Source organism: Lithobates pipiens, unplaced genomic scaffold, assembly GCF_037356315.1.
Source record: "Lithobates pipiens isolate NorthernLeopardFrog02 unplaced genomic scaffold, aLitPip1_a1.2 Scaffold_28, whole genome shotgun sequence".
NCBI classification, from domain to species: Eukaryota; Metazoa; Chordata; class Amphibia; order Anura; family Ranidae; genus Lithobates; species Lithobates pipiens.
Window position 1 is genome coordinate 126,387,000 of NW_027507789.1, and position 144,179 is coordinate 126,531,178.

The 144,179-nt window shown below is 41.8% G+C and overlaps 1 protein-coding gene across 1 annotated transcript; it reads left to right on the forward strand.

Moving 5' to 3' along the window:
• The first annotated feature begins 7,148 nt into the window (after positions 1–7,148).
• On the forward strand, positions 7,149–107,923 carry MEOX1 (mesenchyme homeobox 1). The gene is made up of 3 exons (XM_077459584.1): positions 7,149–7,609; positions 96,123–96,295; positions 107,116–107,923. The coding sequence occupies exons 1-3, from the start codon at positions 7,183–7,185 to the stop codon at positions 107,236–107,238; spliced, it is 723 nt and encodes a 240-aa protein (XP_077315710.1). The 5' UTR covers positions 7,149–7,182; the 3' UTR covers positions 107,239–107,923.
• The last annotated feature ends 36,256 nt before the right edge of the window (positions 107,924–144,179 follow it).

The following is a 144,179-nucleotide window of genomic DNA, read 5'->3' on the forward strand; positions in this document are numbered from 1 at the left end:
ACTGCCACATACCCACCACCCCCTTCCCCAGAAGCACTGTGAAAGAATAATTAAAAAATGTATTTACTGCCACCTCCCTGAAAAAGGTTTTTGCAGTTTGGGTTGTCTGAATGCCCTTCCTAAACCTTGTGGACAGTCTTCCTAGAAGAGTTGAATCTGTTATAACTGCGAAGGCCAACTCAATATTGAACCCTACGGACTAAAGCCCCATACAAACGATCAGACTTTGTACAAACTTTCCCTTGGATTTTTGTACAAAGGGCATTGGCCGTAAGTTTGTATTGCATACACACGATCAGACTTTTTAGGCAACAAACACGAACGTAGTGACATTTCAACGTACTCAAAAGAGGATTACTCCGGCACCACCTTTGGTCAACTTCTGTATTGTTGTCTGATCTTTTGAATTGGTTCTGAACTTTGTACAAAAGTCAGATGGTTTTGTGTACACACGATCAAACCTTGCTCCATCAGACTTATGTTGCCAAAAAGTTTGTCCGTTCACACAGCCAACAAAAGTCCGATGACAACTGAAAAAGTTTGCCCGATGGTGCGTACACACAGTCGGATGTTGCTCCAAAACAGCTCATTTGCGTGTTTTTTGTCAAAAAGTCAGATCGTGTGTACGGGCCTTAAGACTGCGATGGCATTAAAGTTCATGTGTGTAAAGGTAGGTGTCCCAATACTTTTGGCAATATCGTGTATTTCTTACGTCAGTGGTCTAAAAGAATAAATGATCAGATTCCCCAATCACGCAAGTGTGGTGGAGCGGCAGCTGCTCATCAATGAAAGTTTTCCCAGCATGGAATAGCCCTGTTTCTGTTGAACAGAGATCACATTTTGGCCAGTCCCTGCTGAATTGGCTGAATATCGGTCATGTGTGCCCAACTTTGTTAAAACTTGTTGAAAAAAATGTTGAGGGTGCTTAGATTTAATCTGCAGTTTTCATTGTGATGTGCTATCTATCCCTTCGCCCACAATGGTCATTTTCCAGTTCTGCAGGGGTTAACAGCTGCTGGACCTGTCATGTACCCTCATCTAGAGTGATGACCATGCCTGCCCTTTCTGCCCCCTCCTCCATTCATAGAAGATGCACAATAGTGTCCAGCAATGAAAAGCTGTCTATGAATGGAGGATGCAAAGGTGTAATGGAAGCCTCCCTCATCTATTCATAGAGCGCTTTTCACTGATGGATGTTAGGCTGGCCATACATTGTACAATTTTCCTTTAGATTTACTAAAACCATACAATTTGAGGTAAAACCTAAATTCTTTCCATGTGTATGCAATCAGGCAGGCACTTGCACTGCATAGCTGAAGGTAAATCTAAAGGAAATGAAATAAATAAATTGTATAATGTGTGGTCATGTATTGTTCAACATTTTTTGTTTTAAGAATGTTGATTACATTTTCTAATCATTCGTGGGGTCATATCAATGTATGTTTCTGACCATGGCAAGGACAAGAAAATTCAAGAGGAGGACCTACATGTACTCTTATCAAGAGTGCATACTATTCATGTCCATTCCCAGGTGAGAAGGGGTCCCTGTCCCCAGGAGAAATGGGGTCCCTGTCCCCAGGTGAGAAGGGGTCCCTGTACCCAGGGGTGATAGGGTCCCTGTCCCCAGGTGAGAAGGGGTCCCTGTCCCCAGGGGTGATAGGTTCCCTGTCCCCAGGTGAGAAAGGGTCCCTGTACCTGGGTGAGAAGGGGTCCCTGTCCCCAGGAGAAATGGGGTCCCTGTCCCCAGGGGTGATGGGGTCCCTGTCCCCAGGTGAGAAGGGGTCCCTGTCCCCAGGTGAGAAGGGGTCCCTGTTCCAAGGTGAGAAGGAGTCCCTGTACCCAAATGAGAAGGGGTCCCTGTCCCCAGAAGAAATGGGGTCCCTGTCCCCAGGGGTGATGGGGTCCCTGTCCTGAGGTGAGAAGGGGTCCCTGTCCCCAGGTGAGAAGGGGTCCCTGTCCCCAGGTGAGAAGGGGCCCCTATCCCAAGGGGAAAAAGAGTCACTGTTCCCAGTTGAAAAAGAGTCCTTGTCGCCAGGGGTGATGTGGTCCCTACTACAGCCCCCCTCCCCCCCATTGCAGTATCCTCTGTACCCCATAGCAGTGCCCCCCCCCCCCCCCCCACACTCACACACACACACCGTGTAGCTAGAACTCTCCTAACTTACCCCAGTGTACAGGAGAGCAGAGATCGATATCACAGATCTGGATGGGGGCAGGAAGTGCGGAAGTTAACTTTTCACATTAACAGGCTGGTGATTGGTTGCTAGGAATGCCCGGCAACCAATCACCTACTGTTTAATGTGAAAAGCTAACTCCAACAGTTCCAACCTCCATCCAGCCCTGTGATACCGGCCAATAAAGAGGAGAGCGGAGACAATGTCTGCTGGCTGGGTGCACGGGAATTCCTCTAGTAGAATGTAACTTCAATTTTTTGTTTTAGGAATGCTTGTTCTATTTTCTAATCAATAGTGGGGTCACATTGGTGTATATTGTTGACCACAGTGATGAGAAAATTCAAGATGAGGGACTTGTCACTGCAGTTTTCACTGTGATGGTGCCATCTATGGGATATCCCATCCTCTGCTAATCTCCTCATTCCCACAATGGTCATTTGCCAGTTCTGCAGGGGTTAATACAGCTGCTGGATCTGTCAAATGCACTCATTAATAGCTGACTCCCCCCTCCTCCATTCATAGAAGCCATAGCTTCCATCCATGAAAAGTGCTCTGTGAATGGAGGAGGGGAACCTTCCATTCATAGAAGCTGTTCTATAGCTTCCATAAATGAAAAGCACTCTGTGAATGGAGAAGGATGACCTTTCATTCATATGACTGCACACCATTCATAGAAATTGTTCTACAGCTTCCATCAATGAAAAGCACTCTATGAATGGAAGAGTGCTTCATCTGCCTGTACTTCAGTCATAGAAACTGTTCAATAGCTATCATCAATAAAAAGAGCTCTGTGAATGAAGGAGGAGGACCTTTCATCCATCTGCTTGTCCTCCTTTCATAGAAATTGTTCTATAGCTTCCATCGATGAAAAGCATTCTGTGAATGGAGGAGAACCTTTAATTCATCTGCCTGTCCTCCATTCACACAAACTGTTCTATAGCTTCCGTCAATGAAAAGTGCTCTGTGAATGGAGGAGGGGGACCTTTCATTTATCTGCTTGTCCTCCATTCATAGAAACTGTTCTATAGCTTCCATCAATGAAAAGTGCTCTATGAATAGAGGATGATCTTTCATTCATCTGCCTGTCCTCTATTCATAGAAACTGTTCTATAGCTTCCATCAATGAAAAGCACTCGGGAATGGAGGAGGAGGACCTTTCATTCATCTGCTTGTCCTCTATTCATAGAAACTGTTCTATAGCTTCCATCAATGAAAAGTGCTCTCTGAATGGAGAAGGGAGACCTTTCATTCACCTGCCCATCTTCTATTCATAGAAACTGTTCTATAGCTTCCATCAATGAAAAGTGCTCTGTGAATGGAGGAGGAGCTTTCATTCATCTGCCTATACTCCAGTCATAGAAACTGTTCTATAGATTCCATCAATGAAAAGCACTCCGGGAATGGAGGAGGAGGACCTTTCATTCATCTGCTTGTCCTCTATTCATAGAAACTGTTCTATAGCTTCCATCAATGAAAAGCACTCCGGGAATGGAGGAGGAGGACCTTTCATTTACATGCTTGTCCTCTATTCATAGAAACTGTTCTATATCTGCCATCAATGAAAAGTGCTCTCTGAATGGAGAAGGGAGACCTTTCATTCACCTGCCCATCTTCTATTCATAGAAACTGTTCTATAGCTTCCATCAATGAAAAGCACTCGGGAATGGAGGAGGAGGACCTTTCATTCATCTGCTTGTCCTCTATTCATAGAAACTGTTCTATAGCTTCCATCAATGAAAAGTGCTCTCTGAATGGAGAAGGGAGACCTTTCATTCACCTGCCCATCTTCTATTCATAGAAACTGTTCTATAGCTTCCATCAATGAAAAGTGCTCTGTGAATGGAGGAGGAGCTTTCATTCATCTGCCTATACTCCAGTCATAGAAACTGTTCTATAGATTCCATCAATGAAAAGCACTCCGGGAATGGAGGAGGAGGACCTTTCATTCATCTGCTTGTCCTCTATTCATAGAAACTGTTCTATAGCTTCCATCAATGAAAAGCACTCCGGGAATGGAGGAGGAGGACCTTTCATTTACATGCTTGTCCTCTATTCATAGAAACTGTTCTATATCTGCCATCAATGAAAAGTGCTCTCTGAATGGAGAAGGGAGACCTTTCATTCACCTGCCCATCTTCTATTCATAGAAACTGTTCTATAGCTTCCATCAATGAAAAGTGCTCTGTGAATGGAGAAGGAGCTTTCATTCATCTGCCTATACTCCATTCATAGAAACTGTTCTATAGATTCCATCAATGAAAAGCGCTCTGTGAATGGAAGAGGAGGACCTTTCCTTCATCTGCGTGTCCTTCATTCATAGAAATTGTTTTATAGATTCAATCAATGAAATGCGCTCTGTGAATGGAGGAGGAGGACTTTTCATTCATCTGCTTGTCCTTCATTCATATAAATTGTTCTATAGCTTCCATCAATGAAAAGCGCTCTGTGAATGGAGGAGGGGAACCTTTATTTATCTGCCTGGCTTTACTCCATTCATAGACACTGTTCTATAGCTTCCGTCAATCAAAAGCAATGTAATGGGATGGGATGTAATGCAATGGGATGTAATGGGATAGGTTGGGATGGGATGTGATGGGAGGAGATTGGATGTAATGGGATTAGATGTAATGGGATAAAATGGGAGGGGATGGAATGGGATGTGATTTAGTTCGATGAGATGGAATAGGATGTGATGGAATGTAATGAGATGGGATGGGATGTGAGGGGATGTAATGGGATGTGATTTAATGAGATGAGATGGAATAGGATGTGATGGAATGTAATGGGATGGGATGGGGTGTATTGGAATGGGATGTGATGTAATGGGTTTGCATGGGATAAAATGGGATGGGATGGGATGTAATGGGATGGGATGTAATGGGATGGGATGGGAAGGAATGTAATGCGATTGGATAGGATGTAATGGGATGGGATTTAATGGGATGGGATGGGATGGAATGGGATGGGGATGGAATGGGATGGGTTGAGATGGGATGTGATGGGAGGGGATTGGATGTAATGGGATGTAATGGGATGGGATGTATTGGAATGGGATGTAATGGGATAAAATAGGATGAGATGTAATGGGATGTGATGTAATAGAATGTCAATAGAGAAAATGGGATGAAATGAAATGGGATGGAGTGTAATTAATGATTTAATGTGATGGGATGGGATGAGATGAGATGGGATGTGATGAGATGGGATATTTAGAGCAATGGAGTTCCATTAGGGGTGATGTGATGTGATGGGATGGGAAGTGATGTGATGGGATGGGAAGTGATGTGATGGGATGGGATGTGATGTGATGGAATGGGATGGATGGGATGGGATGTGATGTGATGCGATGGGATGGGATGAGATGGGATGGGATGTGATGGGATGGGATGAGATGGGATGTGATGGGATGGGATGGGATGTGATGTGATGGAATGGGATGGATGGGATGGGATGTGATGGGATGGGATGGGGTGAGATGGGATGGGATGTGATGCGATGGGATGGGATGAGATGGGATGAGATTGGATGGGATGGGAAGTGATGTGATGGGATGGGATGTGATGTGATGGAATGGGAGGGATGGGATGGGATGGGATGAGATGGGATGGGATGGGATGGGATGGGATGGGATGTGATGCGATGGGATGAGATGGGATGGGATGGGAAGTGATGGGATGGGATGGGATGTGATGTCATGGGATGGGATGTGATGGGATGTGATGGGATGGGATGAGATGGGATGGGATATTTAGAGCCATGGATTTCCATTAGTGGTGATGTGATGGGATGGGATGTGATGGGATGAGATGGGATGGTAGGGGATGTGATGCGATGGGATGGGATGAGATGGGATGTGATGGGATGAGATGGGATGGGATGTGATGGGATGGGATGTGATGGGATGGGATGTGATGGGATGGGATGTGATGTGATGGGATGGGATGGATTCAGATGGGATGAGATGGGATGGGATGGGAAGTGATGGGATGTGATGGGATGGGATGGGAAGTGATGGGATGGGATGTGATGGGATGAGATGGGATGTGATGGGATGAGATGGGATGGGATGAGATGGGATGGGAAGTGATGGGAAGTGATGGGATGGGATGGGATGTGATGGGATGGGATGGGATGTGATGGGATGAGATGGGATGGGATGGGATGAGCTGGGATGGGATGGGATGAGATGGGATGGGATGGGAAGTGATGGGATGTGATGGGATGTGATGGGATGGGATGTGATGGGATGGGATGTGATGGGATGGGAAGTGATGGGATGTGATGGGATGTGATGGGATGGGATATTTAGAGCCATGGATTTGCATTAGCGGTGAATGGTGAAATTGGCGCTCTAAGCCTTAGTACACACAATAAGATTATTGGACGAATGATTGTTTTCCATCGTCTTCATATGGAATGTGAATAGATCACTACGTTATGAACATTTTCATTGGACAGTACAAGTGATGTCACGTGTTGTAATGTATTTGGATTGTATTTTCCAATGATGACTGCACTGATTAAATGAATATCGTAACTCTGGTATTGTATGAGAAAACTTTTTGCGCTTGTCCCTTCGGAAGACTTCGGATGAGATCTGTGTACTAACGATCAGATTATCGTACGATTGATCTGAAAGCGCCATTGTCATGGTGTGTAGGAGGCTTCGCTGAGCTCACAACACGTGTTGGAATGAGCGCACGTTTTTTACGCGTCATCAATAGGCAGCTCTACGCCATTCCCTGACCCTTTTCCAAAAACGTGCCGCGCGCCTCACACTGCGTCAGCATGCGTTTTGGTGCTGGGAAAGGCGCTTGTTAGCATGAGCCATGAATGGTTGTATGTAGAAGGTGTGATATGTGGAGGATTTCCCAGGCTGGGAGGACAGATGAGGAGCCCATTACATGGGGGTCTTGGGTTACTAGGAGGTGCCAGGATTTAACCCTCCCCACTCCCCCCTTTATATAAGCCGAGCCTCGTCCTCCGCACACAGACCTATGATGAGTGAATGAGGAGCGGAGCTCACCCTTCCTTCTCCATCTCACACTCATCCTCCTTCCTCCGCATGGATCCGTCCTCCAGCAGCTGTATGAGGAGCGCTCCGTCCTGGGGCTGTATGAGGGGTCCTCAGGGGGAGCTCAGCTCTCCTCTTCTCCCCTATCAGCAGCTCTCCTTCTTCCCGCAGAAGCCGGACTACACCTCCTACCCGGACTTCTCCGCTCCCTGCCTGGCCACCGCTCCACATACCTACCCAGAGCACACCTACCTTCCCACCGACTGGTCCTCCGAGGCCAGGAGGAGACTCAACCCCGAGATGGCTCTGGGCTCCGGGGACCTGGACAGCAGCAGCCCCAACCTCATCGATGGATCGGGCTGTATCGATGAGGACTATGGGGGTCCTAAGAAGGGGGCCAAGAGGAAAAAGGAGAGCCAAGGTCAGTCTCATCTCTCACCTGTCTGTGTATGGGGGGATCGGGCTTTGGGGGTCACCGGGACAGGAGGTGGGGGCAATCTCCCAATGGGGACACCAAAGCTGGACATACACGCAGGGATCGATTTCATTTAGCAGATCCCTCTATACACTGCTAACTTATTGTCTTATCTTATTAGGTCATTATTCTATTATAGTCTTATTATGTTCTTATCCTATTCTATTATCTTATTTTGCTCTAAACCATTCTTATAAAATCATTATTATATTCTATTATCATTGTTTTAACTTATTAGGTTAGTGTATTTTATTTTTATATTTTATCTTATTATATTCTAATCTTATTATATTAGTATAATATACCATTCATTTATTATATTCCATTATTATGGTCCTAACTATTTTACTAACTACTATTAATATATTCCTATCTTATTATATTAGTGAATTCTATGATATTACTATATTCTAATCATATTATATTAAAATAGTCTATTATTCTATTCTAATCCTATTATATTAATATATTATAGTATTCTATTATTATATTCTAATCCTATTATATTGGTATAATATACTCTCTATTATATTCTTATCCTATTATATTAGTATACTCTATTATTATTATTATATTAGTGCATTCTATTATATTACTATATTCTAATCAGATTATATTATTCTATTCTAATGCTATTATATTAATATATTATATTATTCTATTATTATATTCTAATCCTATTATATTAATACATTATAGTATTCTATTTATATATTCAAATCCTATTATATTGGTATACTCTCTATTATATTCCAATCCTAATATATTAGTATACTCTATTATTATTTTAGTGCATTCTATTGTATTATTATATTCTAATCATATTATATTAATATATTATATTCTAATCCTAGTATATTAATATATCATATTATTATATTTTAATCCTATTATATTAATATATTATATTATTATATTCTAATCCTATTATATTATTATATTATATTATTATATTCTAATCTCATTATATTATTATATTATATTATTATATTATTATATTCCAATCCTATTATATTAATATATTATATTATTATATTCTAATCCTATTATTTTAATATATTATATTATTATATGCTAATCCTATTATATTGCTATACTCTCTATCATTCGTCTCTTATATTCTACTCCTATTATATTAGTATACTCTATAATTCTATTAGAATGTTCCAATCGTATTCTATGATATTATTGAATTTGATAGCCAACCCCACCAGCTGTGTAAATCCCCAAAGAGCGGCTGCATCTGATTGGATGGAGCCAGTATACAGCCTCCCATTTTCCTCGCAGCTCTTATAATGAATACAAGTGATGTTGGGCAGGATAGGGGCAGCCTTTGGGGCCAATTCTGGGCAGTTTATCAGGGAGCGGGTAACATTTGTACAGTGTATACCCAGCGGGCATTCATTGGATATTCTGATCATTAGTGGGGTCAATTTGATGTTAGTTTTTCATGACAGTGAGCCCTGGATGACACCAGTGCGATTCGTCATGCAATTTGACAGTTGAAGTTCACATGACAAGTCGCACCCCATTCGTAGCAATGGAACCGTTCAAATTGTTGCGCCTCAAGCTGTTTCTGCACGGCTTTTCTGCCATGTCATTGCGACTTGCATTGACATCTGTTAAATGAAGTCACAAGCCGCAATGAAATCACTCATCAAAATCTGCGTCTCTGAAATCGTGCTGGAGTGGTGCGATTTCAAAGCCACACTGGTGTGAACCAGGGCTTACTAGAATATTCTAAGAAGATGGATGGGACGTTTTTCTCCAACAAATTTCTAACAGTGTGTGTGGTTTTTGTTCAGGAAAGTCCATTCATTCCTAAATCGAATGTAAGATTCCTACGAAGAAAACTTGTCAAGCCGCCCAATGTACAGAGAATGTTCACATGAAAATCTACTCGTGTGTGGGACTTCTACTAGTTCTGGCTGTGTGTCTGGGACAGAAGTATTAAAATTCGCCCCTGAAGTCGCCAAAAGTATTGCGGGGTCTACTTTTGGGAATCAGTGCACTGCCGCAAAGTCAGCGTCGCACCGATTCGGACAGAGCTTTTGCCAGGCGGCGATTTCGCATTTGATGTGAACGGGGGCGGAAAGGCATTGGAGTCGATTTACTAAAACTGGAGAGTGCAAAATCCGGTGCAGCTTTCCATAGAAACCAATCAGATTCCAGGTTTTATTGTCAAAGCTTAATTGAATAAGCTGAAGGTAGAAGCTGATTGGCTACCAAACACAGCTGCACCAGATTTTGCTCTCTCCAGTTTAGTAAATCTACCCCATAGTGATAAAGCACCGTGTGTTATGGAGGGGCGTGATATGAAAACAGAGTCATGCATTTGTTTGCTGTGATTGGGATAGGCAGGACATTCCAATGAAAGGGCTACCCTACCACAATGTGCATGAGGACAAACCTTTACTACTCATTCCACTTGTATCCAATCAGGCAGGCCCTTGCACTACATAGTTGATGGTAGGTCTAAACAAGATTATACAATCAGATTGTATAGTGTATGGTCACCTTTAGACTATACAACCTGTGCGGGGTGGGAGGACAGCTCTACTGTTATGCCCTGTACACACGGTTGGAAATTCTGATGGAAAAGGTCCAATCGGATTATATTGTCGGAAAATCCGATCATGTGTGGGCTCTATCGAACTTTTTCCATCGGAAATTCCGATGGAAATTTTTTTAGAGCATGATCTCAAATTTTCCGACAAAAAATCCGATCAGACTTTTTCTGAACGTTTGTAGAGAATTCCGATTGGACAAAGTGCCACGCATGCTCAGATCAAATTACAAGACCAAAGCTATTGGCTACTGGCCTCAACGTAGTCCCGTTGTCACGTTCTGAACAATCAGATTTTCCGACAACTTTGTCCGACCGTGTGTATGCAACACCAGTTTAGGACAAAATCCGTCAGAAAAAATCAGACGGATTTTGTTGTCGGAATGTCCAACCGTGTGTAAAAGACATAAGAGAGAAGCTGCCCATACACTATACAATTTCCTTTAGATTTACCAAACCTATTAAAATAAGGATACACCTGAACAATCCATCCAATTTGTGTCAAGTCGCGCAGACCCTGGCGCTACATACTTGTTGGTGAATCGAAAGGATTGTACAATCAGATTGTTTAGTGTATAACCACCTCAAGTTTCATTGGTCATATCGATCCATCTGCTTTCCTACTATTAAATTTTCCATCCGGACCAATCAAAACTATTTCAAGGGAATCTATCGGTTTTGCTCAAAATCGATCGATGACAGAGTATTTGTCTTTTGGATAATCCGTAGATGTGATCGTAGTGATGAGATCATTGGGTGTGTGGCCACCATAATGGCACGTAGGGAAAAAAGTAACACCTTGACCGTTGTTCTTACCATTACCTCCTCTGTCCAAAAAAGAAACGTTTGGCTGAGGATAGAATTTGCTTCCTGGCTGTACCATTACCTGCGCTGCCTGTGTCCTAAGATGTGTGCAGCATCTGATACTTCCAGGAGTGTCGGTCTTCTGGGACCCCTCCGCACACTGCCCTTCCCCCGCCAGCCTCTCTATCTCTATAGGACACAGTGGTCACATAGTGTCTATGGATAGTAAATCTCTTCCTTTTCCCTTGTAGTCCCCGATGGTCTAATTGTCCTCATATCACCTATGACATGCCTTATTACACCTGATCACTATGACATCATAAGGGAACATCTTACACCTGTGTTGATTTGGGAAAAGAGATCTTTGCTGGATTGCTTTTTAGCCAGCAGTACAGGTAGAATAGACATTATTATGTAAAGTTTGTGGAGGGTTTGTAGTCACATGACCATGTGAGTGATTGTGCACCATAACAAAGTAAACCTGGCAGGTAGTAGAGCCCCACGATTAATCATTGAAAAATCGCAATCTCAATTCAACCTCCCCCCACGATATTAAAGAGGAACTGCAGTCTGCTCACATAATTTGTAGTAAAAACATCCCTCCAACCACTTTGCATATTACTTTATATATACTGTGATTCTGTACTTGCCAAATGTGCTGCAGAAATCTCCCTCCACTAAGTCTGGCTGCATCCATTTTAACTGTGGGCAGCTGAAGCTGCTGCCTGTTCACTTCCTGGATTTACACAGACACAATCTGCAGCTCTCATTGGCCCTCTTATGGCTCCCCCCCTTCCTGGCAGAGAGAGAAAGCTGTGCATGATGTCATAAGCCTAGGCTAATGACCAGACAAGAAACATGAAGTGGGCTGTATAAGGTATTTACTGGCAGAAAAAAAATGTTTTACTATCCAAAGTCAAAGTAACAAGAGCAGAAGCGGCGCTTTAACTGACAATTGCGCGGCTGTGCAATGCTGAACCCAAACAAAATTGGCGTCCTTTTTTCCCCACAAATATAGCTTTCTTTTGGTGGTATTTTATCATCTCTGCGGTTTTTATTTTTTGCGCTACAAACAAAAAAAAATTACAATTTTGAAAAAAACACAATATTTTGTACTTTTTGCTATAATATATATCCCCATTTAAAGTGGTTGTAAACCCTTACAAACCACTTTGACCTACAGGTAAGCCTAGATTAACCTCCCTGGCGGTACGATTATTTCGGATTTTAGGTGCTAAAAGCGGTACCATTATTTTGCATGGAAATTTGGCGTTTTATATTGTAGTCCTGTAATTCTTAGGAATAACTCTCTTAAATCTGTCCAAACCAGAGTCTAGCAGACATCCCGGGTATGATAAAGTTTGAAAAATTAAATCATAAATTATAATATAATAAATAATTATAAATAATTGTACCAAATAATAATATAACAATAATAAAAATGATTCAATAATGTAATCAAATCAAAAACACTGAAATTTGCTCAGTTGCAGAATTGTCACTGTCATTACTTTTCAGTATTTGATGACGGATCTCCCCACAAATCGCTATCGCTCAATTCTGCGAGTGATTCTAATTTATTATCGCTGTTTTCTAGCTGGTCTAAAATCATTTTTGATGTACAGTGACAGTTTTGGTTGCTATGGACAATCTCCAGTTTCCAGGCATAAAGAACAGTTTTTATTATATAAAAGTGCATGCAGGACACTGGACAGACCACTAGGGACAAAGGGGAGGTGAAATATTTACATACAGCAATGTAATCTGTAAGATTACATTATACTGTATGTTTACTGTTTGTTTCACTTTTTGAATTTGGCGCCGATTTCCGTGCCCGTGCGTCGCAACGCTCGCAGGGCACGGAGATCGGCGATGTAATGCATCGAGCGAGACACGGCTCCCTCGTACAGCGGGGAGACAACGCTGGATCCGAGGGAGAAGGTAAGTAAACCTCCTCCTGGATCCAGCGATGCAGTCCCGAGTCTGGCTCGGGGATACCGCTTTTGGTATGAAAAATATCCCGAGTCAGACTCGGGAACACCGCCAGGGGGGTTAAGGCTTACCTGGAGGTCCAAGAAATATCTCCTAAACCTATACGGTTTAGGAGATATTTGCCCGAAGACAGGCCATCAGGGTTTACTTCCTCTTTAAAAAAAAAAAAAACGTCCTCAGTTTAGACTGATACATATTCTGCTACATATTTTTGGTAAAAACACATTTTTTTACTTTTTGCTATAATAAATACACCCCATAAAAATATATATAAAAAAAAAAAAAAAGCGTAATATTGGTTGGTTTGCGTAAAAGTTATAGCGTCTACAAAATAACGGATAGTCATGACTGCGACATTATGGCAGACACACCGGACACTTTTGACACTATTTTGGGACTATTGTCATATATACAACGATCAGTGCTATAAAAATGCACTGATTACTGTGTAAATGATACTAGCAGGGAATGGGGTTTAAGACTAGGGGGCAATGAAGGGGTTAAGTGTGTCCTATAGAGTGATTCTATATGTGGGGGGAGGCGGTGGGCTACCACTGACATGACAGCGATCACTGGTCCCGATGACAGGGAGCAGTGACCTCTGTCATGTTGCTAGGCAGAACAGCGAAATGCCTTGTTTACATAGGCATCTCCCCATTCTGCCGCTCTGTGACACGATCCCCGGGACGCCGGCAGACACTGAGTCCGCAGGACCCGCTGTCACTGTCATGGAGCATGCGTGCCCACAATGCGGCATCTTAAACGGGACGTACCTGTACACCCATTTGCCCAGCTGTGCCATTGTGCCAACGTATATCGGCGTGCGCTGGTCGGCAGGTGGTTAAAAAATTGCCACAGCCACCATTTTATTCTGTACTTTCAGAAAATATCTAACTTTAGGGGGGGTTAAAGTCATTTCTCTCAATCAAGTTTTCACGTGTTCAAATTAAAAAAGAATAGGAGTAATCTCAGAGCGCCAAACATTGTGCGTTGGCAGTGTGTGATTGTTGTCCGTATTTTTCTCCAGGTGTGATTGGGAAATCCTATAGAGAAGGAGCATTGCCAAGTGCTGACATGTGTAAAGAATGAGTGGAACCTTCCAGCCAATGAGCCTCCTTTGTTTTCAGTCACATAAAACGACCAAACGCTGTTCTTTCGGGACAAAAGACCACCGCAGCATTCCGCTTTACCTCAGAGCCATTGTGGCCGCACATAAAACCGCGCGCACATATTTTCCTCGTTATGAAATCCGCCTCGTATCTTTTTTCAGAAACAGACGGAGAGGAAGATGTGCTCCTTCCATCTTATGTATTCTCTTTAGATGATGTTACATTGCCTTTCAGTCAGTGTATGGATGTACATCCGTGTGAAGACTGACAGTACGGCTTTGGTTACACATGCGGTGCCCTCTGAAAAGCGATTCGCGCCTGGATTGCTTTTCAGAGGGCATTTGACAGGCTGTCAAGAGGCGTTATATCACCTCCTTACCGCCTGTTTTAACGTTTTAAACCCTACACCAGGATGCTGCAACCACATTCAGTTGAATTTCATCCTATATAAGTCTTGTGGGCTGTAAAATCATCTGTTTTCCAGTGGCAGCCCATTTATACAGAGTGTGTATGTTTATGATGCGCACAAGAGGGAAGATGAATAGCTTGTAGATGGGTTACACATCTGGTCTGTGAGCAGTAAAGCTGCCCGTAGGTAATCCAGAGTATAAAAGAGAAGAGAGGCGCATCTAATTCCCCGTACACACGAGCGGAATTTCCATCGGAAAAAGTCTGATGAGAGCTTTTGGTCAGATATTCCGACCGTGTATATGCTCCATCCAACTTTTTCTGTCTGAATTTCCGCCAGCAAAAGATTGAGAGCAGGTTCTCTATTTTTCCATCGGAAAAAGTTCCTATTGGGAATTCCGTTCGTCTGTATGCAATTACGACACACAAAAGACCACGCATGCTCAGAACAATTTTGACACATGCTCAGAAGCATTGAACTTAATTTACTCGACTATTCATAGTGTTGTACGTCACCGCGTTCTTGATGGTCGAAAGTTCAGAGAACTTTTGTGTGACCGTGTGTATGCAAGCTTGAGTGGAATTCCGTCGGAAAAACCATTCAAGATTTTTCCCGTAAATTCCGCTTGTGTGTACGGGGCATTAGTGTAGAAATATGTTGCTAAATGTTGTACCTTCATTAAATGTAACCATATTGCTATTCTTAGAGGCGCCTCTCTTTCACACTCTGTTGTGACTTGTATATCAAGACATCCCTTGTAGATCAAGTCAAAATGTATTTAAAAAATGTGCTTGTCTTGCAAAACACTCTCAAACCAAGTTACTCTCAAACCAAGGTTTTACCGTATTAGCTGAATTTGCATGTTTGTTTCTATGAGGCTCTATTAACACTAAGGGGTGGATTTACTTAAAAGCAAATAGACTGAGCACTTTGCAAAGTGGAGTTTCTCCAGAGCATAGTAAATGAGGTAAAGCTCTGTGGACTTCCATCATCCAATCATGTGCAAGCAAAAATGCTGTTTTTTTTTTTTTCATTTTCCTTGCATGTGATTGGGTGTGTTTGGTGGGTGAGTAAATCAACTCCTGAGCATTTCCTGAACACATGACAAAGCGTGCAGAAAACATGCACTTTGCCATAAGTTTCAGAAACGCGTTGTAAATACACAACGCATTTGTGGTGCCATTAATTATTAACGTCACCCCAAGCAGACGTATCAGGCATCATGCGTTTGCAGTGTGTTTTGTCACAAGGCAGTTGCACTACAAATGCACCAAAAAGAATGCCCTCCTTAGATTGGTGGTAAGAATGTCACCCTTACAAACAGATATATCATTGGTGTCCTGCTACTGGCTCTTAAAAATGGTGATAGACCTGGAATGATGAAGGCACCATCAGATGAAAAGTCAATACCACATCTCAGGCAACCGCTGTTAAGTTTAGAAAATGCCCCTTACATTGGTGGTCAGTAGGAAGAGTGCCCTCCTTAGATTGGTGGTTAGAATGTCACCCTTACAGTCAGCTATATAGATCATTGGTGTCATGCTACTTTCTTCCAAGTGGCAATGGACCTGAAAATATAAACGTACCATCAGATGGAAAATCATCTCACGGAACCTCTAGCAACCTCTCAAGGAACCCTGGTTAGGAATGGCTGACCTAGGTTTTTTTGTTTCATATACAGATGTGCTTTCAGTACAAATCTCTAATGCCTAGTACACACGACCGGACTTTCCGGCAGACTAGGTCTGATGGTCTTCCTGACTGAATTTCGGCGGAGTTCCGACGGACCTTCCGAACGAACGGACTTGCCCACACACGAACGGATTAAGTCCATTCGAAAGTCCGTCCGTTTTGAACGTGATGAGGTAAGACGAGACTAAAAAAGGAAGCTCAATAGCCAGTATCCAATAGCTTCCCTTGCGTTGTATCTGGTCCATGGGACCAGCATACAGGCGAACGGTTTTCTCGATAGGAATTGAGTCCGTCGGACAGATTTGAAACGTGTTCTATTTCTAGGTCCGTCTGATTTTTTTTTTAATGAAAAACCATCGGATTAGCCCACACACGATTGGATTGTGCGATGGATCTAGTCTGCCGGAAAGTCCGGACGTGTGAACGTGGCTTTATTTTCTGTAAGCACCAACATTTTGAGCATTGACAGCCAATAATGCCCTGTACACACGGTCGAACGTTCCGACGGAAAATGTGCGATCGGATCGTGTTGTCGGAAAATCCGATTGTGTGTGGGCTCCATCTGACTTTTTCCCTCAGAATTTCCAACACACAAAGTTTGAGAGCTGGATCTAAACCTGATTGTTTAAATTCTGATCATGTGTATACAATTCCGACGGACAAAGTGCCACGCATACTCAGAATAAATTACGAGATGCAAGCTATTGGCTACTGCCCTCTTTATAGTCCCGTCGTACGTTGTTTACGTCACTTCCTTCTGAACAATCAGATTTTCCGACAACTTTGTGCGACCGTGTGTATGCAAGACAAGTTTCGGCCAAAATCCGTATGAAAAAATCAGACGTATTTTGTCGTCGGAATGTCCGACCGTTTGTACAAGGCATAAGAGGAAATGAACAGACTTATGACTGAATATAGCTGTCATTATGACACTAACAATTAAGTGTTGTGGATTATTTATTATTACGTTTTTTAGGAACATTTATAGAAATTTTTAATTTTTTTGTATTTACTTTAAAAAAAAGTAAATACATGTTTTAAAAATCGAATATTTGCACATTATCTTCTTAAATGACATTTCTATATTGTGCATAGATAACATAAAGATGTGCAGGAGTTAGAAGTATTTGTATTGGAGATGAAATGTAATGTGATCACAGCGGCGGTAAATAAGACAACACGGCGGTTATACTTGGGTGTTATTTCACTTAAGGTTTTTGTCTGGTAAGTTTTATAAAAGTTGAACTCCGGGCTGCACATAAAAATCAATACTAGGAGAAGATTTTCTACTACATAAAACTGCAGATAAAAAAAGGCTCTGTGTAAAACCGATACTGGGCGAGGATTTCTTACTAAATAGAAGTGTCATAAAACTGCAGACGCAAACAGTATAAGTAGCCTTTTTTTTTTTTCCTTTCACCCCGGGAGGCCTTCGTTGCTGTTCTACTATTAAAATATGCTTGGTAAAAGGAAAGATTATGTGGACTCATCAAGGCTGTGAAACTCAGCCTACCGACTAAAACTACTTATCCTGAGTGTTGTGTCCAAGTCTTCCTGGAAGAGCCTTCCACCGAGAGAACTGTCAGTTAGGGTTCATGCACAGGGACCTTTGTAGAAAGTCCATGTGTCTAGCAGACGTTTTGCATTTGTAAAATATGTAAGCAGGGCCCTAATTTGTCTCCAATAATGGTCATGCTAACCAAGAACACATCCTACTGTAGAACGGAATGGGGTACCATGCACCTGTAGCATGGAGGAACTCCACCATTTTTGGTTACTCCCGACCTTGGGCCCAGTACTTTCCAATATACATCTTTCCTGGCACCCGACATCAGCAACACTCTACAGTCTAGACTCAACTTTAACACAAGGATGTCAAGCAGCACTTCCAGTTCCCTCATTGTGGATTCCCTTAGAAAGGTCCTCCAATGGGGCTTATATTGAGCCTACCTAAAGGGCATAACTTCTCTTGGGCAGTCATCTTACATAACAGTATTCTGAAGGCAACCTTTTCCTGTCTGCCCTAAGATTCTTCCAGCCCCAGATTATAAAGGAAGAGGCTAGCCCTACCCACTACACCCATCCAGGGTTGGGGTTTCCCTAAAAGAAGTACTAACCCCTACTTACACGTGCATGCATGGGTAAACGCTGATGCAAAGAAGCAATGGCGTTTACAAGAGTAAAGCCACATACAACCATACACTTGTATATTAAGATGTATGCAGCCAACACAACTCCCCAAGCTTGGGAAAGCAATGGGGAATTTACACTAAGTGCATGAAACACCTACAGATATCTGTGTACATAAACCCTTCAAGTGGAAGTAAACCCATCGATTTAAACAGTTAAAAATAAAGGCATGCTGGGAATGCTAACTGCACATTGGCTGTGCTCTCAGCCAAACTATGAAACCATCCAATGGCTGCTGTCATAACGAATCACATGTGCAGCACCATAGCAGTTGAAGATTAAACAGAGGCAAAGATGGCAGCTTCCTTGGCTGAAAACGATAGGGGAGTTTACTTCCACTTTAAGCTGGCCATCAAAGACTCGTGTTTTTTTCGATCAATAATGGACCATCAATCCACACCAGCACAGTGAATTGGATAAATCCCCCTCCCGCCAGGACATTGTAGCTTGACAGCAGGATTCTTTGCATTCAGAATACACTGATGAGCAGCTACAGTTGCTGATCATGAAATATTTTCCAAGATTCCCATTTGACAGAAGTCTATCTAATGTACAGGGATGACCACACATAAATGAAATGTAGTCCCAAAACATCTGGAGTGCCAAGGTTCGCCATCACTGATCTATGCCCAGCTTTACTATGGCTTGGCTGTTGAGTAGATAATGGTTAATGATGTCAGCTAAAGATGCCACTTAAAGTGTTAGCAAACCCTCAAACCTCCCTTTTTTTTAAATGATTGTACGCACTGTATACTAACGCATTATGACAGACTTACCTGTAAACTGATCCCTCCAGTGCATCACTGTCACGACGACTCCTCCATCACTTTCATCTTCACCCGGCCGAAGTTCTGGGTTCCCGGGCTCTGACTGCTTGAATTGCTGGGGCCGCGATGACATCAACACAGCGCTCCGCACTCCATGGTATACTGTGTGCCCTGAATGCAGAGCGTCGCTGTGCATGCGCAGGTAATGTCATCGGCATCATGTGAATTTCTCCTATATTGGTGCATGTTTAGGAGATATTCATTGTACGTACAGGTAAGCCTGATTGTAAGCTTAGCTGTAGGTCCAAGTTATAATAGGGACTTTACTACCACTTTAAGTGTGTGCTAGGCTGGGCACAGTTGTAGAACATTAATGAAAAGGAGCACTTGTTTTCCCATTGTCTCTATTTTAGGGACACTGACTACATAGATTGGACTTGTGTCTTTTTTCAACCTCACCTACTATATGTAACTATGTGTAATGGGGAGCAATGACGCTGCAGCTAAACAAACATAGAAAATAGTAGGTATTCGTATTATCCATGTTCTACTTACATTTAAAAAAATGTATTTATTTTATATTTATATTTAATTTGCTTTATTTGATTAGTTACCATTAAAACATTTTTTGCTAAGTGTAGCCGATCACATAAATACAATATTTTCCAGATATATCACAAGAGGCACGGTAGGCTTTGTTCAGATTAATATTCGGCGTAGCACAGGTCACATGTGACACATGGTTGTCACGCTCCCCAGGGGCCGCCAGAGGAATTCCCATATCTTTTACTGGTTTTCATACAAGGGGCTTTTAGGCTCTGAAGAACACAAAGCAAGTGCTAAAGTGTGAATGGGGTGATAGCAAAGCAAGACTCAATATTTTTGTAGGACTTTAATGAGATGGGAACCACATTAAAACAACACCTGTTTGAAGTTGCTCCAGCAAACATAGAAAGCATAGGAAAGTGACACAAATGACACAAAGGGGCTGAGTTACTAAAGTGGAACTTTTTACACTTCTGATGATCAGAATTTATATTTCCCTCGTTGAGGATTTGAAGTGGACATAGCTTGGTGTAAAAGTGACCTCTTTGGTAAACCTGATCTTGTTGGAATGCAGATCCTTTTTTTTTTTTTTTTTTTTTTTTAACACAAGTCGCAGTCTTTTCCACCATCACTTATTTTTTTTCTTTTCCAGCCAGTGGAAAACTGTCTTGTTTTATACAGCTTTATACAGATCAGAAGAATTTTTTTGTTTTTTTGGGAATACTAAATGTGCACAATTCCTTCAAATCTTTGCAGATCACTTAGTAAGAATTGTACAAAGAACATTAGAGGTATAAAATTGTATACTATTAAAATAAAATGATATTATAAAATTATAAACATCTCTGTCATTTTAAAATGATGAGGCTTTAGGTAATGATAATAATTATTGTCATAACATTTTTATTAAATTTACTATTTTTTTTATTATTGTCATAACATTTTTATTAAATGTACTATTTTTTTTTCCTCAAACATACGACATGGCTGTGAGGCGTGCAATCCTTGCAATATAACATGGTATATAACTAAACATAACAAAATAATATGTTCCCTCTAGGTTACCAATCTAGAATGATACAGGTAAATTTCACTAATGGCTTTTGGGGTTCAAATGGTAAATTAATTTTTTTTTTGCTGAAAATAAAAAAAAGCCTAAAACAGATTATTAAAAAAATAAAATAAATGCCAGTCTAGAATGATACACATACATTTCACTGATGGCCCTGGGGTTTAAATTGTAAATTCATTTTTTGCTGAAAAAAGTAAAAAAAAAAAAACTAAAATAAAAAAATTACCAATCTAGAACAATGCAAATACATTTCACTGATGGCTCTGTCGTTTAAACGGTAAATTCATTTTTTCTTTATTTTTGCTGAAAATAAAAAAAGCCTAAAAGCGATTAAAAAAAAATTGCCAATCTCGAATGATACAAATACATTTCACTGATGACCCTGGGGTTTAAATGGTAAATTCATTTAAAAAAAAAAATTAAATAAAGAAAATAAGAAATTACTAATCTAGAACAACTCAAATACATTTTACTCATGGCTCTGGGGTTTAAATGGTAATATAATTTTTTGCTGAAAAAAAAAAACTTAATAAAGAAAATAAAAAAATTACTACTCTAGAACAATACAAATACATCTCACTGATGGCTCTGGGGTTTAAATGGTAAATACATTTTTTGTTGAAAAAAAAAACAAAATAAATAAATAAAGAAATAAGAAATTACTAATCTAGAACGATACAAATACATTTCACTGATGGCTCTGGGGTTTAAATGGTAAATTCATTATTTTTTTTTTTTTTTGCTGAAAATAAAAAAAGCCTAAAACAGATTAAAAAAAAAATGTAAATGAATCTAGAATGATACAGATACATTTCACTAATGGCACTGGGGTTAAAATGGTAAATTATTTTTTTTGCTGAAAAAAAAAAAAAAAAAAAAAATTACGAAAATAAGAAATTACTAATCTAGAACAATACAAATACATTTTTTAGCTGAAAAGAAAAAAAGCCTAAAAAAGATAAAAAAAAATAAAATAAATTGGCATACTGGAATGATACATATACATTTCACTCTGGGGTTTAAATGGTGAATTCAAGAAAAAAAAAAAAAACTCCTATACGTATACATTTTTACATCGCACATTTTTTTTTTGCCTTTTTTAAGAAAAAAAAATGCATAAAAAAACTCTCAGCACCATAAGTCATGGGTTCAGCTGAACTTGCATGATTTCATTCCCGCATGTCAATCCCGATTTCGGGGGGGGGGGGGGGGGGGGGAGGCATTTTCCGAGACATCTGTGTGGGTTGCTGCACAGCTGTCTATACAAATCGCACCCCGAAGTCACCAAAACTACTTTTTGGAAACGGTGTGATGCTGACTTTGCGGTGCCGCACCGATGCAGACAGTGCCATTGCCGGCAATAGCCAGTGATTTGGCATGCGATTTGACATGCCAAATCGCTGCAATGTGAACCTAGGCTTAAATGGTAATTTATTTATTTTTTTGCTAAAAAAATAAAATAACCTAAAAAAAGCAAAAAAAAAAAAATGCCAATCTAGAATGACAGGTAGATTTAACTGGTGGCTCTAGGGTTTAAATATTATTATTATTATTTTTTTATTTAATTTTTGCTGAATATAGAAATAGCTTAAAAAAAAACAAAAAAAAAACACCTCTATGTATATATTTTTTCATCACACATTTTTTTTTTTCTTTTGGCTTTTTGAAGAAGAAGAAAAAAAAAAAAAAAAGGCGCACAGCAAAATTCTCAGCACCATAAGTCATGGGCAGCTACCAGAGCTGAACAATGATTGCAGGTTTAAGGCACTTCCTGTGCTCAAACTTATCAGACTTACTTTCACCAGATGCCATTCTAAATCTCTGCACTCCATCTGGGCCAGGCTAGACTAAATTCCTTGCAGTTAAAGAAAGGTGACACGATACTGGTGAAAGTAAAAACAGATTTTACTTTTCCGAATGTGCTCTATTACATTGGGCAAAGCACAGATTACCATTAACAAGCTTGGGGGAGCTTCTTGTCACTTAATGCGGAGTGGAAAACAAGGCCGGTGCTGTATATACTGAGAAATGCCACGTGCGTTGTGAGTTTGTCTAATACTTCTAATACATCTAATACTAATATAGATTTAGTAATGCGGTAGGCTTGATTTACTAAAGGATATATGAATGTGCCATGGATCTTGTGTGGCTAAGAAGTTCATATGCTCATGAAATAAGCGCTGTGTAAACTGTTGGCGCCATAAAAATCGTGAATAATAATAATGATGAAATATGCGCAAACATGCGAGTGCAGGCTAAAGTGTATATAGGCGGAATTTACTTTGTGCTTTGCTGTGCAATGTTTGCTCCAGCTAAGTCAAGACAAAACTAAAATTGGATCTTCTATATTGTTGCGGATCTAAGCAATTTTCGCATTTTTAAATTTGCATGTTGGAATAAAACTGCATCAAGTGTGGGTATAGAAACAGAAAAACTTAGCAGAAAAACACGTCAGAAAAATGTTATATATTCTTTTAGTTTTTTGCTTTTTTTTTTTTTTTAACTCTTTGGCCTCATGCACACTAAACGTTTTTCCAGTTGCTCCCAGGGGTGTTTCATTTATTTTTCCTGCCTCTAAACTCCCTTGCATGTTATCCCTATGTGCATGGACACACGGGGGTTATTTACAAAAGGCAAATCCACTTTGCACTACAAGTGCAAACTACAAGTGCAAAGTGCATTTGAAATTGCACTAAAAGTGCACTTGGAAGTGCAGTCGCTGTAAATCTGAGAGGTAGATCTGAAATGAGGGGAAGCTCTGCTGATTTTATCATCTAATCATGTGCAAGCTAAAATGCTGTTTTTTATTTTCCTTGCATGTCCCCCTCAGATCTACAGGGACTGCACTTCCAGGTCCACTTTGCACTTGTAGTACAAAGTGGATTTGCCTTTCATAAATAACGCCCTTCGGCTGTTTGCAGCGATTTGTGGCATGGGCTGCCAGTACAAGAGCAGAGTTAGGGCAGAAAAAAACGCTAGGCGTGTTTAGCGCTTTCAATGGCCAGAATAAATAATTTCTTCTGCTTGATGCCTGTAAAAGCTTTAGAACACTTTTACAAGCTTCAGGCATTTTTTTTTTTATGCAAAAACGCTGCTGGCTCCTAGGAGAGTTAAATAAATGTCCTGTGTGCCTGAGGCCTTTTCAGTATTATTATTATTATCCACTTGCCAATCGCCTTGCGTACATATACTGCGGGGCGACGGTTCTCCTGCACCAAATCATGTACAGGTACTTGATTTCGCTCTTCCAGGTCTGTGGCTCTCACACGCGTGCCACCGATGTCCAGCGGGAGCCAATCAGCGGGACCCACCAATCATTAATGAGAGAGGCAGAACAGCGGTCTGCCTATGTAAACAAGGCAGATCGATGTTCTGCTAGTAGGGGAGACAGAGATCCAGTGTTTCTGCTAAGCAGGAACACAGATCTCTCTCTTCCCACAGCCAAATCACCGCCCCCCCCCCCCCCCCACACACACACAGTAATAAAGCACTTCCTAGGAGCATATTTAACCTTTTAATTGCCCCTGATGTTAACCCCTTCCCTGCCAGTGTCATTATTACAGTGACAGTGCATACCACTTTATTGACGTCACTGGTCCCTATAAAGTGTCACTTAGGGGTTGATTTACTAAAGAGAAACAGACTGTGCACTTGGCAAAGTGCAGTTGCTCCAGAGCTTATTAAATGAGCAGAAAATTTGCTGACTTCCATCATCCAATCATGTGCAAGCAAAAATTCTGTTTTTTATATTTATTTTCCTTGCGTGTGATTGGGTAATCTTTGCAAAGTGAAGCCTTGCCTCATTTTCTAAGCTCTGGAGCAACTGCAGTTGATTTGTCTTTAGTAAATCAACCCCATAGTGTCAGAGTTGTTAGCCGCAATGTCGCAGTACTGCTAAAAATCGCTGATTCCCGCCATTACTAGTAAAAAAAAAACAATAAATCTATTCCATAGTTTGTAGACGCTATATCTTTTGCGTAAACCAATCAATGTACGCTTATTGGGATTTTTTTTACCAAAAACATATAGAAGAATACATATTGGCCTAAATTAATGAAGATTTTTTTTTTTAAATGATTGTATGTGTTTTATAGCAGAAAGTAAAAAATATATATATATTTTTTTTTTCAAAATTGTCGGTCTTTTGTTTATAGAGCAAAAAATGAAAACCGCAGAGGTGATCAAATACCACCAATAGAAAGCTCTATTTGTAGGGAAAAAAGGACATACATTTTATTTGGGTACAGTGTCGCACGGTCGCACAATTGTCAGTTAAAGTAATGCATTATATAGATTTATATAGTGCCAACAGTTTGCACAGCACTTTACAATATGAAGGGAGACAATACAGCAACAACACAATTCAATACAAGAGGGTTAGAAGGGCCCTGCTCCTGGGAGCTTACAATCTAATAGGGAGGGGCTGGTGGAACAAAAGGTAATAACTGTGAGGGATTAATTGATGGGAGAAATAGAAGATTCGGTTGTTAGCTGAAGGCAAGATAGGCCTCCTTGAAGAGATTGGTTTTCAGGGATAGAGTAGGAGATAACCAGACAGATTGGAGTAAGGAGTTCCAGAGGATGGGAGAGGCTCTGGAGAAGTCCTAGAGACGAGCATGGGAGGAGGAGACAATGGAGCTGGAGAGCAGAAGGTCCTGGGAGGAGCGGAGAGGACAGTTTGGGTGATATTTGGAGATAACATTAGTGATGTAGATTGGTGCAAAGTTGTAAATGGCTTTGTATGTTATTGTTAATGTGTTGAATTTTATTCAGTGTGGGAGTATAGATTCATGTTTGTCCCAAGCATGGATATCAATAGAGCCTGTAAAAAATTTTTTTGTAGATATCTACAATGTAAATGAATATCAATTTTTATATTTGAAGCTTCATCCAATTCCTTAAGCTCTGGAGCATGTGCACTTGCAAAGTGTACAGTTTATTTGCCTTTAGTAAATCCACCCCATTGAGTTCTGTCTGTGATGGTTTTTGAATTGGCACATTTGTAATATTTCCAATACAATCTATCGGGGTGTAGCCCCTGTGGCCCCTTCTTCCAAGTTTCAAGCAGTACTGAGAAGAAGGGAACACCCCAAAAGCATATCCTTTTTTTCCCATAAAAGCTTTATTGAAAAAAATATGAGCTTTACAAATGACATGGGAAACAGACACAAATATCAACATAACAAAGAACACAGCATGTCCTGAAAATTGTAATGGTGCAAATAAAAAAAAATGATCACAGACAGTACTCAGCTTTTATTACGTCAGGTACAGCCATCTCACGTCTGATTGAACTCAAAACTGATTTTGAAGTATGCTAATAAAATATTTTCAAGAAAAATGATATTTATTTTTTCTCAGTTCATAACCTGCTTTTTTCTTATGTCACCAACAAGCCTGCCACTAGTTTTCAAATATGACTTTAAAAAAATCCACACTCAGGTTTAATCACAAAATAATGCAAACTGCAATGACAAGTGATTTACTAAAACTTAAGAGTACAAAAACTGGTGCAGCTTTGCATAGAAACCAATCAGCTTCCAGGATTTTTGGACAAAGCTTAATGGAACAAGCTGAAGTTAGAAGCTGATTGGCTGCCATGCACAGCTGCACCCGATTTTGTTCCCTCCAGTTATTATACATCAACCCCAGCGTGTAAATGTTAATTCTGATCACCCTGCTGTGTTTCCCCGAAAATAAGACCTACTCTGAATATAAGACCTATCTTGATTTTTGAGTATGGCTACAATATAAGCCCTACCCCAAAAATAAGCCCCAGTTAAAGTTCTTGTAAAATCACGTAATCCACACTGTAAAAGGCTTACAGAATGTCCAGTGTGGGTCTTTATGTAACATTATTGTAGAAAATATCTTATTTACAGTGCCGCTGGGCACTCACATGACCCGTCAGAGCTCTCTTACTCTCCTCCCGGCTGACAACAGCGGCCCCTCCCTCTGCAGTGCTCGGCACCGGCTGACGCGAGCGGGGATCTTGGCCCCTCCCTCTGCAGTGCTTGGAGTTGGGGGTGACGTCAGCAGGGATCTCAGTCCCTCGCTCTGCAGTACTCAGCACAGGCTGATGTCAGCCGGGATCTCGGCCCCTCACTCTGCAGTGCTCAGAGTTGGGGGTGATGTCAGCCGGGATCTCGGCCCCTCCCTCTGCAGTGCTCGGAGCGGGCTGACGCCAGCCAGGATCTTGGCCCCTCCCTCTGCAGTGCTCGGAGCGGGCTGACGCCAGCGGGATCTCGCCCCTCCCTCTGCAGTGCTTGGAGTGGGCTGACGCCAGCCAGGATCTTGGCCCCTCCCTCTGCAGTGCTCGGAGTGGGCTGACGCCAGCGGGGATCTTGGCCCCTCCCTCTGCAGTGCTCAGAGCGGGCTGACGCCAGCCAGGATCTCGGCCCCTCCCTCTGCAGTGCTCGGAGTTGGGGGTGATGTCAGCCGGGATCTCGCCCCTCCCTCTGCAGTGCTCGGAGTTGGGGGTGATGTCAGCCGGGATCTCGCCCCTCCCTCTGCAGTGCTCGGAGCGGGCTGACGCCAGCCAGGATCTCGGCCCCTCCCTCTGCAGTGCTCTGAGTTGGGGGTGATGCCAGCCAGGATCTTGGCCACTCCCTCTGCAGTGCTCGGAGTTGGGGGTGACGCCAGCAGGGATCTTGGCCCCTCCCTCTGCAGTGCTCGGAGCGGGCTGACGACATTTTATTCCTGTAAAAAAAAAAAGTAGATTATTGTACATAAATAAATAAGACATCCCCTGAAAATAAGCCCTACTGTGTTTTTGTAGCCAAAATTAATATAGGACCTGGTGTTATTTTCGGAGAAACACGGCATTATAGAGATGAGTTCTGCATGGTAGCATTAGGTCACTGCATTAATGAATAAAGATTCCTTTTATTTACTACTTATAATGTAGGAGAGCTAGCAGTGTGTATGGTGGAGAGGTAACTAGAAATAAATGGACATTACAATGGAGGAAAGGAGCCCCCGGAGACTCGACTCTGATTTATTACTTCTCACACATATGTAAAGACCATTTCCACATGTAAACAATGGTCAGTAATGACATATGCACTTCTTACTGTTAAAAGAAAAACACATTAAAAATATATGTGGTACTCAAAATATATACACTAATTTAAAAATAATAATGATACGATTAACTATATTATTAGCAGCTCACAGTTCGCTTTGAATTAACCAATCATGTGCTAGGAAAAAAAAATAGGATTTTTGGTAGTAAATCAGCCCCAAACTATACAAGCCTCGGGATGCTTGCCGGCTTTATATTATTATTATTATTATTATTATTATTATTATTATTATATTACATGATTTAATTAGTGGCAACAATTTTTGCAGAACTTTACAATATAAGCCCATGTTCACACCAGTGCGGCTTGTCATGTGACTTCATAGATCAAACCGCATGACAAGTCACAACCCTATTGCCAGCATTGGAACCGTTCATATCGGTGCAATGCCAACTTTGCGGTGCCGCGCTGATTTGAAAAAGTCGTTCCTGCAGTACTTTTGGCGATTTCAGGTGTGACTTGCATGAATTTGCACAGAAGTCGCACCTGAAGTTGCACTGACGTGATTTCAAGTGATGTCGCACGATTTCAAAGCCGCATTCAGCGTGAACTAGGGCTAAAAGTAGACAATATAATTGCAATACAATTCAATTCAAGATGGTTTGGAGGGTCCTGCTCATGAGAGCTTACAATCTAAAATAGATAGACAGGTGATCCGGGATGGGGAGCAACACGCCTACCATAAGACTAGTACGGTTACTACCTCTGAAGTTCTGGTTTTATTGGACTCGTACCTGGTGGTATTGTACCCATACAAGTAATCCTTTGTTGTACGTTCTACTGTATGCAGAGTATATCACCGCAGTTATCTGTTTGTATCCTTCTTTATGAAAACTCAATATAAAACGATTGTAAATAAAAAAAAATAATCATTTGTTATGTAGTCCAAAAAATTCTTAAAAATCAAACAAACAAAAAAAATCATAAATAAATAAATAATATTAACTACTACCGTCGTTATACGTCTGTATTTTGACGAGGAATATCGTTGTTATGACAGCAGTTAGCTGCCATAATTCCGGTATCCTCTTCTTCAGTCTGATTTCCGATAATAGTGGTATCTGTGGCAGATTCGCCGCAAGATCACTTTTATCGGCAGCAGGAGAGGGGCCTCCCTCCGATGCCCCCCGCCGCTTACCGGAGCCGTCGGCAGCGGCGGAGGCGATCGGATCTTCTCCCTTGCTGGGTATGGAGATGAGTGAGGGGAGGATGGCCCCCACCTGTCGCCATACCATTGCGGGGCGGCAGCGACGTCAAAATGTCTTTTTTTTTATATATATATTTTTAAATGACAACATTTTTCTTTCTTTTTTTTTTTTTATTGCATTTTAATGTAAATATGAGATGTGAGGTCTTTTTGACCTCAGATCTCATATTTAAGAAGTCCTGTCATGTTTTTTTTTTCTATTACAAGAGATGCTTACATTCCTTATAATAGGAATAAAAGTGACACAATTTTTTTTTCTTAAAAATGATGTAAAAATAAAAGGTAAAATAAATTTAAAAATAATGAAAAAAATTTAAAAGCGCCCGTCCCGATGAGCTCACGTGCAGAAGCAGACACATACGTGAGTAGCGCCCGCATATGAAAACAGTCTTCAAACCACACATGTGAGGTATCGCCACGATCGGTAGAGTGAGAGCAATAATTCTATCCCTGGACCTCCTCTGTAAGGCAAAACATGCAACCTGTAGAATTTTTTAAACGTCGCCTATGAAGAGATTTTTAAGTGTAAAAGTTTGTCGCCTTTCCACGAGTGGGTGCAATTTTGACATGTGACATATTGGGTATCAATTTACAATGCGTAACATTATCTTTCACAATATAAAAAAAAAAATTGGGCTTATTTTACTGCCATCTTATTTTTTTATTCAAAAAAGTGTATTTTTTTCCCCAAAAAAAGTGCGCATGTAAGATCGCTACGCAAAAACGGTGTGACAGAAAGTATTGCAGCAACCGCTATTTCATTCTCTAGGGTGTTAGGAAAAAAAAAAGTATAATGTTTGGGGGTTATTTATAAATTGTTTTTGTTCTAAGTAATTTTCTAGCAGAAAAAAATCTCAGAAAGAGGCTCCTTAAGTGGTTAAAAAACGGTTTAATGGTTTAAATGGTTAAAAAATGGGGTTGATTTGATGGACCATTTGGTCTTTTGCTCTTCTAATATTATTATTATTATAATACACAATTTATATAGTGCCAACAGTTTACGCAGCGCTTTACAATTCTGTCCAAATCTAACAAACTAAAAATGATTACATATTTTTTTTTTTTAATGGAGACATTGAAATATGAAATACTTGTGGCTGATTTGTACATTTGATGAGCATTATACAGTTTCTATTTCGGACCCGGGGATTGAGGACAATCCCAGAACCCGCAGTCCAGTTTATGGCAAGTTTGTAGCCAGATGTTGTTATTGTAGTGAATGAAATCTTTTTCTTTGTCTATTCTATGTGATATTTGGAGCTGTGCAGTATTATGTGAAGGCGGCAGTAGAGAGGGACCCCGGAGACATTGAGCATTTGCAATGCAGAAGGCTGAGTATCCCAGCTTGGGATGTAGGGCAGCCAAAAGGGCCCATGTTTGTTTGCATAGTAGTGAGTGAGGAACTCAGGAGGCGATGAGATTGATAGGTGACAAGATAGGCGGAGGTGATAAACTGGTGTTTTCACAGCTTACAAGGTGCTGGAAAAGCAGAAGGTTAGATAAAAGGAATGAATTCTCAGTGTACAGAAAATAGGTTCAGAGCCAATGTTTGGGAACTATTTTCACACCAAATGGCTGCGAGAGAATGGAAAAGAAAATAGTTTTTTGTGTCAACTCTATGTGATAAAAAGCCTCAAAACGACACAAATAAATGTGTTTTATGGATTTTTTTTGGGGTTTCTCTGGTTATAAAGAAATAAAAATGTAAAAAAAATGGAGCAGACTTAATGGACTGACGTTTTTCTGCCGTCTTTTTCTTCTGTGTTAATAATATTATTTGTATTATGCAGTGCTGCTTATTTCTATATTATTCGACTTTTTGGTGCTGGCAGCTTAGTCTAGTCACTATATTTCATATCTAGCACAAAAATCTTTTTTCTAGCGCAGCGTTAGCCTTTGGGCTTCTTTTTTCACATTTATTTCTATATGTGCTATAAATTAGGGTTGCACCGATACCGTTTTTTTTTTTTTTTTGTCGGTGAGTACAAGTACTGATGCTTTCGGTTAAGTACTCGCCAATACCGAGTACTGAAACGTTGTGGTGCGATTTGCGCCAATACAAAAAAAAAGTGTGCAAATCGCACTGAAAAGAATTGCATGATTACAACAAAAATTACTAAAGCGCAAAAATGGAATCTACGTGAAATTATTTAAATGAAAACAGCTGCAACACTTAAAACGTGGTCAGTACCAGAGATGATATGTAAAGTAAGTGATAGTGTTGCGCTATAATCAATCAACCATCCTATAATAAAGTGCAATGTGCTACTAGTGCAAACGATTAAACTAAAGTGCAATAAACATGACCGCAGCACTATCACTTACTTTACATGAAGAATTGCATAAGATTTGAACAGGAATGCAGTGTGATTTCAGTCCAAATCGCATGTGATTTCTCCAACTGCAACTGTGTGTGTAAAAAGGGAAAAGCACCATCTAGTGGGCAGTTAAAATGTTACTCACAGTACATCTGGGCACATGCAGAATAATCTACAGCAGGGGTAGGCAGCCTTAAAGCAGACCTCCACCCTGAAGTGGAAGTTCCGCTCATGTGATCCCTCCCCCCCCTCCGGTGCCACAATCTGCACCTTTCAGGGGGGGAGGGGGGTGCATATACCTGGATAATCCGGGACAAGCTAGCCGCAGATGCCCCCCCCCCCCGTTGTGTTCTGGGAAACACACAGTTGCCAGGACACAGTGGAGACGTGCAGCGCGACCCGCGCATGCGCAGTAGGGAACTGGGCAGTCAAGCCGCGATGCTTCACTTCTGATTCCCTGACAGAGGATGGCGGCAGGGGCAGCAGAGGGACGAGCGATTGCTCATCATCTGCTTCTGACATCGCTGGACCCTGGGACAGGTAAGTGTCCATTTATTAAAAGTCAGCAGCTGCAATATTTGTAGCTTTTAATATTTTTCTTAAAGGTGCAGCTCCTCTTTAAAGAGGTGGAGATCTTCCTCAACAACATGGGAGTATTCAAAGATCACCTGCTATAGCTAAGTGCGGCAAACTCACTGGAAAGCTACAGGTGCACCCATGGCACAGGTAAACCGCAGCACATCAGTGTGAAAGAAGCCTTTTACTATAATGCCCAGTGTATTGCTTCACACCGACCTGAAAATCTCTTCTTTCCTGCTGCTGGCACCACTCCGGGCAGCACAGTTGTGTAGTGGGTAGCACTCTTACCTAGCAGAAATAGAGTCGCTGGTTCAAATCCCAACGACACCATCTGCCTGGAGCGTCAGGACCCTATGGGGTAAAGGACCATGCTATATCAAGATTTAACTCCACTCATAAGAGGTGGAGTCCAGTTGGTGACACTAAGCATGGGACAGGAGCTGGCACTAAAGAAGAAGCATTGGCTTAAGTGGTTCTTGCTCCCTACTACAGCTCCAACTTTACAAGAGTTGCATTCTGTTTGATGCTCTGGGATGACGGGTCAGCAAGCCCAGACCATGATCTACTGGTTGCTGACCCCTGATCTAGTGTCCTGGTCCTCTGATAGTAGCAAATCAGGGCCGCTAGAGGTGCTCACGGGGCTGGAGGAGAAGAGCCTGGGACATCGTGGGTCTAGGGCAGAAGTGATGTGAGCTTGGGGGCAGATTGCCTCCACATCTCCTCCAGCCCTGTGAGCACCTCCAGCAGCCTGTGCATGCAGGCTCTATGTACTGCGAGTTCTAACAATTTTTAAACTGCCCACTAAATAGAGCTTTGATCCCTTTCTACATACACAGTAGCAGTTTGGGAAATCGCATGTGATTCAGACAGGAATCGCACCACATTCCTGTTCAAATTGCATGCGAATCTTTGCAATGAGATTTGTGCCCATTCATTTTGTATTGACTGCAACTCCCTCCTCATTGGCTTACCTCTACATAGTCTAGCACCTCTTCAATCCATTATGAATGCCGCTGCCAGACTCATCCACCTTACCAATCGCTCGGTGTCTGCTACCCCTCTCTGTCAATCGCTCCACTGGCTTCTACTCAGCCAAAGAATTAAATTCAAAATACTAACAATTACATACAAAGCCATCCACAACTCTGCCCCCAGCTACATCACTGGCTTAGTCTCTAAATACCAACCTACTCGTCCTCTTCGTTCCTCTCAAGACCTCCTGCTCTCTAGCTCCCTCATCACCTCCTCCCATACTCGCCTCCAGGACTTTTCCAAAGCCTCCCCAATCCTATGGAATGCCCTACCCCAATCTGTCCGCTTATCTCCTACTTTATTAGCTTTTAGACGATCCCTGAAAACACTTCTATTCAGAGAAGCCTACCCCTCCCACACCTAACTGTATTTTCATTTTCTCCATCAGCTCATCCCCCCACAGTTAAAACCTTTTGTTTCAACTTGACCCTCCCTTCTAGATTGTAAGCTCTAACGAGCAGGGCCCTCTGATCCCTCCTGTATCGATTTGTATTGTAAGTGTACTGTCTGCCCTCATATTGTAAAGCGCTGCGCAAACTGTTGGCGCTATATAAATCCTGAATAATAATAATAATAATAATATTGACGCAAATTGCACTGCAACGCACCGGTATCGTAAGCATTTGGGTGAGTAGCGATGCTCACTTATACTATACTCATACTATACTGAGCAAATTGCTCGTTATAGGCAATGATGCCGGTATCGGTGCATCCCTGCTATAAATAGCGAGAGACGGAGATCTTTGAAGTTTAATGACGCCAAACTCGAAATCACAGGATTAGCTTATCCTCTTCTTTGGATGTCATTATCTTACAAGTTCATATACATTTTTACTATAATTATTCAGTAGAGATCAGACGGTGTGAAAAGGCATAGGCCACTTTTTGCTAAATATTGCTAAATGCAGCCAGATTGAGAAAATAAAAATAAAATGTACAGCACTGCTTACAAGTGACAGCACTATATAAGCACCTGTAATAAATAAATAAAATAAATAAAAAGTGCAATAATTCTTTTGGCACTGGACTGCCTCTGTGATCAGTGGATTGTAGAGGCAATGCACAGGGATTGATTTACTAAAGGCAAACAGACGATGCACTTTGCCGTGCTGATGGTGATATCACAGACAGTCCTCAATGGGGTGGATTTACAAAAGCCAAATAGACTGTACACATTGCAAGTGCAGTTGCTCCAGAGCTTAATGAATTAGGCTTTGTAAAAAAATACCCAGTCAGGTGCAAGGAAAATTTGTGCTTGTATATGATTGGATGATGGAAATTAGCAGAGCTGATGGAATTAGTGCAACTGCACTTCCAAAGTCCACTGTCTATTTACCACAGTAAATCCACCCCTCAGTCTCTTGCAGACTCTCCAACTTGGAAGGAGGTATGGACCTACCGCTATAGGGCTAGAAGAAGTAACCAGTGGACTACAAGTGCAGTTCAGGTAAGTGGGGGGTGGTTTGAGGGTGGGTGGGAGTCGGGAAAGGTGACCACGTTTCATGTTATACCCTAAATATAAACATCAAACATGGTCACAAAGGTGGACTTTAAAGGGAATCTTGCAGTAAAAATGTCAGGTTAACCACTTCAACCCCAGACCATTTGGCTGCCAAATGACCGGGCCACTTTGTTGCGATTCGGCACTGCGTCGCTTTAACTGACAATTGCGTGGTCATGCAACGTGGCTCCCATACAAAAATTTATGTCCTTTTTTTCCCACAAATAGAGCTTTCTTTTGGTGGTTTTTGATCACCTTTGCTGTTTTTATTCTGTTCTGACAGGGAGACGGCCCCCAACCTCCCCCCCAGAACACACCAGTCAGAAGTCTCAGCCATTAACTGAGAGCGTTGATCAGGTGCCGATTGGCAGACTTTTTTTCAGTCATGCCCCTTTGACAGCCGGACCAGCCGCCATTCACACAGCCAAATGTCGGGCAGTTTCTATTGAACTGACCAATGCTGCCCAATATTCAGCCCGTGTGTACGTCTCTTAAGTGTCTATGGCTGATTTCCTAAATGCTGCAGTTTTACTTTTTAGACCCTTGATTTCTACAGAACTAGGATATGTCACCTTCAGTATAAACTGTCAGCTCACCAATTGCAGCAACAAACATAAAAAAAAAAAAAAAAAAAAATGAAGAATAAATGTAATCAATATATCATTGTATGCATACGCCAAGCTGGCACACACATTTATACATAACATCTCTTTTGCATCATACATGTTAGGTCTACCCACACATGTTAGTGGCTTAAGAACAAATTCAGAAGCATCACTATACAGTACAGTGGAACCCTGGTTTACAAGTAACGCGGTTAACAAGCGTTTTGAAAGACGAGCAACTTTTTTTTTTAATTTTGACTTGGTTTGTGAGTGTCGTCTTGCAAAACTAGCAGAATTCAAGCTAATGGGCGGTGCAGTACCGCATTTGGCCAGAGGTGCGGGGGAGGGGGGGCGCTGGGGACACTCGGAATGGTTTGGAGCCACTTGGAAATACTCAGAAACACTCATAAATACTCAGTTCCAGAGTGTTTCCGAGGCTTTCTGAGCTGTTCCCGAGTATTCCGAGGCTCTCCGGCACACCCCACCTCTGGCCACATGTGGTATTGCATGTAACAGAAGTCAATGCAGAACAAATTATCTTTGTTTCCATTGACTTCTATGGGGAAACTCGCTTTGATATGCGAGTGATTTGGATTACAAGCATTCTCCTGGAACGAATTATTCTCGTAATCCAAGGTCCCACTGTATAGTGCATTACTAAAGTGAGGACGTAGTAAAGGTTGGTTGTGTAAGTTGCTTAGTTACAGTATTGCATATCTTCAGTTTTCACTGTTTGATGTCGATCAGCCGACGATTTCTAATATCTATTGAGAACTTCTGTGTATCTTCTCATCATATTTCACACATTTCCCCTTAACTGAAGAGTTTTTCCTCCTACTGCATTCTTCATCCTAACCATGAAAAATACACAGTGTAATGGAATACTTTTTTTTTTAATCAATGCGGCAGGGAAAAGCTGGAAATTCGATAGCAAGGATAAAGTAAGCATCAAAAATGAAATATCTGTTTTATGTGAACTGAGCTCGAACGTAACCCAATTGTCTGCTGTAAGGGTATCGCTATGGTTTTATGGGAGTTATTTACATCTGCAATATTTCACATTGAACATCACAGCATGCAAAATCCTTAAAGCTCATCTCCGAGTAAATGTAAAAGCCTTATTCATATTGTAAGTCATCTATAATATGTCCCTCACCTGCTCCTCTCCTGGGAGTGGAGACCACTGATCTGTGCAATGATGGAAGAACCTTTCCTCTTCACCTTCTCATTAATACCAGAAATAGAGATCAAGTGATCGTCAGCTCACGTTCATGCTTTGATTTTCTAAATAAAATAAAAAAAGTAGATGTTATAGGCTTCTATGTCACAATACACTGCCCAATCACTTACCTACCTAGCGTGCTAGTACCAGGTTGGACCCCCTTTTGCCTTCAGAACTGCCTCAATTCTTCATGGCATAGATTCAACAAGGTGTTGAATTCCTCCAAGATGTTGGTCTATAGCAGGGATAGCGCCTTCAGCTGTTCCAGAACTACAATTCCCATGAGGCATAGCAAGACTCTGGCAGCCACAAGCATGACACCCAGAGGCATTATGGGACTTGTAGTTTTTCAACAGCTGGAGGTCCGCTAATTGCTTATCTCTGGTCTATAGTGACATGATAGCATAACGCAGTTGCTGTAGATTGGTTGGCTGCACATCCATGGTGTGAATTTCCCATTCCACCACATCCCAAAGGTGCTCTATTGGATGAGATCTGGTGAGTGTGGAGACCATTGGGGTACAGTGACATCATTGTCATGTTCAAGAAGTCAGTGGTGAGATGATTTGAGCTTTGTGACATGGTGCATTATCCTGCTGGAAGGAGCCATCAGAAGATGGCTACACTGTATTTATAAAGGCATGGACATCAACCATACTCAGGTAGGCCATGGCGTTTAAATGGTACTCAATTGGTACTAAGGGGACCAAAGTGTACCAAGAAAATATCCCCCACACCATTATACCACTAGCCTGAACCGTTGATACAAAGCAGGATGGATACATACTTTCATGCCGTTTACTCCAAATTCTGACCCTACCTTCTCTGTAAACCCTAGAGATAGATGTGTGTGAAAATCCCAGTAGATCAGCAGTTTTTGAAATACTCAGACCAGCCCGTCTGGCACCAACAATCATTGCACGTTCAAAGTCACTTAAATCTCCTTTCTTCCCCATTCTGATGCTTCAGTTGAAGGTCAGAAAATTGTCATTACCACATCTAGATGCCTAAATTAGACATGTGCATTCGTTTTCGTCCGAATGCATTTTCGTCCGAATTTCAGCACAAAATCCGAAAAACGAAAGATCCGACATAAATAAATGCTTTATTTTCGTTTTCATTGTTACAACAGTTCGATATAGAATAGGAGATTCGACATGACTCTGACAATAACAATCTGTCTATAGAACCTGTGGTCGAATGTGCCTAACCTTACCTCTATTAGTCCAAGATTATATAGAGAAAATATTCGACAGAGAAAAAAGATTTGACAGAGAGAAAAGATTCTGCAAGTTACTGTCCTAAAAAGTGTTTGGGGACCCGGGTCCTGACCCAGGGGACATGTATCAATGCAAAAAAAAGTTTTAAAAACGGCCGTTTTTTCGGGAGCAGTTATTTTAATAATGATTAAAGTGAAACAATAAAAGTGTAATATTCCTTTAAATTTCGTAGGGGGGGGGGGGTTGTCTATAGTATGCCTGTGAAGGGGCGCATGTTTCTGGTGCTTAGAACTGTCCCTGCACAAAATGTCATTTATGCAGGAAAAAAAGTCCTTTAAAATCACTCGCAGCTATTATGAATTGTCGGCTCCGTAATACAGAGAACACTCATTGAAAGTCATTGATAAAAAAATAAATAAATAAATAAATAAAAAAGCGTGGGGGTCCCCCAAATTCAATTACCAGGCCCTTCAGGTCTGGTATGGATATTAAGGGGAACCCTGCCTCAAATTTAAGAAAAAAATTGACGTGGGGTTCCCCCTAAATATCCATAACCAGACCCTTCAGGTCTGGTATGGATATTAAGGGCAACCCCGCGTCAAATTTAAAAAAAAATTGACGTGGGGTTCCCCCTAAAAATCCATACCAGACCCTTTATCCGAGCACGCAACCTGGCAGGCCGCAGGAAAAGTCCCTCCTGAACCGTACCAGGCCACATGCCCTCAACATTGGGAGGATGCTTTGGGGGTCTGTGACCCCTCAAAGCACCTTGTCCCCATGTTGATGAGGACAAGGGCCTCATCCCCACAACCGTGGCCGGTGGTTGTGGAGGTCTGCGGGCGGGGGGCTTATCAGAATCTGGAAGCCCCCTTTAACAAGGGGACCCCCAGATCCCGGCCCCCCCCCTGTTTGAAATGGTAAGGGGGTACTACCCCTACCATTTCACAAAGAAAGTGTAAAAAATGGTTAAATAAAACAAATACACTTTTGAAAAATTCCTTTATTAAAAATAAAAAAATAAAAAAAAGATTCCAGCGGCGGTAATCCACTCTTGCTATCCAGCGACGGACGGTCATCTCTCCAGCGATGGCTCATCTCATCCAGCGCAGCGAATCTATCCTTCTTCTGTCTCCGTGGAGGAGACACTGCAGGCATTCCGGCGGCCTGACATTTCTTATATACGGAGGGCGGGCCACCCGTCACCTGACCCCGCCCCCTCTGATGCAAGGGGAAACCCGGGGTTCCCTGCGACATATGGGTGACCCCGCACCCCTCTGATGTAACACAGGCAGGTTTCCGTTACATCAGAGGGGGCGGGGTCACCCATACGTCACGGGGAACCCCGGGTTTCCCCTTGCGCCAGAGGGGGGCGGGGTCAGGTGATGGGTGGCCCCGCCCTCCGTATATAAGAAACGACTGGAGCCTTAACGCAGCGCCTTAGACCGCTCGGCCATGCTACCCGTTTGTGTCACTAAGCACTTGAACAGATATACCTAATAAAGTGGGCAGTGAGTGTATACATAGGAAACAATATTAGAAATCAAAATGAAATGTTTTGTGCAGTAAAATGTTAGATGCATACTGCCAAAATATGGAGGCAGACAAGAGAAAAACATGTCTAGGCACATTTGCCTCACTTCTTTTCAATTTTTTTGTTCATGGCTATGTGTGTCCAGGTGATATGTTTCTTCATATAAATCAATAGTTATCCACGCAATCCCACTGTACTCAATAGACAACATTTGCAAACTTAAAGTGGTTCCAAAGGATGAACATTTTTTACCTTAATCCATTCCCGGCATTAAGATAAAAAGGTAAAGTAAAAATGTCCCTGTATTTGTATCGACCCCTCATTCCTGGTACACTTACCTGAGCCTGATCTTGATCCAGTGCTGTACCTGCCTGCAGTGGCTCTCTCCTCTCTCTTTCTCTGCTAACTGAGGCAGCAGCAGAAGCACCTGCTGTTGTCAATCAAATCCTGTAAACAGAGAGTAGGGATGGGGCTGAGCTGCCCTGTGTTTGTCAATAGATGCACACAGCCCAGCTCAGTAGGGAGCCCTCAGGTATGGCCTCATAGGAAGCAGCTTCCTATGGTGGTGCACCAATAAGAGGAGGAGCAGAGTGTGAACCTAGGAAGAGGTGGATTGATGTTGTATAGTACAAAACTTTTGTACAGAGCAACTAAAGCCTCATACACACGATCAGATTTTCCGATGGGAAATGTGTGATGACCGTCTGTTGGCGGAAAATCCGACCGTGTGTACGCTCCATCGGACTATTGTTGGGTTTGGGTTGGATTTTCCGCGGACAAATGTTGGGATGGCAGGCTTTAAAATTTTCCGCGGACAAATGTCTGTTGTTGGCTTTTCCGGGCGTGTGTACACAAGTCCATCGGACAAACCAGAAGCAGTCGGTCTTGTAAACTAGCCTTCGTAATGGAGAATTAGCATGCGTGACGTGGAAGGTTATGAAATCCCGAAATGCAGTGCACATTGTCTTCTTCTTTATAATGGGATAATAATGAAGCTGTTTTGCTAGTGATACTGATGGAGTTATTGCAAACCAAATTTTCAAAGGCTTAATATAATATTATTATGCTTGTTTTTGTGTTGTTTTTATTTGGACATATAGTAGTTTATAAGATCAAAGATACAACTATGTTGGTGTCCCTTGTACATTTTATATTGTATTTTTGTAACTGTCTACTCCCAAACTGTCATTTGAAGTAAAGCACATATCCAAGTATTATTCTACACAATTTTTTCATTGTGCATTAAAAAAAGAAAACAAATACAATTAGACATGCTATCTGCCAATAGAACTTAACCAAAAAGTGCATTCTATGCATCCAAAAATCTAGAAAATCTAAAAATCATTAAAATTTTATTCAAATCATTATTCAACCAAAAAATAAAATAAAAGCCTCATGCATGTGTCCTGCTTCTTAATATAGGGGGTCAACAATGCCAAGAGTTGGTGAAAGCAGGGGTCCGTTACCCGGAGATAATTCCGAAAATCATCTGGTTTATTCTCCTGGAGCTCCCACAGCAAAGGCATATGACATAATTGGTCACAATTAATAAAGAAACCAATTTTTGTTCCAAGAAATCCTCCTCTTCCTGTCCTAGACTGGACCTGGGTCAAAGCAATAACTCCAAGGCTAATAATAAATAACATGTTATCTCCTCCGATTCCGCAACATGGCTGTTTGACGAACGGCCGTCCAGAAACAAACTGAAAAGTGCGACATGAAAAGTGCAAATCAACAAAGGGTGGCGCTAAAGAGCTGAAACAACACATAGTACGTCACTATGTTCGTGTTTGTTGACCAACAATTCCTTGCCATTTGTATGCAAGACAAGTTTCTGGTCAATGCCCTTCGGACAAAAGTCTGAGGTTTTGTCTGCAGAATATCTGATCGTGTGCACGAGGCTATAGTATAACAGGTTTAATATTTTAATATTTTAAAAAAATAGGCCTTTACAATCACTTTAATAAAGATCACAGCTTTGTTTTGCAAGAAAAAATTCTCTTGTATTAAGTAATTCTAGATAAAAACATTTTTTTCCAAAAGCTGTTCAGTGTAGGAAATTCCTTCTTCGAGGAGAAAAAGTGATACACCAGTGCTACTGTATGCTAAAATATCCCTATTCAACTCCCAGGTTTACACTGGCAAAGGATGTAGAGCACATTTTAGAGTTGGCAGGCATGGCTGATGCAGTTCCAGTTGTTTGCTCGAAATACATGTCCCTTCCCAGATCTATCCTGTGAGACTCTCTATGGCACAAAACATTAAAACTGTCTGACTTTTTTTTTTTGACTAACAGTGATTTTAGTTACAAATATATCCCAGCCAAAACACTACTACCCATCAGAGTTTTTTTTTTTTCCTTTATTAACCTAAGCAGTCAGTTTTTCCTGTATTGATATATTGCTATTTGATTCATTGTGTATGTGGCACTATATCACTATACTCGACATTGACTTTCTGTATATACATACAGTGGGAAAAATAATTATTTGATCCCCTGCAGATTTTGCAAGTTTGCCCACTTACAAAGAAATGAAGGGTCTATCATTATTATCATAGGTGCATTTTAAATGATAGAGACAGAATATCAACCAAACGTCCAGAAAAACACGTGATAGAAATGTTATAAATGGAGTTGCAGTTCAGTGAGTAACATAAGTATTTGATCCACAAGCAAAACATGATTTAGTACTTGGGGGAGAAGCCCTTGTTGGCAATCACAGAGATAAGACCTTTCTTATAGTTGGTAACCAGGTTTGCACACACCTCAGGAGGGATTTTGGTCCACTCTTCTTTACAGATTTTCTCAAAATTGTTAAAGTTTCTTGGCTGTTGCTTGGTAAATCGAAGTTTCAGCTCCACTCCTTTGTTGGCGGTATGTTTTGGGTCATTGTCATGCTAGAAGACCTATCCATGACCCATCTTCAGTGGGGAAGGGAAGAAGGTTCTCATCCAAGATTTTACACTACAAGGCCCCATCCATTGGCCCCTCAATGTGGCAAAGTCAGCCTGTTCCTTTAGCAGAGAAACGGCCCCAGAGCATAATGTTTCCACCTCCGTGATTGACTATAGAGATGGTTTTCCTAGGGTCATAGACAGTATTGTTCTTCCTCCAAACACGGCGAGTCAAGTTAATGCCAAAGAGCTAAATTTTGGTCTTATCTGACCTCAGCACTTTCTCCCAATCCTTCTCTGAATCATATGGATGTTCACTGGCAGACTTCAGACAGGCCTGGACATGTGCCTTCTTGAGGAGGGGGACCTTGCGGGCGCTGCAGGATTTCAATCCATGGCGAAGTATTGTGTTACCAATGGTTTGTTTGGTGACTGTGGTCTCAACTGCCTTGAGATCATTCACAAGCTCCTCACGTTTAGTTCTGGGCTGATCCCTCACTTTTCTCATGTTCATCCTTACCCCATAATGCAAAATCTTGCATGGAGCTCCAGACCGAGGACTATTGATGGTTATTATTTGCAAATAATTGCTCCAACAGTTGCCTCCTTCTCACCAAGCTTCTTACTGATGGTCTTCTAGCCCATTCCAGCCTTGTGCAGGTCTACAATCTTGTCCCTGAAGTCCATTGACAGCCCTTTGGTCTTGCCCATGATGGAGAGATTTGAATGGAAGAAAGAGATTCTGTGGAGAGGTGTCTTTTATACAAATAGTGAGTTGTTGTTAGGGCAACCTTCTTTAATTGACAGGACTAATCTGTGTACCACATGAGCAAATATTGTAGCCAGTCTGTGGGGGCCAAAATTATTGTTGTTTGGTAGGGGATCAAATACTTAATTTACTCACTGAACTGCAACTCAATTTACAACATTTGTATTGTGTTATATATATATATATATATATATATATATATATATATATATATATATTGAAGTTTATTAAGGGACACCGGTTCCACCCTCTATATTTGTAATTAACTCCTAGTACTACTTTCTACAAAATTGAAGCATGCTGGGAGGGGATTATACCGAACAAGGTACTTTTTTGTGTGTTAATGCCCAAATTATCCTGTAGGCAGCAGTATAACCCAATCATATCAGAATAACTGGTTCTTGTGTAAGTACAAAAAAATCCTGCTTTTCTTTCACATCTTGGTAAATGCTCATTGGCCGATTTACTGAACCAGTGCTTTTCACCTTAGTTCTTTAAATACTTGATATGATTTAAGGTAAATCTTCTACATCTTATTTGGTATTTAAATACAGGGTAGAGCAAAATTACTTGTTTAGTAAATTAGCCTTTTAGTGGTTTCGTGTCTAAACACACCCCTTACATGGATCTGCATTTGGATCGCTTTTCAGAGGCATTTAACAGGCAGTGAGGAGGCCATGTGTTGCTTCTTCACCACCTGTTTTAAATTGCAGCACCGATATGCATTGAAGTGGTGTTGCGACTTCAAATCACTTGAATTGATTGCGTTTGACAGGCTAACTGCCTGACGAACATGACAGGACTGATAGTTTTTGCCACCAGCATAAGACACGTCTGCTGCCATTACAGCTTAAGGGGGTGGTTAGATGTTGCTAAAAACACTCCTTTTTAACACACGCCCTCCTCTCCAACCACAACTCAAAATGAGCCCTAAGGGAACTGAGACTAAGCATTTTACAATGTGATGGTTCGTTTTGTCATTTCTCTGTGAAAAAATGTATTTGATTCACCAAAGATTAATGATTTAATATATAGTAAATGTGTTATTGTTTGTTGAATGCCTACATAAGCTATGACTACTGACTTTTTTGTAAGTATTAAACACAATACTGATATGGGTATGAACATGGATATTAGCATTTCATAGGCCAACATATTCACTTTCTGGGTTAATTTTCTAAAGCAAGAGCAGTGACTGCCCTTGACACAGTCCTGGTGATGAAACAGGGTGGGTGGAGTTAATTGCATCATTCATATGGTGACTGCTGCTCTTCTCCAAAGACCAGGAGAGAGGGGTTTTGGGCACATTAGCAGTGCTGGCTTTGTATTGTGTGTTATCAGTGTAAGGCCCCTTTCACACGGGACGGATCCATAATGAATTGCCTCGTGATGATCCGCCCCGTGATGATCCGCTTGCTCAGCGGTGATCACTCTGTTTATACCTGCTGAGCCGGCGGATGATAGAGCAGTCCCGGCATACTGTGCAGGGACCGCCCTGTCAGATCTCCGCTCTCGTCTATGGGGGATCGGTAGAACACGGACCATCTGTCCGTGTTCATCTGATCTGCTCTGCAGACAGATAGAAAAATAGTATTTTCCTCCGTCTGCAGAATCGGACCATAGCAGAGACGGACGATAGCGGGTGTCTGCGGATGTTCATCCGCAGACACCGGCTATCCCATAAGGATGCATGTATTTCCGTATTTAACCACTTCCCACCCGGCCAATGCATATATACGGCCGGGTGGGAGCCGTCTACTCCTGATAGGACGTTCAGGAACGTCATTCAGGAGTAGCGGGATCGCGCGCGCGCGTGCCCACGCAGCGGCGCGATCCCGATGTGCTCGTGTCACCCGGACACGGCACATCTCAGATCGGCAGGAGGGCTCTGTGATTGGCCCTCCTGATCACATGACGGCCGTGTCCAATCACAGCCGTCATGTGATGTAAACAAACAGCCGGTTGCTAGGCAATCGGCTCTCCTCTCCTCACACGGAAGTCACCGCTGAGGAGAGGAGAGCAGAATGCTGCAGCCGGCTGATGATCAGTGAGTATGGGCTGCTTTTTACAGCTTTTTACTCACTGATCATCAGTGTAGTGTAAACACACAACACACCACACAGTACAAACACAGTCCCCACATATGTCCCCAAAACACACATGTCCCCAAAACATACATGTCCCCAAATAATAAAAACACATGTCCCTAATAATAAAAACATGTCCCCCACATATGTCCCACTAAAATCACATGTCCCAATGATTATCTGCACACATATGTACGTGATCACCTGCACACATATGTACATGATCATTTGCGTACATATGTCCGTGATCACACAAACCAATTATTATACACTTAACGGAATTTTTTTTACCAAAAACATGTAGCAGAATACATTTTGGCTTAAATTTATGACAAAATTTGATTTTATTGGATTTCTTTTCAAATAGAAAAAAGAAAATATTGTTTTTTTTCCAAATTTCCGCTTTTTGTGCGCTTATATCGCAAAAAAAAAAAAAAACGGAGTCGTGAATAAATACCACCAAAATAAAGCTCTATTTGTGCGAACAAAATGATAACAATTTCATTTGGGTACAGTGTAGCATGACCGCGCAATTGTCACTGAAAGCGCTAGAGCGCTGAAAGCTGAAAATTGGGCTGGGAAGGAAGGGGGTGAAAGTGCCCTGTATTGTAGTGGTTAATCCGCAAACGGATGGATGAAATATGGACATATGGTCCGCATGTGTTAAATGGGCCTAATTGGTTTTACACTATGGAGGATGTTTTTTGGTTTTCTTTGCTGGATTGGGAGGGGAATATTGGGGAGGATCATTGATTAAAGGAGAAAGGAGTGGAGGAAGAATAATGGGATTATAACATCCTACTTTGGTGGGCAACACATCTTGGTGGGCCTTTTTTTAATACTAACACTAAAAATACATCCGATGAATTTACCAATTTAAGGGGGCAGCATGAGAGGTGTTTTGACATGTGGAGAAGATAACATTATATAACAACATTGGTGGAGTACTAGTGTGGTTGCTATTGGTTACCGTGGAAGGACACTTGTTTTGGTGGATTTGCACATTCAGGTTGAAGGAACTGCACACTTGCACTTTTTATTTGAGTGTACCTTTTTAGTCACTGGATATGTGGAGGAATACAATGCCTACAATAAAGTTTAATATATCTGTGTAGTTGCTATGGGCCAGTTATTGCACACATGCTCAATTAGATTGAAATCTGAAAAATTTGGAGACCAAGTCAACACCTTAAAATTCATTGTTGTGTTCCTCAAACCATTCTTTTTTTTTCTAGAATATTTTCTATTTGTTTTTTTAAACATACAAGCTTCATAGATTGTGCATGCAGCCACTAATTATAGCTTGATACATTGTTGAAACAGTTAGTAACAGTTAACTCTATCAACAGGGCAGTTTAGAACATGTAAGGGACTTAGTTGGAATGTCTAGCATACAAAGGATACAAGGCACTTAAAATGTAATTCAACAGCATTAGTAGCATTGTTGCATATTAAGTATAGAACACAGAGAGACATGGGTCTGGGACATGGGGGTCTTAATTTGTATACCAGGAATCCCATGGTCCCCATATAAACTCAAAAGCACGGAAGGAGCTTAAGTGTGGGATCATTGATTTTTTCGTATAAGTAATGTTGGATATTATTCACAGCTTCTGGCAAATTATTATTATTATACAGGATTTATATAGCACCCACAGTTTACGTAGCACTTTATAACTTGGGGGTAGACAGTACAAATACAATACACTTTAATGCAGTAGGAATCAGAGGGCCCTGCTCCTTAGAGCTTACAATCTAAGAGGGAAGGTCAAGAGATACAAGAGGTAATAACTGTGGGCAATGTGCTGATTGAGAAGATAAATGTACAGTTGTGAGGTGGGGGCCAGATAGGCTTCTCTGAAGACATGAGTTTTCAGGGATCGTCTGCAAGTGGACAAAGTAGGAGAAAATTGTACAGATTGGAGAAGAGCATTCCAGAGGACGGCAGAGGATCTGGAGAAGTCCTGAAGGTGAGCATGGGATGAGGTGACGAGGGAGTTTGAGAGCAGGTGGTCTTGGGAGGAGCGAAGAGAATGATTAGGTAGTTATTTTGAGACTAGGTTAGTGATGTAGCTGGGGGCCGAGTTGTGGATGGCTTTGTAAGTTAGTTAGTATCTTGAATTTAATTTGGTGGCTGAGTGGCAGCCAATGGAGGGATTGGCAGAGGGGTATAGCAGACACTGAGCAGTTTGTGAGATGGCTGAGCCTGGCAGCATCGTTCATGATGGACTGAAGTGGGATAGCCTATTTAGAGGTAAGTCAATGAAGTGCTTTTTTTGTTTCCAGTATCTGGTACGTATTAATTTGGCAGCTAGTAGTATGCTGGCAACTATCCCCCGAAATTGGGTGGGGAACTGCTCAATGCCCAAGTTTTGTAGTGCTAAGACAAGATTCATGGGCTCAAACCATTGTTGAAGTCATCAGACCAGACCACCTTCTTCCATTACTCTGTGGATGAGTTATGTTGCTCATTTGCCCATTGTAGATGCCTTTGAATGTGAACAAAGGTCAGCATGAATACCCTGACCAATTTGTGTCTACACAACCCCATACACAACAAATTTTGTACAAAGTTTGTATTTTGACACCTTTCTATCAGAACCAGCATTACATTTTTCGGCAATTTGACCTACAGTGACTCTTCTATTGGATTGGACTACACAGGCCAGCCGTCGCTCACTCGGCTACCCATGACTCTGTTGCTGGTTCACTGGTTTTTCTTCCTTGGACCAGTTTTGGTAGGTTCTGATCACTGCAGGCTGGGAACATCCCACAAGAGCTGCAGTTTTGGAGATGCTCTGACTTAGCCCTTGTACACATGATCGGACATTTTGACCACAAAAAATCTGACGGAATTTGTCAAAAACTGGTGTTGCATACACACGGTCGGACAAAGTTGTCAGAAAATCCGATCATTCGGAGCGTGATAACGTTCGTTCACGACGGGACTACGTAGAGGCTAGTAGCCAATAGCTTTGGTCTCGTAATTTGATTTGAGCAGACGTGGCACTTTGTCCGATCGGAATTCTCTACAAACAATCGGAAGAAGTCAGATCAGATTTTTTTATTGGAAAATTTGAGATCCTGCTCTCAAATTTTTTCAGTCGGAATTTCCTACGGAAAAAGTCCAATATAGCCCACACACGATCAGATTTTCCGCCAATATAATTAGATCGGGCCTTTTCCGTCTGAATTTCCGACCGCGTGTACAAGGCATAAGTCATATAATGTGAAGAAAAGCGGCACTTATCTGAGTGCAGTATATTAAAATGATTAATGATGGATTTATTAAGATAAAAATTAAATTAGGAATGAACTCACAGGGTAAGGGTTAAAAAAGGCTAGTCACAAGGGGGTGCTCGTTGTATACTCCTGATTCAGATAGCCAGCGGTGTGGGGCACTGCTGCCGTCTCGCTAGTTGCAGTGGTTTCCAAGGCTTTGAGTCCAGCTGGCAGTCGTCTCCCTGTCGGCTATGACATCACTGGATGTGGGACATATGGTCGCCAGCGAGACAGCAGCAGCACCCCACACCGCCGGCTATCTGGATCAGGACTACACAGCGACCCCCCCCCTTGAGACTAGCCTTTTTTTTAACCCTTACCCTGTGAGTTAATTCCGAATTAAAATTTTATCATAATAAATTAATCATTAAACATTTTAATATAGTGCACTCAGATGATCACCACTGTTCTCCACATTATATATCTTCAGAGCTGCTTCATCTTCCTCAGCTGGCTGCACCTCTAGAGCGCTATATACACTTTAACCCATGAACTTGTTCTTAACCCATTCAAGCCTGAACTTTTCCAGGGTCCAAGCCACCCTCAACCCCTGGATTCCATTATCATAACCACCTTTACCTATAGTTTTGTTTCCCACCCATCTATCTCTCTCCAAGCGCCACTATACTCCCCCCTCTGACTTACTGACTTAGTCTTCTAGCCATTACCAATTGGTCCTTGTCAAAGTTGCTCAAATCCTCACACTTGCCCATTTTTTCTGCTTTCATATTAACTTTAGGGACAACATGTTCACTTGCTGTCTAATACATCCCACCCATTTTCATATGCCATTGTAACAAGATAATAAGTGTTATCCACTTTACCTGTCAGTGGTTATAATGATATTCCTCTAGTAAACCAACCCTGGCATACTCTGAAAATAGGAAGTATCCATGTGTGGGCACCTGAACATCCCACTTAGCATTCTAGAAGATAGAAAACTTGGAGCCTAGCTTATCACGTGATTGTGGATTTGAGTACATAAAAGGGGATTTTATTTTTTACTTTTTGATGTAGAGATTAAGTGCCAGTGATATAGTATTAGTATAGAAAGCGCTTTGATCTTGAAACAAATAATGACCAGGAAGAGACATTTCCCCTTGATTTCCTCACTAATATGAGAAATAAGATGCAGTCAACAAGTGATTGTCAGCTGTGATTTTCTAAATAACACAAAATTTCATAATCTCCTATGCATGTATATTTTAGAAGGGATTTAGTAAAAGGATAAATTCACCTTTTTTTTCTGAATTCCATCTCCTATATGTACCAATATACCATTTATGTATTTCTGTTGAAGAAATATAAAAGCTTTCAGCGATTTTTAGAACAAGGCCTTACCTTAGCCCTGCTGTGTCCCAAAGAAAAGTTCATGACTTCCTGGTATGTAGATTTGGGACGTGAGAGCCAGTAAGACACAGGAAGCAGATCACCAACTCACCTGATTAGCACACTTACTGGCTTTCACCTCCCAAATGCATGTGCTACCATCCCAAAGTACCATCCCTAAAGACACATCGCACATTGCATTGATGTGAACAGGCACCAGTGATTTGCATTATCATGCCATTCTGTGCAACTCAAGTCGCAACTGAAATCGCACCAGTATGAACCTGTCCTAATGGCTTGTTTGCATTAGAGGGATGGCAGGCTGCCAAAATCTCTTCTCACAGAACAAAAAAAGCAAAGATTTCAGTTCCCCATTATGAAATGTAAATGGATTGTTTCCACAATTAATTTAGCTACATAGGTCTATGAGGGCTTGTTTTAACCATCTGACCTCTGGAAGATTTATCCTCTTCCTGACCAGGCCTAACTGCGTTATTAACAATTGCAGGGTCATGCGACGCTGTACCAAGTAACATTTTTGTCCTTTTTCCCACAAATAGATATTTTGAAATATTTTGTGGGTATTTGATCACCTCTGTGGTTTTGATTTTTTGCGCTATAAACAAAAAACGACCGACAATAAAAATAAATAAAAAAAACACAATTTTTTGGGGGGTGCGCAGGCAGTGCAAGCACGGTAGAACGCCCATGTACGCTCTCTCTGCAATCTAAGCCCGCACTGTAGCCAACTATAGTGTGGGCATCAGTTGGTACATTTATTTATTTTTTGTTTGTTCAGATGATTCCCTGGCTGTACAAGGAAAGTGTGTGGGCTGCTGCAGGAGGGCCCTTTTGAGCTTTGGGAAAGTGATTGGGTGGGTCACTTTTAACTGAAAGCTGATTACTGGCTTTAAAAAAAAAAAACAATATCAGGATTATTTCTATTTACGTTTGTTGTGCTCTATATCGGGGTTATAGTGTTCAGCTGCAGGATATCCTTCACGATTTTCTTTTCTTTTTATTTTTATCACACACCTAGCGCAAATCTTTTCTTTTTCTTTTAATATCAGGATTATGGCTGCAGCTGCTCCCTGTCCGGGACATATATATATATATATATGTATAGTGGATGCAAAGTGGTTAGAAGATGATTGGCATTTGAAAACAGTTTTATTTTCATTTTTAAAAATGAAAGCTTTCAGTTCCCTTCTTACCTATCTTAGCCAAGGTTTCTAACTAGCGATGCACCGATACCAAGCATTTATACGAGGATCAGTACTCGCCCAAATGCTCCCGATACTGAAACTGATACTCTGCGGTGAGATTTGCATCAATACAAAATGAATGGGCACAAATCCCACTGCAAAGAAATTTGAACAGGAATGTGGTGCAATTCCTGTCCGAATCGCATGCAATTTCCTCAACTGCTTGTGTGTGTGTGTGTGTGTGTGTGTGTGTGTGTGTGTGTGTGTGTAGAAAGGGATTAAAGCTCCATCTAGTGAGCAAATTGATTAAAAAATGATAGAATTCACAATAGCACATGCACATGCACAGGGAGCTGCTGTTGTTCACAGGGAAGGATGGAGGAGATGTAGAGGCGGTCCATCCTTAAGTGGACATCACTTCTGACCTATACCCATGGGGTCCTGGAACTTCTCCTCCAGCCCTGTGTGCACCTCCAGCGATTTGCTACCATTGACTGACCTGAACACCTATGTAATTTATTTTGCATGTGGCAAGGTAGAGGTACTATGAATAAATGTAAAACCTTGTGAGCTGCCACACTAAACCACAATAAAAATAATAAATATTAAATGAAACAATAATCAGCTGCCCGCACTTCCCCAAAAATGTGATGATAACAATTTATATGACACAATGTGCAGCACTAATGAAATAAACAAATACTGAATACAAATGCAAAAACTATATATAGCATCAATATATATAACGTGACATTCTATATCTAAAATAATAAAATATAAAGTGCTCATGCTCCGTGAGTCACACTCAGTCCTTATTGGAGTATAAATTATTCAGCAAAAGTCCAAATAACATTTGACATGTGATAATAGTGTCTTCATGCGGTGTGCACACGACCCCCACCAGGTGTACCCTCACCTTAAGGGCTTAAAAAATAAGCCTGTAAAAAATCCCAGCGGAAGTCACGAGAGTGACGAAACCGGTAGGAGGAGCGTGATCGGCTGACACAGGAGGCATTAGGAGGTGTTACAGAGCAGGCACAGAACAGGGGGAATGCCGTGAAACCGGGGCTGCAGAACCGGACCACAGGTGACTATGACCGCTCAGCACTATAGCACTTTAAAGGCGTTTTTTTATTTATTGGAAATGCGAGTTATATGTATGTGGAGTTCTGTTTGGAATGAAATCTTTTTTAAACGTTAGCACACTATTGCATGCCTCTGTTATTTTTTGCATGTAATATCTGGGGAGGATCCCTGAACATACCAGGAGAAAATAGTGGCTTTGGAGCTGGGCTATCATCGGGAGGAGCCTTGTGGTCTATACCAATATACCATAAATCTGTATAAGATAAAGGAAACAAAGGAGGATCGCTGCCGGCTATTGTTATCAAATTACAGGCTTATTTTTTAAGCCTTTAAAGTGAGGGTACACCTGGTGGGGGTCGTGTAGTTGCAGTGGGAGAAATGGCATGCATTTCGGACAGGAATCGCACTGCATTCCTTTTCAAATGGCATGCAATTTGCACCATTTTATTTTGTATTGACACAAATCGCACCACAAAGTATTGATACTCATACTCATCGATAAAAAAACAGTATCGGTACTTCTAACCTGCTGTGAAGGCTGCCCCCTGTCTCTTGCAGTGGGAAGTATCTTTATGGCCAGAACACCACCGTGCAGTAACTGAAACCAGCCAGAATAAAAAACAGGAGCTTATTTATGAGGATGTAGAGTTCATTGAGTCCATGAAGGGTCAGTGAGCAGGCTCATACATGTCCAGTATCTTGTGTGAGGATATCCTCTGTGCACATTCTTCTTCTGGGTCAGTGACTATACCAGCCCAATGACTCTTAATAAACAAAGCTCCTGTATTCTCCTCCTGACACATGACCTCCAGCTAGCGCCTGACATTGGTAACCTCAGGGATCTCAGTGGAGAAAGCTAAACTGGCCATACACCAGCAGAATTTAGTCTGAACATTTGTACAACAATTCAGGAAAATCTTCCATCAGAGCATTTGATCTTGCCATCATCAAGTCAATTCATTTTGTTCGAAATCCCTTAAAGTTTTGTCCAGACTTGCTACTTGAATGCAATCCCAGCCATACACAGCTAAATAAAAACAAGCACTGATGCAGAAAAATCATAGCCAATTATTATTTGATCGGATGCTTGTGGACTTTGATTATCTGATATGATCAAGTGACCTGCATGCAGTGTGTATACAAAGGCCATAGTTGCCTAAGAGTCTATTCACACAGGGGCGCCTTTGGATCCGACTTTAAGTCACCCCAAGTTGCCCCTAGTCACCTCAAGTCACGCGACATGATAAAACAAATGTAAGTGAATGGAGCCGTCTTAATGTACACTACTGAAGATGCTCCGACTTCAGAAAAGGTTCCTGTACTACTTCAATCTGACTTCTAGGCGACTTGTACCCACTGATTTCAATGGAAGTTGCCTCCAAAGTCAGATCTCCTGTCTTAACTGAAGCAACTTTCCAGGAAGAAAAAATCGTTTTTGAGGCAAACCCGTCCCTCCCACAGAGCTGATTATTATGTGATTGGCCACTGCCAAAGTCCCCTGTCCCTGTCCTGGAGGCAACTTCAAGTTGCCTTGTAAGTTGCCCCAAGTCGCGTTGTGATTCATACTCAAGTCGTGGCCAAGTTGCCTCCCAAAGTCGCGCTGGAAGTCATGTTGCCCCTGTGTGAATGGACTCTAAATATCTTGTTTTGTCCATTTTGCTGCCACAGAACTCTTACATTTTGACACATGAGGATTCTTCCCTACGTGGATGGTTCACATCTATGTGTTGCAATTTAGGCTAAGGGTTGACATGCGGTTTGGGGATGGTAGAAAATGCAGGGTTGAGTCACATTTTTACCACCTCCCAACCAATGCACCTTACACTGCAGTAGGCAGCGGATGGGGGTGTTTACATAGCGTTTCTCAGGCTGCTTCTCAGCAAAATCTATACAACATAAAATGCAACGCAATCAGGCAAACAGGGAAGTGCCACAAATGCCCTGCAACTACATGAAAAGTAACAAGAGAAAACTCACCGAGCTCTACTGCTGTATAGTGCAGGTAAGTGTGCAGAATAGTCTGTGCTCTGGGTAATTAAATTCACACTAGATCCATAACAAGTACAAGCCGGCAACTCAACAACTTCTTCATTGGAAATCTTTTACTCAAGCATCATAGCAGTTACATAATCCAAAATGCAAAGTACCTCTCCTGTTGGGGGTATATGGCCTGTATGGTTCAGGATGGGGGTTTCACACTTTCGCTCCCCCCTCCCTTTCCTAGCTTGGATGGATTTTTGAGGGACATCCACACAATTTTTTCCATGGGTTGCAGGAAAGAAAATCACTGGATTCCCCCATCAACACAGACAGTGTTGACAGGGGAATCCCTTCCGCAGAGCCATTGGGGTTGATTTACTAAAGGCAAATAGACTGTGCACTTTGCAAAGTGCAGTTGCATTCTGCAAGAGTAGTTGCTCTAGAGCTTAATCAATGAACAGAAGCTCTGCTGATTTCCATCATCCAATCACGTGCAAGCAAAAATGCTGTTTTTAAAAAAAAAATACTTGCATGTGATTGGGTATAGTTTACTAAACTCTGTAGCAACTGCACCTGCAGAGTGCACAGTCTATTTGCCTTTAGTAAATCAACCCCATTGTGTTCTCCCAGCGGGGGAAGCTATCCCACTGGGAGAATATAGTGATTATTGCTAGCGTCTATAACAGCCGCTAGCGATAATTGCATGTAAAATCTGACAGGCTGGTTGTACCTAAGTTCATTGATCGATCAACTTGGGTACATCTAGCCTGCACATACATGGTTCAAATCCCTGGGTTATGGTAAACCAGCTAAAATTTGAACCATCTATGGCCGCCTTAAGTCTGCATTCACATTTGAAGAATGTCTTTGGTCATTTTACAGGCTTTTTAAGCATTTATACAGGTGTTTTTATATACTTTTTGTGGGCGTCTAAGGCTTTAGCATTGTTTTAGAATTTTTTATTTTTTTTTAACCAATGGAAAGCTAGTTACTAGGGGGAAAAGTGTGATATGTGCATTGCTGCGCTTTTTTAAACATGTGCACAGGTATTTTTTAGCCACTAGACCCATTGAAATCTATTGGGGCCAGAAACTCATAAAGCTTGTAGCTCAAAGCAAGCTTGTATATTTTTTATAAGCTACAAGCAGGGCCGTCTTTAAGGCAGGGCAAAAGGGGCAGCTGTCCTGGGCCCTGTCATTGTTGTGGGGCCCAAAGCAGCTGCCTCATGCTTGCCAACTATCCCAGTTTACATTCCCTTGTCCATTGAAGTTTTAGTCCTGTGCTGCTACTAATGCTGCCCAGCTCTGCTCTATTGTTGTGTACAGATGACTCACCTGCAGACCTGTGTTTACATGTAAATACTGGTATTCATATGTAAATAGCAGTGACATGCATATGTAAATAGCTGAGGCCAACGGCATTGATATGTAAATAAAGGCAGCATTCATAGGTATATCATGCCCCCCTGCAGTGAGGAGAAGATGTGCTGTAACCTATAGCAACCAGTGAGCAGTATTACTGTACAGTAATCTCTAGCAGCCAATCAATAAGCAGAAATTTGTTGTAATCTCTAGCAACTAATCAGTGAGCCATAATGTGTGCTGTAACCTCTAGCAACCAGTCAGTAAGCAGTAATGATATGCTGTAACCTCTGGCAACCAATTGCAATCGCTGCCTGATCTGATACAGCATCTTGATACAACTGATGCAACTGATTTTAAGTCTAGCTGCTATTTATTGTATGTCTCAGAGAAGGTGGAGAGCAAAATTGCATGGGGGGAGGGGGGCCCTAAGAAAATTTTTGCCCAGGGTCCAATCAATATTAAAGACGGCCCTGGCTACAAGATTCAAGCACCACTAGCTAGTGAACAGGAACAATTGAAAACCATAGATTTTGGATGTTCAGCAACAGAACAGTCATGTGTTAGTGCGGCCAAAATGACCAACCAGACTCCTTCATTGACCATTTAAAACTGTCAGGGCCCTGGACAATACTCGACTAAGGACCTGTCTTCTTTACAATTTTTAAATATTAGGATGGCAAACTTGGATGAAACAAGGGACGGCATCAAACCACATCATGCAGGTTTAGGGAGATGTCATGTCCATCACGTTCTAATCAACATCTCCCAGTCCATCCTATTTCCAACCTGGACTTGTAAACCCACCCAGGGAAGGTACTTCTATGGTAGGTAGGGCAGGGAAGCGCTGAAAAATACCACCCTCCACACCCTTCAGTCTCAAATGGCTGATGTTACAATGGGATCTGTAAAATTCTACTATTACGAAAACTACTCGGTGAGCAAAATGCATGTAAATTATTACATACATGGAGACTATAGTTGTACTTTATTGGTACACCTCAATCTAAACTTATAAACATAAACATGCATTCAGGGAGCACATCCTACCTGCCCTGTCCTTCAGTTTTTATTCAGGCTATATTGTGAAGCACCAGGCCACCCAATGCCTTTTGTTGGTGCAATGGTGATCTGAGAACCCCAGCTCAGAGGACATTACAGAGTAAATACATCAGAAAGCACACACCTTGTGACCCTTTGAGATGCTTCTTAGTTTTGTGCTGCAATTGAATATTGAGAATCCTGGACTCTGACCTCTGCTTTTGGCCCCAAATCCAATCCTTAAATCATTTAGAACACTAAAAACTAAAGCTGTCCACAGGTGATTTTTTTTTTTCCAGCTAGAACGCTGAATGAAAAAAAAAAAAAAAAACAGATTCCTCGATCAACACAAACGAGGTGGATGAAAGAACCCCAAGACATTGTATTCTCACAGCAGGACTCTACCTTGGCTGAAGCTGCTGATTGACAAAAGTTATCCCATATTCCCATTTGACAACATTTGATTTAACGGTCAACTTATGTTGAATGGGGACAGCCACTTATGGATCGAAATTTGACTGGTCCCTCCTGAACCGGCCACATTTTGATCCATCTGTGGACAGTTTAAGACTACCACTACACCTGCAAGACCCAGACATCCTTTATGAAGATTGACAGACTCTTGATAAGCTGTTAATAGCTGCTAAACCTTTAGCAGCCCTATACCCATTTGAGGAGTCTTTTATTAGGAATAATATTCCGACAAAGATCCTGTTTTAGTAATTCACTGAAATGTTTTTAAGGATCCTATCAATAAAAGTTGATTCTTTCCAAATCCTTGTTTCCTTTGCTGGCCCTGCATTATAGCCTGCCTTGGCCATGATGCTAGTCTGTCAAATTTTAATGGAGCCTTGAGAAAGAATCCTGTTCCCCTCCACCTGATCCACTGTTTGTGGAGCATTTGGAGCTCATGCTGGCATCCCTTAAATACTGCATGTATGGCTTAATGGATGTTTCCGGTCTTATTTCCCATATGAGTCTTCTGTCAGTCAACACAAAGAAGACTATTTGGCTGAAATCTTGGGCTGCAGGGCAAGCATGCAAAAGGCAGTTGCTGTGCATGCCCCTCAATGTATCTTTGGAGTCGCCTTGGACACTCTCATCAAAGATGTCACTAGGGTAAGAGTACTCACTTGCCCCAGCAGAAGCAGCATAGACCTCAGGCAGGGAAGACTCACTCTCTGTCTGCGGCCAAGAAGAGTTACTTTTGTTACTACCAGGCTTCAACCTCAGTCAGATGGCTTTCTTGACATAGCTATTGAAGCCCAGGTCTTAAGTGACAGTGCCTCTGCAAATTCGTGATCCCCAAAAGCCAGGAAGCCAACTTCCCACAACGTCTACTATCACATGTGGAGGCCATATTATTCTTGGTCAGAAGAAAAAAGTGTTCATCCCACAAAATACTCAATGGGTTAAATCTTGACCTTTTTGCAATCAGGCATGGCTCCACATTTAGTCTTGAGTACTATAAAGGGTCAGATCTTGTTCCAGATATCTCTAGCCTCCCATTCTTTGATTGAAAAATGTATTTATTGCAGTTAATTGAGTGACATGGGTTTCAGGCTGGGTTCACACCATTGCGAATTCATGTGGGGCCCAATTTACAATAGCAGGAGATTTTGGCCAGCACTCTATGGAGCTGGTTCACATATCTCCCCCTTCACAGGGCTCCAGTGTGAATTTGAACAGGAGCCCTGTGTGTCTTTTGGTCCATTTCAGGTCCAAATTCAGCCAAAAATTTGGGCTGAAATCGGACCTGAAAAGGTGAACCAAGAAGCACGGGACCCCTGCTGGGAGCCGCATGCGGCAGTGGTGTGAACCCAGCCTCAACCCTTTGTATTTTGCTCTTGGTATTGCTGTTTTACAAAATTAAATCATGCTTAGGAGGGGTTTTACTGGATTGGTCACTGTTTTATTGTTTTTGTCCAAATCCACCTTTGGGCATCAGTATAACCCAATAGGCTCTGAATTCTGTGTCCCTCAATAAATTCCCAAAAATTGATTTTAAAGTAAGTACAAAATCCAGTTGTTATCTGTCTTTATTCTGACAGTTGAAAACTTGAAAGTGGAAATGTTCTCTGAGTTTCCTTTATCACAGCTCTTTGCATTACTTTATAAAACCGGACCTAATTTTTTTACACTAAAACCACTGGTATGTTAAAGCTTCAAGCTGATGCTTTCTGTAAAAAGAGAGCAGCACTGATTTTTGTATTAATCCGGTTTTTAAAATTTTACGTATTTCTAAAATAAATAAGGCATGAATTGCGTATTTAAAATGTGTTGAATTCGGTTTCCTCTGTTCCATTAATTTATGTCCTAAATATATATACATTTTAAGTCTGAGGAAATCCCTTTACAGATCTCTGCAAACTGAAGTCAACAAACGTACTCAGATGAGACTTGCATTCTAGACAGATGATGTCACTGGGCTCATTTTAGAATTCAAAGAAGGAGCTACGGTAATATGCAGTAATAAAACGGCAAGCAAGACCCTCTCATCCTCATGTAAAAAGCCAATATTATTTGAAATATATAGCCAGAATATCGAAAATATCCATTTATATTCCCTATGGCTAAACTTTTTTGAATACTTAAAACTGATATTGATCAGGACAAATGACAGTGACTCAATGCAATTCCTATTCTTTCACTTGCACATGGTTTGATATTGAAAGTGAACACATAGAAACGTAGAAGAGTGATACCAAAAAAAAAGACCAAGTGGTCCATCGTGTCTACCCCATTTTTTATATTTATGTATGTATCTATCTATATATATATATATATATATATATATATATATATATATATATATATATATATTTATTTATTTATATTTATATATATACATATATATATATATATATATATATATATATATATATATATACACACTGTATATGTTTGTTTTTTTACTTTTTTTTTATTTTATTGTATTTACAGAATATACATCCCTACTCTTATAGTGACTAAACCAGTAGTATTAAATCCAAAGAATAGTGTATGTGTGTGTGTGTGTTTATGTATATGTATATATATATATATATATATATATGTGTATATGTGTATATATATATATATATATATATATATATATATATATATATATATATATATATATATATATATATATATATATATATATATATATATATGTGTGTGTGTGTGAAGAAAAATACAGCCGAAAAAGTCACAACCACCTCAGTGTGAATTTCCTGCTCACCTTCCAAACATAAATCCCCTTACATTAGATATCACTTTTAAACAGGTTTGTCTGTAGTTCTTCAAAGGTAATAGGTTCTTCCAAATTGAATTTAATCTCAAAATAAATAAGACAACATCATTGCACAAGATTGCTATATATTCATTACTTTCTACTCAGTAGGGAATATTCACTCACATTTGCTTAGTAATAACGCATATTGAACGTATTGCAAGCAGCTCTCCCCCTCACTGCACGTCCAGTAGAACGAAACACCGGAAGTGACGTCACCGGCTCCTAGGGATATATTTAAAGAGCTGTGAATATAGCATTCACCAAAGATTCAATGCAGGTGAGCCAGTCTAAAGCTCAGTACACATGGGGCAAATGTCAGGCGACATCAGCCAGTTCAATAGAAACGTGTGTATGGCAGCCGGTCTGACAGAAGCCGGATGTTCTTGACCGGCTCCCGGTCAGCACCCTCAGTCATTGGCTAAGAGCGCTGAGCGAAGTGTTCTGGCAAGGAGGGCCACCCCCCTATCAGAACACAATAGCACAGCAGGGGATATCGCTATACTGACATTGGTTTGTTAGTACAGTGGCTCCAACCTTAGCTGGGAGTTTTTATTTTTTTTCGTTCAATACAGTGGTTACCCAGTGTGTACTAAGTCTTGATAGTTTTCGTTTTTACTTTTACTTTAGTTACATTTGTTAAGCAAAAAACTGTGCTTTTATAGGCTGGTAAAATGTTTTTTTTTTTTCCAGGTTCTTACAAGAGCAAAAACGTATATATCTACATAGGTATTTCAGCAAAATACTGGACTTTTTTTAAAATAATAATATGGTTAGCCAATATCCAATGTATTTAAAAGAAACTAGCAGTAAAAAATGGTGTTAGTGCCCGTTCACACAGGGGCGACGCGACTTGCAGCGCGACTCACAGACGCGACCTGCACACGACTTCAGCGGCGACTTGCAAAATGACTTCTGTATAGAAGTCAATGCAAGTCGCCTGAAGTCGCCCCGAAAATACTACAGGAACCTTTTTCTAAGTCGGAGCGACTTGAGTCGCTCCTATTAGAACGGTTCCATAGTACAGAACGGAGCGCGACTTGTCAGGCGGCTAAGTTGCCTGACAAGTCGCGGTAGTGTGAACGGGCACTTAGTGTAGCTTGGTTGTTTTTTTGTAAAACATTGTGGAGTTGATCTACTAAATGATTCTTTTTTTAAGTTCACACTTAACACCCAGTCACGTGCAAAGGAATTTTTAAAACATGGGAAATTCTTCTCTACATAACTGTAGTGTTGGCATAAATATTCACTAGCCTAAGTTAAAGATAATTTTTCTAAAAAATGACACTATGCATACGTTTTTTACATTTCTTGCATTGTATATTACTTTTCTTGTGTTAGGGATCTCAGTAACCCACAACAGATTATTGGGTGTACGTTTTCTTTTTAATACTCTTCATACAACTACAAATAAGACATACATTTTTTTTTATAAAAAAACAGTCTCCACCAGAAATTTAAAAATGACATCCATAATACACTACATATAAGCATTTTTTCAGTTCTCTAATTATAATAATTATTGCTATCTCACTATGTGACCCAACCCATTACACCTGTGACTATGTCGCCGTTTTTGACCTAAATACAGTTTTAAACTTCATTCAAATAAATACCAATATGCCTTTTATTTATCTGATAGCTATCAATCTTCTCTGTAGCTAATTATAGGGACCACTTCTAGAGTGTTCAGCCATTTACTCCTTACTTTTATACATTTATCTGGAATGTTGCTATACCATATGTTTATTTTGTAAAACTTTGTTTACTGCCTTAACCCATAGGGAGTGAGTTGGGGGAATCTAAGATATCCATCTCTGCGCAATAAGTTTTCGTGCAATAAGCACCTGCGATGGGTAGAGCTCTCTATCCAGCCACCCCAAAGCACATACCACGGGATACTATTTCTGAATACAATTGTGTCTAAAACCAATGTCCATTACCTGACCAGTTTGGGGCGCCTCCACATCGTATGTACCCATTTTCTTATAGAATGTGTTTGAATTGCGTGTCTAAGCTGCAAATACTGAGAAAACACTTGGTGGGCCAAATTCCTATTGTAAAGTATGAAAATCCTTCAGAATCTGGCCATGATATAACTAAGACCTCGTATCAACCATTGATCAAATCCTTGTAGTTTTTCAGGTAATTCAGGGTAATTAAAATTTGAAAATATTTGAGTATAATTATTATACCCCCTGTAATCACAATAAGATTTAATCTTATTCCATATCCTATCTATCATATCTAATATAGGGTATTGCCTAACTATTTTAAATTCACCAGCTTCCAAACTGTCTATCAACCTTTTACCTCTCAATACACCTAATATTATTTTTCTTGTGGGGTCAGTACTCAAATCCTCTTTCCACCCTGTTAAATGCTGCCAAATAATATAGGAAAGTGTTTACATTTTACTTGAATTTTTGTCACTTTAAAGTAAAACTATACGCAAATCTTCTTTCATTTTTGATAGAGTAAGATAGGGTTATAACTCTTGTCAGTTTTTTTTATTTTTTTATCTGTGTCACATTCGGGAGATTTCCCTTCACTTCCTGTCCCATTGCCAATATAGGAAGTGAGAGGAAATTAAGGGAATCCCTTAGGGCCTCCCAGGTCACCATAATATAAACACTGATCTGCCACAACATTATGACCACTGACAGGTGAAATGAATAACATTGATTATTTCATTACAATGGCATCTGAAAGTGGGAGGGATATATTAACTCGCTTCAGCCCCGGAAGATTTGGCTGCTGAATGACGAGGCAATTTTTTGCGATTCGGCACTGCGTCGCTTTAACTGACAATTGCGCAGTCATGCGGCACTGCACCCAAACAAAATTGATGCCCTTTTTTTCCCCACAAATAGAGCTTTCTTTTGGTGATATTTGATCATCTCTGTGGTTTTTATTTTTTGCGTTATAAACAAAAAAAGAGCGACAATTTTGAAAAAAAAAACACAATATTTTGTACTTTTTGCTATAATAAATATCCCCATTTTTTTATTTTTTAAAAAGCTTTTTTCTCAATTTAGGCTGATATGTATTCTTCTACATATTTTTGGTAATAAAAATCGCAATAAGTCTATATTTATTGGTTTGGCCAAAATTTATAGCATCTAAAAAATAGGGGATAGTTTTATGGCATTTTTATTATTTTTTTTTTTTTACTAGTAATGGCGGCGATCAGCAATTTTTATCAGGACTTCGACATTATGGCAGACACCTTGGACATCTTTGACACATTTTTGGGGCCATTGGCATTTATATAGCGATGAGTGCTATAAAATGCACTGATCACTATAAAAATCACTGGCAGGGAAGGGGTTAACACTAGGGGGCGATTAAGGGGTTAACTGTGTTTCCTCACTGTGTTCTAACTGAAGGGGGAGGGGACTGTCTAGGGGAGATGACAGATTGCTGTCCATACTTTGTATGAACAGACGATCAGTCTCCCCTCCCCTCAGAGAAGCGGAAACTGTGTGTTTACACACACAGATCCTGGTTCCCGGTGTGTCATGAGCGATTGCGGGAGCCCAGCGGTCATCGCGACCACCGGGCACTCACATTGGCTCTGGGGGCGAGCAGCGATGCATGCACCCCTAGTGGTCCCAGGGCGAAGCAACGTTACATAACATTGTTTTTCCCAGCCATGCCATTCTACCGCAGTAAAACTGCGGTGGCTGTTCGGCAAGTGGTTAAGTAGCAAGTAAAAATGTTGTCCCTGAAGTTGATGTGTTGAAAGCAGAAAAAAGAAGCAAGTGTAAGGATTTTAGGGACATTGACAAGGGCCTAGGTGTAATGTCTAGACGACTGGGTCACAGCAACTCCAAAATAGCAGCTCCTGTGAGATGTTCCCGTTCTCCAGGTAGTCAGGACTGACCAAAAGTGTCCCAAAGAAGTAAAAACTAGTGAACCTGCAACAGGGCCATGGACCAAGACTCATTGATGCATGTGGTCCATGTAGTCTGATTGAATAGAAGAATTACTGTAGCTCACATTGCTGAAAAAGTTAAGGCTGGTTCCAATATAAAGATATCAGAGTGCACAGTGCATCGCAGTTTGTTGAGTATGAGACTGCACAGATCTGTCAGGGTGCCCGTGCTGACCTGTGTCCTCAGCCAAAAGAGCCTACAATGGGCACATGAGCATCAGAACTGGACCACAGAGAAATGGAAAAAGGTGGTCTAGTCTGATGAATCATGTTTTGTGTTACACCGTGTGGATGGCTGGGTTAATGTGCATTGCTTACCTGAGGAAGAGATGGCAGTGATCTGCTATTGAGAACTTGGTATCAGATACAAGCATGCTTTCATAGATCTACTGTCATCCATGCCTCAACAGGTCAGGGCTGTTTTAATGGCAAAAGGGAGACATAATAGTTGGGTGGTCATGTTATGGTGGGTGTTCATAATGTTATGGCTGATTGGTGTAATGTACAACACAGCTGAAAACTGTGGAATATATAATATATAGTACAGTGAATACAACTCATCAGTGGGAAGTATATAAAGTACACTGCACTCCCAAGCAGTGTGAAATATGTAACAGAACAGTGCAATGAGCGGAGCAGTGCAGAGTATATAATGTACAGCACAGTGTATTCAGCTGGGAAGCATGGAGTATACAATGTACAACAAAGTGTATATAGTAGACAAATGTGAAGTATCTAATGCACAGGACTGTGAATAGATCTAATGCGGTGTACACACGACTGGTTTTCGACGGAATTCCGCTTAAGCTGTCTTGCATACACGCGATCACATCAAAGTCTGACTGTCAAGAACGCGGTAATGTACAACACGTATGACGGGACTAGAAAACGGAAGTTCAATAGCCAGTAGCCAATAGCTTTCGTCTTGTACTTGCTTCAGAGCATGCGTGATTTTTGGTGCGCCGGAACAGCATACAGTTGACCGTTTTTTCCGCTCAAAATTTTTTCCGTCAGAAAAATTTAGAACATGTTCTCCATCTATGTTTTTTCGATAAAAAAAGTCCTACACACGGTTCAGAAAATCTGATGAAAAGCTCCCATCAGACTTTTCCTTTCAGAATGTCCGACCGTGTGTAGGTGGCATAAAGGTATCGAGCATATAAAGTGCAGTATAATGTATACAGCTGAGAAGTATGGAGTGTCTAACCTGTAGCACAGGCCACCAGTCCATCCAGTTCAACCAACATAAAAGACAGCAGATGATGTCTACACTACACTACAGACTATGTATAGCTTACAAATCAGTTTATATGGAGGAGCAGTGTGGAGTATATCAATGTTTCTCAATTCCAGTCCTCAAGTAGCCCCAACAGGTCATGTTTTCAAGCTTTCCATTATTTTGCACGGGTGTTTTAATCAGTTTTCACTGCCTTAGTAATTACCACAGCCGTAATTACCACAAATCCTGAAAACATGACCTATAGGGGGAACTTGAGGGCTGGAGTTGAGAAACATTTGAGTATACAATATACAGCTAGGCAGTCTAGACTGGGCCATGTGCTTTGTTTGTAGACAATTCCTGTATAGTTAGGTTGGCCATAGATTTTTTCGAGTTGTACAGAGGAATCTTCCCATCTGAGACGTTGTATTCTGATAGCTGGACTCTCCAGTTGTAGGCAGCCACTGATCAAGAAAATGTTTCCAATATTCCCACCTGACGGAAGTCAGTAGTTAAATTTTACTTCTGTCGAGTGAGAGAGGCCATACATGGATTAATATTAAGCCGGTCGCTACTGAACCAACCAAATTTCGATCCATCTATGGCCAGCTTTAGCAGAGTACCAACAGGGGCTTATGAATCAACCTCACCTGCTTCTTCATAAATACTTAGGGATAATATAGAATTTGATGAATTACAAAATACAGTTTTAAGTATATCTCTAGTAAAAACTTTTTTTTTTTATTTCACATAGAGTCGGGGAGGGATAGAAGCCCTGTCAAGTTTGTTTTGCTCTGTGTCTATGCTGGGGGTGATTCACTCCCACTATTTTTCCTGGTGACCATCTCTCGCTTCCTGTTTTGTAATGGTATGGGAAGCCGTCGGGTCCAATAATTGCTCTGCATGGTTGTATAGCAGCCAAAAGATTGATGTTCATATTACTTGGGGGTTTTTTTTTTTTAAACCACCATTTTTGTATTATGGAATTTAAAATAAATCTTGAAATAATAATAAATATATTTGTGTCGGGTTACCTGAGTAGTATTTTACTTTCCATTTCATTTCCCACAGATATTTTGGGACTTTTCTGACTTTTTTTTTAAACAATTATTCTCATCCTAGCCTAAAAACGTTTATTAACATAGAATTGAGGTCATGCATTTATGTCTCGTGGAAAGATCCTGCAGCCACAATGGGTTTTAAAGTTATTCCCCTGTTTGTTTCGGACCATTTCATTTCTGTCCCACATCTGATGCTGTGTTTAGAGGAATTTATACAGCAGTTATTAAAATGAAAGATTGAATTTTACGGTTCTGATTGTTTTCCAAAACTTGGATTTTTCCACTGAAAGCTCCAGAGGAATTTTAGGAAACGTGTTCAACATACAAAGAAACTTTTAGCTCCCTTTTAGATGGACTCTGAGGGATGTCAATTAAGCCAAGGAAATGGAAACAGTGTGCAAATAATACCTGGATTTATCTTTCTTCATCCTCCATTTTGTTAAACATCATCTGCTGTCTTCTTACATTTATTCAATGCCAGATGTCTATTTATGTAATGTATTACTAAATCCAACCTTAACTTCTCTTGATCTTTATTAATAAAAAGTAGAACTCAGAGAAGGTATCTGTGTCAAAGTCACTAACATTCCACTCCAGGGATTTTAGGGCAGCAGTGGAGAATCCAAAGTCTGGAATAACCCAAGACAGAAGAATTCCAGGTCTCTGTTCTTAGTGGCCATCTGCCAAAGTGAATCATTCTTAGGGATATTCTTTATCTCAGATTAAAGTCCATATAAAGCCTCTAGTTTTTCCCCTTAGAATGATAAACAGGCATCTTCAAGGCTAGTTGGTATGTTAAATGTTTTAGATATGAAATGTACCTGTTTTAATGATAATTCTAGGTGGGAATCTGAAATTCTGCTATGCCATGACATAGCCAGCGGGAGTGGGAAGGGCAGAGTAGGACTTTTTATGTCTTTTCTCTAAGCTCCCGCAGATTGTGTAATGTGCTGTTAATTTAAAGGGACATGGGCAGAGCTAGTCAAGGCTGTTCACTTATAGGATTATCATTGGTGCCAACATCTAAGAAGCTACAGCAGTAGCAAGGGTGGCCACCGTGCAGTGAGTTTACCGCTAAAGAAAAAGCAGTGTCACCTTCTGAAAGAAAGTCCATTGGATCAACATGTATTTACAGAGAGTTTCAAAGGGAACATGTGTTCAGTCTTACTTGAATTGACCATCCACATCTCATATGTAATTTATAGTTTGTCTATAGTTCTATTTGGAGACTATTGGAGACTTGGAGACTATCACATAAGTTTGTGATTTTATATTTGAGGTATGTTAAAAAGAGGAATATAGTCAGCAGGAAGAACTTTCCTTTATGGAATCTTCTCCTTGTGTAGTATTTTAGAGCTCAGATCTATAAAGATGAAGTTTAATATACAGGCATACCCCACTTTTAAATACACAATGGGGTGTATTTACTAAAACTGGAAAGTGCAAAATCAGGCTCAATTCTGCATAGAAACCAATGAGTTTCCAGGTTTTATTATCAAAGCTTAATTGAACAAGCTTGGTTTAGAAGCTCATTGGTTTTTATGCAGAAGTGAGCCTGATTTTGCACTTTCCAGCTTTAGTAAATAAATCCCATTGTGTACTTAAAAGTGGGGTATGCCTGTAAATGGTCCCTGTTGTAAATCCTGGTCAGGACATCATCCTCATGGACTTTGCATGCACTCCTCATGCTTGCAAGGGTTTCCTCCCACACTCTAAAGACATATTGGTAGGTTAATCGGCTCCTGTTTAAATTGGCCCTAGTATGTGTAGGTATAAAGAAGAAATTGCTGGTAACAGGACTGTTTTTTTTTTTGGAGCTCCACGGTGCTTGTCAAATCCCTATGAACAAAAAAGTGAGTCTGTAAAATCCCAGCACACAAAAATCATGCAAAGGAGTATAGTAATGGCTCAGTCTCTGAAGAGGCAAGGCCTCAAACATTGAACAACCAGATGCACAAGGTTCCTGATAGGCAAGGCACTCTATGGTCTACATAACCTGAAGTCAGATGGACCCAGCTCCTTAGTGACCTGCTGAAGTCAGTCCACCAAGTACTTGGCGGGGGGCTCTTCTTAAGAATGAATGATCCCCCAGCTTGGGGAGAGGAAAAAAGACCTGAAGGCTACATATTCTACCTCTGACATCAGGGAAGGCCCCAGTAACCTGCACCCTCAGTATCTCTACATAAATAAAAAACAATAAAATTGCTCCAAGCGGGCTAAAAGGCCCGCTCAGATGTATGTGCAAGAAAATCATAACGATTTGTGGCTGAGTGCTAGTAAAAAACTCAATGATGTACCACTGCCCAAAGTCCTAGTTTTTTTTATGGCACCCATGGGAGACCACTTCCAAAGGGGCAAATCAGAGGCTCCTTACACCTCCCAGCCCTATGGCAGACAATTGCAGAGGATTACAAATTTATACCTACAGAGGTATTTTGGGAATGTAGATTCTCCCATAGGCGATTGAAAGTGCAAACTGAGGGGCAGTAGATATTTCTGGTTGGTTGTTGGAGAATGTAGTACCCTATTATGATGTACCCATTACGATGCTTCTGTGCTTATATAACTACAAAGTATACAAATAAAGAAAGTTTTAACCCATTGCCCATTTATTTAAATCTGGAATAGTATGGGGAATGATTTAAATATTTGCTAGAATTTTTTTGCCGTCATCTTGGGAAATGTTACTCTTACATTTTATCCCTGTGACATCAGGACAAGACATTAGAATAGGTGTGGCTTGGAATATGTATGCACCCCGGGGAAGTGGAATGCTTGACTTGCACACTTGTTCCAGGCCAGAAAGCTGACAAAGTTGTGATGCTGGAGAATGAGCAGATTATCTGTTGTGTTTCAGTAATTTCCCTTTGTAGGATTTTATATGATTGATTGATTTTTATTTTTATTTATTAAACTAATTATTTATGCATGCTACATTTTGAAAAGCAAAGTAAATTATTCTGAACCTGAGTTTGCAGTCACATTTATTTTTTTCCTTTTTATGGTAAACTGCTTGAGTGATGATCAGCTATCTGAATTTGTAGACGGGGAATGATAACATACAGTAACTGTCACCCCAAAAAAATCTATATTTATTTTCAGAATTAAAGTGAAATGTTTCAGTGTCTGTTTGGCAAGAAGTTAGATTTAAAAGAAATATATTACATTTATCTGTAAATAAACCCATATAGAGTATAGTCAGTATTTCTCAACCTACAGAGGCAATATATAGGGATAGAAGGTTTTCTCCTTTTAATTAAGAATGCACGGTACATTATCTTATTAGACAATAAAAACACTCAACTGGGACATGAACAGCAAACAGTTTGCTTTGAGCAACATAGATATTTCTTCTTTTGGAAACTTTATATTTAAAGGCCATGGCTTCAACATGAAAGGCTGGTTGGAAGGAGAAGTTTACAGTCTGTAGTTTCCCTTTCCCTCCATTTGTGCAAAATAGGGCTGGGTCACTTGGAGATCAAGTCTCTCCCATAAGGTTTTATGGCAATACAGGCCATGTGTAATCTCTCTGAAGCTCATGAAAGCACAAGCTTCTAATTGCAGACTACGTGCAAATCCTGCCACCATAACATGTGAAGGAGAACTGCATGTTGACTCAAACCTCTGACCTTTGTCATCGGCTTTTATAAGGTGTTCCACTGACATATGGTCTATAAAATAGCTATAAAAGGAACATTTCTTGGATGTGTTTTGTTTTCACATATCCATATGCTTTCTTTTACCAAAGAAAGAAGATCAATAAATTATCTTTTTGAATACATCTTTTTATTTACAAAGCACTAAGTGTAATTGTATTGCCATTTTTATTTTTTAACCACTTTGGCTCTCACACCACCACCCACTATGAACCAGAAACAATTTTTTACATTTCTGCCTAAATGGGCCTTTTTATTTGGTGATAAGGTCTTATAAAAAATATTTTTGTCTGTTCAATCCATCAAAATAAAATGTAACAAAACAAAACTACTTTGATTAGTATTAGCTTATAAAAATAGTGTCGCTGCAGATAAAAAGTATACATTTTATTTTATAGTTTGTCCTTAAATGAATGGCTCCCGCTGTCATTCAAAATCAGTTAATCAATCAGGAGAGAGAGGGGGTGGGGCCGAACCACAGCTCCATATCTGAATGGAAACACAGAGCTGCAGCTCAGCTTGGGTGCCCCCATAGCAAGCTGCTTGATTTTGGGGCCAAACAGGAAGGAGAGGCCAGGAGCACAGAAGAGGCACCCGAGGAGAGGAGGTTTAGGCTGCTCTGTGCAAATCCACTACAACAGAGCAGGTAAGTATACCATGTTTATTATTTTTATAGAAATAAAACAAGACTTTAAAATTAAATTTAATAATTAAAATTGAAAAATAACATACAGAATAAAGGAAGCACTCAGGGTATGTATATAAATGCAAATAACATCAAAACACCATCTATATACTGTAAAAATTTTATGAACTGTACCTTCTCAAGCAGTTGTTCAATCATATACTCCAAATGAACTGAGAATACTTCTAATAGTAAAAAGCCATTTTAAAAATGTCATTAGTGTGTTAAAGCAAGTAGTAGGGCCGCCAAGGAAGTCCAATGACAAAACACGTAGGGCGGGACCTAATGACAGCATTATCTTTGTTTTGTCACATACATAATGTATTACTGGAACCTGTACCAATGATTGTTTTTGGAGCTGCAATACCTAGTGCTGTGTTGCATTAGAAATATGTGTTCCCTTTGCTTTTATACACCAATATTTTTTTAATTATTAATTATGGTATTTCACCATTAAGATAATTCCTTTTCTGTTGAAGTATATGATTAAACAAATATGTTACATATGTAAATATGTAAAAAAAAAAGTTGAATTTGAAGTTTGTATTTTTCGCATTGATGGACCTAAGCACTCTTAAGACCTCATGTACACTGGACGTTTTTACAGCTGCTGTTTTTGGCTTCAGACATTTTTTTTTTCTGCAGCCAGTTATCCTATGTGTCCACGCACACACAGGCTTTTATCAGCGTTTTTAGGCAGGGGCATTTTCTGGCTGGAAAAAAACCCTAAAACTAGTGGGTTTTAAACCTTTCACTGTCAAGTCCATACGTCGTACGGTTTTACACACAATCCCGGTGACTGCAACCACTGGATTGTGTATGAACCCCCCCCCCCCCCCCCCCTTCCTGCTGTCAGGTTCATCTGACGTATGGTCTTAGGAGCGAAAGGGTCAGAGAATTCTGGCAGCAGCACTGCCGCCTGATTGCTCTCACACACCCCCGGTACCGGCTCCCCCCGCCTGCACACGCCCCCTGCAATGCTTACCAGGCTCCACTTGCTCATCTACAGGTCCGGGAGAGAGATGGCGGGCGCCAGTGTGCTATCAGATTAGCGAACCCATCAGATCTGCAAACAGAAGGGACCTTCCGTCAGCATCGGACATCTTACTACACCCAGCAATGGCTTGAATTTTTTTGTAATTTTAGCAAAAAAGTAAGCGTATATAAATAAATATAGTATATTGACATCTGTGATGCTGTTCCGATTTTGTATTTTGAAAGCCTAAAGGTTTAGTGCAGAGTAATGTTGGGTGTACCACCATGGCCTCTGCCACCTTCCTACTGCTGGCATCCAGCTTCTTTCAAAATTAAACATCAAAACAGCATCACAGATGTCAATATACTATATTTATTTATAGATGCTCAGTTTATTGCTAAAATTACTCTGAAATTAAAGAGGTAGCTGGGTGTAGTAAGATGTCCACTGCCGCCTTTTGACTGCAGGTGTTCTGTCAGATTAGCAAACCTGGTAGTGGTGGAATGCATGCGCAGCTGACGAAACGTCACTTCCATTTGCTGATCTGCTGGGTTCACTAATCTGATTCATGGGCACACACAAATACAAATGTAATATTTGGCGTGTCGGTTATACATTTACTTGGAGCAACCTTGTCTTTTAGTTTTGGGTAATTTATTCATTTGTTTGCCCTAAAATTCACCTTTGCTGTAATATCGTGTGACCAAAAATTGAAACTACCACTATTTTATTCTCTAGGGTCTGCTTTCATAAAATATATAATGTTTTGGGGTTTTAAATCATCGTTAAGGCTATAATGATTTTTTTTATTTCATGTTCTTCAGTTCTGAGTGACGATGCATTTGGACTTTAGCAAATTTTGGACTTTTACAGTGCAGTTCATTTTCATAAACATGAGGCATTTAAAGAGGAAGTAAACCCTGATGAGTTTACTTCCTCTTTTTTTCCCTGCAAAGGTAAAGCATAATGGACTACTATGCATCGCATAGTAGCCCATTATGTGTCACTTACCTGACACAGGAGCCAGCGAAGTCGCCGCTGTCCCCTGTAGTCCGCCGCATCCATCTTGCTGGTGGCGTCTCGCAGCTCCGCCGCTGTCATTCGGCGAAGCCGCGATGACGTCACTCCCGCGCATGCGCACGGGAGTCGACAAATGCGGCAGCTCCATTCTTGGAACTGCCGCGCTCAGTGCGCCTGCGCGCCGCTGTCTACGGCGCATGCGCCGTAGACAGCGGTGCCCGTTTTCGGGCAAATATCTCCTAAACCATATAGGTTTAGGAGATATTGCTTGGACCTACAGGTAAGCCTTAATCTAGGCTTACCTGTAGGTCAAAGTGGTTTGTAAGGGTTTACAACCACTTTAATAGCTTTTGTATTCAAGTACATTGAGTACATTTTAAGTTATTCAAAGAAATAGTCAAAAGCATGAAAGTGTAGGTTTAACAGGGGTGGACTGACCATTCGGGCACTCGGGCACTGCCCCAGGGCCCCATGCCATCAAGGGGCCCCATCAGGGTTGCCAGCCTCAATAAAACCAGGGACAGTATGTAAAAATCTGTGTTTTTTTAATAATCTCAAGATTATAGCTGCCCCATCTCTCCAGTACCTTTTCAGTGTGTGTATGTGTTTTCTGTGTGTGTATATTGTGTGTCTGTGTGTGTATACTGTATGTGTGTTTGTGTGTATACTGTGTGGCCATAATCTATTGCCAGGGGGCCCCATAATCTTCTCCTATTGCCCGAGGGCCCCATAATCTTCTCCTATTGCCTGGGGGACCCATAATCTCCTATTGCCCAGGGGCCCCATAATCTTCTCCTATTGCCTGGGGGCCCCATAATCTCCTATTGCCCGGGGGCCCCATAATCTTCTATTGCCTAGGGGTCCCATAATCTCCTATTGCCCGGGGGCCCCATGAGTTGTCAGTCAGCCCCTGAGGGTTAATTATTGGAGTTGACGTCTATCGCCAGGTCTAAATGGGTAGCACTTCATGTGCTGCCTTAGGCTTCCGTGTTATTTTCATAGACTCAGACGTTATATACTATATATTAATCCACTAAACATACCATCCTGCTGAAATAAATGAACACATCTGTATCATCATTTAGCTACCAGCACTCCATGCTACAAGAGCTAGGCAAACAAATTGAATGTAATTTACTGAGGATGAATTGTCCATATTTTATGGCTGCGATCCCACAATGTTTTTTTTGCCAATTTCATCTTTTAAAATGTCAACAAAACATAAATAACCGGAGCTCACTGACTCAGAAAACATCTCCCTTACATGTGCTTTTATTTTTTGACATAGTAGTTTTGGCAGAAAAGACACATATTGCAAGTAACGCTTCATTTATCTGTTTCCATCACCTCCACTCCCGAGGCTGCAGAGAGCCAAGGCCACAAAATGATTTAGAATAATTTGTTTCATTTCACAATGAACTGTTTTGGAACTGTGCATGGCAGGGGATTGCTATGAAGTTATTCCTGAAAAAGTGAAGCAAAACACACTGACAATTTGTTTCCTTCACTCCAGTAGGAGTATACATTTCAAGAGGCGCTTGCAAAATGCTGTAACCTACAGCTACAAAACAGAATTCATATAGCACCAAAAAAACGTTGTTAAAATATAATCTGGTTGGTTGCTGTTTCCGTCCTATGAACATAACCACTGTTCTCACATTAAACAATTTGTTTCTGTACTATTTTCCTAACCTTAGCAAACTAGTTCTAACGAGATACTAAAATCGCATTAAAAACACTAAACTATCAAAACGTATTTACGAAAAAATCCTCTGAACTGGTAAAAATATATCCTCTATACCGTGGTAATAATATTGTATAAAATATATAATGAAAAATATATAAAATGACACATGCTTAATAGCTGCAAGCGGTAAACATGTCTCATAAACCATGTAAAAATACTAAAATCGCATTAAAAATGCAGTGCTATCAAAAGTATAAGCAAAAAGCCTCTGAACTGCAAAAAAAATATATATCCTCTACACACCGTGTGACAATGTGCATTCATATAGTGCTAAAAATTTTTTTTAAAGCAAATAAGTCCATGAAAATTTAAATAGATCCAAATACCGGAATTCTAAAAGTGCTTAAGTGTACTGTGCAAAGTTTAGATGGATCCAATTCACAGGTGCTATACACTCCATGCGATTCAGTATGCTGTGAACGTGATGCGATAATCAGACACTGTGTTCTCACTCTCTCACTTAAGCACTTTTATAATTCCAGTATTTGGATTTATTTAAATTTTCATGCACTTATTTGCTTTAAAACATTTTTTTAGCACTATATGAATGCACATTGTCACTTTATTATTTGGCTATTAATGTATAATTTTATATTTTATGCATTATTTATTATTATTACATTATTATTACCATTACCGTGAGTGGATATATTTTTACCAGTTCAGGCTTTTTGCTTATACCTTTGATAGCACAGCGTTTTTAATGCGATTTTAGTACTTTTACATGGTTTATGAGACATGTTTACCGCTTGCAGCTGATTCAGAGAGGGTTTATTGGGTTATTATTGTTAGTGGAGGCTCACAGGACGTTCTATTTGATTTTAGTTCTGATAAGATGCCAGGTCACCTGATTTGGGCACCTCATACAGGAAGCATTCCAATAGAGATCCATCATACATTGATGGTATTAAATCAGCTGATTGTTCCAGAAATATACGAAAAAAACCTGGACCTAAAGCTAAAAATGGGACTTTATATGAGGCAATAAGCATATATACCTCCATCCCCGATACATTGGACAAAGAGACTGAATAGTGGGACTTTATATTAATTCATATAAAGTCCCACTATTCATTCTCTTTGTCCAATGCTCCAGGAACATGTTTGAATGCCACAGGATCAGCAAAATAGGTGCAACATTGAACAGCTAAAGCCACACCAAAATTTTTGAATAAAAGCTTCAAGATATCATTATCCTTTAAGCATCTGTTGATACCCAGTATGAAGACCATAAAGTGGGCAACGCACTTGATATAGGGTGCCCCAAGTTTGGCCCCTGATATCACCGAAGGGCTGCACTTGAGGATCAGTGTAATGTTACAGAAAAGGTATCTCAGGTATAGTATGTCACTGGACAAAAAATAGTAGATAATTAGAGATCATGGGCATTCTACAGGAGAAATCTTGCATAGCAGATATGCTATGGGCATGGTTGGAGACTAGGAACATACCACAGTAGATAGTCAAAGACTGAGAAATTACTATCAGAGACTGTTACTGACCATTGGATAACCAGAATCACAACCATAAAGCTGTGGTGGTCAACTTACAAACAATAGGTGCTGGAACTCAACCACGACTCCCCCAAAACCCATCCCTCACACACACACACCCTCCAAATCACATAAAATAGTGGATGTGGTCATATTTCACAAACAGTAGAAGGGTCTTAAAGGGGCGTTAAATATCAGGATTCCATTACATACAGAGAGCAGAGTTCATGGGGGTACACACAAAGGGCAGAGCTGTCACTTGTAAACACAGAAACCAGACTTCTGTGTTTTCAAGTGATTGTGATGAGCAGGAACCAAAGGGTCTGAGCCAGAGGTGGTGGAACTGAGTTCCACCAAGTTCCCCCTGAGAAAAAAACCCTGGAGGGGACCCCAAATGTGGCTCCTGATATCACCAAATGGCTTCACTTGGAGATCAGTTTATGTAATGCTACAAAGAATGGTTAGAGGTATAGTATCACTGGACAAACTATAGTAAAGTTTCAGAGACTGTGAGCATACTACAAGTGAAGACTTTAGATGTGATTATGGGCATTGTTGAATACTAGAACCATGCTGCATGATACAGTTAAAGACGAGAACATGCTACTAGAAAGTGCTACTGCTCATTTGTTACCCAGAATACAGACCATAAAACGGTGGTGGTCAACCTATCCAGTATAAGGGGCCCCTGGTATGGACCCTGATTTCATCAAAGGGCTACACTTTGGGGATCAGTATATGTAATGCTACAGATAATGTTAGAGCCATAGTATGTCACTGGACAAACTATAGTAGATTGTTAGAAACTGCGGGAATGCTACAGAAGAAGACTTTGGATATTTTATGGCCTTGATTGGAGACTAGGAACATGCTGCAGGAGACAGTGAAAGACTGAGGATGTGTTACTAGACACTGCTACTGTGCATTTGATATCCAGAATGAAGCCCATAAAGCTGTGGTTATCACCATGATAAAGAGGATCCCAAGTGCAGCCCCTGAAATTAAAGGGCTGAATTGTGATCAGTTTATGCAATGCTACAGAAAATCGTCAGAGATGGAGTATGTCACTGGAAAAAAACTATAGCAGATGGTGGGTATGCTACAGGAGAAGTCTTCAGAAAGTCTATAGACATGATTGGAGGCTAGGAACATGCTTCAGGAAGCAGTCAAAGACTAAGAAAAGCAGAGACTGCTATAGGTCACTGATTTTATAGTCCTATTACAAGCAAGAACACACTACATCAGGAGTGTCAAACTCAATTTCATTGTGGGCCATATCACCATTATGGTTACTGTGGAAAGGCCAGCTGTATCTGTATCTATTTACATTTATCCAGGGCTTTTTTCTCAGAGAATTGGTGCAGTAACTCAATCATATCCCCACCCCCAGATGAACCTTATCAAGCGGTAAATTGCACAAACAATGGGAGTATCTTAAAGGGGCAATAAATACCAGGAGTATCTTACATGTTGAGTTCAAGGATGCGCTATGTATAGAGGGAAGTTTTAGGGGAGCTGTGCACACAGAGTGCAGAGTTCAGGGGTGCCATACACACAGAGTGCAGAGTTCAGGGGTGAGTTACATACAGAGTGCAGAGTTCAGGCAAGCACTGTATACAGAGTGCAGAGTTGAGGAGTGCACTACATACAGAGTGCAGGGTTTAGGGGTGTCATATGTCTCACTTCCACCTCTCCTTGGCTCTGACCTCTGCTCACATCTCCCTCCACTCTGCACTTCCCTCTCCTCCCCAACGGGTTCCTCACATCCCACCTCACAAAATGACTATGGGCGGTTGGGGCATGAGAGCTGCACAGTAAGTACCAAAGAGCAGCAGATTAGACACCAGTAGCACAAAGCATGCATACTGTTGTTATTTTCACCAGTACACATATTTATGTACATTCCAAAAATAAACAAAAGATTTGAATAAGTCTATCATGGCAAATGGGGTATGCCATTTGCCGTGATAGACTGCCCCACTACATCTACCCACTACAAACCTTAGTTTAAAAAAATGCTGTCTTGCTCAGAACACAATAAAACTCAAATAAAAATTAGCAACACCGTCGTTTTATGTGACTTATCAATCACATTACATTTGTAGTAATTTGGCTACTTTCTGCTTCTATTCCTTCCTTTTTTGTTTATTATCTGTTTATTGCTTTAAAGGGATAATTTACCATATTTAATTGGGCCTATTAACTTTGTTTAGTGGAATACAGTTTCATAAATGCTTTTTGAACAACGTCCACACATTGACATAATCCGAGTTCACTATTACCATATAACGTAATAAAACATCCAATACAGAACTGACACAGGTTCTATTTTCATGCAGCTGGGGCTCATATAACGCAATGATACCTTTTATCCCAATACTATAAAAAAAGGCCAAGGATCAAATATTGTTTAAGCTTTTACAAATGGGCCCTTGAGAATGTCATCTGATTTTACTTTCTATAATAGAAATGTCGCTTCCCTGTGGTATAGAGTACACAGTACTAATAAACCTTTTTTAATATATCATAAACATAGTCATTACATTATTGTTTAGAGGGATGATTTAAGGTTTCCTGTATTTGTTATGTAATAACACATAGGAAAATAGTAGGGGAAAAGCATTCCAAACTTGAGTTCTATGCAGGAAATACCACTACATTCTCAAGTGTCTTTCTCACCATTCCAGAACTACAAAGGCAGCACGTGATGTCATGAAGTAAAGTAATGTATGCGTACCGAGAAATACAATATGCTGTTACTGGTATATTTCAGTTTACCCTATTCTTTCTATGGGAAATTAACACAAAACCTGAATGTATAGTTGGTCTAAATGAGAAGTTCTGCATTTGGGAAATACATCATACATGCATGCTTGGGCCAGTGCACTTCACGTGCCACCTGCAACCATCCAGATGGGTAAAAATGGCAGAATATTTAAGCTAGACCATATTTTATGCCTCAAGAAATCCATGAGGCTGTAAAGGTTTTAAAAAATAAATAAATACTCTAGGCAGTCTACAAACACCATTTCATAGTTCTAAACTAATCAGATTTTAAAGTCCAACTCCAGGCAAAAAAAAAAAAAAAAGTTTTCCCATGGGCGCACAGCAGGAGTTAACTGCTTGTTTTTGTCTAGGGGATAGGAGAGCAGAGATATACTTACCTAATCCTATGATCCTCCCTGCACCAGACCAGTCCCTGTGGCTCCTTCCCCCACTGAGGTCTAGCGGTCTTGTGGACTGTTCCTGATGTCATCACGCCCATATACCTTTTCTGGATGTGAGGACATCAGGAACAGTCTACTGCTGGATCGTGTGGGAGCGACGTTTGTTGACACAGCCCCAATGCAAGGGAAAGCTTTTTTTGCCCAGAATTGGACTTTAAAAATATGCATTTATGCCTGTGTGAAGCCTGCTTCAAATTATTCTGATCTGTGTCTTCACAACTTTGTCCTTTCTTCTTCTTTGGGATGAACCAGCCATTAGGATGAGCAGTACAGGAGGGAGCTTCATTCTTTTTTCAAGCCCACACATGTGAGAGATTGAGTTGTATAAATACCAGGGCCATGATGCTTTGCCCTATGTTCTAAATGGAGTCATGATGCAAACTCAAGCCAAATGCTAAGTTTAAGGTTGCGTCATGTTGTTTCTATTCAAAAACCCCATTCAGGTAGCAAAAAAATAAAAACAGCCACACCTGTACTGCTCTGTGAAACGCAACCCACCACGGATCAATCTTTTAGAGATCAACGCAGCTGTAGAGAACCCTAAGCCCTTGTACACACGGTCGGAGATTCCGACAACCAAATCCGTCGGGTTTTGTCCGTCGGATTTTGTCCGAAACTGTTGTATACACACGGTCGGACGAAGTTGTCGGAAAATCCGACGTGATGACGTTATTTAGTTACGACGGGACTATGTTCAGGCTAGTAGCCAATAGCTTTGATGTAGGAATTTGATCTGAGCATGCGTGGAACTTTGTCCGATCGGAATTCTCTACACATGATTGGAGTATGTCCGATCGGAGCATTTTGTCGGAAAATATTTCCGGCAAGTTGGAAAATTTGGTCCGACGGATATTCCGACGGAAACAGTCCGATGCATACCACACGCAGTCGGAATATCCGACAAAACGCTCCGATCGGACACATTCCATCGGAATCTCTGATCGTGTTTACAAGGGCTTACTGTTGCAATGATTCACTAGACAAGAAGTGAGGGAAAATCTGTAACATGGACAAAGGCAGAAATAAAACTAACAAGGGTGCTTGGCTTCCCCTATTTTATATTAAAAAAATATATTTTTTATTACTGTATGTTGATTTTCTCTTGATTCCCATCTGATGAGACAGTGGGGATGGTTAGTAAAAGTAAGTCTTTTTCCTTTGAGAACCTGCTTTAATGCAACAATTGCAATAAATATAAACCTCCCCCCTACTATCCAAAACTAAAAGAAAGTTTTGCCTGGACATGCCCCTTAATCCTAATCCTATTATTATTACATTTTAATGTGGGTCTTCTTTAAGACTTTTCTGTCTATTTAGATGTTTGCTTTGTGTCTCAAATATTTTTAGAGTTTACAACTTACCAAAAGTGGACATTTTTAGGGATTGCCACCTGGTTTAGACATCCCAAGGTGCTAGCGTGCAGGATAGTAATGCTGGCATCTCCCACTGTGCTAATGATATACTCAGCATTTTGACTCATACAACATGTGGTTGCCATTAAGAAGCTATGCTAAGAGCAACAATCACACGAGCCAAGGCCATGACTGGATAAAGTGTCAAATGTGTTCACCCTTTAATTTCACTGATTCTGCTTCATTTAAGACATAGAAAAGGTTAAAAAGGACAGTATATGGTGTTAATTGCATGACCGAAAATAAATGGGGATACCTAACTGGTTACTGTAGGCAACAGGAGCACTTCTTTCTTTCTAGTTTTCCAAACCAGAAATGTATAAATATCATAGCAAAAAGGAAATTATGTCCCCATGTCCATTATTTACTTTTCATACCCTGGGAGTAAATGGTCATAGCCGGAATGTTTATGGTCATCCCTTTCAAGTTCCTTATATATAAAAGTTGATTTTATTTGGAAACAAAAATAACATATTCTGTAGTCTTAAGATCTTTATCCCTGACAATATTTTCAAATGATCACTATGGCAAAAATATTTTATTCTGACTGTAATTTTATTTTTACAATTCTTTATTTAATTTTCACCACATTTATACTGTATGCACATTAAGTTGCTTAGCAGTGAAAGGTGTTGGGGAAAAACTATAACACTTCCAGGAGCCCTTGGAAGAAAAAAAAATCTAAATGTCCCCATGTAAGCACCTTTGGTAGAATTACAGTTCGTTTCAACCCCTGTTATTTTTACTTTTGCTAGATTACGCATTTATGGAAAATATAAAAGGCATCTGAAATAACAAAAGAAGCAAAAGAGGAGCAACAGTCTGTTGCACCCAGATGTGTGCACAGTCATTGGCACTAGGAGAAGCAAACAGCTTTATGCCGCGTACACACGATCATGTTTTTTTTTCCGAAGGATGTTGGCTCAAACTTGTCTTGTATACACACAGTCACACAATATTGTCGGAAATTCCGAACGTGAGAATGCGGTGATGTACAACACGTAGGACGAGCCCAGAAAAAGGAAGTTCAATAGCCAGTGCGGCTCCTTCTGCTTGATTCCGAACATGTGTGAGCTTTTGTGCAACGGACTTGTGTACACACGATCGGACTTTCCGACTACAAGTGAAGTTGGTGGAAAATTTGAGAACCTGCTCTCAAACATTTGTGGCTGGAAATTCAGAGAGCAAATGTTCGGTGGAGCATACACACGGTTGGACTTTCCAACAACAAACTCGCATTGAACATTTCCCCGTCGGAAAGTCAGACCGTGTTTCTGGTGAAACAAGGCAATGAATATGCCTTGCGGGGCACAACAACAGTAATGCACTACAGAGTGTTACATTATTTTAAAAAAGTGGGGTTTTGGCCATGCTGTGGTGCGTTGCCGAAGTCAATGCAATGCATATTAATGTGTAACACAACAGGCATTAACATAGGTGCGCTAACACAATGAACAGGTGTGAGTCTGGATTCAGGTAGATTGAAATGATGTACTGTAGGCAGATATGTCTAAAATAATAATAATAGTAATTTGCATGTATCCATTATTTGGATTATTCTTAGAAGATCAGACATATCTCCATGTATACTCTATATTCTAGTGAATGAAAAGTGACCAAATCAGCGATCCTCCTCAACACATCTGTGAAGTACATTGTTATATCTTAGTGCTTCATAAATAAATAAAATACTAACTCAGTAGCATAATAATGTTAATTATTATTACATCTACTGTACTGTTATACTTACGTGTCTCATTTTTGGTTATTAAAACATTTGGCTTAAAGATATCAGTATGTAAAATTTAGGTACAGATAAAATATTTAGCAGAAAAAAGGGACATTCCAAAATATTTTTCCTTTATTTATTCTGGAAATGATCATGAACAGGAAACCTGCAAAGTTGTGAAGAGCACATAATTATGTCATTGAGGTTACAGTGTGATGATGTCTTTATTTTAGACTCAATTTACAAAGCTTTAACAGAGGGATAGAGATTTTTATTTTAGTCATGCAACTGTAATTTTCCATTATTATTGGAGCTGAAATTAACTGTCATTGTTTAAATCAAAAATTCTTTCCTTGACGTTTTAGCCACGTGAATTGAGCGTATTTGCAGAAACTGTGAAATTGCCCAAGAGAATCTTTACATTCCTAAATGTGGGGATGCTTCTAAGAAAACTTGGAGGCACTTAAAACTTGCAGAAGAACGGCAATAACAAATTAAGCTTCCCAGCAACCTTTAATGGTTGAATAAAGGACTGAATCTATAGTGAGGGTCAACTCAGAGAGGACATAACAAAACCAGGTCTGACAAAGGAAGGTTACAATAGAAAAAGGTTCCAACCAGGTGGTAAAATACTGTGGCAGGAGATGAGTGAAATGGTAGAAAGGCAAGCCAAGAGTCAGCACCCAAAAGTCACAATCAAAGTTTTGAGAAAACAACATTCACTCAGTCAGATTAGGAAAAATACCTCTAGAGTTGACGTGCAGTTGTAGCAAGAATACGAGTCCCTTTAAATGAACCAGAACTTAACTTAAAGTTTCCATTAGTACCACTGCTAGTACATTGCAGACATCTACAGGTGCACGTGTGGCTGCACACCCTTGCCATTTATTGTATATTCAAAGCTGAAAAGTAAACATCTATTGTGTGTTCTATACCACATACTATGCTAGGGAAACAATCTTGTAACTGCCCAAAAACATTTACGAAAATCTGGACAGAATGGATCAAGGCAAGGGAATTGCCTTTGTGATCAGGTTGCTCTATGTTTGCCTTCACTAAACCCCTGAATTTGAAGTAGACTTAATCCCTTGTATTTGAAGTAGGACTATGGGTTTTACACCTCTAACCTTTCCTGGGTCACATTGGAAGTCAAGGAATTAGGGAGGAGGGGTTTTCGCAGCTAAGCCCACACTTCTGCATGCATGCTTGAGCTAAGGGCCGATGTAATCTAAGAAGTAAATGCTTGGTTGGTGCTCAGATGCAGTGAAGATCAGCTTTAAGGAAGTTTAAGATTTTGTGTTGGGCCACATCCATAACCATCTTGGGCCACAGGTTGGAAACCTACAGCTAACTCCTAAACATTCAGGTAAAACATTTGGCAACATGAATAAGACAAAACAATAATATTTCAAAAAGCCAAAAATATGCAAGAATCAGTAAATGTTTGTTTTTTATTGTCAACACAATCCCCGAGACAAGCACCCCTTGAAGCCCTCATGCACTTTTCCTGTCTCTGGCCAGGTGCTGGCTTCATGGAGTTCATATTCACTCATCTCAACACAGTAGCATAGGAATCATAGCCGCACACACATTGCGGTTGACAGTGGCGGCTGGTGAAGTTTTAAGATGGGCCCCGCCCTTCCTTTTTGACCCCTCCCACTTCTCATAAGCCCCATCCCTTATAGAATATACTCACTCTGTCCCCTGTATTCCACTTGCTTCCACCCATAGTGTCAGGAGTATACAGCTCAGCATCACAGGACAGGGTATATAGCCCCAGCATCACAGGACATAGTATATTAGCTCAGCATTACAGGACATAGTTTATAGCTCAACATCACAGGACAGAGTAAATAGCTCAGTATCCCATATCAGAGTATATGGCTCAGTATCCCAGATCATGGTCTATAGCTCAGCCTCACAGATCATAGTATATACAGTATCTCACAAAAGTGAGTGCACCCTTCACATTTGTGTAATAATTTTATAATGTCTTTTCACGTGACAACACTGAAGAAATTACACTTTGCTACAATGTAAAGTAGTGAGTTTACAGCTTGTATAACAGTGTAAATTTGTTGTCCCCTCAAAATAACTCAACACACAACCATTAATGTGTAAACCGCTGGCAACAAAAGTGAGTACACCCCTAAGTGAAAATGTCCAAATTGGGCCCAATTAGCCATTTTCCCTCCCCGATGTCATGTGACTTGTTAGTGTTAGAAGGTCTCAGGTGTGAATGGGGAGCAGGTGTGTTAAATTTGGTGTTATCGCTCTCACTCTCTCATACTGGTCACTGGAAGTTCAACATGGCACCTCATGGCAAAGAACTCTCTGAGGATCTGAAAAAAAAGAATTGTTGCTCTACATAAAGATGGCCTGGGCTATAAGAAGATTGCCAAGACCTTGAAACTGAGCTGCAGCACATTGGCCAAGACCATACAGCGGTTTAACCTCCCTGGCGGTATTCCCGAGTCTGGCTCGGGGTGAGATTTAATTACCATAAGTGGTATTCCCGAGCCAGACTCAGGATGGAATCGCTGGATTCATGTAAGGGGTTACTTACTTTGTCCCCTGGATCCAGCGATGTCTCCCCGATGTGATCAGCGAGCCGCCGTGTCTCGCTCGATCTGTGACAGTGCAGAGCTCTGTTCCCTGCAAGCATTGCGACGCATGGGGGCGGAGTTTGGCGCTAAATTCAAAAAGTAAAAAACACAGTATGGATACAGTATACTGTAATCTTACAGATTACAGTACTGTATCAAATAATTACACATCCCCTTTGTCCCTAGTGGTTTGTCCAGTGTCCTGCATTATATTATAAATACTGTTCTTTATGCCAGGAAACTGGAGATTGTCCATAGCAACCAAAAAATATCCGTTTACATCAAAAGTGGTTATAGACCAGCTAGAAAACAGCGATAATAAATTAGAATCACTTGCAGAATTGAGTGATAGCTATTTGTGGGGAAATTCGTCATCAAACACTAAAAGTAATGACAGTGACAATTCTGCAACTCAGCACATATCAGTGTTTTTGATTTGATTACATTATTGAATAATTTTTATTATTATATTATTATTTGTTATAATTATTTATAGTTATATATATATATATATATATATATATATATATATATATATATATATATATATTAATTTATGATTTCATATTTCAAATTTTATCATACCTGGGATGTCTATTAGACTCTTGTTTGGACGGATTTAAGTGAATTATTTCTAAGAATTACAGGCCTACAATATAAAACGCCAAATTTCCATGCAAAATAATGGTACCGCTTTCAGCACCTAAAATCTGAAATAATCATACCGCCAGGGAGGTTAACAGGACAGATCCACTCAGAACAGGACTCGCATGGTCGACCAAAGAAGTTGAGTCCACATGCTCAGCATCATATGCAGAGGTTGTCTTGTATGCTGCAGTATTGATTTTTATTTCCATTTTATTGATTGAACTAGATGGACTTGTGTCTTTTTTCAACCAGACTAAATATGTAACTATGTAAGAGGTATGGCTGTTTTCAAATGTATTTAGATTACATCCACCTTGAGATCTTTCTACTATACGAATTTGTAGATGTTAAAGCAGAGTTCCACGAAAAAGTGGAACTTCCGCTCATTGTACACCCCCCTTTCGGTGCTACATTTGGCACCTTTCGGGGGAGGGGGTACAACATATCTGTCTTTCACAGGTATGCTTTCCCCACTTCTGAGAGCCTCAGCCGCGGGTATTGATGTCACGGCTGGGCTTCCTCCTCCTCCCCCTGTCGTGGGGCCAGTAGGGGAGAGAGCAAAGCCTTGCGCATGTGCAGTAGGGTTCCCAGTATGAAGCCGAAAGGCTACATTGCTGGGTTCCCTTATGCCGCGTACAGACGACTGGACTTTTCAACGGACTAGGTCCGATGGTCTTCCCGACGGACTTTCGGTGGAGGTCCGACGGACTTTCTGAACGCATAGACTTGGACACACACGACCGGACTAAGTGCGTTCGAAAGTCCGTTCGAAAGTCCGTTCGAAAGTCCGTTCGTTTGAACGTGAGGACTAAACAAGAAAATTCAATAGCCAGTAGCTAATAGCTGCCCTTGCGTCGTATTTGGTCCGTCAGACTAACACACAGACGAATGATTTTCCCGATTTTTAGTCCATCGGACTTGAGTCCGTCAGATAGATTTGAAACATGTTTTATTTCTAGGTCCGTCTGACTTTTGGGGAAAAAAAAGTCCAATGGAGCCCACACATGATCGAATTGTCCGACGGATTCCAGTCCGACGGACCAAGTCTGCTGGAAAGTCCGATCGTGTGTACGCAGCATTACTTGCAATGGAGGCTGCATGCACCCGACAGCTGATGGAAACATCAGCTGTGGTGCTGAAATCTCTGGACTCCAAGACTGGTAAGTGTCCGATTTATTAAAAGTCAGCATCTGCAGTATGTGCATCTGCTGGCTTTTCATTTTTGCAGTGGTGGGTGAATCTCCGCTTTAATTTTCTGTGGATTTATGTGTATCAGTACAACAATACCCCTCAAGTTATGAATTATTTATAGACCTGTATATACATAAAGGTTTGTAGATCAGTATAACTTAATGAAATTTAATATTTAAAGAATAGTAATATAAGGAACATTGAAGAATTCTTTATGTGAATAACAGGTGTGAGTAATGGCAAGATATGGGCAAAAGCCTAGCTCTGCAAAATGTTAAACTGGTCTATCTTTTGATCTTTTCACTATAGAACAGATGTGTCTAAACTGTTTGTATATAAATTGTATATGGTGTTGCAGCTGAATGAGAATTCATTTGAGTTCACTTTTAAGCAGAAAGAAAAGTTCATGATGGGTACTACATTCAAGGAATCATAGAATACTCGTTTTTTTAACCGGTGATCTTTTTGCACTCTTCAGAGTATGTTTTTCTTTCCGCTGCCATAGAAAGTGCTATTTAGTTAAAGGTACATGACTATCTTCAGGTTTACGAGCAGTAAGGTGTGATCTCTGCTAAGCTTTACTGTGCAGGATCCAGATGCTGGATCATTTGTGTTCCAGTCTTTTCATGTGAGCATGAGGAAAACACAACGGAGGACGTCTGGCACTTAAAACAATGTCTTTAAAAAAAAAGTACAGATGAGACAAAATATTCCATTAGGATGGCTGCAGTATGTCAAGGAGTTCCAAGGATAGTAACACGAAAATGATATCATACAGCAAGTGTCTGGCCGACTGTCTGAGACAAAATCTGCTAACCCTCATTGTCATATTTTTATATATGTTTTCTCTATATGCTACATTCATCCATGTAATAAAGTAGATTGGACCTGAATTCATATATCTTTTTTAATTTCACAAAAGTATGTCTGAGCAGGTCAACCAATACTTTGCCTCACTTATATTTTACGGAAAGAAAATGTTGTGTTCCTTTAACTCCTTTTCACTGTATGTATCCCAATGGTGGATCTTCACCTTACAGAAAAAAAAAATACTGTAGCTACTGACATTTAATATAAGGACACTCACCTGCCCATGGTTCCAGCACTCTCATTACCCAGACCGGTTCTTTGTCAATCTTCAGGTCCCTGGCACCGGCTTGTTTACTGTAGGAAGCTGACTGCGATTCCTTGCAGCCTTACAGCTGGCTTCCCACTGCGCATGCATGAGTGGTGTTGCGCTTTGGGGGGGGTGTATAAGCAATAGTTTTATCTGTCATGAATGGGTTAACAGTCATGAACAGCTTGCTTATGGTTGTGATCTCTGATTGGCTACAGCTAATCATATGGTACAGGTATCCAATGGACATGTCCTTTGCCGATCTTCAGGTCCCTGGCACTGGCTTGTTTACTGTAGGAAGCCAACTGTGATTCTTTGCAGCCTTACGGCTGGCTTCCCACTGTGCATGCATGAGTGGTGTCTCACTTTTTAAATGGTCCAGTAACCTTCTGGGACCTGTGAGTTGTCCCAAAAGGGGGGAGGGGGTGGCGATCTTCTGCTAGGATTGCCCAGGCAAAACTAGGTAACAGCTCCACCCAAAAAAATCAAAAAAATGTTATACCAAAATGTATATATACCAGAATTGTATAACCAATTGCATTAGATGAGGGAGAGGAGGACATAAAGCAGAACTTCCATATTAGGGTGAAGTTCCACTTTAAATAACTGCGGAGCAGAAAATCTGCTTAGTAATCGCAGTGTACCAAGCTGTTATTAGATTACTCAGAGACACTGTACCAAGACAATCCAAGGGGCTTAATACCATGTGATTGCTGTAATTGGTCATCGGAGCGATCACATGGTACTGTTTACAGTGCTGATCCCTCCCATTTTCCTTACAACAAGGGAAGAAGAGAGATTGAGTACATGTGACTGTGGACAGAATGAACGCATCAGTAGCTGCAGATGCATTCATTCTGCTTCAGTGACACAGGGATCTTTTTTTAACTCTTTCATGCCCCCCTGATGTCTCCATGTTACCTGTATATTAACCCATTCGACTACCTTCTCCTACACATCTGAATATTAATCCCTTCATCTCCATCATGTCACTGTACAGTGGCTTGCAAAAGTATTCACCCCCTTGGCTTTTTACCAATTTTGTTACATTACAGCCTTTAGTTCAATGGGTTTTTTTTTTATCTGAATTATATGTGATGGATCAGAACACAGTAGTCTAAGTTGGTGAAGTAAAATTAGAATTAGAAAAATATATACATAAAACTATTTTTCAGTATTCATCCTCTTTGTTATGAAGCCCATAACAAGCTCTGGTGCAACCAATTACCTTCAGAAGTCACATAGTTAGTGAAATGATGTCCACCTGTGTGCAATATAAGTGTCACAAGAGCTGTCATTACATATACACTCATTTTTAAAAGGCCACAGAGGCTTCAACACCTAAGCAAGAGGCACCACTAACCAAACACTGCCATGAAGACCAAGGAACTCTCCAAACAAGTAAGGGGCAATGTATTTGAGAAGTACAAGTCAGGTTTAGGTTATAAAAAAAAATCAAAATCTTTGATGATCCCTAGGAGCACTATCAAATCTATTATAACCAAATGGACACCAAAACTCACAGGCCGGGCAAGGAGGGAATTATTCGGAGAGGCAGCACAGAGACCTAAAGTTACCCTGGAGGAGCTGAAGAGTTCCACAGTAGAGACTGGAGTAGCTGTACATAGGACGACAATAAACCGTACGCTCCATAGAGTTGGGCTTTATGGCAAAGTGGCCAGAAGAAAGTCATTACTTCTTACTAATTTCACGTTTTTGAGTTTGTGAAAAGGCACGTGGGAGACTCCCAAAATGTATGGAGGAAGGTGCTATGGTCTGATGAGACTAATGTAACCTTTTGACCATCAAAGAAAACGCTATGTCTGGCTCAAACTCAATAAATCACATCAACCAAAGAACACCATCCCCACAGTGAAACATGGTGGTGGAAGCATCATGTGATGGGGATGTTTTTTAGTAGTCAGGACTGGGAAACTGGTCAAAGTTGATGGAAAGATGGATGGTGCTAAATACAGGGATATTCTTGAGCAAAACCTGTACCACTCTGTGTGTGATTTGAGGGAGGTTCACCTTCCAGCAGGACATTGACCCCAAACACACTGCTAAACCAACACTTGAGTGGTTTAAGGGGAAACATGAAAATGTGTTGGAATGGCCTAGTCAAAGCCCAGATCTCAATCCAATAGAAAATCTGTGGTCAGCCTTAAAGATTGCTGTTTACAAGCGCAAACCATCCAACTTGAAGGAGCTAGAGCAGTTTTGCATTGACGAATGGGCAAAAATCCCAGTGGCAAGATGTTGCAAACTCATAGAGACTTATCCAAAGCACCATGGAACTGTGATAGCCGCAAAAGGTGGCTCTACAATGTATTGACTTTAGGGGGGTGAATAGTTATGCACATTTTTCCTTTATTTTGTCCTATTTGTTGTTTGCTTCACAATAAAAAAAATCTTCAAAGTTGTGGGCATTTTCTGTAAATTAAAAGATGCAAATCCTCAAACAATTCATGTTAATTCCAGGTTGTAAGACAACAAAACATGAAAAATGCCAAGGGGGTGAATATTTTTGTAAGGCACTGTATATGACCTGTACATTGCCCCTTAATTTCTTTCTTCCTTTGTGTATGACCTGTACATTTAATGTATCTGGTGCATCATGTTTTTACCCCTCAGTACTGGAATGTTTCTACATTTCTAAAGAATTGTGGCAACAAGTGATATCACCTTGTGACCTAGTGTCTGCTTTCCCAGAAAGGGGATTTTGGGGGGATTGTGTACTATGCTGGCACTTTTATTAAAAAAAAAAAAAGTGGAAATGGGATAGAATGGAAATAGTTGTTTTTTTTTTTGTTTTTTTTAAATTAGGGACTTTTTTCCTTTTATATACAGTATAAAAAAGCAGTGGTTATTAAATACCACCAACAGAAAGTTCTGTCCAAAATAAAGGTTATAAAATCAATTTGTGCACAAAGTTGCATATTGATGTAATTGTCCTTCAAACTGGCCTGGTAATAAAGGGGTATTACAGGCTGGTACTCAAGTGGATAAACAAGGTCACTAAATGTATACTTTACTCCAGGTAGTACTAAATATGGTGAAAAATAGACTTCAGTTTCAAAAACATTTTAGGTATATTTAGCTAGGGCCACCTTCAGCTCCAGGGTCACCCAATTCCAGGCAGTATAATCTCTTTGTATTTTCTTCTGAACTGCAGTACTATTTAGATTTCAAGCCGAGTTCATGAAGACAATTGACAGTTTGCTAAAAACAGATGATAATCATACATTACAGTTAATGGAAATCTACTAAAATCCATCAATCAATGGAAGATCATGATTAATCAGGTATTACCAACTAATAAATTCACATATGGGGTTAGGAGATGTCCTAGTAAATTTGAGAAAATTTGGTGCCAGTGGACTGAATTTTCTGATACCTGTGTATTGCCTGATCTGTGATTTTGACTCACGATGTATGGGCAGTGTAGTGGGTTCACTATATTTTAATGAGGCTTAGAAACCTTTATTTCTATGTGGTACCTGAGTAATTATTATTATTATACACAATTTATATAGCGCCAACAGTTTACACAGCGCTTTGCAATGTAGAGGGGGGACAGCACAATTACAGTACAGTTCATTACAGAAGGGACAGGAGGGCCTGTCTCGTAGAGCTTACATTCTAAAGGGAGGGGGTGGTGGTACAAAAGGTAATAGATGCAGGGTTGATTTTAATGAGTAATGAGATTCTTGTCCTCAAGTTTCTAATGTGCATTATTACATGTGCAAGTGCTTAGTTGTTTAAGTTTTTGTTTAGTTTAGAGCTGTTTGATATTCCCGATAGTTTCCCAGATAGTCTAAAGATTTATCCTATTATAATATTTATCCTATTATAATAATTTTCAAAATACAATTGACTTTTATATTGGCAGAAATTATGTTGGCAAGTTATTGGCATACTTATATAGTATATTATCTGTACCATGCTTCTATTGTATTCTTTGTGTTGAAAATATCAATGAAACACAGTTTAAAAATAATAATCGGTGGCATTAGTCCTTCAGTTTTTGTATTAGTCCTGTAGTTCAGCGGTGAGAAATAACATTATTGTATTAGATAAACCAATGCTACAACCTGTGGTGGAAATACATGAAGAAAGCAAGCTTTGAAATACTGCAGCTGTACTGCAACTGTTCAGTTTAGTGGCAGAGAATAGTAGATATTTAGCAGAATATAGAAATATGCACGAGCTGTCAAGTGCTAAAAATAGACCCGAATATATTAGGACAGACAGTTTTGGATACCGTTTTAGGATATCTTGATAACATCTTTTAAACTTAATTTAAAGGACAAGTTGACTTTTAGCGATTCATTCCTATGGGTGAGTCAAATTTCGATGGATGGCTAGAATACAGCTCACCCATGGGAGTGAGCAGGCATGCTTGTTAAAGAGTACTCTGCAGGAACCTTTTCACAGCAAAGGCAACACAATTCTCTGGACTAGGTAGGAAGATAAGTGTTTAATATCATAGGCTGCACTCCAGGAGGTTGCTGAATATACTTTAAAGACATATTTACTAAAAGTGAACTTGTCCTTTACATCTCCTTCACTGTATTGGAATTTTTGGTGCAGCAATCATTATTCTACAAGAGGTTCACTGTGTTTGGTTAGTATATCGAATCAGCAGTAAGCATTGCATCTTGTGTCATGATATTGAGAAATTTTCTAGTGATTAATGTTTGTACTGGGAACAAGGGAAATGGGTATGCCCCAACTATTTTCTCCATCTCATACCAGAATGACTTTCATTTATCTCCAGAATCCCACTATTTTGTAGATCAGACCTCGGGACATCTTCCCTACATCCAAGAGACAGAAGCATAAAGTTTGGAGCTGTCATAGATGTTAGAATGATTAATTAAGCCAGCTATATCGATTGTTTATTCAATCAATACAAAAATAAATTAATAAAAATAAAGTTGACTAATTAATTATGCCAGAGATTCTTTGCCCAGTGCAGATATTCTTTTAATGCAATACGATTGGGTGAAAGTATGGACTGCAAGCAGGGATGTGACCAATATAGCAGAACACCCTCTAATTTATATCAAAGTATGCACTGTAAACTATAAAAATAAACATTTATTTTACATAAGTCACTTTACACTTTACAAGATTTTACTACTTCCTAAAATTTACCCCACCACAGCCCATTTCTATATTATGTCAAATCAAGTAATATATTTCCTCTCAAAGACAGCATAACCACTTATAACTAAACCAGGCAGACAATAATCTGCATTGTATGGATTCCGATCTTTATTCTCTTGCAGAAAGAATATGTTTTGAAATACGCAAAAGTGTGCATCAATACAGAAAACGGAAGAAGAGAATAATAAATGTAAAAAAAAAAAATCTAACCCTAGAAGTTATGTTACTGTGATCAGAATATTAATTACCCAGCAAAACTTTTGCAATTGGCATATTATTTTAAAAAAACAATCACCTAAAGAATGATACGATATACAGTAGTTAACCTCCAAGTAGATAAAAGGGCTCACTTGACTGAAAAGGATAGGGTCTGAGGATGGCTGCTGACCATACCCTCAAAGATGGCTGCCGACCAATGGGTGGAGATAGGCTGAGCTTAACGTGGAATCTGTCTTCCCAAAATGGGAAGGAGGACTATCACCCGAAGGTAGTTGTCAGATTTCCTTCTCACTGCCTATAAGGAACTCTTATATCATATGAACTCTTTGAATTGGAAGTTCTCTCTCTTACTTGAACTTTCTCATTATTAAGATGTGGTTGCGCTGCACTTTTTGTTTATCTATCTTCCAAAAATGGCATCTAGCTAAGATGGAAGATGTGTGTCCCTAGATGTCTGATGGTGGATGAGATGATGTGATCTGGAATGTCTCTCTCTGATCTTGAACGTACCGTAGATGGTCAGTGAATAATTGATCTTCAATGTGTCCTTAAACCATTTCAGTATGAGGAGGTGATATCAGATAAACATGGTCCATTGTCATTGCTTGAGAAGTCACCTGTTTACCACGAGTGTCAAACAATTCTCCTGTCATAGCCAGTTTGTCAGGGTCTTTTACTGATTAAACTCATTCCATTGTTTTAGCAGACAACTCTTCAAGCTGTTTGTTAATCACTTACTGGGAAACATTTCACATGATGCTGGCTTTTTGGCCTTTCTGACAATCTTCCATAGTTTAAAATGAGAAAAATGGTAAAATAGAATATTTTAATAAGAGAAATTCTAACAGAGCCAAAAGAAATACCAATGCACTTACTCTACATAGGTATAAGGTTTCGCTTAATCCACATCAGCCAACATACAGTTTGTTTTTCCCTTCCCACACCAACACACACGCTCTAGAAAGCGCAAGCCAGCTTCCTCTGTGTCACCATCTATGAGGAGAACATCTGAAAATTACCACTGCCATGTCCTCCAGACACACCGCATCTTGGATCGGCAGGAGGACTCTGACATTTGCCCTCCTGATCACATGATGGTTGTGTCCAATCACAGTCATCATGTGATGTAAACAGCCTGGGGGTGACATCACAAGAAGCTGGATTGCACGGCCACGTGTCCACGCAGTGATTGGCCTTCCTGATCACATGATGGCTGTGTCCAATCACAGCCATCATGTAGTGCAAGCTGAGAGCCGTTGCGATGCGATCGGCTTTGCTTCTCCTCACAAAGAGTCACTGAGGAGAAGAGAGCAGATCTGCGAGCTGGGGATCAGTGTGTATGAGCTTTTTTATACAGCTTTTTACACACTGATCACCCAGCTAGTGTCTCCAAAAAGTGTCCCCAACACAGTGAAAAACATCAACACCTGTCACACATCTGTCTCACTGAACATCTGTCCCAGTAAACATCTGTCCACATCTGTCTCACTAAACATCTGTCCCACTGAACATCTATCCGTGATCATCTGGCACATCTGTCCATGATCACCTGGCACATCTGACCATGATCATCTGGCGCACATCTGTCCGTGATCATCTGCGCAAATCTGACACACATATGTCCCTGATCATCTGACATACATCTGGTGCACGTGTCCGTGATCATCTGGCATATGTGTCCGTAATCATCTGTGCACATCTGTCTGTGATCTTATGGCGCACATGTGTCCGTGATCATCTGGCACATGTTTCCATGATCATCTGGTACATCTATCTGTGATCATCTGTGCACATCTGGCGCACATCTGTCAGTGATCATCTGCACACATCTGGCGCACATGTATCCGTGATCATCTGGCGCGCATGTTCGCGATCATCTGCCGAACATGTGTCCATGATCATCTGCCACATCTGTCTGTGATCATCTGTGCACATCTGGCGCACATCTGTCCGTGATCATCTGCCACATCTGTCAGTCATCATCTGCACACATCTTATTCCATTGTGCTGGTGCTCCAGGGCCTTCAAAAATGTAATTGGTTCTCAGGAAATGAAATGTGTAATTTATGCCTTTAGAATGCCTGATAGTGCTCCCTGCATGTTGGGCCTCTGTATGTAGCCATGCTGTGTAAAAGTCTCACACATGTGGTCTCGCCATACTCCGGAGTAGCAGAATATATTTTGGGGGGTACGTTTTGCTATGTGCATGCAATGTGTAAGAAATATCTTATAAATTGACAACTTTGTGTAAAAAAAAATAGTTTTCATTTCCTTTCCACATTTTCCAAAAACGTGTGGGAAAAAATGACATGTTCAAAAGACTCATTATGTCTGCTAGACTATACATTGGGGTGTTTTCTTTCCAAAATTGGGTTATTTTGTGGGTAATCCTATTTCCATTGTGCTTCAGAGCCTTCAAAAATGTGATAGGTATATAGAAAACGAAATGTATAATTTATGCCATTAGAACACCTGATGGTGCTCCCTGCATGTTGGGCCTCTGTATGTGGATAGGCTGTGAAAAAGTTTCACATATGTGGTATCGTTATATTCAGGAGTAGCAGAATATATTTTGGGGTGTAATTGCAAGTTTATCTGTGCCATGTGTGAGAAATAACTAATTGAATAACAATTTTGTGGGCAAAAAATTGTAACTTCAAAAAATTCACTATGCCTCTTACTATACCTTGGACTGTCACCTTTACAAAAAGGGTTAATGTGGGGTGTATCTGTACTGTCCTGACATTTTAGGGCCTCAAGAAATGAGATGGGCAGTCAGTACATCTGGATTGATCAATTTTCAATGATACGTAGCATAGCTTGTAGACTCTATAACTTTCACTCGAATTCTCATACACTTATCAGGATTTTTTTTAACAAAGACATGTAGCAGAATACATTCTGACCTAAATTTATGATGAAATTAGATTGTATTGGATTTCTTTTAAAACAGAACGTAAAAAATATTGTTTTTTTTTTCAAATAAATAGCACCAAGAGAAAGCTCTATTTGTGTGAACAAAATGATAAAAATTTAATTTGGGTACAGTGTTGCATGACTGAGTAATGACTGAGTCATTCAAAGTGCGAGAGCGCTGAAAGCTGAAACTTGGTCTTTGCAGAAAGGGGGTGAAATTTCTCTGTATTGAGGTGGTTAAATACTATACAACTAAGAACTGTGCTGGCTAAGACCCGGTGCATCTGGGTGGAACACTCTAGTTGCCAGAGTATTTTTTAGTCACCATGGCAGGAAATATCCGGGGGAAATCTCACCTCAACTGTCTACAAGTGGGTAATGTCTAGAACCAGTCTATCACTACCGATCCCTGTAGAAGTAAATACAAATGTGCACAATAAATTCCAGTACATTTGATTTCTAGCAATCATTGTCTTCTGCTGAACCTTATTAATCTATTTAAAAAATGTACACTATCTTCTTACAATACATTCTTAAAATGTATATACAAAAGAGTGCACTCAACAAGTTCCTGCCAAGTGTCAAACAAGAAGAACCATTCTGTATTTTATAATGGTTGATCTAGACTGTTCTGTGCTATATAACATCATTTTTTGGTTTTCATTTCTGCAGAAAATGTAGATGCCACAAACAAGCCAGAAACAAACAGCAAAGCAAGAAAAGAAAGAACAGCTTTTACCAAAGAGCAACTCCGAGAGCTAGAGGCAGAATTTGCTCATCACAATTACCTTACCCGACTAAGACGATATGAGATAGCTGTAAACCTTGACCTCACTGAAAGACAGGTATGTGCAGTCTTATACATGTGTATCAGGTTTATTTAATAAGACACAATGGGGTTCATGTACTAAAATTGGAGAGTGCTAAATCTGGTGCAACTTTGCAAGGTAGCCAATCAGCTTCTAACTTCAGCTTGTTCAATTAAGGCCGCGTACACACGCGCGGACTGTTCGCCCAACTTTGTCCGTCCAACAGTTTCGGCAAACAGTCCGCTCAAACTTAGCATGGACGGACATGGCCACACACGACGGACGAACAGTTTGCTGAAACCGTGCGCGATGACGTGAACGGCACGTACGACGGGACGAAAAATACGACGTCCTATACACTGCATTATAGCTTTCGGCGTGAAAATCCTTTCTGAGCATGCGCGCAACTTTGTTTGACGAACAAGCCTACACACGAGCGGACTGTTCGCTGAAACAAGGTTTCAGCGGACAGTTTTACGGAATTTCCGAAAAACCTTGTCCGTCAAACTGTCCGCTGAAACTGTCCGCTGAAAGCCCACACACGAGCGGACTGTCCGCCCAAACACTGTTCAGCGGACAAAGTTGGACGAACAGTCCGCCCGTGTGTACGCGGCCTCAGCTTTGACAAAAAAAACAAAAAACTGGAAGCTGATTGGTTTCTATGCAGAGCTTCACCAGATGTTGCATACTCCAGCTTTAGTAAATCAATCCCAATCAATGTACCATGGCAAGTAATTGGAGTCTACTTATCACTGATCTGATTGCAAGCTAAAACTAACAAATCTTAAAAATGCTTCACCAACACCTATGCTGACTAAACTATATAAGAAAGATGTACTGTATATACTAAGAGCTTGACACATTTGCTTTGGATCTAGGAGCCAGCTATAAAAGTTAGGAGCCAGTTTTTTTTTAAACTAACAAAGCTTACAGGTAGAACATGTAACATGTTCCCAAAAGGGAACTTATGTTTTAATCCTTTCACTGCCAGAGTTGTTTTTGCTTCTTTTTTTTGCACACGTTTAAAAAAAAAAATTCAGGCCTGAAGATTACATAAAACTCCCAAAACATATATTTTCTGAAAGTAGACATCCTTGTGAATAAAATAGTGGTAGTTTCAATTTTTTATTTCACACAATATTGCTGCATAAAAAAAACAGATTAAAGTTAATTTTAGAGGGCATAAAACCACAATAAATTTGCCATTTTTTTGGGTACAATATGAAAGCCAAGGTTGCATCAAGTAAATAGATACCCAACATGTCAAGCCTTAAATTTTCATGCGCCTGTAATATGGTGACAAGCTTCAGTACCCTATATTTTCCATAGGTGACCCATAAAGACCCATATAGATTTAGTGTTATGAACAAGGTCTGATGCTAAAATTATTGCTCTCCTTCCGGCGAGCATGGTGATATGTAACATGTATCGCAATCCACGTTTTCAGACCTAGGTGCCTTGACTTTACGTTTGTAGGTGCAAATATGTAGGGGTAGGGGGGCCTCAATTTTTTGGGGTGGGGGTTGAAATGCTTGGATGTAACTTTTTACATTTTTACAATTAAATAAAAAAAAAATTTTTTTACTTCACTTTTGTTTTCATCACATAGGGGCCAAAAAGTCCCCTATGTGATGATTTTTGTGGTGACAGGTTTTCTTAATGAGGCATCCAGGGTCTAAAAGACCCTGTATGTCTCCCTTGTGCTCCATGGAATGTAATGCTTTGAACATAGGTAGGGATGAGCTTCGAGTTCGAGTCGAACTCATGTTCTACTCGAACATTGCCTGTTCGCCTGTTCAGCGAACAGTGAACAATTTGGGCTGTTCGCAGCAAATTCGAAAAGCCGGAACACCCTATACAAGTCTATGGGAGAAATCTAAAGTGCTCATTTTAAAGGGTAATATGCAGGTTACTGTCCTAAAAAGTGTTTGGGGACCCGGGTCCTGCCCCAGGGGACATGGATCAATGCAAAAAAAAGTTTTAAAAACGGCCGTTTTTTCAGGAGCAGTGATTTTAATAATGATTAAAGTGAAACAATAAAAGTGTAATATTCCTTTAAATTTCGTAGCTGGGGGGTATCTATAGTATGCCTGTGAAGGGGCGCATGTTTCTGGTGCTTAGAACTGTCGCTGCACAAAGTGTCATTTGTGCAGGAAAAAAAGTCTTTTAAAATCACTTGCGGCTAAATTGTCGGGTCTCCGTAATACAGAGAACACTCAATGAGTGTTCTCTGTATTAGCCGACAATTCATTCATTCATTGATTTAAAAAAAAAAAAAAAAAAAAAAAGCGTGGGGGTTCCCCTAAATTCAATCAAAAGGCCCTTCAGGTCTGACATGGATATTAAGGGGAACCCCGTGTCAAATTTAAAAAAAAAAATTGACGTGGGGGCCCCCCAAATATCCATACCAGACCCTTCAGGTCTGATATGGATATTAAGGGGAACCCCGCATCAAATTTAAAAAAAAAATTGACGTGGGGGTCCCCCTAAATATCCATACCAGACCCTTTATCCGAGCACGCAACCTGGCAGGCCGCAGGAAAAGAGGGGGGGACGAGAGAGCGGCCCCCCCTCCCTCCTGAACCGTACCAGGCCACATACCCTCAACATTGGGAGGATGCTTTGGGGGTCTGTGACCCCTCAAAGCACCTTGTCCCCATGTTGATAAGGACAAGGGCCTCATCCTCACAACCCTGGCCGTTGGTTGTGAGGGTCTGCGGGCGGGGGGCTTATCAGAATCTGGAAGCCCCCTTTAACAAGGGGACCCCCAGATCCCGCCCCCCCCCCCTGTTTGAAATGGTAAGGGGGTACAAAAGTACCCCTACCATTTCACAAAGAAAGTGTCAAAATGGTTAAATAAGACAAACACACTTTTGAAAAATTCCTTTATTAAAAATTAAAAAAAATTAAAAAAAATTCCAGCGGTGCTAATCCACTCTTGCTATCCAGCGACGGGTCTCCGGGGTCCAGCGATGGATGATCATATCCAGCGACGGGGGATCTCTCAGTCCAGCGCTGTCCATACATGCTTCTTCTGTCTCCGCTCCGGAGACACTGCAGAGAGCCGAGCGCTGACATTTCTTATATTGGGAGGGCGGGGCCACCCGTCACCTGACCCCGCCCCTCTGACGCAGGAGAGGAAAGCCAGGGGTTCCCCAGTGACGTGTGGGTGACCCCGCCCCCTCTGATGTAACGGAAACCTGCTTCCAGATTCTGATAAGCCCCCCGCCCGCAGACCCTCACAACCAACGGCCAGGGTTGTGAGGATGAGGCCCTTGTCCTTATCAACATGGGGACAAGGTGCTTTGAGGGGTCACAGACCCCCAAAGCATCCTCCCAATGTTGAGGGTATGTGGCCTGGTACGGTTCAGGAGGGAGGGGGGGCCGCTCTCTCGTCCCCCCCTCTTTTCCTGCGGCCTGCCAGGTTGCGTGCTCGGATAAAGGGTCTGGTATGGATATTTAGGGGGACCCCCACGTCAATTTTTTTTTTAAATTTGATGCGGGGTTCCCCTTAATATCCATATCAGACCTGAAGGGTCTGGTATGGATATTTGGGGGGACCCCCACGTCAATTTTTTTTTTAAATTTGACACGGGGTTCCCCTTAATATCCATGTCAGACCTGAAGGGCCTTTTGATTGAATTTAGGGGAACCCCCACGCTTTTTTTTTTTTTTTTTTTTAATGAATGAATGAATGAATTGTCGGCTAATACAGAGAACACTCATTGAGTGTTCTCTGTATTACGGAGACCCGACAATTTAGCCGCAAGTGATTTTAAAAGACTTTTTTTCCTGCACAAATGACACTTTGTGCAGCGACAGTTCTAAGCACCAGAAACATGCGCCCCTTCACAGGCATACTATAGATACCCCCCAGCTACGAAATTTAAAGGAATATTACACTTTTATTGTTTCACTTTAATCATTATTAAAATCACTGCTCCTGAAAAAACGGCCGTTTTTAAAACTTTTTTTTGCATTGATCCATGTCCCCTGGGGCAGGACCCAGGTCCCCAAACACTTTTTAGGACAGTAACTTTCATATTACCCTTTAAAATTAGCACTTTAGATTGTGAACGTTCGAGTCCCATAGACTTTAATAGGGTTCTAAAGTTCACACGAAGTTTAGGTCTGTTCGCAGGTTCTGGTGCGAACCGAACAGGGGGGTGTTCGGCTCATCCCTAAACATAGGACATTCAAGTACAAAAAAAAAATTAAAATGTAAAGAAAAAAAATGCTAGATGAAGGTTTAATTTAGCTCAGTGCAAGAGTTAGTTTTAGGGTCAAGGTGAGAGTCAAAGGTCAGGATCAGTATATTTTGGTAGTTTTTTTTTCGGTATTTCGGTAGTTTTTTTTTCTTTTTAAAAAGCATTTTTTAAATGATTATCAGTGTCAATGTGTTTTAGGTTGGATAAAAAAAAAGCTCCCCATTGTTTCTAGGCTGTACTATGGGTGCAAACAAAAAAAGAGCATATACATATGTAGTATAGCTGCAATTGTCAGGAGCAAGATAATTTATTTTGGGTTGTTCTTTGCTGATAAATAATGGTAATAGCAAGAAATATACTATTTTGGGCCAGTTTTCTTTTGATAATACAAAAATCAGGAGATATAAGTTACCATTTACCACCAAATGAAAGCCCAAAAAGACAAGGTATAGTTCACCTGGATACACAAAGTAGTTGCAATGATATGTACGGTTTTGCTAACATATGTCAAAGTTGCAAAATTGTGTTCTGGCATTAACCCTCAGTCACTAGCATGCCATTTGATGTATTGGGTCCAGGCAGCACCTGCTTATACATTACCTATTACTGTACTTACTGCTCAAGTTGCTGGGTGCTTGAATAGCAACAGCTGAAGACTAACTGGTGTCTGTACCCTCTAATCAAGTGATTGCATGATCTTCTGATCCAAAGCAAAACCAGGAAATTTCTCTGTTAACTTTTATAAATAAATCCTATTACCATCCCCACCTGCATGTCTAGCATAGACATGCACACACACCCTCCAGTGGTACTGGCCTTCACACCCTGAAAGGCATAATGGTCAGGGTATCTGAAGGTTTTCACTAGTTTAGGTTGCAGGGTAATGATTACTGTCCATAGAAGTCCTAGTGCTGAATGAATACCAGCTCATGTGCCATCTACATGTATTTCCTAAAGATCTTAGCTGCAAGATCCTAACACTAGAGATCTAAGCTCTGGATTACTAAGGATTTTATAATGGTAGGCCTGCTTTTGTAACCAGAATTCATCCAAATGTGTCAGATGTTTCTGAGGGTGCATAGCATTTAGCATTTAACACAATTGTGATGGGAACCTCAAGGCGCAATCTGGAGAGCATCTACATATGGTAACCCCAGTGTTTAAATCAAACCAGCAGTCAACAATACTTGCATAAAGGTGCATACACCATATGATACCTTTACTGTAAAGTTTTTCAAACCAGTTACTAAAACGCCCCATAAAGTCCTGCAAGCAGTATTTTTCCCATGTTTGGAGAAACACACTTTTACTTATGTATGAAAATGCTTCTGAAATCCGCTATCCATGCATTTGTCATGCTTTTTAATCACTTTCCGCCTGCCATATAGCAAAATGACGGCAGCAAAGTAGTTTCAATATCCTGACTGGACGTCATGTGACATCGCCAGGATATCAAGCCGCTGCGTGCCCCCGGGGTGCGCATCACATCGATCGTGGTTGCGGTGTGTCACTGTGACACACTGCAACTTTGATCTAGGTAAAGAGTCTCTGACAGAGATTCTTTACCACATGATCAGCCATGTCCAATCAATGCTGATCATGATGTAAACAGGAAGAGCCAGTGATCGTTTTTCTCTTACTCGCGCCTATCAGACGCGAAGAGAGCCAATCGGCTTCTCTACTGACGGAGGGGGGTGGGTCTGCGCTGATTGATTATCAGCACAGCCCCCCGGAGGATGCCCACACTTGACCAGCAGGGATGCCACCAGGACCACCAGGGATGTCACCACCAGGTATGCCACCCTAGACCACCAGGGATGCCAATCAGTGCCCACAATGGATGCCAATCAGTGCCCACAATGGGCATCACTGATTGGCAGGCATTAGTGTTTGGCACTGATTGGCATCCATCAGTACCATCTATTAGTGTACATCAGTGCCACCTATCAGTGCCCATCCATGCCACCTATCCGTGCCCATCTGTGCTGCCTATCAGTGTCCATCCATGCCCCCTATCAGTGCCCATTTGTGCTGCCTTTCAGTGCCCATCAGTGCCACCTATGTGTACCCATCAGTGCTGCATATCAGTGCCACCCATCAGTGCCGCCTATCAGTGCCGCATATTAGTGCCCATCATCAGTGCCCATCAGTGCAACCTCATTGGTGCCACCTTATCAGTGTTCATCAGTGCCGCCTTATCAGTGCCCGTCAGTGCAGCCCCATCAGTGCTCATCAGTGAAGGAAAAAACATACTTATTTACAAAGTTTTGTAACAGAAACTAAAAAAACTTTTTTATTTTCAAAATTTTTGGTCTTTTTTTTATTTGTTTAGCAGAAAATAAAATCCCAGAGGTGATCAAATACCACCAAATACCACCAAAAGCAAGCTCTATTTGTGGGAACAAAATTATAAAAATTCAGTCTGGGTACAACGTTGCATGAGTGGGCAATTGTCATTCAAAGTGCAACAGCGCTGAAAGCTGAAAATTGGTCTGGGCAGGTAGGTGTATAAGTGCCCTGTGTTGAAGTGGTTAATCTAAATCTGAGCACCAAAGTACAATCCTATTTACAGCCATAACTTTTTTTTTTTTGTTAGATCTTTATTAAACAGAGTCAAAAAATTTGAAGTCACTGCTTATTTTTTTTTTTTTATGTTTTTATACAAGTTGGAATATTTGTTCTTTAATGACTACAAACCATATCTGGGTCCCTAAGGCTCATTTCACACTGCTACGACCTGAAAGTTGCACAACTTTTCCAGGCAACTTCGGTGCAACTTCAGGGAATGTCTGTGTAATTCTCTTGTAATGTCGGATCCAAATGACATCAGTTATGATAAGGATCTGACTTGGAGGCAACTTCCATTAACCGTTTCAGCCCCAGAAGGTTTTACCCCCTTCCTGACCAAAGCACTTTTTACAATTTGGCACTGTGTCATTTTAACTGACAATTGCGCAGTCATGCGATGCTGTACTCAAACAAAATTTGAGCTTTCTTTGGTGGTATTTGATCACCTCTGCGGTTTTTAAAAAACAAATTTCTTCATCAGTTTAGGCCAATATATGCTCTCCTACATATTTTTGGTAAACAAAATCACAATAAGCGTATATTGATTGGTTTGCGCAAAAGTTATATCGTCTACAAACTATGGGAAAGATTTAGTTTGTTGACACATTTTTGGACCATTTACATTTATAAAGTGATCAGTGCTATAGAAATGCACTGACTACTGTGTACATGTCACTGGTAGGGACGGGGTTAATGCTAGGGGGCGATCAAGGGGTTAAATGTGTGTTCCCTGGGTGTGTTCTAACTGTGTGGGGATAGGACTGACTGGGGGAGGAGACTTGTCGCTGTTCCTACTTACTAGGAACAAACAATATGTCTCCTGGCTCTCTTGCCCACGATCGCGAGTGGCCAGCGGGGATTGCGCCAGTGCCTCCAGCCGCTCTTAAAGGGAACACTGTACCAATACCTTTTTTCGCTCAGCAGAGCCATTATGCCAACATATATCGGTGTGAGCCGTTCTGCAAGTGGTTAAAGTCTATCGGCACAAGTCGGAGAAAAGTTGCCTTGAAGTAGGACAGGAACCTTTTCTAAAGTAGGAGCGACTTCAGTAGTGCTAATTAAGACAGCTCTCATTGACTAAAATGAGATTCACATGTCACGTGACTTGGGGTCTCACAAGTCGTATCCCAAGTCACGGCAGTAGGAACCATCCCTATGCTAGCTCAAACATGCTGCACAGTTGAGATAAGGTTATGTTATTCTTATGTTGTTTTTTTTTTTTTAAAGTAAGTTCATTTTTGGAGGAAAACAAAAAAGGCGAACTACCTCTAAATATCCTGGCCAACCCTTCAGACCCTGCTACACATATCAGCCATTATGACGCTGGTGTAGTGGTTTGTACACCACACAATGTAATATACAGGCCTACAATGGCAAGAACTCATTAGTCAGCGCAGCCATATGATTGTGCTGACCAATAAGAAATGCATCTGAGGCTTCTTCTCCTGGGTAGATGTCTACAAAGAAAGAAGCCATTCTCATTGTTCAGCACAGTCATATGGTCATGCTGACCAATGAGCACTTGTCATTGCAAGTATTATGATGGGTACTCATTCTGGTGCTGCATATTATGGTATATAGTGTACATCAGCAGCATGGGGCATCACAGCCACTATATGCAATGGGGTCTAGAGTGGTTGCCAGGATAATCAGATTTTGTAAAAATGTGAACTTACCCTTTAAATATGGGAATATGGAGAAAGGGAACACTACTCTTATTTACCTTGGAACACAGAGCCAGTATAACATCATTACCTGACCTCACAAATGCTTGTCCCACTGGCTAGGGAATAATGAAAAAAAAATGTATGCAAAGTTGGGGCCCTTGAAGAAAGCATAACAGTTCCTGGTGGACAGCAGATTAAATTTATGATGTTAGTCTCTTACTAGTCCTGTGGCTCTGAATCCGCAAATGTAAAGTTCAAGTCTGTTAGGGATAGAAGTTGCTAATGAGCTCTCTCTTTCAATCCTGCTGATATAGTCCCTATTTTCCTTCCTTAGAAGTGAATAGAGTGCTCTTTGGCACTGCCTGATTTCACACAGGCATCCAAATCACACCCTCCCAGGGAGAAGGTTCTCAGTCTCTTTGCTTCTGTTGACTATTGACAGATATAGCAGGTATTCGTTTTAAAGAGGAAGTAAAGCCTGATGAGTTTACTTCCTCTTTCATTCCCTGCAAAGGCAAAGCATAATGGACTACTATGCATCGCATCGTAGCCCATTATGTGTCACTTACCTGACACAGGAGCCAGCGAAGTCGCCGCTGTCCCCTGTAGTCCGCCGCATCCATCTTGTTGGTGGGGTCTCGCAGCTCCGCCACTGTCATTCGGCGAAGCCGCGATGACGTCACTCCCGCGCATGCGCACGGGAGCTGACACGCGCGGCAGCTCCGTCGCTGAAAATGCCGTGCTCAGTGCGCCTGCGTGCCGCTGTCTGCGGCGCATGCGCCGCAGACAGCGGTGCCCGTTTTCGGGCAAATATCTCCTAAACCATATAGGTTTAGGAGATATTTCTTGGACCTACAGGTAAGCCTTTAACTAGGCTTACCTGTAGGTCAAAGTGGTTTGTAAGGGTTTACAACCACTTTAACCAGCAGTAGCTCTGTCTCTTTCCCATACACCTGCTTGCTTCCAGGACCGTCCCCCTACATGTAGCTTTGCACAGAGTATAATGGCAGCAGCAGTCTCTAATCAGCCCCTTTGTCATGAGCAGATAAGCATCAGATAGCTTCAGCAAACTTTGGCACCACACCGCTATTTCACCTTCGCTGCATCCTTGTGCTGCTCTCTGTCAGCTGCTCAACATAGGCAAATGGTTGCAGCAGCACATGAGCCCCACAGTGGCTTCCTTCCTGCATTCTGCAGGCTGGCGGCACAACAGAGCTCCCTTTTTCAGCCAAGTTCATTGTTGCCTCAGCCAATCACCGTCCTACAGACCCAGCCAAGATAGCTGCCCCCTGCACTGGAGACACTCCACAGATGAGCATTGCAAAGTGGTCTTCTCAAAGATAGCTGCTGCACTTCTGCATTAATAAATAATCAGTTTAAAGCGGAGGTCCACCCTAAAGTGGAGCTTCCGCTCATTGGAACCCTCCCCCCCTCCAGCGCCACAATTGGCACCTTTCAGGGGGGAAGGGGTGCAGGTACCTGTACAGTACAGGTATCTGCACCCACTTCCGGCATAGATATCTGCAGAATATACGCCCCTTTCCGCAGATATCTATGCCCCTTTCCGAAGGTCCTCCGCTGTCTGCTGGGAAACACACGGATCCCAGAGACAGCGGGGACCATCCTTATTGCGCAGCGTGACTCGCGCATGCGCAGTAGGGAACCGGGAAATGAAACCGCAAGGCTCCACTTCCTGATTCCCATAGCCAAGATGGCGGCGGCAGCACCCGAGAGACGATCGAGAGATCGGCTTCGGGTGCCGACATCGCGGGCACGCTGGGCGGGTAAGTGTCATTATTTTAAAAGTCAGCAGCTGCAGTATTTGTAGCTGCTGGCTTTTAAAAAAAAAAAAACGGCGGACTCTCGCTTTAACCTTGTCCACACTGCATAAGGATAATACAGCAGCAACAAAGGAAGAAGTTCTAAAGAAGTTATCAGCTTACAGTTATAAGCTACAGTTTAGGTTACATAGGCATAATGTGTGAACGAGGACACAAATTTGCAGCAAAATGTGAAATCCACTTTAAAGTGTAGGTTAGTATTGCTGAACTTTTTTAAGTATAAATAATTTGCCTGTGTTAGACCCAAGTCTTAATAGTAAAAGTAATAGTGTAACCGTTTCCCATCTCAAATTACATCTACAGTCTTGTGAACTTGTCTTGCTTTTGATCAGGTCATATCCATCTGACTTATAACTATAACAGATTAGCTTTATGAAGAGCAGGTCATTTAAATTTGAAAGTATGATCAAATAGTTCAAGGATGCATATGAATAGGTCCTTACTTATTGATTTCAACATTCACTTTCCAAGTCACCATATTACATGTTCGCATACATTTGTTACCAATTGCCTTGACTGGTCAATAAATGTGTTCAATAAATATATATAATTTACTTTAATTCTGCTTATAGGTTAAAGTTTGGTTTCAAAACCGAAGAATGAAATGGAAGCGTGTCAAAGGTGGACAGCCAGTATCGCCAAATGAACAAGATGCAGATGATTTGGACTCTACAGCATCTCCCAGTTCTGAATAACTTCATTTTTTACTGTGGTTGACAAACTTTCTTGCCTATTTTTCTATGAAGACAATATTCTTTTTTGTCCTTCGGTCCTCATTGAGAAATATTTTTGTCTACAGATAATTCTTCTACAAAATCCTCCGCATTTTAATAAAGAAACTTAAGGAAAGAAACAGCCACATTCCGTTTAAGGCGTTGACAATCATTTCAGTATGTTGATATAAAATGCTAATTAAGCTACCATGAACATTTTGTCTAGGGATTCATTACCATCACAATTTAGCATTTACACCAGCTCGAGATGGATAATTTGTGTCTTGGACTCCTTTGAGCTAGGTTTGAGGTTAGATCATGGAATATCAGTGCTACAAAATAAACCAATCAGCATTCTAAGCCTTGTCAAGATAAAACTTTTTTTTTTATAAAAGCATATTCATCTCATATTTTTATTGACTGTTTACATGATACAAACCTGAAGATGTAAGCGTTCTTTTGGAATTTTTTTTACCTTTTTTTCTTGTGTTTTATCATTCCTGCCTTCACATTAATTCCTCAGAATTATAATTCATTGTCTATAGTTGACAGTATTTTTTTTTTTTTTTTTTAAGAAAAACTTTTTTAAGGTATTGAATTGCAGGAATTATTGTGTAAATCTTTTCTTTTATTACAAGTTTTTAATTAATAAAATATTGTTTGTGAAGATGTTTTGTGCTTATTTTAATGCATTTTAAATAATTCCCTATCTTTAAACTGGACCTTCACCCTGAAAGACAATTTGGATGTATCTGGCACCAGCCCTCTCCCTCTACCACAATTGTGCTGTTTAACCCCCCTGGTGGTATTCCCGAGTCTGGCTCGGGGTGAAAATTCAGAACCATTAGCGGTAACCCCAAACCAGACTCGGCATCGCATCACAGGATCCAGGATAAGTATGCTCACCTTATCCCCTGGATCCAGCGATGTCTTCCCGCAGTGTGAGCGGCTCATTCTCCGCTCGATATATCACGGAGCCGAGCTCCATTCCCTGCGAACGTTGAGACGCACAGGGACGGAGAGCGGTGCCAAATTCAAAAAGTGAAACACACACATTACATACAGTATAATGTAATCTTGCAGATTATATTGCTGTATGTAATTATTTCACATCCCTTTTGTCCCTAGTGGTCTGCCCAGTGCCCTACATATAGTTTTATATTATGAAAACTGTTCTTTCTGCCTGGAAACTGGAGATTGTCCATAGCAACCAAAACTGTCCCTTTACATCAAAAGTGGCTTTAGAGATAATAAATTAGAATCACTTGCAGAATTGAGCGATAGCGATTTGTGGGGAGATCCGTCATCAAACACTGAAAAGTAATGATAGTGACAATTCTGCAACTGAGCAAATTTCAGTGTTTTTGATTTGATTACATTATTGAATCATTTTTATTATTATTATATTATTATTTGGTATAATTATTTATAGGTATTTATTATATTTTAATTCATTATTTTGTTTTTCAAATTTTGTCATACTCGGGATGTCTACTAGGCTCTGGTTTGGACAGATTTAAGTGAGTTATTCCTAAGAATTACAGGCCTACAATATAAAATGCCAAATTTCCATGCAAAACATTGTACCACTTTCAGCACCTAAAATCCAACATAATCACACCGCCAGGGAGGTTAAAGTGCTGTGCAGCTTTTCCTCCTTTGTCCCCTAGAAGAGAATGAAGTTGCACACATGTGTGCCGATGTGTTAAAGGAATCTGCCGGGCTCCAGAACCTCCTTCAGTGTTCATGCGTGAGTACAGTTCCACACAGACAGAGATGTGCCAAAGGGTTCTGCCAGGTCCCAAAGGCCAGGCAGAGCTCTTTAGTGCACCTGCACATGCGCCGGTCTATGGAACACGGTGGTGCTGGTGGAGAGGGGTAGAGCCATGATCAAGAGGACTTTAGTTACTCTTTAAAGTATAACTATGGTCAAACTATAAAACTACATATGTAATGTAGACTGCTGAAGTTGCTCAGGACAATCTTGATAGCCCTATCAGTAAATATGCATCTATATGAAGAAGCTTAGTTAAGTGATGTAAAAGCCCTGCTCAATCCCTTCCACCCCATTCAACATTGTCTAGGATGATGCAGGAAAAATCCAGCTTTCCACTTGCATTTACCATAGAGCTAAATTACAGTTCATTTAACTTGACAACTAGAGACTTTAGATGTATTTTGAGTGTTTATATAGGCCCAGTGAATACCTAAAACTGCAGTATACTGTATGTACCGTACTTAAATGAAATGACTGAAATAGGGTTGAGAAACTCTGGTTTAGACAGAGGCACAAGGCATATATCAATGCAAGGGTGTGGGCCTCTTGAATGCAACAGAGGTGTTATCCAATTAGACATTTATGTTGAAGTTCACTAGCCATATGACAGCTAGAAACTGATTGCTAAATATAACTTTAACAATTGTGGGACAAGAACAAAAAAATGCTCAGTGAGCACCTAGCATTTTATTAGTTTAGAAATTATACTTGTGCAAAAGCTCATAATTAGTGCCAAAACTATATTGGCAATTCCAGAATCATGACAATACTAAGCACGTAGCAAAAGTAGAGTTGTCACCATCCATTTAATTCAATAAGTATTTGGAATATATGTGCTTCGTGGTTAGTGACATTTACATAAGACACAAAGGAATACTGTACAAAAAGCTTATTTGTTTAAGTCAATAACAGAAGTAATCTCAAAATAAGCTAAACCACAAAAAATCAAAACCAGCTCAACAAATATGCATTACAATGTAGCAGGCATGTCAAACTCAAAATAATCAATAGTCTCAAATCAGTAAAAATATATCTTCATTAGATCTACTAAGGGCTGCACCTAATTTATTTCAGAAAAATATTTAAGCACTGGTACATAGCATTATAGTAAAAACTGCAATTTACCAGAATAAAAAAATAAAACGATTTCTAAAATTGTAACTTTAGAACTGAAAGGACCCAAAAGATAAAATGTTATATGTCTTCAGTATAAGAGTAATAACGTGATTATCTCCTAAATCAAGCTCTCTGTAACCTAATATAAGCATAAATTATGGAGTATGTGGTTACTCAAGGAAGATGGCCACTTAAATTTTGAGGTCGGGTACAGAGGGCTTCTATTTTACCTGAAATCACCACACTATTGCTAAAAGGGGGAAAATTGACAAAGCACCAATACAACATCGGACCCTTTCAATGTCTGGAACCCAACTGAGGAAGCAGGGTCCTGAGATATTTTAGGCCCAGAAGAATGGAAAGCCCCCTTTCGAATATGGAGACGGCCATCACAACACCCGTTGAAGGGCATGAAGCGGAGCTGTTTCAGGATCTCTCCATGGTAACCCTGCAAAATTGTAGACCCCTTTCGGACTCTCTCTGCTGGCATGAGATCTTTCACAGATGGAGAATTCCCTCTTGCCTTTCCGTTTCATACAAAGGCAGGGCAGCAAAGTTGAGGACACTCAAGGAAATCAAAGATTTTTGTGTGCCGCTGGAAATTTTATTGTTATCAGTACCTGACTATTGTGGCATGTGATTTAAGCAACCGGAATGTATTCACAAAACCTAGTATTGATTTCTGGACTATGCCTCACCAACACGCCACAGACATGTTTTCCACTTTCTCCCTAACTAAGAATACCCATAATTTTTTTTGTTATATCCATTATTGTTTCATGTTTTGGGCAATCCACTTAGGATACAGCTTATGCTATCTCTATTTGACTACCTCTCATACTTACTTTGAGAAAAATTTAAAGGCTGAAGGAATGGAATATTAGACCCATGCTGTGAGAGTGAATGCTATTGGATCGTTGACACCCTTGCTATTTTTTGCCTACATAACAAGAAAATGTCATCCCTGCAGCAGATGCACCTTTATTTTCTGCTGTTCTTCTGTAGAGTGGTGAACTTGTGGGCCAACCACAGGGTCCATACAACTGGACAAGTAAAACAACATTTTGAATGCCTTGTAGATTGTTGATCCATGTGTCTGAGACTTTGGCATGCACATCTTTTTACCACCCTGAACCGCCCTACAGAAGCAGTGCTACCATAGCTTATGCTCCGCGGCTGGGATATGTGTGGCAACCTCAGTTACTTTAGGCCCGTGGAGGGGCACATCTGTGGAACTATGAACTACATAGCTGTGAATTCCTTTGTCTATTAGGTCACATTGCACTACAACTCACTGTCTACCTGACTACTAAAAGGATAGTCAGCGGGTTGATCATTGCCATTTTAACTGTTTACATTATGAATGTTGTACTTATACTGAGTAGCCTGGCTGATCTGATAAGCTTAAATAATTATATACAGTATAGTTGTAATGTTTGCAGGATCTGGTTCTTTTCTCACGACCCATTGAACCCTTGCTCTGCCCAGAGTAGCCACCTGTATGAGCAAGCGTCACTGAAGGGAGGCAACAGTTTTAGCTTGAGATACTTGGCCTCACCCAGGCCTTGTTTAGATTATAGTTCAACACGTAGAATTACTGCCAGGCTCATAATGGACAAGAGGGCACTGTTTTGAGTTACATGGGCTTCCTGTATCCAGATGCAGGGATTCTAGATCAGGGTTTGAAAGCATGGTCTGTGTCTGTTTCATGCTTAGCTGCAGGTTTATTGTCCCACCTAAGACCTAAGAATGTTTATGGTATTCCCCAGGTTACCAGCCTGACTCGCACCCAAGGTTTGCTTTTTGCTTTACATTTACTCCATGTAAATTTTTAATAATCTACATTGGCTAAGATTGCATTACAAATGAAGGTAGCTATCTGTTCTAATCTTTACTGTTATATGCATATAGCCATTAGTTCATTGTTTTGAAACATTTTCATTGTTAATGTTTTGGATCTTTGGTTATTGTTTCACCCATATACCTGTCAAGTCTGGCATGCTCATATTTTAGCTGACCCCAAACATGTGCCTTAAGCTGGGTACACATGGTCCAAATATCAACCGGTTCAGTAGGAAGCAGCTGGCATTCCGAGCATATGTACAACTGTCTTTCCATAAGAAGCTTGTCTAAGCTCCGGCTTTGTCGAAGGGACATGCTGGAGAACCAACATCCGATCAGTGCCCCCCTGTCAGAACAAAAAGACACAGTGGGAGAAATCACTGCACTGACATTGTTTAGTTAGTACAGTGCCATGCTAATTTTTTTTGCGTTCAGCTGGGTTGAATGAAAAACAATTAAGTGTGTGTCCCAGGCATTAGTGCCATAGCTGAAGTCCTTTACTCTCACTGATTAACACCCCCTCAAGTTTGACAAATAGTTACTGATTCCACATGATCTCTTCTATAACAGAAGATTATTAATTCTGGCCATACACATTCACATGAAAATTCTCAGGACATTTGATGACTTGGTGAACATCATTCAAAAGTACTTACAAATCTTGTTTGGTTTTAACAATTCATTTTGAAATTAACGGACTTTATGAACAAAAAATACATACGCTGTTTTCCATTTTCCATCCTGCTGGTCAAAAACAAATGTTGATTTGACCCCACTAATGATTAGAAAATCAAACAAACTATCTTAAAATGCAAAATTTGAAGCTTAATTCTGATAGTGTATGGTCAGCTTTAGACTCTTACTGCTTGGTTAGGGCATAATAACTAACCTTGAATATACCACCTGAGGGAGCTTGGTCCCACATCCAGCATGGTTGACCTTCTGCGTCTCTCCTACTATTCTTCTATAATTGCATATCCACCTAGCCTATTATCATAATCCCTACTTCCCCCGGCTTTACATGATTCCCTTCCTGCCTTCCCCTTTAAATTCCCCTTTCCTGTACCTTTTCCAGGGCGTACGATCAGCCCTTCCCTAATGCCTAAACCTTGTCTACCTTGTGAATGGTAGAGGTCCTTGTCTTTGTTATGGCTTGACCCGATAAATTCCTTGTGCTCTTTCTGAACACAAAAGGTTTGAATTCCTCAGAGAAAAGGTTCAATGATCTTGGGTGATATTATGAAACAAAAATGCTCCATAGCACTAATTCTTGAAACTCATTTACAATAACTGAAAATACAAAGATTCTACAACCACTGCTACTGCAGAATCTACCATGCTCTTTCCTAATCTAACAAATCCAAAGGAGTCCCCATCCTCCTACATATACAACTCCCGGTTACTATTAAAAATGGACTAATAGACAGAGGGTTGACTTACTATTACTTGAGAGTGCAAAATCTGGTGCAGCTCTGCATAGAAACCAATCAGCTTCCAGATTTTTTTTGTCAGGGTTAACTGAACAAGCTGAAGTTAGAAGCTGATTGGCTACCATGCAAAGCTGCACCAGATTTTGCATTCTTCATTGTTAGTAAATCAACCACAAAGGAGGCAGGTTCCTAATGTTACACATGATACCCTTGCACAAACTCCAGTTACTATTTTAAATGTCAATTTTAATAATAGGCAACATGCACAATTTAAAGTGGTTCTAAAGGCTCAAGGTTTTTTACCTTCATGCATTCTATGTATGAAGGTAAACAACTTTCAGTATGCAGCTCCTCCTCAGCCCCCCTAATACTCTCTTGAGCTTGATTGTGATCCAGCGATGTGCAGCATAGTGCGCAAGAGCGGTTCTCTTGCGTCTCTGCCCTTGGCTCCTACTGCTGTCAATCACAGCCAGTGAGCAGGGGCCGGGACCTAGCCCCGTTCTGTGTGTTTTATGAAGGCGGGGCATGGGAGTGAGCATGCACGAGTGCCCCCATAGCAATTGGCTTGCTATGAGGGCACTTGGGGAGGAGGAGGAGGAGCCAGAAGCACTAGTGGGAGACCCCAGAAGAGGAGGATGTGGGCTTCTCTGTGCAAAAGCATTGCACAGGGCAGGTAGATATAACATGTATTTTTTTATTTGTATTTATTTACCTATAATCATCACTTTAACAAAACATGTCTCTAATTTCGTTCCCTTTGGTCTGTTATATATATATATACCCTTATTGTATCTGTCCATCAAGTGCAAAAAAAAATAAAAAATGAGTTGTTCATCCAGCCAGAAATCTTGTGAGCTGAAAACTGCCTTTGCTCTCTGCCTCTGAACTGTTATCAGTTACCATTGGCCCTTGCTATCTCTGTAGACCATAAAACACATTGCCATGTTATGGAAAAGGGAGGGGGGTTGTTAATTAGTCATAACAAAGTGTTATGTAGTCCTAATATACTCCATGTCCTACGGTGGCAACGCTGCACAGTACAGTTGCACAGTACAGTTGTCACCCTTGGACATTGTGATAACGGCAGGATTACCCAGTTAGAATAAAGGAAAAAAGTGTGAAAAAGAAAACGAATGTAGCCACCACATATAGTATGGGTAATCCCTACCATCAGGGTTAAAGTGTCTCCAAATCCAAGAAAAAAAAATATAGTTTTGCAAAAATAAAGGAAAAAATTGTGAAAAAGAAAATGAATGTAGCCACCACATATAGTATGTGTAATCCCTACCGTCTGTGTCTTCAAATCCAAGAAAAAAAAAAGATAGTTTTGCAGCTTTCTGGTCTATAGATGTTTAGAGACCAGTAAGCTGCAAAACTATAATTTTTTTTCTTGGATTTGGAGACACTTTAACCCTGAGGGTAGGGATTACATATACTATTCTGACATTACAACATCAAATCACAGCCTTATAACAGCCACAATCACTACACTACCCCCAAGCAAAAACACTGGACGTGAAGACTTCTTTCTTTACTGCTGGCAGATAATGCCACTATTCAGGATATATCAGAACATTTGACGGAATATTTTCACCTTAACACCTCTGTTGATATTCTCCAAGCTACAGCTTGCGAGGCACAACAATTATTTATAAGAAGGGGTTCCATTTCCCTTGCTAAAAATGTTGAGAAATCCAGGCAAGCACATATAGAATCCCTCCAGAATCGTATAGCAAAACTGGAAGCAGTACATAGGGAAATTTTGGTAGTTGCTATGTTGCTACCTTAAGAGAACTGACAGGCATGATGCTCAAACTGTTGAAGGCTAATAATTGTAAGATTAGAACCTTTGCACTGAAAAATAGCCTGTATTATGAAGAAACAAAAAATGTGGCAAGCTATTAGCTGACAAATGCTATCAAACACATATTTTATTTAATTAAACATAAACAGGGATCCCTAGTTTGTGCCTCACTGGACGTAGCTGCAGCCTTTTATGAATATTATAGCGCTTTATACAATTTACATCGTCAGAATCTAGGCAAAGCAGAACTGGCCGAATAAAAAAAAAGACATAAAAACTCTGCTTGAGAAATCTAAAATGCCTAATCTACGGGACCTTGTGGCACCAGCACTGGACCCTTTTCTACAGAGGAATTCCTTACTGCTCTTTCACAAATCAAGCCAGGCAAAAGCCCAGGGCATGATGGCCCCAAACCCTGTTAATTCTCTAGGCCCTTCTGCTTCTCTCAATACTCAAAAACACTTGCAGCTCAGTCATTCCCAAAGAGGGAATGAGCCTTCACCTTTGCCCTAACTATAGATTCATTTTGTTGCTTAACCACTTCAGCCCCGGACCATTTTGCTGCTCAAAGACCAGACCACTTTTTGCGATTTGGCACTGCGTCGCTTTAACTGACAATTGCGCGGACATGCGACGTGGCTCCCAAACAAAATTGGTGTCCTTTTTTTCCCACAAATAGAGCTTTCTTTTGGTGGTATTTGCTATTTTTATTTTTTGTGCTATAAACAAAAATAGAGCAACAATTTTGAAAAAAATGCATTATTTTTTACTATTTGCTATAATAAATATCCCCCAAAAATATATAAAAAACATTTGTTTCCCTCAGTTTAGGCCGATATGTATTCTTCTACATATTTTTCGTAAAAAAATCGCAATAAGCGATTATTGATTGGTTTGCGCAAAAGTTATAGCGTTTACAAAATAGGGGATAGTTTTATGGCATTTTTATTAATATTTTTTTTACTAGTAATGGCAGCGATCAGCGATTTTTATTGTGACTGCGACATTATGGCGGACACATCGGACATTTTTGACACATTTTTAGGACCATTGTCATTTATACAGCAATCACTGATATATAAATGCAGTGATTCCTGTGTAAATTACATTGGCAGTGAAGGGGTTAACCAGTGGGTGGCAGTGTAGGGGTTAAGTGTTCCTAGGGGTGTGTTACTAACTGTGGGGGACTGGGCTTTCATTTAGTGAACACTGAGCTCTGCTCCAATCACATGGCATTTCACCGTTCAGCCGCCCCGTGAGACGATCGCGGGTATGCCCGTGGCGATCGAGTCCACGGGACCCGTGACCAGACTCATGGGGGTCCCGAACGGCACACGCGCGAGCCACCGGCGGCGCGCTCGCAATGGCAAGGTGGCATTAAATATTGGACGTACCTGTACGCCAATATGCCTGCCCGTGCCATTCTGCCGACGTACATTGGCGTGCGCCGGTCGGGAACCGGTTAATGTGGATATTAAGATCTTTACAAAGATCCTATTAACTGCCTTCTCCCACAGTTGCCGGTCCTGATTCACAGTACTCATATGAGCTTTGTCTCTGGGAAAGTACCCAGGGACAATACGCTTGTTTGGTGTTCTCTATCACATTGGATTTCAACAATGAATGCTGGGGTAGATCTAGTCCATTTGCAGTCATCCCACAGCGAGAGTAAGGACTAACTGCCTCTTGTCAGATCAAATTCAGATAAAGAATGGAACACAACAAAGATGTCTACTATTAGTGATGGATGAACTTCCGACGGGACGTTTCACGAATGCGAACCACAAGCGGACCCCATTGACTTTAATGGCAGGCGAACCTTAAAAACCTCCAGGTCATATTTTCAGCCACAAAATACTTACTAGCTGTGCACACATAGTCCCACAACATGGACACTGACATAATAAAAGTATTAAGTGAATCTGGGATCGACAACGAAAAGCATTCTTTTTTTATCTGTGAAATTTTGACAATTCAGGAGCGCATGAAGGCCATGGAGGAGAGGCAAGGTCAGGCCAGGCTATGAAGGGGGTGTAGGAGATGATCAGAGCCACAGTCAGGGCAGCGCAGTCCTGTGCCAGTGTCCCAACCTGTGCTTGAGCCCCTTCCTCTGCCCGCCCTTACCCCCACCTATGCAGGGCTCCACTGCGGTGGTTCGGAGGTGCTAGTCCAGTGCTGATCCTCAGCCATGGTGCTGGCACTGCCTGCTGACTGGCTTCTCCGCTGCTATCTCCCTCACTGTCTGAAACCAGCACAGCGATGGAGACTGAGCACTGACACCCACACTGTGATAGAGAGCACTGACACAAGCACCGTGATAGAGAGCACTGACACCAGCACCGAGATAGAGAGCACTGACACCACACCAGCACTGTGATAGAGAGAACTGACACCAGCACCGTGATAGAGAGCACTGACACCAGCACCGTGATAGAGAGCACTGATACCACACCAGCACCGTGATAGAGAGCACTGACACAAGCACCGAGATAGAGAGCACTGACACCACACCAGCACCGTGATAGAGAGCACTGACACCAGCACCGTGATAGAGAGCACTGACACCAGCACCGAGATAGAGAGCACTGACACCAGCACCGTGATAGAGAGCACTGACACCAGCACCGAGATAGAGAGAGAGCACTGGCACCAGCACCGTGATAGAGAGCACTGACACCAGCACTGAGATAGAGAGAGAGCACTGACACCAGCACTGAGATAGAGAGAGAGCACTGACACCAGCACCGAGATAGAGAGCACTGACACCAGCACCGTGATAGAGAGCATTGACACCAGCACTGAGATAGAGAGAGAACACTGACACCAGCACCATGATAGAGAGCACTGACACCACACCAGCAGCGAGATAGAGAGCACTGACACCAGCACTGATGCCAGCAACTCGCTGTGGGACCCAAAAATATGACACCGCTCAACCTCTTCAAACAGGAGGGTACGGGCATATAGTACAATGTGCTTTTTTTGTACAAGGAAGTGAGCCAAAGTTAGAAAAAAGGTCCGTGTGCTCGATTAAATAAATCGTTTATAGAGTTATGCATATACATGGTCTACTGGTCACATGTGTTGAATTCCTCCGAGATCCATGCCTCAAAGAATGATTTCATATCAGAAGTCACCAACACATCTTCAAACCGCTCCCTTCTTGTTGGCGCTGTTGGATTGGTACCCGCAACTCTTTCTCTGGGAGTGGGAATTCCTCCTCTGCCAGCGCACGCAAAAGCAGAATGCAGCATTTCTCGAAGCAAGGCCTGTAAGTGCTCCATTCTGACAGCCCTCTGTGATGGTGGTAACATTTCCGCCATTTTGTGTTTGTATCGGGGGTCTAAGTACGTTGCCACCCAGTACTGGTCCTTGACCTTTATGCTTTTTATACGGGGGGCCCTCTTAAAACACTGGAGCATGAAGGCCCCCATTTGCACTAAACTGGAAGCAGTGTGGTGGCCTGGCTCCTGCTCATCATCCAGGATAATGTCGTCCTCCTCGTTCTCCTCTCCCCATCCACGGACAACAACAGGGATCCCAGAAAGGTTTAAAGCATGCTTTTCTTGCTCCTCCTTATCTGCCCCGTCACCATCCTCCTCTGACTCCTCTTCAGACTCCTGTTGTTGACTTGTCTCAGATAGAGTAGCCCCCCCCGGGAATTCATCCAGCATTGCGACTTCCTCATCTTCCCGCTCCTGCTCCTCCACAGCTTGATCAATGACATGACGCAATGCACGCTCCATAAAGAAGGCATAAGGTACCATGTCACTGATGGCGCCATGGCTGCGACTGACCAGTTTGGTGATCTCCTCAAATGGCCGCAGAAGTCTGCATGCGTCGCGCATGAGCAACCACTGGTGCGGTGAAAAAAAAACAGCTCCCCAGAACCTGTTATGCCGTAGAGTTCATACAGGTAGACGTTAACTCTCAGATAGAGTAGCCCCCCTGGGAAATCATCCAGCATTGCGACTTCCTCATCTTCCTGCTCCTGCTCCTCCACTGCTTGATTAATGACACAACGCAATGCATGCTCCATAAAGAAGGCATAAGGTACAATGTTAAGTATAAAAGGGAAAACACCGCGCTACCATACAAGTATAGGTGAAAAACGTAAGTAAAAAAAAATATATTTTTTTGTGACAAATTATAATGCCTGTGAATGAACACAGTTAAGCCGCTCGCACACAAACAAACCAAGTTGCAAAATATAATATATCGAGAAAGTGCAGCGATAAAGTACACTTATATGTGAAGATTAGTGTATGTGACAAACAAAATCAAAATATAATATGAATATAAACAGTCCAACTGTATAAACAACAGTGATTAAAGTCCCAGAGAGAATGTCCACTATAATTGGACTCCTGAGGTTTAAATTTCCAAACAACACTCCTGGACTTCAAATTTGCAAACAACACAAGTGATGGAAATTCTTGCAACTGATTACTGGATAGTCATTGAAGGTAGGTACTCTTACCGGATAGGTTGGACACATTCACCATATAGTAGTGTGTCATCAAGGCTTTAAGGAGGCTCTGATAGCCCAAACAGGGAGATTGCCGGCCTGATGATGAATCACCTCTGAACTCCTCCTCCCAAATCTTGGTCATCTACAGTCTCCAATTGAGAAGGGTAGATCAGTTTTCCAAAATTCGGACACCTATAGAGCTTCATCTGGGATGGCTCCCCCGGAACTCACCAGAGAGGGAAAAAATACAAACAGACACCTCTCATGGTGAAATTCAACCAGTAACGGTTTATTGAAAACAATTTCTTAGGTAAAAGGGCATAAAAATCACGTGATATACATTAAAACAAAAAACGTAAGAAAAAAGCAATATGGGGAGCAGGAATATGCTAGCCCTATGCGTTTCGACTGCAAAGTCATCTACTGAGGCATAACCTGACCCCAGTTGCCGTTGGGAAAGAGGGTTATCCGGTGTCATCATTTTTTTATGCTCAAACATTTGGCCCACGGAAGCCTGCCTTTTTCCAGAAAAACGTGAGGACGGCATGATGGAAGGTGGAGTGGACAACAATTGTGAGGGGAGAGGAGAAGGAGAAGTAGAAGATGAGGCTGGATGGTGAGAGCCTGGAGTGTGGCTGTGTGGGTTCCGTTGCTCCCTCTGGGCTCGGTGATGGCAGCTCATGTGCCTTCTTAAGGCGGTCGTCCCTAGGTGAGTGTTGGGCTTACCGTGACTTATACGTTGACTGCAAAGGCTGCAGATGGCAACACTATTGTCAACAGCGGACACGTTAAAAAAAGCCCACACTGCAGAGCCATGTGCCGGCATCCTGGGAGCGCCAGATGTGACCGTACATGGTTGATGCCTCGCTCCTGATACATTAGCAGTCTGCTTTGCCCCTCCTGTGCAATCTAAGTGTTGGTGGTAGTGTCTTTGGGGGTGCACACAGCACACAGCAGAGGGTGCAGATCGAGAGGATGAGGAGGGTGCAGAAGAGTAAGGCTAAATGAGTCACTCAACCAAGTCTGGTGCGTCCTTTGACGTAATCGAACGCACCTTCTGCAATTTGCCACTTTGGCTCAAGCCTGTTGCACCTGCCCTACCCCTACCACCCCTGCGGAAGGGCCTGCCTCTTCCTCTGCCTGTCATTTTTTAAATGACCCTGTGACAAAAGTCTCTAGAGAAGTGCAGTATATGTGGAAGAAGGTATATAACACCCCACTTCAATTTGTCGTTTTGGGGGGCCAATGGTCTATCACACCAGTTATAATACTTTTTTCTAATTGCGTCTGTCACTCTTTGTAGTATCACTGCAGAACCACTCAGCAGTCACAATGCTGCACAGTGGAAATGCACTATACTATGCTTTCTATATTTGCAAGTATTTTATACGTGTATTACACCCCTATGTACTGCACACCAAATAGTACACCTATACCAGTCCTTAAAAGGACCTTTGTGTACCTAATAGTAGCTAGCTCCAAAAACCAAACTGTCCCTCCCTACACTGAGAAACGACAGCTGCAGAATCGGTCAGCACTCAGCTCAGCAGCAGTGAAGTATAATTTGCTTTCTATATTTGAAAGAAAGTATATTATACATGTACAACCCTATATACTGTACACCTATACCAGTCCTTAAAAGGACCTTTGTAGACCTAGTAGCTAGTGAATTGCAGACCGTCCCTGCTCCAAACACCAAACTGTCCCTCAGTCCCTACACTGATAAGAGACATCTGCAGAATCGGTCAGCACTGAGCAGCACAGCAGTGAAGTATAATATGCTTTCTATATTTGAAAGAAAGTATATTATAAGTGTATTACAACCCTATATACTGTACACCTATACCAGTCCTTAAAGGGACTTTTGTGGACCTAATAGTAATAGGTAATTAGCTAGCTAGTGATTAGACTATACAGCTCCATACAGCGTCCTTTCCCTACACTGACAAAAGACAGAATGTAAAATGGCCACCAGATCAGGTCTATTTATAAGGTAGGGGGTATGTCCATGTGCTGAAATGTCTCAATTGGCTGTCCTGTACCCCATGATGGATGTGTCATGGGTCAAAGTTCTTCACAATGTAAACGAATATGGCCACCGCAAACAGCGGCAGAAGTCCGCCGTATTGGCGAATCGCGAACGAGCAAAGTTTGCCGCGAACCGACCGCCGGGCGAACCGCAAGGCCATCTCTATCTACTATCACTGACTATATTTATCCTTACATTAGAACCTTTCATCAGACTATTCCAAGCAGACCTAGTATTTGCTAATGACCTGCTGTTTTTTCTAGTCAATCCATGAACATCTCTTAGGAAACTCACTCAGATCTTCAGGGAATATGGTACCTTATCTAATTGAAAAATTAATTATACCATGTCAGAGGCCCTTCAAATCAATCATTTCAATGGAAAATCTCCTAAGTCCACTACCCCTCTGACCCCTCCAAGCCATTCCAGCTTAATTTGCTTCTAGTCAAGTCATCCTCAAATCTGAATTTAAACATAGCGGAAATCTCTTTTACATAGCTGGGTAAAGTGCCACTTCATAACACAAACATTCTCCCTAGGTTGCTTTACCTCCTGCAGACAATACCAATTTGAATGCATAGAACAGCTGGATGGTCAGCTTGGAGGTCAGCACATGTTCCCTCAGTGTGGAATGGATATATCAGGTTAGTTATATTTTTTAAATGGAACAACAGATGTTCATCAAACAAGGTTAGAAAAATTTACATCTATATGGTATTTCTGCAAACTATTTAATCATTAAAAAAAAAAAAAAATACAAAAATCTTCTGTCTAGCCCTGGTTAACAACATAGGCCGCGTACACACGCGCGGACTGTTGGCCCAACTTTGTCCGTCCAACAGTTTGAGCGAACAGTCCGCTCAAACTTAGCATGGACGGACATGGCCACACACGACGGACGAACAGTTTGCTGAAACCGTGCGCGATGACGTGAACGGCACGTACGACGGGACGAAAAATACGACGTCCTATACACTGCAATGCAACCTTCCGACGTGGAAATCCTTTCTGAGCATGCGCGAGACTTAGTTGGCCGAACAAGCCTACACACGAGGCTTGTTTCCTTGTTGAAACCTTGTTTCAGCGGACAGTTTTTCGGAATTTCCGTAAGACCTTGTTCGGCCAACTGTCCGCTGAAACTGTCCGCTGAAGCCCCACACACGAGCGGACTGTCTGCCCAAACACTGTTCAGCGGACAAGGTTGGGCGAACAGTCCGCGCGTGTGTACGCGGCCATAGAGATGGGCCCAGTGACTAGAGTAGTTGGAGACAATGGACAGATGGTTTGCTAGAGGCTGGGAAAGGGGATGAGGCCATGGTGTCAACTTGTGCCCACCTTGCTAACCCTTATCGCCATTCTTCTCATTTCTCTGTTCCTAAGCCTTTTCTATCCTTGCCTCTTTTAGCCTCTTTAAGCTTCTCCTATTTCCCCCTGTTCTTTTATTGATGCCCCCCTGAAACCTATTTATTTGTTGTTCTCTAATTCTTTTCACCCGGATTTATATCCCTCTGTATTCCCCCTTGCAGGGAAAGACATGCCATATCCCCATACCTTTACTTCAAAATATAGTATTTCAAGAAATAGTAAAAAGGAATGGGAATGGAACAGGAAAAGGAAGAAATTCCAAATGGAAAGGAGAACTCTTACTGACTGGCACTTTCTTTGTATGTCTCAGTTTTGTTCTCGGTTATATCTATTGCTTGGAATGTCACGGTATGATGTCATGTCTCATTTTAGGAATCCTTTCCTGTATGGGCAAAAAATGTAAATAAAGAATGAAAAAAAGCATAAATTATCATTCTGTAACATAATTTAGTTGTATAATTAATCATAATTACCTAATGATATATAGTATAATAATCCAGCAATACATTGCAAATGGAAATCTAACATTAGTTGAACATGTGCCATTGTGACTAACTGTAATAAAAATCCAAGCTTCCAGGACCAAATATGTAATCTTAGGCTGGGTTCACATATATGCGAATTGGATGGGGGTTTCCCTGCAACCAATTTGCATTACAGGAGAGTGTGACCATCTCTCAATGGAGCCTGTTCACACTGCTCCGGGGTGGGCCACGGTCCACATTTGGAAAGGGTCCCTTGTGTCTTCTAGTCCGATTTAGGTGCAAATTTAGACAAAAATTCGGACCTGATTCGCACCTGGTTCAGTGAACAGGGATGCACCGGACCCCATGCTGTGAGCCGTGTCCACAGAATGTGTTTACCCAGCCTTAGTGTTAAAGAAAGCCCCTGAATATACTCAAAGTGTTTCATTTAAAGGCAAAAGCTTGTAAATAAAAACTACACATCAATTTAAAAGATCCCAAAACATTACTATACCTGGGATTCCTATAATGTACTACACCTTACATACATGAAATGATAACACTGTGAAGAATGAGATTCACCAGTGTGTCCAGGGTAATTGCAGTGAGTATTTGCAGCCAACATTTCAGTAAAAGTGTTTGCCATAGAAAGGAATACGAGGTAAAAGACATTGTAATTGATAAATCTGTTTTACCAGGTTGTCATTGATACATTGCAGCTGCCTCTTTATACTCTACATTGGCATGCGGTCATGAGGCCTTAACTGTCAATTCCAGAGATAACATGGATGATAGTCCCTAGGGGATCCAAAGCATATCATAATAATTCTGAGAAATCCTATTAAGATGTAAGAGTAAGACTACAAAAATGTACGACTTTGTAAGAGTAGACTGAAGGAACAGCTGATATGAGTAATCTGAACAAATGGGGGAAGGGTTCCCAGGGGAATTCTATGCACAGAATACTATGTTGTATGCAACTGGTTACTGGTAAATATAAAGTACATGCATGTTCTGACACAATATGAGCACTTTTTTACACTGACTTAGCGTATAATGAACTTTGATGAATACAAACAGCACTGTCAGGATTCAAGATCTGATCCCACAAATCTGTCCTACATTGTCCTAGGTTTTCTCTTACCTATTTCCCCAGTGCTGTATGATGCAATGCTTTGATTTCCAGAATTAAGAGTATTTTCAGTACAATATACAACCATCCAACCTCACTTATTGTACTATGATCGCCCCAGCCTCATTTAGACTAAGAAATGTATAGTAATGTCATGAGCTGCTATTTATGTACTAGCCACTAAAATGGTTGTTTGAATTTCATAAAAGTGTATTGCTCACACTCTCACATATGTGCTGTTAATCATACAGTATTTCAGCACAAACTTGATTTTTTTTGGTTTTGCTTTTTGGTTTTGAATTTTTGGTTTACATTTGGTTTCTTGACATTAGGTTTCACTTACTATTTTATTGTATTTATATAAGATATTGTTTTTACACAGAGTGTAGCGTGACACCAAAACTATACAGGTTTGTTTATCATCTTAACTTTTTAGCAAGTAAGGCTTCTCAAAAACTTTCCCAAGTATTGTGACAACATTCCTCCATTAAATGGTTCTCTGAGCTCCCTCTTGCAGCCAGTCACATGGTCTCTGCCATAGGGACCTAAACTTTTTCTGATAGAATAGGGAGGGGTATAACTAATGCCAGTTTTTGCCATCTGTGTCCCCTTGGGGAGATTCCCCCTCAGTTGTTTATTGTCCCATAGTCACAATAGAAAACAAGAGGAAATCTCTCCAAAATAAGGAAACCCCCTCAGAAAGTTTTTATCAAAATAAGTTTCCCCATTTGAAGATTTCCTCTCTATTCTTGTTTTGGTGGCAACTTAAAATTTTAAATTTTCTCTAATTTTCACCCTCAGTGACAGTGGTCAGTAGGTCAAAAACCTAATAGGTGTTCTAATACCTAGCCACTCAATCCAGATCTGTCTAACCAATAGCACCGTCCACACACTGATGCTTTCTTTTGATCCTCTTTAAACTTTTGTTTGTCACAACAATTAGATAAAAGTTATTTATTTAGAATCTTTCAGCCTAAAAAAAGGCTTGACTATATAGGCTCGTAGGTCAGCACATTAACTAAATCTCATCTGGCCACTCTGCTGAGCCGGACAAGTGTTGTTCTGGGAGGCCGTACCCATAGGTACTGGGCACAGCGGATCACTGATTGGTGTACCGAGCCACTATACTTTGCCCTGGTACCAAATGGAGTTGGGGATTTGGTCAGGATCAATGGTGTCCTCAATACAGAGAAACACAGGAAGATATATCCATCATGCCATACCATCAGAGAGGCATGTGATTGGCCCCAAATGTATTCTACAGCAGGACAATTACCCCAAAAATACAGCCAATGTCATTAAGAACTTTCTTCAGTGTAAAAAATAACAAGGAGTCCTGGAAGTAATGGTTTGGCCCCCACAGAGCCCTAATCCCAACATCATCAAGTCTATCTGTGATTACATGAAGAGACAGAAGCATTTGAGTCAGCCTACATCCACGGAAGTTCTATGGTTAGTTCTCCAAGATGTTTGGAACAATCTAACTGCAGAGTTCCTTCAAAAACTGTGTGCAATTGTACCTAGAAGAATTGATGCTGTTTTGAAGGCAAAGGGTTGGCCACACCAAATAATGATTTCATTTAGACTTCTCTTTTGTTAATTTTCCTTCCATTTGGTTAATTGATAAAGATAAACTATAAACATTTATATTTCTGAAAGCATTCTTAATTTACGGCATTTTTTCCCACCTGCCTAAAACTTTTACACAGTACTGTATGTAATGGTGGACAGGCATATTTGCTCATTACATATTTAGGCTATTTCCTTGCTTTGTACAATGGTTGTAGTTTACTGCCTTTCTGGATGCAATTTTATGGGGCATATTTATCATCAGTATATGTGACTTTCACTACAGATGCATTTCCTTGATAAATGTGTTTTAACATACAGTAAATGATTCATGTCAAGTGAATGTTTGATGAATGTCGCACTCTGTCTCACTGACAACAATAGACTCTCTGTATGGCTGATTTACTAAAATAAAATTGAGAATCTTCAATAATGCATTGTGTGAATTATCATTTCAGTTATCCAATCATTTGAAAATGGAATTAGCATGTCTCATGTCTCAACTTTAGTGCAGACTGGCAGCACCTTTAGTAAATTGGCCCGCTTATCTCATCAACTGTTAGGCAGTAAGGAAAAGTAAGTCCTCATGCACATGGACATCTAACCATTTGGGCAAATATGTCGTCTGCCGTTGGGTACAGCCATTGATGTGTAAGGTTGTGGTTCAAGACACCTTAGGCTCTCCAGGCACAGGAAAATGTCAGAGGTTTCATGCTAAAGGACTTTGCAGCCTATCAATGCCTTGTGCATAAGGGCTAATTGTAGTAGATAATCTACCCAACTTCTAGTAGCTAAACAACATATTTCTACATTTGAAGCCCAATCATCTTGCTTATTGTACTTATTATTCAATCAATCTGCATTACCAAGTAAAAAATATTGTTTTAGCCAGACCAGCATTATTGACTGGAGGACTGCAGTTTGAGTGAGAGTTACCATCTGGCTATCCAACATGCTGCTGGCACAGGGCAGCTTCTTTCAGTTTTATTTAAGAACACATTATTACATTTTATTTTAATTTTCTTCACTGCATAAAATGTATATAAAAACAAGACTTCAGTGGACTTTAATACAATAATACCAACATGCAAGGGTCATGTGTGTAAAACCAAACATTACTTTTAGAGAAAACAATGACTCAAAATATGAGTTCACTGAAATTACTTTATATCCTGTTTTTACATGTCCTAAAAGCCACTTAGTTCATGACTGTATTCAGAGGAGGGCCAGGTTATAGTCTTAATCCATGCTTTTATTACAGGTGATGGCAGACATCAATGATGTAGATTCCAAAAAATTGTTTTATTTGTGTGCAAAATTAATGTTAGCTTCATTTATTGTGCTTTATATGTTTAAGACTCATCCTGGCCTGTCGTTGAATCCTAATTAGGCTTCCATCAGTAAAACACCTATCATCCTGAATATATCTAATACTAATGCTTTTTTGAAACATGAACCCCCTACTCGTTGATCATGTTCTTATAATTCCAAATTTTAAACGCCAACATATTTTATTTTATGATCTGTTCTGTGGATTTCTGCAGAGGACAAAACCAGATGTTTGATAGGCCTCAGCAATACAGCTCGTGTGATGTTACAACATTATTGATAAAGGTTTTAAATGGAAATTTTTTTTATTTTTTTGACCACTTAAAAAATGTCAAGACTGTACAGACATCTATCTATTGGCAAGTAAATTATGCTTTCCATATACTATACATATTACTATACTATTAGACCAATTCTATACTAACAGCTTCTGCAAAAAAATATCAAAAATGTATATATCAAAGCATTATTCAAAAACCATAAATGCACCTCTAATCACTCCTAATGTATTTAATTAAACTCTCATTGAGTGACCACCTAGTACACAATGATATTTTATGGAAAGCCTCACAACAGCCAATGAGGGCCGTATGACCAGATGTGGTACCTGTGAGTTTTGCTCTTATATGATCGAGGGTTATACTCTACGCCTACCAACAGGTAGATTATTGAGATGTAGACACAAGGTCACTTGTAATACTCTGGAGTGGTATATGTTATTGTTTGCTCCTGTAAGTCATTCTATATTGCCGGTACGGAAACGATTTCAGGAGCATATCTATGAGATTGATACTTATCATCTAAAAGCATCCATTGGCAAGACATGTACAGAATATGTCTACAGCACAATAGAGATCCCAGTTGCCTAAAATGTTGGGTCCTGCAGGTTATACCTTGGGACCCAAGAGGGGGTAACTTTGATCAAAGAGTTCTCCAATGTGAAACAAGATGGGCTTGGGAACTGGAAGCTATGAAGGCACCTGGCCTGAATGAGAGTTTAAGCTTTGTGCCCTTCCTCAAATGTATATAGTGAAACGCAGAGGACACAACAACAGCAATATTAATTTCATTTCATTTTTTTCATTTTTTTTTTTACTTGTTGGATCATTTTTATTTTTATTTGTATAGATATTTATTAATTAAGATTCAAATATCGAAGGTATCTACTTTTGGGATATAACCCCCATGTGTCTCTATAACCCAGCATCTATACTAGATTGGTAATTGCAATTATAAGTCCATTTGTATTTGGCTAGCCAATGATGAAAAAATCATCTTTCACACATAGGTGGCGATGTTGCAAACTCGGAGCATGCAGATAGCTACTGTGATGTGTATACAGCTATGTCATCAACATGTGTGATGAGATGGCACACAGTGATGATTTAATCACATTTGCATGCACCATGTGACTCTTGTTTGGTGTCATGGCGGCGATTTATAGAGGTGGATGAGACACATGGCAGGGAAGTTCATTCCAAACTTAGCCTCTGACACAGCCGGCAGTGATCAGCAAAACCGGTTAGGCATGGGCATCCTTTCCACTTCCAACTCTCAACCTCCAACACATGGAAAATGTATGCTCACAGATGTGACTTTTTCCAGATGACCAGCATTAGGACTGAAGGATTTTCTATTTGCACAGTGACTGATAAGTATATCTCCTTTCCACATATATGTGACTGTTGCAGTATTTGAGGGAGCTGCTATATGCAATGCTGTATATTCAGCCTTTGGCAAAAGGACTTACCTTAATCATATGGAAAATCTACTATATTGTCAGGGAAGATTTCACTTGCTGGTGGCACTGTCAGATCTTTGGGCCACAGTACTGGTGTCCACCAGCGGGTGTCTCCTAGCAATCTGGAGCCGACATCATCTCCTGCAATCAGGCATCACCTGAGACTGATTGCAGGAGATGTGTATTTATACCTGGCAAGCACTCGCACACTTGCCTTGGTGTTGTCCTTGAGCCCTGACCTATGATCCCGAACCTGTCCCTGTCCCTCCTGTGATCCTGTTATCCTGTACCCCTGCCTTGCAACCTGATCCCTTCCACTTTCTCCCTGCCCTGTCTTGCTCCTTTCCCCCATCAGCTGATCTCTTGTATATGACCCTGGCCTGGCTGCGATTATGATTCTGGTATTCCCTATCTGCTGTATATACTAGTTTAGTTGTTTTTTGTGGGTAACTGTTTGGTTGTTTGATTTGTTTTACACTGTTTGGTATCTGAGGTGCATTTATATCTATGTTCACTTATCTTAATAAACGACATTACTTTTTCACCTTAAATACATTTTGGTTCACTCTGTTGCAGTCCAGTTCTTGTCACACCTGTTTATGACAGAATACCAAGGCCATTCCTGCCAGAAGTGGCTGCACTGAGGAGCCATTGTGGTTCTGTTGCTTTTGCTAAAATGCATTCAGAAACAGTTGCTTATCTTGCTTCACTGGTAATGGAGGATAATAATTATTGCCGTCTGGCATTGAAGGAGTGGGCCAGGGATCAACTTGTAGAATGTATGCGTTTGGCACATTCTCTGGTTGATCAGGGTGGTATGTTATTTGTAAATGTTCAGCCTCTGATTCAGGTGTGTGCAGAGCTAGACTTGTCCAGTACTCTAAAGGGCAATGATGATTTTTCTCCAGTATTGATCAGGTTGAGTTTCTAGTGTGGCTTTTGGAGGATGACTCTGCATACTTCTTTGAGCACTATTCAGCTTGTTCCCAACCGGTGCTAGTGGAGTCCCTTATCAGACAGGCAGCATGTAAACCAAATTTTGTTCAGCTGTTATTCCAAGCATTATCTAGTATAATGCAGTCAGCTAACAACAACCCATTCCTGCTACCAGATACCTGCCTGCCCAAATGTCTCTCTCCCCATCACCCACAGCAACCCCAGTCTCAGCCCAATATACCCTGCTTCCAACCAAATATCAGTACCCTATTTCCACTTGCTGCGCCTATCCTGCCTTTAATCCATCTGCCTCTTTTCTGCTGCCTGCAACAACCCCACAAAAACTCCCCCTAGCCACTGTTCCCTCTTCCTTACCATATTCTAGCCCTTCTCTTAAACCTGCTACACCCCTTACTTACAGTCCTGCAGTCACCTACAGAACTTCAATGGCTAAACCAAAGAAAAAAATGAACTTTTTCCTGACCCATATGATCCTGCCATTATCCCGACCTGCCTCCACACCGGCCAATTTGCTCCAGTCTTCTTCCATGCCAACCGAGCTACACCAGTCTGCCTCCATGCCAGCCAAGCTGATCAGGTCTGTTTCCATGGCAGCCGATCCGCTCTAGTGTGCCTCCATGATTGCCAATGAGGTCAGGCTAGCCTCTGATGATCCTGAACCTGAAGACCCACCTAACCCTGCCAACTTTCTGCCTGCTGTCCGGCCTGATGTTCCAGTATTTGCTGTCCAGCATGAAGTTCCTGTTCCCATGCTCCAGTTTGATGTTCTGGTGCCCACGGTCCAGCCTGAAGTTCCGGTGCCTGTGTCCCAGCCTGAAGTCCCGGTGCCCATGTCCCAGCCTGAAGTTCCGGTGCCTGTATCCCAGTCTGAACTTCCGATGCCCGTGTCCTAGCCTGAAGTTCAGGTTCCCATGTCCCAGCCTGTTGGGCCGGTGCTCGTTACCCAGCTTGTCGAACCAGTACACGTCATCTGGCCTGCTGAGCCGATGCCCGTCGCCCAGCTTGCTGAGCCGGTGCCCATTACCCAGCTTGTTGAGCTGGTGTCCGTCACCCATCATGCTGATACAGTGTTTGCTGAATCTGTTCCTGATGGCCAGATTGCTGCTGCTGCTACTCAGCCTTTTGCTCCAGTGCCTGCTGCCTGGCCTGATGTTTCAGTGTCTGCTTTTCAACCAGATGACCCGGAGCCTGATGCCCAGCCAGATGACCCGGAGACTGCTGCCCAGCCAGATGACCTGGAGCCTGTTGCCCAGCCAGACGACCCAGAGCCTGCTGCCCAGCCAGATGATCCGGAGCCTGCTGCCCAGCCAGATACCCGGAGCCTGCTGCCCAGCCAGATGTGCCTCTGCCTGCTGCCCAGCTTGATGTGCTTCTGCCCGATGTCCAACCTGATGTGTCTCTGTCCACTGTCCAGCTTGATGTGCCTGTGCCCGCTGCCCAGCTTGATGTGCTTGTGCCCACTGTCCAGCTTGATGTGCCTCTGCTTGCTGCCCAGCTTGCTGCTTCTGCTACCCAGCCTTTCACTCCAGTGCCCGCTGCCCGGCCTGATGTTTGGGTCTGCTGCCCAGCCAGATGACCAGGAGCCTGCTGCCCAGGCCAGATGTGCCTCTGCCCACTGCCCAGCTTGATGTGCTTCTGCTCGATGTCTAACCTGATGTGTCTCTGCCCACTGCCCAGCCTAATGTGCCTGTGCCTGCTGCCCAGCTTGATGTACCTCTGCCCGCTACCCAGGCTGATGTACCTCTGTCCACTGCCCAGCCTGCTGTGCCTCTGTCCACTGCCCAGCTTGATGTGCCTGTGCCCGCTGCCCAGCTTGATGTGCCGTGACCCGCTGCCCAGCTTGATGTGCCGTTACCCGCTGCCCAGCTTGATGTGCCTCTGCCCAGCTTAATGTGCCTCTGTCTGCTTCCCAGCTTGATGTGCCTGTGCCCGCTGCCCAGCTTGATGTGTCTGTGCCCGCTGCCCAGCTTGATGTGTCTGTGCCCGCTGCCCAGCTTGAGGTGTCTGTGCCACTGCCCAGCTTGATGTACCACTTCCTGCTGCCCAGATTGTTGTGCCGCTGCCCAGCTTGATGTGCCTCTGCCCATTGCCCGGCTTAATACCATGGGCTTTTTACATGCCCAGCTTGATGTGCCTCTGCCCACTGCCCGGCTTGATGCCATGGACTTTTTACATGCCCAGCTTGATGTGCCTCTGTCCGGCTTGATGCCATTGACTTTTTAAGTTTAAACATTTTTTATTGACATTTTTCAGACATCACAGTCATAGTGGTACAAAACAGTGTAGGTTTTGTCATATAACCAAAAGGTTTCGGTACATAACTAATAAAGCAGTTACAATGAAAAAAAGCATATGAATAATTTTCTAACATGAGAGAACTAGTGGAAAACTTAAGAGAGAAGGTCTAGACTATCAGGCAACCCTGTTTGAGGCCGATGATTCATGGGTTGTCCATTACAGCTGAATGAACCAGACCCCGAGTCTTGTCACACTGTAACAGAGTATCTGTAAGAGGGAAAGTCAGAAAATAACTTGAGGGTGTCAGCTGATCCCTCCGAGAATCTCCACACACCCCACCCTTTCGGAAATCTATGGGGATGTGCGCAGATCTTCCCAAAGTGCCAAGCCCCACTTTCCCCTTACTTCAGGGTTTGCGATTAGTTTTGCTTAATGTGAAGGGTAATTGGGAGTGGAGTGCCCCAGACAGTGAAGAGGAGAAAAGGTGAGAGAGAGAGAGACAGGAGTGAGGAGACAGGTTCAAAGAGGACTAGGATCGCCCGAAGGTCGTCCGAAGGTCTAGGTGGGATACCTGGGAAGATAGGAATATTACAGTAGGAGGCCCAGGGTTCCCAAATGGCATTAATCTTCCCTATTTTATCTTTAAGTTTCGCTACTATATTTTCTTGTGCCATTATCCAAGAGACTTTCCTCTTGAACCACTGGAATGAAACAGTGGGATTTTTCCAGGCCCTAGCGAGCATTACCTTGGCTCCTAATATGTAGATTGACAGAGCTTGCGAGTGTTTAGGTAGATTCGTAATGTAGTGGTTTAGTAGTGCTATGTTGGGTTCAGGGGTGACTATTTACTTTGTTATGGAACTGATGGTGCGAAATATCTTCCACCAGAATGATCTAATGTGGGGACAAGTCCACCATATGTGGAGCATCGTGCCCTCCAACTCGCATCCCCTAAAGCATAGGGGAGAGGTCCCTGGAAAGATCATTGCCAGTCTGGAAGAGACATAGTACCACCTAGTCAACACTTTAAGGCTAGCTTCAGGGATATGTTGAGAATAACTTTAGATGCACGCTGAGATGCGCGAAACCAGTCCGAGGTAGTCCAAGTTCTGCCCGTGTCCTCCTCCCAGGCCTGAGCATATGCCGGTATGTCCATATTTGTCGCTAGGGCTGTGTATATCATCGAAATTCCTCCCCTCTGACCCATTGTGTTTGAGCGCCAGTGTTCGTAAGGGGTTAATGTGGAGGGTTCTGTTTTGTTGGTCCAGATAGATTGCAGGAAATTAGAGATTTGGGAAAATCAAAATAGTTCCAAATCGGGCATTTCCAGTTTCTTCTTGCAGTGTGACAGGGTAAGCAGACCTGCCGGAGAGAGGAAATGACCAATTCGGTAGAGGCCCTTATCCGCCCACCATTGGAAGGCTTTAATTTTCCTCCCCGGGGGGGAAACTAGCATTATGGAACAGGTGCGCTGATGGCTTCAAGGGAGAGATCAGGGAGTGTTGCGAGTAAAGCTTGGAGCATAGGGCAATAGAGTGAGAGACGGTAGGTGACATTATTGCTGGTCTAGATTTTAGGTCACACCAAAGAAGATAATCTATGGTATTTAAGGGGATGGCTTGTCTTTCCATAGAGAGCCAATCAGGCTTCGGGCCTCTAGAGAAAACAGTGGAAATTTGTGTGATTTGTGCTGCTTGGTAATACCACCAGAGGTCTGGCAGGCCCAGCCCACCCTGAGATTTTAGATGAATAAGTATACCTGTGGAGCACCTATATCCTTTATTACCCCAGACAAATTGGACTATAGCAGACTGGAATTTACTAAGGAATTGTTTCCTTATCGGGATTTGGAGAGAGCGAAATAAATATAATAGACGGGGGAGGAGGGTCATCTTGACTGCGTGGACTCTGCCCAGCCAGCATAGACCACACTTCGACTACTTCTCCATGTCTCCTCTACATTTGTGTATCATAGGGTGGTAGTTTGCTTTAAAAAGATTGTTGATGTCTGGCGTTTGTTTGATGCCTAGGTATGGGATTGTGGTAGGAGCCCATGAGAAGGCCAAGTTGTGTGAAAGGTGATTGAGCAGGTCCGGAGGGACTGATATGTTTAAAGCTGTTGATTTATCCATGTTAACCCGCAACCCAGAGACCTCTCTAAAATTCTGCAATATCTTATATACCATGGGGTAATTAGTGGGGAGCTAATATAAATGAGGAGGTCATTTGCATATAACATGCATTTATGTTCCTGATCTCTGCATATTACCCCCTTGATGTCAGGGTTCGATCGGATTTCTATGGCCAAGGTTTCAATAGAGGAGGGGTGAAAGCGGGCAGCCCTGCCTGGTGCTCTTGCCTATGGAGAAGGAGTCCAAGTATCTGCCCATCAGGCGTACTTGCACGATCGGGGTTGAATAAAGAGAGTGAATTATATTTAGGAAGTAAATGCCCGAAACCCCATCTCTCCAGGATATCAGACGGGTATGCCCAGTCCACTGAGTCAAAGGCCTTGTGAAGATCTATAGAAAGTAGAAAACCTTTTTGAGGGGGTCCCCCATCCCACTGTGATTTGAGTAAGGACATAATATCAATGGTCCTTCTGATCTGGTCTGGTCCGTGTCTTACAGGGATGAAGCCCTCCTGATCTCTGTGGATGTAAGAAGAAATAAAACTTGCTACTCTATTTGCGAGAATCTTAGCCATTATTTTAATGTAGTTATAGATAAGCATGATCGGGCGATAGTTACTGACCTCACTTGCATCCTTACCCTGTTTGGGGATGACTGAGATATAAGCTGAGTTGAGATCAGTACTAATAGGGGCTCCATCCCTGAGAGAGTTGAATAACTGTGCCATGTGCGGAGCCAGACAGGGATCACATTTTTTGTAATAGCAAGTGGAGAAACCAACCGGCCCAGGCGAGGATCCTAGGTTAACCACTTCCCACCTGGCCTATAGCAAAATGATGGCCGGGCGGTGGTTCAGTTATCCTGACTGGGTTTCATATGACGTCCTTTAAGATAACAGCCGCCACGCGCCCGTGGGCGAGCCCGCGGATCAGTCTGACCCACCGCTGCACCAATCTCGGTAAAGAGCCTCCAGCGGAGGCTCTTTACCACATGATCAGCCATGTCTAATAACGACTGATCATGATGCAAACAGGAGAAGCTGTTGATCAGCTTTTCCTCACTCGTGTCTGATAAGTGAGTAGAGGAGAGACGATTGGCAGCTCTCCTGACAGGGGGGTCTGCATTGATTGTTTATAAGTGCAGGCCCCCCTCGGATGCCCACACTAGACCACCTGGGGAACTGCCAGGACCACCAGGGAAGGGGGCAACATGTGGATGGCCAGGTATGTACCCCATGGCCATCCACATGTGCAAATGAATGCCCAATCTGTGCCAGTGTTCACAAATGGGCACTGACTAGCACCATCATGTAACAAATTAAATCAGTGATGCCCAGCAATGCCACCCATCAGTGTCATCAGTGCCACCCATCAGTGTCCAGCAGTGCCATCTAGCATTGCCCATCCATGCCCATCAGTGCCCACAGATCAGTGCCCATCAGTGCCACCCATAAGTACCCATCAGTGCCACCTACAAGTACCCATCAGTGCCACCTATGAGTGCCCATCAGTGCCGCCTATGAGTGCCCATCAGTGCCACCTATGATTACCCATCAGTGACCCATACCAGTGCCACCTATCAGTGCCCATCAGTGACACCTATCAGTGCCCATAATCAGTGCCCGTCAGTGCCATCTCACCAGTGCCACCTCATCAGTGCCCATCAGTGCCGCCTTATCAGTGCCCATCAGTGCCGCCTTATCAGTGCCCGTCACTGAAGAAGAAAACTTACTTATTTACAAAAACATTAAGAGAAACAAAGAAAAAATGTTTTTCAAAATTTTCGGTCTTTTTTTTATTTGTTGCACAAAAAATTAAAATAGCTGATTAAATACCACCAAAAGAAAGCTCTATTGGTGGGAACAAAATGATAAAAAAAAATTTGTTTGGGTACAGTGTTGTATGACCGCGCAATTCAAAGTCATTCAAAGTTCGACAGTGTTGAAAGCTGAAAATTGGCTTGGGGAGGAAGGTGTCTAAGTGCCAGGTATTGAAGTGGTTAAGGGATTTAATGGTGTCCACAGTATCTCCTCTTGGGTGAATGGACTCTCGAGGAGGTTCCTGTGGTTTTTAGTCAGTGTCCGCAAAGGGAGGTGATCAAGAAAAGTGTCCTAGTCGCGGGGTGGTGTGGTTGGTTTGCACAGGTCAGGTTTTGTGTTAAAGTGGTTGTTAACCCTTACAAACCACTTTGACCTACAGGTAAGCCTAGATTAAGGCTTACTTGTAGGTCCAAGAAATATCTCCTAAACCTATACGGTTTAGAAGATATTTACCTGAATACAGCCACCGCTGTTTACGGAGCATGCGCCATAGACAGCGGCACGCAGGCGCACTGGGTAAGCTGCAGATCGCGGCGATATGCTGTGAGTGTCGGCTCCCGTGCGCATGCGAGGGAGTGACGTCATCGCTGCTCCGGCGAATCACAGCGCCGGAGCAGCGAGACCCACGGAGACCCACCAAGAAGATGGAGGCTCGTAACTACAGGGGACAGCGATGACTTTGCTGGCTCCTGTGTCGGGTAAGTAACACATAATGGACTACTATGCGATGCATAGTAGTCCATTATGCTTTACCTTTGCATGGAATCAAAGAGGAAAGTAAACCCATCAGGATTTACTTCCTCTTTAAGTCCCCTGAAACCGCCCAAATATTGGGGAAGGCTAAAGGTCGTTGTTTAGGACTTAACTTGATTGCAAGTCTAGAGCAAATCTTGTCTTTTTGGGAGTAGTATTTAGCCCGCCTCAGGTCCTCCGGAGGTGCTTTACTGCTGCCGTCATAAGGGTTAAGTTGAGGAGGGCACGGGCCGTGTCTAGTTTAACCAGTGACTCAGATTGTGTTTCTGTGCCTTCGCATGAGTACAACATTTCTCTGTGTGCTTTAGTGTATCAGCCCTGTGTTCAGCCTTAAGTTTCGATGCCAGCTGCATGAGTTTCCCCCTGATGACCGACTTGTGTGCTGCCCAGACAGTCGTCGGAGAGACCTCGCTGGTCTCAATAATAAGGAAATACTCTTAAATGGCTGTCTACAGTAAGGTGCATTGAATCGGGTCATTCAGGAGGGACTCATGCAGATGCCAACGAAAGGAACCTCTCGATCCTGATGATCTCTGTCTAATCAGGGTGGCTATCGAGTGATCTGACAAAGGGGTGTCTACAATCTTAGATCCTCTGATCAGATGGATTGTTGTGGAGCCTGTGAAGATGTGGTCTATCCTGGCATAGTGTCAGGTCACCTGAGACCAGGTGACAGATGCACTCCGTAGGAGTCGGAAGTGCACCGCTAGATAGTGGATCTTAGGACTGACTGCTGCGGATTGTACCCAGGGAGATTCAGGACACAGGTCTACAGGATCACTAACACAGATCCCAATGGGAGATGGAGCATAGATTTCCCAGGGTGCAGAGTCTAAGAGCCAGCAGGTGTTCGCCAGAGCCTCCAGTGGTGAGGATGCACTTTGCTGCAGTCTGGCTCCAGGTCGCGGCCCCTAGGGTTTTTACAGCTCACGCTCACAGTAGACTACAGGAGAAGGAAGCAGCAGGCTGGTATGACAAAGATAGTAAGGGGATAAGGCAGAGGTCAGGGCAACTAGCAGACAGGAAGAACAGAGTACACACCAAAGGTTCAGGGTCACAGGCAGACAGGGATGGTTGGGGACATGCCAAAAGGTCAAGGTCACAAGCAGACAGGAATCGTTGAGAACATGCCAAGGTCGGTAAAAGAGACAAACATAGAACACACGGCAAGCAGGAAACAGGAAGCCAAACACACAATGGATACACAATGGTAGATCAGCACCGCTGGCTTGCAGTGCACAGGTTAATATAGGGTTCCCTGATAGGGCCTGGGGCGGAGCCATGCTTAGAGGAGAGGTTATAAAAACCACCAGGTGGAAGTGGCTGGCCTCTTAGTCTGAACACATGAGGAGAGAGAGGTGAGCAAACAGAGGAAGATTACTGCATAACCATGACACATAGGAGTTGTGGGAAGCAGAGAAGTGGGTATAGTCCTTTCCGTGAGGGTTGACCTCTCTTGAAATGTCAACCAGCCCTACAGAATGAAGTAATTTAGCTATATTCGCATTTTGTTTTGAAGGACATTTGGGTATCGGGTTTCCTGCCTGACGATTTGTGTAGGGAGAAATCAAAGGTGGTGTTAGAGTCTCCACCAATGAAAACTAGCCCCTTCAGGTGATCTTGCAGCTTGTTTAGCAGAGTTTTGAAAAAGTGTCTTTGCCCCTTATTGGGGGTTTAATACGATAAAAAGGTGTATATCTCCCCATCAATAGATCCAGAGACTAGTATGTAGCGGCCTAAGGGGTCTGCTATAATTTCCATTTGTGAAGGGTTAATGTGTTTTGCAAAGCAGATGGCCACCCCTTTTGTTTTGTTGATTTGCTGATGCAGTGAAGAATTGGGGGTATCGCTGATGGAGGAATGTGGGTTGGAATGTGGCAGGAAGTGGGTCACTTGTAGCAAGAGGATGTCTGCGTGCATGGAATGATATAGTTGGAAGAGTTTCTGACAGTTGATGGGGGAGTTTAGTCCCGAGTGTTATGAGTGATACGTTTGAGAGTAGGTGAGGTGTGAGTTGTGCTAGTCATGGATCAGAGGTGAGGGTTCCGCTTGGGAGATCTGTAGCCTCCCTTTTCCTTAAGAGAAAAACTCATGAAAGAGCCCAGATGTCAGAAGTTTAGATGCCCGGGGACCTGTAACGGGAGGCCATGAGCAGCCTTGGAGCCTGGAGTCACTCAAACGAGAGTAAGCAAGGTAGAGAAGAAAAGGGATGAAAAAAGAGATGAAAAAAGAGAAGGGGGTTATACAAGTGTGAACATGAATCAAACTGTTTATGTTCATAAGATAACGACAATAACAAAGTATCTGGGGGTCCCCTAACCCCCTCCCACCCTGGGAGGGATGGACTTGTCATCTCCTACCCCTTAACCTGAGAGGTCCGGATTGCCCTGACTGCTGGAAATCCGGAAAGAAGCCTAGGGTATTAGGGATGCCCACGGATACTACTATAGGTGCACTGGGTACACCACAGCTCTGCCACCTAAAATCAAGCTTGTTGAAGATATTCAAAATGCCTATAATACTTATAATACAGAGTGCCCCATGACAAGAGCTAACATTAAACAAACTAGAGCACCGGTATCCCTCCCCAGGCACAGAATCCACACTGGCCCCCCCAGCCCAAGGGCTGGGGATCCAGGGGGGCACCTAAACCTGGCTTGGGGTGTCAGCTAGATGCGTTAGCCTGTGACGGGGTATATCCCCCGAAATATAATATATAAGTACACCTGCCCCACTGGAGTCGCTTACCAAACAGACTCTTCAAAAGAGAAGGTTAGAGGAACATGTTAGAAAGAACAACTTTAACCATAATAAATAGTTTCCACCTATCAGGGGGTGAAAATTAGAGCCCCCTCTAGGGACAGAAAACATTATTAAAATAATACATAACTATGTAGAAATGGAGGACCACCTATGATAGGCAGCCTGCAGTCCGTAGGAGCCCCCTGAGGGTCTAAAGAAGTCGTCTCATCCACCCTCGCCCTGGCCCAAGTCTGGAGTCTCCTGTTGCTCAGCAGAGGCCAGTTGTCGGGTCACCTAGAGCTCAGGTGACAGGTGCACACCGTAGGGTTGGGGATGCACCGCAAGGCTGTGGACCCTACGGCTGACGGCTGCAGACGGGGGACAGATCCCACTGGGGTAAGAGCGTAAGATTCCCTGGGGCGCGGAGTCTAAGAGCCAGCTGGTGTTCACCAGAGCTTCGAGTGGTGAAGATGGTCTTGGCTGCAACTGGCTCCAGGTCGCGACCCCCAGGGTCCCCCAGCTCACACCCACAGTAGGTAACAGGGGGATAGGGATGGTGAGGGACAAAGCCAAGGTCGGGGCCACAAGCAGAACAGAATAGTCGGGTACACGCCAATAGGTCAGGGTCACAGGCAAGCAGGGATGGTCAGAACACGCCAAGGTCGGTAACGGAAATCAGAAGCAGAGCACACGACAGGAAACAGGAAGCTAATACACAAAGGTTGATCAGCAGGATAGGCTAGCAGTGCAAAGGTTAATATAGTGTAGTCTGATAGGGGCTAGGGTGGAGCCATTCCAGAGGAAGGAAATAAAAGCAGTCAGGTGAAGCTCGGCTGGTCTCTAGAAATGAACACATGCAGACAGGTAAGGAGAACAACTCTAATGCATAACCATGACACCAGCCTTGCTAAAAAAGGGGAGAGAGGCTTCAGCTGGGTCAATGCAGGAATGGGGACAGTCCTAACGGGGATTTTCAAAAGGGGGAATTAGGGGAAGCACCCTAAATGTGTGCAAAAAAGGAACAAAGCCACAGATCAGGGCCCTGATCTATTAGGGGGAGTCTGCCCATCATGGCGGGAGATTTTCTTTGGATCTCTTATGCCACATACACATGATCGGAATTCTCATCGGAAAATCCTTGGATGGTTTTTACGATGGAATTCCGACCAAGCTTGGCTTGCATACACACGGTCACACAAAAGTTCTCTGAAATTTTGACTGTCAAGAACGTGGTGACGTACAACACTACGATGAGCCGAAAAAATTAAGTTCAATGCTTCCGAGCATTCGTTGATTTGCTTCCGAGCATGCATCGGAATTTTGCACGCCGGAATTACTACAGACGATCAGATTTTCCGACCGTGTGTATGCGGCATTAGAGTGCTGTTTCAGCCAGGGGGGTTGCAGCGGACTTGCTGCGGGGGCCTCTTTGTAGAGGAGGGGGTCCTTTGTTAGCCTGGATGGAGGGGGGCTCTTGTGCGATCAGGCCGAGGTGTAGAAATAGGCATTCCCCTTCTACAAAAGAAGAGAAGCTGAAACATTTATTCCTGTAGAAAAAGAGAGGAAATTACCGTCTAGATGTGATTTCCTTATCGATCAGGATCTGCAGTAGCAGCTTAAGCAATCTTCGTTTCTGAATCGTGTATGGGGATAGGTCGGCAAAAATCTGGATTTTGTGCCCGTTTAATGTGAGAGTTTCGGAGCTCCTTCACTTCTTCATCACTTCCTCTTTTACTGAATAAAAGTGGGGCTTTACAATTATGTCCCTGCGGAGACCATCCATGCGCGGGGGGGTGGGGGGGGGTTTGCAGAGCCCTGTGTGCTCTATCCAGTTCAAGGTGGTGTTCTGATTCAGGGGACCCCCCCCCCCCCTGATCTTAAAGTTATAGCATCTTGATCTGTTCTCGAGGTTGTCAATCTTTGTGAATGCGGTTTCTAATTGATCTTGCATCTTGGAGCCTAGCAGAATTTTGATTAATCCTTGCTACTGATTGATCTGCTTTTTTCTCTATCATATCGATTCTCATTCCTATGTGCTGCAGATTAGCGTGGATGGATGATGTGATCTGTGCTGCATTTAATGCTAGACTTTTTGAAAGCATTTTTGCAAAAGCCTCCATCGTGGAGAGGAAGTCAGTGGGGATGGGAGCTGCTTCATTAGCTTCACTCACAGCCAGAAGCAGGCCTGTGTGAGGATCTAGCATGGGGGTAGAGGGGAGACCTGTGTTCAGTCTGCCAGTCTGCTCAGCAGAGACTCTGTGGATGAGGGAGAGGTAGCCAGGTGCAGGGGAGGATGAGCGGTACCTGGGGATGGTGGGGGGGATCGAGTCCTGGTCCACAATGGAGTCCTCTGGTTCCTCTGCTGTGTGTGCACCACGTGAAGCGGCCCCCATCTTGGCGTAGTTGAGCGGGCCTGCCACAGCTGTCATCTGGCACAAGAGGTTTCTCCTCACCTGCGCTGTGGTCGTCGGTGGAATCCCGGGGTTTCCCCCGCTCGTGCATCCTGGTGTGAAGTGCGGGGGCGTTCTGTAAGCTCCGGTGGCTATAGGGACCGTGGTGGTGCGGAGCTCTAGATGCCGGCGGCCATCTTGGGAGCTGCCACGCATGCACCTTGCCATGGACTTTTTACAGCTGCGACTAGTTGGAGTGTCCAGAGGTCGCTCCTTCTAGGGGGGGGGGGGGGGGTTCTGTAAGGAAAGGTTTTGCATGCTGGTGGCACTATCAGATCTTTGGGCCGCAGTACTGGTGTCCACCAGCAGGTGTCTCCTTGCAGTCTGTAGCTGTCAGGAAAGGTTTCACTGGTGGCACTGTCTGAACTTTGTGTCCATCAGCGGGTGTCTCCTAGCAATCTGGAACCGATATCATGTGTATTTATACTCTGCAAGCAATCACACACTTGCCTTGGTATTGTCCTTGAGCTCTGACCTGCGATCCTGAACTTGTCCCTGTCCCTCCTGTGATCCGGATATCCTGTACCCCTGCCCTGCAGCCTGATCCCTTCCACCTTCTCCCTGTTCTGTCCAGGGGCAGATCCAGAGTCTAGTCTCGGGAGGGGCACTTTTATAAAATATGTTTTTTTGGGGGCAATTTATATGGGAAATGGCTGGTATTGGTACTTCAATCATTACGGCACCATGGTTGTTATGGTGTCAGGATGATTGAAGTGCATTATTTCTATTAATACATTATAATATAAAATTAAATGGTTCAACTCACCATAATGCAGAATCAATGGGAGCCCTGAGGGTGTCTTTCGCCATGTCGCCTGCTACCAAACGCGGATTGTCACTTGCCACGTCCCTTGTCACCAAATGCGGATTGTTACTTGCCACGTCACCTGCCACACATTGCGGATTGCCACTTGCCACATCACCTGCCACACATTGCGGATTGTCACTTGCCACGTAGCCTGCCACACATTGCGGATTGTCACTTGCCACGTCACCTGCCACACATTGCGGATTGTCACTTGCCACGTCGCCTGCCACACATTGCGGATTGCCACTTGCCACGTCACCTGCCACCAGATGCGGATTGCCATATAACTTGCCACACATTGCGGATTGCCACTTGCCACGTAGTCTGCCACACACTGCGGATTGTCACTTGCCACGTCACCTGCCACACATTGCTGATTGCCACTTGCCACGTAGCCTGCCACACATTGCGGATTGTCACTTGCCATGTCGCCTGCCACACATTGCGGATTGTCACTTGCCACGTCGACTGCCACACATTGCGGATTGCCACATCACCTGCCACACATTGCAGATCGTCACTTGCCACGTCACCTGCCACACATTGCGGATTGCCACTTGCCACGTCACCTGCCACACATTGCGGATTGCCACATAGCCTGCCACACATTGCGGATTGTCACTTGCCACGTCGCCTGCCACACATTGCGGATTTCCACTTGCCACGTCACCTGCCACACATTGCGGATTGTCACTTGCCACATAGCCTGCCACACATTGCGGATTGTCACTTGCCACATCGCCTGCCACACATTGCGGATTGCCACTTGCCACGTAGTCTGCCACACATTGCTGATTGCCACTTGCCACGTAGCCTGCCACACATTGCGGATTGTCACTTGCCACGTCGCCTGCCACACATTGCGGATTTCCACTTGCCACGTCACCTGCCACACATTGCGGATTGTCACTTGCCACATAGCCTGCCACACATTGCGGATTGTCACTTGCCACAT

Excerpts from the sequence above, each read along its gene's own strand:
- MEOX1 (XM_077459584.1), top strand. The coding sequence starts at position 7,183 with ATGAGGAGCGGAGCTCACCCTTCCTTCTCCATCTCACACTCATCCTCC. Across the intron at positions 7,610-96,122 it reads GAGGAAAAAGGAGAGCCAAG|AAAATGTAGATGCCACAAAC; the intron begins GTCAGTCTCATC and ends TCATTTCTGCAG. Across the intron at positions 96,296-107,115 it reads TTGACCTCACTGAAAGACAG|GTTAAAGTTTGGTTTCAAAA; the intron begins GTATGTGCAGTC and ends TTCTGCTTATAG.